Below are 143,666 nucleotides of genomic sequence, written 5' to 3' on the forward strand. Positions count from 1 at the left end.
TAAATTTTTACATAGCTTAATTAAGTATGCTACAATAACTATACAAATAAATATGCTCATTCCAAAGGCATCAAGTGGTAACTTTTATTAGGTTTGACTGATTATGATGAGATGTGTTATGACACACATGTACACTGAGCTATACAAAATGTAATTTAAAAAAGCAAAAAAGAACTTTATAAAATGACAAAACAAGCTATTGTTTCTGTGTGAACTGCACATAGAAAGGCCCAGCCAGCAGGCAAGTCCCTTGTGAGGCAACCATGCTGTTGGTCCTTTGGTCCCAGGATCCATTTATTACGTTTTACATTTTATTTTTCCATTTTTCATTCTCCTGCTGGTATATTACTAGCACTCCAGCTATAATGGCCTGTTACGGTCACCAGTAGGTTTAACTTTTAAGAATTGGGAGGTGTTTATTGGCAAAACGTCTATAGACTGCAGATTTCAGTCAACTGATATCTGTTTGTACCCCAGCAAATCAGCTGCATAATTCTAGCCAGGATTATGCAGTTATGCTATATGACATATATTTTTTTTTGTCAACCAAGAGAGATTGAAAACAATTTAGATGTAGACTGTTTACCAAATTGGCTGCCCAGTGTATATCTGCTGTTATTTGGAGTAAATTGGGATCTGCCCTGGAGTTTTCACCCTATCTGTGGAAGGCTGTCACGCCACCATTTACCTCAGCTGTCAATGCTGTGTGAGAACTGCCCACTTTTATTTAGTCAGTAAGAAGCTGTAAAGCTCTAAGAAAGGAGTCTGATATGAGTTGATGAGTCAGTAAAGGTCACGTCTGGCCGATGACAGCCAAGTCAAGGTTTTCTGTTGGTAAGCGCTGCTGCTGTCAGCCTCTATTACTTGCTGTTCGCCAGTGTTAGTGACTGTTTCTTTACAGAGAATCTCACATTGTGCTCTGATGATCAGTGAATAAACTTTCAATTGATGTGATGATGTAATCAAACTGTTTATCAGAAGGAAAGTGAGACACTCAAGCCTTAGCTAAGATTATGTTAGCCTATAACCAAATGGTATTGTTGGGATTTGCATGTGCTAGAGCTCTGACATCAGTTCAGGAAATGAGGCTTGAGGTGAGGAGGAAGTGAATGACATTTTGTTAATAGGAATAAATTAACCTATTAATAGGTACAAGTTTTCATTTCTTTGATGAAGAGAACCCCTGGCATGAGGATGAAAAGTGGAAGACAGGACTTGAATACACAGAAGGGTAATGAGGGAAGTGGAAACAGCTGGGGAGACACACCTGACACAAATGATCATGATGCTACAGGGAAAAGTAAAACTAAACACACTGAACATGGAAATACCAGACCTTTCAAAATGAAACAGGAGACAGGAAAGACAGATGTGATAACACAAGCTTGACAACATGGAACACGCAGACATGAAACACATGACAGAGTGGACAGGAAACATGACATATAGTCCAGGGAGCACGGATGATAAAATTAACTAAACTAAAACTGACCTGGACCCTAACTAATAATGACACAAGAGCCTCACATTATATCAATGTAACATAAGAAATCAAAATCAATTGAAAATTCTGGGTCGCAGACCCAACCCCCTGACATGCCTGTGAACACAAACGTGAACTCAAAAACACTGCTTTATTGCAGGCTTAAATACACACATGAAGTGAGAAGTGGCAATACATGGGGGAACAGCTGAAACAAATGAACATAATGTCACAGGGGAAGTGTAAAACTGAACACAACGAACACAGGACCTCTTTCAAAATAAAACAGGAAACATAATGAAACGCAGACATGACAACATGAATTTGACAACAACAGACATGCAGACATGAAACACATAAAGGACAAGGGAGACTTAACACCGGGGTTGAAAACACAAGGGGAAACTAATAAATAAATGAACTTAGAAAACGCAGTGAACTTAAACCTAAACCATAAACATCAAAATAAACTAAAACCCAAAACGCTGGGTCAAAAGACCCAGGATCGTGACAGTCACTCAGCTTATGAGTTAACAGTTTTTGAGAAGAATTGTCATATACAAAAACAAAATGCACTAATGTAGTCTGACTTCTGATCACTCTGTAATGTTTACATTTTGATTCAGAGAAATTTTGATGTACAGCTTGAAACTCTTTTCTACTGTTCATGCTGTGGTTCCTGAATGCAACATTAGCGTTGTAAGCCGTGAACAAATGTAAGATGGTTCTTTTTTTTCTCTCTTTTCTCTTGAAAACTGAAGCTGCCAAAGTGTCAGTGACATTTTTTGTAAGTTAATCTAAACCCACTTGCTGTAACTTTGAAAACAAAGAGATCTCAAGATTAACCTTGCACATGAAGAGAAATCTTAAAATTTGTATAGAATGTGTCAAAACCTGAAAACTACTTCAGATTCTTGATGAAATAAGGCACTTCCTCTCCGTACAAGTTTCCTCTTTGCCTTCCTCACAGATCTGCAGTTTTCAAGATGAATGAAATCAACATGCGGTGTTGTGTAAGTGCTCAGAGGCTCCATTTCCTACAGAAACACATGTTGTTCAGATCAGCGCTCAGACTAGTTTCACTTCTACAGAACAGAAACTCCCACAGTCACTGACACTGAGAGGAGAAATGGCGCAGAAAGGAGTTCAGCTGGACCAAGAAACCTTCTCTTGTTCCATCTGTTTGGATCTACTGAAGGATCCGGTGACTACAGCCTGTGGACACAGCTACTGCAGGAACTGTATTAAAGGTTTCTGGGATGAAGAGGACAGGAAGGGAATCCACAGCTGCCCTCAGTGCAGGAAGACGTTCACACCGAGGCCTGTCCTGGAGAAAAACACCATGTTAGCAGCTTTAGTGGAGCAGCTGAAGAAGACTGGACTCCAAGCTGCTCCAGCTGATCACTGCTATGCTGGACCTGAAGATGTGGCCTGTGATGTCTGCACTGGGAGGAAGCTGAAAGCCATCAAGTCCTGTTTAGTCTGTCTGGCCTCTTACTGTGAGAAACACCTCCAACCTCACTATGATGCAGCTCCGTTAAAGAAACACAAGCTGGTGGCCCCCTCCAAGAAGCTCCAGGACAACATCTGCTCTCGTCATGATGAGGTGATGAAGATTTTCTGTCGTACTGATCAGCAGAGTATCTGTTATCTCTGCACAATGGATGAACATAAAGGCCATGAAACAGTCCCAGCTGCAGCAGAAAGGACTGAGAAGCAGAAGGAGCTCGAGGTGAGACGACTAAACATCCAGCAGAGAATCCAGGAGCGAGAGAAAGATGTGAAGCTGCTTCAACAGGAGGTGGAGGCCATCAATGGCTCTGCTGATAAAGCAGTGGAGGACAGTGAGAAGATGTTCACTGAGCTGATCCGTCTCCTCCAGAAAAGAAGCTCTGATGTGAAGCAGCAGGTCAGATCCCAGCAGGAAACTGAAGTGAGTCGAGTCAAAGAGCTTCAGGAGAAGCTGGAGCAGGAGATCGCTGAGCTGAAGAGGAAAGACGGCGAGCTGGAGCAGCTCTCACACACAGAGGATCACAACCAGTTTCTACACAACTACCCCTCACTGTCAGCACTCAGTGAGTCTACACACTCATCCAGCATCAATATTCGTCCTCTGAGCTACTTTGAGGATGTGACAGCAGCTGTGTCAGAGACCAGAGATAAACTACAGGACATTCTGAGAGAGGAATGGACAAACATCTCACTGACAGTCACTGAAGAGGATGTTTTACTGTCACCAGCAGAGCCAAAGACCAGAGCTGGATTCTTAAAATATTCACGTGAAATCACACTGGATCCAAACACAGCAAACAGACGTCTGTTATTATCTGAGGGGAACAGAAAAGTAACAAGAATGGAAGAACAACAGTCTTATTCTGATCATCCAGACAGATTCACTGATTATTCTCAGGTCCTGAGTAGAGAGAGTCTGACTGGACGTTGTTACTGGGAGGTGGAGTGGAGAGGTAGAGGAGTTGGTCTCGCAGTCACATACAAGAATATCAGCAGAGCAGGGAGCTCAGATAACTGTGGATTTGGATATAAAGAGAAATCTTGGGCATTATATTGTGACACAAATTATTTTCAATTTTGGCACAACGATGTCCAAACTGTCCTCTTAGATCCTCGGCCCTCCACAGTAGGAGTGTACCTGGATCACAGAGCAGGTATTCTGTCTTTCTACAGCGTCTCTGAAACCATGACTCTCCTCCACAGAGTCCAGACCACATTCACTCAGCCGCTCTATGCTGGACTTTGGCTTTTAGATTATGGAGCCACTGTAGAGTTGATTAAAGTCAAATAGAGAAGACAGGTTCATGTTGATCCCTGACCATTATATGTACTTGTGTATTTTCTAAATGAGGCTTTACATTTTATCTCAATGACCTTGTAGTACCATATCACCCTATTAGAGCACTTCGCTCTCGCTCTGCAGGCCTACTTGTTGTTCCTAGAGTATTTAAAAGTAGAATGGGAGGGAGAGCCTTCAGTTTTCAGGCCCCTCTTCTGTGGAACCAGCTTCCAGTTTGGATTCGGGAGACAGACACTATCTCTACTTTTAAGATTAGGCTTAAAACTTTCCTTTTTGCTAAAGCATATAGTTAGGGCTGGACCAGGTGACCCTGAATCCTCCCTTAGTTAAGCTGCAATAGATGTAGGCTGCCGGGGGATTCCCATGATGCATTGAGTTTTTCCTTTCCAGTCACCTTTCTCACTCACTATGTATTAATAGACCTCTCTGCATTGAATCATATCTGTTATTAACCTCTGTCTCTCTTCCACAGCATGTCTTTATCCTGTCTTCCTTCTCTCACCCCAACCGGTTGCAGCAGATGGCCGCCCCTCCCTGAGCCTGGTTCTGCCGGAGGTTTCTTCCTGTTAAAAGGGAGTTTTTCCTTCCCACTGTTGCCAAAGTGCTTGCTCATAGGGGGTCATATGATTGTTGGGTTTTTTCCTCTGTATCTATGAAGCGCCTTGAGGCGACTTATGTTGTGATTTGGCGCTATATAAATAAAATGGAATTGGATTGAATAGAAGCTGAGAAGTTCAGTGGTCCATTGATGTGTGAAAATAATGTTGCACTGATTCAAACTGTACTTACATTTATATACCTGACATCAATATAAATCTGAATTTGTTCTTATGGCTGATAATCATGTGAGTTTAAATGATACTACTCTTCATATTCAGCATGTTTGAAATCTGTCATCAGTCTGGTTAGTGCTTTTATTCTGTAGTTGCTGTAGTGGGTTGTCAAATGCAACAATATATTGGAGCTGCAGTGATTCATCAGTTAGTCAATGATTAGAGAATTGATTGTTTTATCATTATTTTAGTCACATTTAAAGCTGCTTCCAGTTTCTGAAATGTGAAGATTGTTGATTTTCTTGATCATATATGACTGTAAACTTAATGTCTTTGAGGTTTGAACTTTTAAAATGAAACAAAAAATTAAATCCTTGAGGTTTTTGATATTATATTATCATCATTATTATTATTGTATCTACAGTGATGACATTTAATGTCTTTTTGAGATGAAAAGCTTGATCACACTCACTTATTTATACATTTAAATATAAAAAACCAAATCAGTGTTCCCCAACCCCCGGGCCCCAGACAGACCAGGCAGCAAGAGAAGAAAACATTTTTTTGTACCGATACTGGTTTTATTTTGTTGTATTTATCAACAACACCTTAATAGCCGGTCGGTGACACACAAAAAGGTTGGGGACTGTTGAACTAAATAACACAGGCCTGTATGTTGTGGAGGATAGACATGTTTCTTGCCCTGAGCTGTGTCTGGCAGGCAGAGCGTCTCCACAAATCTGAAGCTTCTGATTTGGAGAAAATGAGCTGAGGGAGACACCTGGTGGACAAACACAGACATGACAGGAAGAAAGACTAAAGTGCAGAGTGGAGACAAACAGCTGGAAATACTTGTTGGAAAGGATTGTCATGCTTCAGAAAAACACACAGCACACACTCTAACAGTCCTTTATTTGCACTGAAGGAGACACGTGAAGAAACCAAATCACACAATAATGATGTGAACACATTTATAGTCAGTGTTCAAGATGGTGGATAGAAATGAGCATCATGAAGCATTTGTTCACTTTTAGGTCTGATTCTTACAGCAGAAGCAGCATTTACATGAACTCACTGGCCTTTTTCCACTGAACACTCTCTTCTTCATCACCTCATCTTCCTCTTCTGACTGATGCTGAGCTCCAACCCTTTTTACTTCCTGGAGATGATTCATACTCACTGAAATTTTACTCATGACACAGAAACTGTTCAGTTATTCTTCATTTATTAGTCTGTTTATCAGGAACCTCTGTTGATTTTACATGTAAAGGATTTTCCTTCTATCATTGAACCTTTTAAGGGTTTTCTCTTAGTAGCTTTGGGGAGTTTTTAATTAGATTTACAGCTTCAGAATAACTTTGTGATGTCAGATTAGAAAGTCTGTGTCCAACCCTGGTGTTTGATCAGCTGTTTGATCCCTGCTGGGCTGGATTTTTTATATGAATGTTGAATTTGTTGTTTTGGAACTGAGTTAGATTTTTATTGATGGATGATTCGTTGTAAAAAGTGGATCTACCAACAGTTTATTTCTTTGTTATTAACCAGCAAGAAGACTTTTCCCAGAAATAGAGTTTTGATTAGTGGAACTGACAAACAGTTTGAGGCTGATTTGGCTGATATGGGTGAATATTGTGCAGATAATGATAATGTGAGCCACTTACTGACATGTACAGATGGATTTTCCAAGTATGCATGCAGGTGTCTTCAAACCAAGGCAGCAGCATCTGTTGCATCTGCTTTTCAGGATGTTCTGAGTGAAGGATGTGTACCTGTTAAACTTCAAATAGATGAAGGCGAGGAGTTTAATAATAAACATTTCCATCAGCTGATGGTTCAGTTTAACATCACACATTGATTAAACCAAGTTTTGTGGAACGTTTTAACAGAAGCTTTAAGGACCGTATGTGAAAAGACTTCACATCTATTAACTTATGAAGACATGTAAACGTGGTCCAGGACCTTGTGCTGTCAAGGCCAAGCAGCCGGTGTACAAAGGTTGGAGCCAAAAGCTGACTCAGTACATGTTTGTTTGATTTGAATGAAAACTTGATTTATAGCAGGGATCATGAAGGTCGAGGCGAGACATGGAGGGAATGACATGGGAGCAGGACTCACTCACTATTAAATGCTGAAGCAAAGCTACAGAGAGGGGCGTTTCTCCAGGATTGCGGTGGAGTGAGGAAAGAACAACATGTCTGAGGTGAGTTTCTGGACTTACACTACGAAAAAGGCTCTATTTTTTGTTGCCTACATAGTAGAAGGTCACTTTGTCTCTAAACAGGAAAATGAGCAGTCAGGGGTTAAAGTGGATTCAGCAGGTGGAGGAACCCTAAAATCAGTTGCAACGGCTCAGTGTGGGGAAAACATTCACGACTCAGTATAATTGCTGCTGAGAGCTCCAGTAGATTTTCTGAATGTACAGGCTGTGATCAGCTGACCTGCTGTTCTTTGTGGATTTACACAAGTGAATTCAACCAGATGTCAGCAGATGTTTTATGAGTTGAACTGATTTCCATCCTCTACACTGACAGTAAACTGTTTATGCTCTTTTTATTAGACACTATTCAGCTGGTATGAAGGTGAAATTCAGTGAATCTTAACTGCAAATTCATCTCTGCTACACTTGATGTAACCAAACTCTGAGCATGAAACCACAGCCACTGTGCAGCAGTCACACACTGTTCTGCAGCAAACTAACCTGTTTATCCTGCACTAACCTGCAACCTTTAAATAACACAGTTAGTCTGCCTCAGTTTGTTTAGCAGCACGTTTCAGGATATGAAAAAACATAATGTCACATGTACAGAACCAATATGTGATTTAAAAACATGAAGACTTACATGTGAGCTTTACAATCAGTCATTGGGCCAAAAGCAAGAAAAAGGAAACACTTTAAGCCCTGACTATGACACATAGTTTTGCCACTTTTATTTCTTTTTCTGTGATATTGCTGGTGATTAATACACCAACAGGAATGAATTCCATGTGTTACTGTTTAATCTCAAAGCAGTTTGATTTGAGGCTCGCAGTGACAAAATAATAACTCCCCTTAAAGGTGTTAAACCTAAAGTAATGAAGGTCTCCTAAAGGTCTCTTAGCATTAGACTCTTGCTATTTCTGTGCCTTCATTCTAATGTGTACACTCTGTGTTTAGTTCCTCTGGACGTGGCCCTGTTTTCCCGGAGCAGATCCTTAGTTTTGAATGATTGGAGAGTGGCTATAGCGAGCAGTGAGTGAGCGAAGAGAAGCTTTCCCTGTCCTCCCCACCTTGGATTTCCTGGAGCCTGGACCCCGTCACACTTGTATATAGCACAATTCCCTGCACTGTCTGTACACATACCTGGTGTAATAAACTATTTCTCCTCAAAGTGAAGAGTCCTGCGTGTGAGTCCTCAGTGAACGGTGACATCATTACAGTAACAAAGTATTTGTACTTCATTACTTCCTTCCTCATGCTGTAACCCTCGATTTCATTTGGTGTGTTTTTTTGATGAGATGCAGCTTTCCACACCATCTTTTCACCTATTGCTGATCACCACACTGTGTTTGTGTGCTAAAAGAGAAATCATTTCCTGCATGGAGACTAAACGGAAGCACAATTACATTAACTCAGAGGGTACAGCAACTGTTGCAGTTTGTCTTGAAACAACTGTAATCTCCACATCTGGACTTTTTTCTCAATTGAATTACGATTTTAATCTCAAAATTGAAACTTTATTTTCAATGTTATCTATAATAGTTTCTCTTAATGTGGCCGTAATACTCATTCGTACAGCAACATTGCCAGCAAACTGAAATTGGAAAAAAAGATGTAAGCAAAAAAAACACAAAGATGTAGGTTTCAAAACTCAGTTAATAATAGAAAAGAAAATTTATTCGCACATTTACGGTTTCAATTCACCTTTTTTTCAGTTTCATTTTCCCCCTTTCGATACAACATTTTCGTGTTAATTATTCTCAGTTTCATTTTAAGGTGGCATCATTTTAACCCCACGCACACACAGAGGGTCCATAACACTCACATTTCCAGAGTGTAACAACCAACCACCTGTGTGAAATCTGAAATGCCCATGGTGTTGATTCTATAATATATATTTAGCTAAAATCTACACATTTATTTGGGGAAAAATGTTATCTGGCTGTGGTTCTAAAGATCTGTGATCGTTACGTGTTCACTGACACCTGATTTATGCACACACAGTTATTGTGGTTCATTTCATTATGTCTTGGATTTGTCTGAATGTTGTGCCTGCTCCTTTATCAGTCTTTGCTTCCTGCATGTACAGCTTATGTGATTATTGACCAGGAGGGTTTGCAGTTTCATCAAAACATGAGTGTTTTGTTGCTTTCATTATGACTTGGCTGACTATGGCTGCTTACACATTGCAGACTCAGACTATTACATTAATACGCTATTAGTGTTTGTATATTGAGCCTAGATAGCTCAGTCGCTAGAGCATCACACTTTTATTCTAAGGGTCCAGGGTTCAAGTCCCTGTTTAGGCATCAATCTTTACTGAATTTCGCAGAGGAACCCACCCGAGAGATTAATAAAGTTTTATCTTATCTTGTGTAATGTAGGGGGGAAATTCTTATAGTGACAAATATTTGACATGATTGCCAAGTTGTCAAAGCACCGTGTCAGGTCTTTGAAAACTGTAATGCCCTTTCAGCTTCCCGCTGGACTAAACATGCCTTGTTGTTTCTTTCAAATCTGTCTAAACACATGCATGTTGTACTAGTTGATGAATTAAAATGGAAAATGGTGCTTTTGCCACTGAAGTCTGAATATGTGCCACTGGCAATGCAGTACTAGTTGACTTCTTTTTGCTTGCCCCCCAGTATGCTATGCTTTGCAGTTGTTGATTTTCTGGTGGAGGTGGATCCAAAATTATTTGCAATTGGTTTACAGGACTGGTGAAGGACTCTTGTTTCTGGTCACCAGGGAGAGTCAGTATCACAAAGGCTGTGAAGGATGCAGCTGCTGTAGATCAGAGGTGTCAAACTTAATTGTACAGGGGGCCAAAACTCAAAGCACACTTTAGGTTGAGGGCCAAACAGGGTAAGCATTTATTGAAAACACTAAAACAATGTTTTTTGAACATAAATATGAATAAACACAGACAGGAATATTGTTTCAGAATAAATACACTTAGAATAAAGAATAACTTCTAATAACCGTCATAAGTTTTCAAACATGTCTTTTCCTATTGTTGTACCGTGCATCGATTTAATGTCCAATATTTCCTCTGAAACGGGCATATTGGAGTTCACTTCACGGATGAAGATGGCCAGCTGTGTAATGTCCATCATGTCTGTACTTTTATCCACAGCAACACATGATGCTATAAAGTATTTGCTTCTTTCACACGACTGTGTTCTTAAATCAGTGGTCATCTCACAAACCCGATCAGCAACCGTATTTCTACACAAGCTCACATTTGCCAATATCTGGGTTACCGTTAGAGTTAACCCTAACACTAGCTCTTCTACTTTCTGTATGAGAACTATGACTACATGGAAGGAGGTAACACAGACGATCCGACAAAGAAAGGCACACAGACTAAGTACACACAAAGGAGATTAGGGAAAGTGGAAACACATGAGGAAACAGCTGACACAAATTAGCATAATGACGCCACAGGGAAAGTGAAACTAAAACACGCACACACACAGCAAGCTTGTCAACATAGGAAACACGGACATGACGAACCAACAAGGGAGACTTAAACACAAGCATACTGAAAGTAAAAGACAGACCGTATAATACTGTGAACAAGAACAGACACAAGGCCATAGAAGAAAATCTAAACCATGATGAAACTCAGCTAAAACCTAAATGATGATCAACACCAGAACTTAACATATGTTCATTATCATGGGAGAGAAGAAATAACTATAAAAAATCGAAAAGATGGGTCGCAGACCCAGACCCTGACACAGAACAGAAACTTGACTTGATTGACACTCTGAATTACTGAATCTGTAGATTTTGTCTTATTAGCGCTTCATTTTGCTGAGCCATGAATAACAATAATAACTAGAAAAATTTACATTTCCTGCAAAAATGCTGTGTGCATGCCATAACGCTGAAGCTGTCTGCTGAAAATAGCTGAAAAAGATGAAAAGTTGCAAAAATTGTATGGCGGTGAAGAAACTGAAAATTCTGCTGAGCACAGGTGAAGAAGCAGAAATCTTTGCTGAAAAGTGGTGAAAAGCCAAAAATTCTACTGAAAGGGGTAAAGACGGAGAAATTTTTGCTGAAAAGTGGTGAAAAAAAGTTGCCATGAGCAGGATTTGAACCTGGCCGTCCTGGTCTAAAGGCAGCTACTCATCTCACTGAGCCAAACTCATTCTCACAAAGAAGAGGTGGAGTGACTGACAATTCTACTGAAATGAGCAGAAGCTGCTGAGAATTGTGCTGATAAGAGTTGAAAATTTTGCAGAAGAGGTGAATGAGCAGAATTTCTGAAGAAAAGAGTTTTTTCTGAAAACAGCAGAAATAACTGAAAATTTTGCTGAAAAGGGGTGAAAAAGCTGAAATTTGTGTTGAAAGGAGTTAAAAAAGTTATAGTGTTAACTGAAAGAAATGCTGCCATAAGCGGGATTTGAACCCGGCCTCCCAGTCTGAGAACGGCTGCTCATCTCACTGAGCTAAAACACAGCTCAACCAGGCAAGGAAAACTAGTGACCAGACTGATAATGTGGAAGAAATGGGCAAAAAATATTGCATAAAAAATTCAATATCTCAAAAAGTATAGAAGTTATGATTACCAAAAGTCATAGCACACATTAGCAGAAAGAGCAGAATTTTTTGTTTGAACGGTGAAAATAGCATGAAAACTGAGGGAGTAGTTAAGCGGTAAAAAACGTACGGAAGCAACCAGAAGTCAAGTCAAGTCAAGTCAAGTCAAGTCACCTTTATTTGTCAATTCTGCCACATGTACAGGACATACACAGAATAGAAATTGCGTTACTCTCAAACCCTAGTGATTAGAAAAATGCAAATAAAATAATTAAAAAGTAAAAATTTAAATAAATACAATACAATTTTACGTATAACAAAAAAAAGCTATGCAATATACAATATACAATAGAATAAAGTATAATAAAGTATAAAGAGAAACAGGAACTCAATAGTGTGGATCCTCAAAGGCATCCACACAATGAATCTATATAAAAAGGATCTTGCAGGCATATAAATGTACGCTGGGCTGGATGTGGCCCACGGCCTCGAGTTTGACACGTATCCTCTAGATACTGAACAACTACAGAAAACTACATTTCTCCTGTGGCCTGCAGTTTCTGCATCTCACCGTCTGAAATACACAACGTAAACATCACTTTAATACTTTTTGCTTGTTAGAATAATGAACTACAGAAAGACGTCATCTTACCTAATAACTGCTGAGCACTGTTTGACTGGGACACAATGGGCACCTCTGCAGTCGACTCTGAATCTATATAGAAATGATCTCGCGGGCCGGATATAAATGTACGTTGGGCCAGATGTGGCCCGCAGGCCTCGAGTTTGACACATATGATGTAGATTGCAGTTGTCCAAGCATTTCACTACATATCGTACTGTGTATGACTGTGTACGTGACAAATAAAATTTGAATTTGAATTTGATTGATGGGTTTGTAAACGAGATAATGAAAGATTATATTAGGTAAACCTGTACAACTGCTCACCGATGCAAATATTTAATTAGCCAATCACATAGCAGTAGCTCCACGCATTTATAGATATGGAAAAGAAGTTTAACAGGTTTGGTTGTTGGTATTACACAGGCTGCTCTGAGTATTTCAGAAACTACTGGGATTTTCTACACACAGCCATCTGTAGGGGTTACAGAGAAGGTTTTAGACTTGACAAATATTCAGAGAACAGCAGTAACGCCTGAAAGCACAATTCTTATTACAGTGTTTAAAGAAATCAAAGATACTTGTAAAGGTTTTTTTTTAACTCTAATAACACATTCAAGATGAACACGTTGGCAGTGATGTTGCCACAGAGACGTTTTCCTCTACACAAATCACTACAGTTACTTTAGCTTCAGCGTTGTTACATCACTACAGAAAACCTAGAAGCAAAAACACATTTGTGCTTGTTTCTTGAACTCTAAGAACTATAAAAATGGATGATTTTGAGATTGATGATGGTCTCGACTGCTTTAGTTTCTCAGTTTTAAATATGATACAAGACCAGAATTAATGAGAGGTGCAGACACAAAGACGTTCTGCTCAAGATTAGATACAAAATGCAGCTGTAAGAATAGGAAATGTGGATATAGTTTCAAATGTTCTTGGTTTTAAAGTGAATGTTTCCAGACATTCATCCACTTGAAGCAAGATATTTCAGTCTATTTCAATTAAAACATTGTCTTCTGGCAGGAAAAAGTGCAATACAGTCTTTGAATGAAGTGCGCAGAGTGACTGAGGAACAATGCTTTATTAATTAGTAGGGATACATAAATAAAGACAGATAAACATAAAAATGTCCTCATATGAAAACACAACTTGAATTTTCCAAGTCAGACAGAAAGTGTCTGTTTTTAATCAGAGTTATAAATATCTCCTTGTTTAAACTGATCGTGTTTTTTAAACAGACACCACCGCTCTCAAAGATTAGTTATGTCAGGCTTTATAAAAACACAATTAGTAATATTATTATTTCTATATAAGTCCAGCCTGGATTAAAGAGATTCTGCTGCACGGTTCGTGCAGTTAAAGGTGCTTGTGAATCGAAAAGGCATTCAGTCACATGACCTTTAAAAACTGCAGAATTTTCAGGATACTCCAAAGATGTACATCTTTATAGCTGCAGATATTTCTCTTTCAAAAAGGAAAAAAGTACCACAGGAATAAATCAAAGGGAGTACAAATAAAATGAAATTAGATTTTATTCACTCCGTTTTTTAGCTCCCCTCCTTTCAATTCAGTGTTTAACTTTGCAGTTTGTATGTTGGTTGTAATAGTTTCTTTCATACAATACGGCGTACCCCTTACTCTCATAGTAGGAGCCTTTAGTCTGTGGATTAACGCACAGACTGACTCAAGTGTCTGTAGGCCTAATAGGAGAGATCAAGTCATGGCTACGGCCACCAAATTATTCAGAACTGCTAGTGTTAGTGTGGTTTTGACTGAAAGCTTGTTAGCAATCACGTCACAGGCTGTAGTCATTTCCCGACTCATCCAGAGATCTCAGAGCTTCACTCTGACCAAAACAAAAAGGTCTGTGATTTCTGATAAGACATCGGCTTTCCTGAGGTTGTGAGGAGAGGTCATTATTGTCATTAATCTTGGAATGTACTCTCAATTAATAGATTTAGAAAGAATACAAATATACCTTGAAAACAAGTTGTTTTTCCCCTCTGTGGTTGTTTAAAGTGCATTACAAGGACAATATAGTACAAAGAAAACGTAGTGAACTTTTCAGCTCCGCTGCACTTAAACCTTATAATAACAAACAAACAAGTTAACAAACAAGATTTAAATCCATACGAGACAATCTCATTGTATCTTCCTTTGTTACTCAAATTAAACTTGAACATTTTAAAAGGTATCAACATTTCATAATGGAGTGTATCTCCTGACTTTCCTGAAGGAGGAGTGATTAGGAAAAAATCCTCAAAATGGTAAAAATGGCCTGTATTTATACATATTTATACTTTACTAGTCCCTAAGGACCCCAAAGCGCTTTACATATCCAGTCATCCACCCATTCACACACGCATTCACTCAAAACAAAACAACCAAGAGTTTATCTCCAGCGCGGCCTTGTGGGCAAGACCGAGTCCTGAGAATGAGCGGACTTGTCACTGTCACTGTCATTCCGTCTGTGGCCTTTAGGGGGAGCCAGCAAGTCGTGGCGCGATGCACGAGGAGATGATTTGACGCTCTGAGACTTCCTCTGTGAGGAGGGGGAGAGTTTTTGGGCATCTGAGGATCTTGCTGACGCATGGACTCTTAGTGATCTTGATCGCGTAATAGGCAAGGAGGTGCTGGATGGGGTAACAGCGGAGGAGGTCTTGGAAGAAGGTTTGGGGGAGGGGTCTGACCCAATGTTGGGGGAGTGGGAAGCAGCAGGAACAGCAAGGTTGGTGTGAGTACGTCTGAAAGAGGAAGAGGCTGTGCTCCGTGCAAAACCCGGAAACACAGATGATGAAGAGCTAGTGGCTTTGCGCAAAGGAGTGGCAGGAGCACTGACGCTGCCTCCTCCTCCCCTTCTTCCACCCTGAGAGAGTGCCCGCAGTGTGGAGCGACAGATCTTCTCCTCCTGCTGGGCTTTAGGTTTCATTAAGGGCTTTTGGCTGGACATCTTTCCTTGAAGGTCCTTGTTCTGTTCTCGGGCAGATGGCTGAGTACCTGAAACATTCTGGTTCTTTGAGTCCTTTGGATCCAAAGTCTTGGGGATCCCAGATTGTCGGGATGAAGGAGCATTTGCAGGCCTCGCTACTCGTCGAGGGGAAGCACTGCTTCGTTTTGAGGGAGTCAGACTGGTGGGCACTGCGGTGCTGGAGGAGCCTCGATTCTTCTCTGTATGTTTGATTCTGGATGGACTTCTGTTGGTCCTGGATATTGGCACAACCCTCCTCATGTCCTTGTTCTCGGAGGTTGTGAGGGTCCGGATAGATTTGGATTTGCCAGATGCAGAGATAGTGTTTGGGGTAGGTTTCTTCCCATTAGTTTGGACTTTAGACGTAGGAAGGCTCTTGCTGGGTAGTTTAGATGGAGTTGCTGGTTCTGCTTTTACTTTGGTGGAAGAAGCTGCTTTTGCAGTTTTACTGGTTGAGTCTTTAGATGCCATGTTGTTTTTGCTTTTCTCTTCTGTTGATTGTTTTGAGACGGTCACTCCATCACTGTTCCTGTTGGTGGACACTTCTGCTTCTTCCTCCAGTTCTTTATCTTTCTCAGAAGCATCTGCTGTGAGAGCAGGCACTACATTAGGTGTTGGAGGTTCTTTCGGGCGCCACACAGAGGAAGAAACTAGCAGTGATGTGTCATCACAGCGGGGGACAGGCACTGGTTGGCTGCTGATGGGTACAGGCACTGGTTTTTCATTGGCCGGTTGAGGTTCTGAAGGCATGTCATTGGCTAAAGCAGAGGAAGTTAGTTTGTTTCCTCCTTGGTTATCACCCTTATGCTGATCTTTTTCAGTTTCTGCATAGGTGCTTTGTGTGTCACTTGTAGCCTCGCACACACCCGTCACACACCATACAACCACCTTATCCTCTTGCCCCTCATTGCCCTCTCTTGGTGTTGAAGAAGAGCTGAGCTCACAGACTTGCTCATCAGATTGTTTTGGATTTACAATCAGTTGGCCATTATTCTGCACCTTATCAACTTGCAAGTCATCCCCTTTCTCTTCTTCCAAATCTGTGATTGTCACATCATCTTGATGAAGACCGACATGTCTGTTTTCGCTATGACTTGTGAGAGTGTCGCCACTGCCAAACACTTTTAGCTCAGGAACCAACGTGCATTTGTCTAAAACCACCACCATGTTTCCTGTAGCAGTGGTGCTCTGCTGAAAGCTCTTATCAGTGCAGTCAGTCTGCTGAGTTAAAACCAGTTCAACATCTTTTGGTTTGCTTGTTGTAAGTGTTGCATGGCTGCTTAAACCCATGCCAGGTTGATCACTGCTGCTTTTGTTGTTGTGTTCAGATTGCTGGTTTGAGTCAGAGGTAGGTTTGACTGCAAGTTCATTTGCAGGATTAGTGGCATTTGCACACGTCTGGGTAGCATTTTGGCTGAGGTAAGTGGCAGTTGCATGGTTTTTGTTTTTTGGACTCCTTTTGGAAGGTGATGAGGAGTTTTGTGGTGCCGTCTGGGTGGACACTGGGAATCCTGGACTTGAGGGAGATGGAAAACTGCTCCCTTTGCCTCTTTGCTGAAAGTTTTTGCGATCAGTCGCCTTTTCCAGGAAAGTGCTTAGTTCCTGCTCAGCAGCAATAGATGGTGAGCAGGATGGAGACTTTCGGGAACGACGTAAGCTCACAGCACGTCCCAGAGGACTGTGGGAGTTGTTCACTGGTGAGCGAGGGTGGGACCTAGGGGTCAGGAGCTCCATCAACAGTCCGGCCTCGTCATGCCGCGACAAAGCAGTGGACATGTCAAGCTCACTGTGGCAGCGCAGCCCAAAGACTCCATCCACCTATAACGGGAACAGAGAGTGGATCATCGTTAGACATCTTTGATTGATTTTGTTTTACAGTGTCTGCGTACGTCATCCTACCTTTTCTCCTCCAGCCCAGGAGTGCCTCTTCTTCTCCTCCAGCTCTTGTATCCGCTGACGACGAGCCGCCTCCTTCGCCTCCCTCTCCATGTTCTCCTTCAAAAAGAGAAAGAGAAGTTATTTTCCTGATGCACGTGACTCTTCTGGTCCTCCATAGCCTACAGATATTATGCATGTTGAAAAAAAATTCAGATCCTGATGGACAAATCAAAGCAAACAAAACAAAAAAATAAAACAAACTGTGAACCCTTGGGCCTTAAATACAACATCTCCTCTTATGCCTGATTTATGGTCTGGTATTTGTGTCTCTGTCAACAGCTCATCGTGAGAGAAGGGTTTGGGAATTCAAACTACTCAGAGGCAATGGAGACACACTTGAGCCAAAAAGCCAACAATGGTGAAATTGTTGGCAATCACATAAAACGGAAGGTTTAGAAACTAATATGTTTCACTGTAAATCAGAAGCGTTATGAAATATGGGATGAAGACTAATGTATCAGTTGAAGTATACCAACAGTTTTAACCACATCTACTGGATCTTGTGTGGATTGTTGTACAGCTCGTGTAATGGATTTGCATTCATAGTTGTACCTTGACAGCATTTGTGAACCTGGAGCAGAAGGTGTGGAAGATGCTGAAACAGTCGTCCAGCCTGAAAGTGTCTCTGTCCTCGCAGAAAAAGTCGATCAGCTCGCTGCCTTCCCTCTTTAGCTGTTGCCGACTGCCACGGAGTGAGCAGAGAGATGATGTGGCATGCTGAGACAAACATAATAGGCACAAAATTATTTTTTAAACTACACACTTATTTAAAGATTATATAAAACTAAAATACTGTTATGTGTGTTACCTGCAGAAAGCTGTCCAGTTGCTGCAGCAGCTCTGTGTCTCTCTGGATGCTCTCCTCCACTGAGTGTGTGCGAGATGTCAGCAAATGCAGCTCAGCATCCAATGTTTCCAATGAGATCCTACCAAAGGAAGGAAAACAAATCCATGTAGCCTCATTTCTGCTTTGGTTTCATTCATTTTGTGTCTGGTGTAATTTAAGTATCAAATGAAGGACTGAAAAGAAACCAGCAGGGGGCGGTGTTCACTCAGATTCTGTAGAGATGTAATAAAATGATGGAAAGAAGGAGTATAATAAATAAATCCCCACCAAACAGGTTGATGGAGAAATGTAGTGGTGTATGTGGACAACTGTAGTATTTAATATGTGAATAATATGAAGTGATGTCTGACCTGGCTGCAGCCTGGATGTGACTCAGCTTGAGAGGAAACTCCAAGAGCTTCTCATCTTTTTTATGGGCTTCCTATAGAAAAACAAAAAAACAAAACATGAGACCCCCTCTTTCCAGCTACCTCCTCTTGCTCATTTTGGTGGTACAGAGGTGCTCTCAATCCACATAAAGAGACCCATTCTCTGTCCCAGGGTCCCCTTCTGGTAGACATTGCATGAAATCACCTTAAAGACATAATCTCACCAGCATGTTTAGGCCTTCTACCAGTAGGACTTGCCTGCAGCTCTATTCTGAGCCCCTCCTGAACTACTGAGCATCTCACTCTCTGAAGCTGAACCAACAACTTGTCAGAATAAACTAATTTCTACCTGTTGTATCTGCAATTTTATTCTGAGGGTTCAAATTTATATCAACTAGTTACTCAACAGCTTCCCCTTCAGCTTCAGGTCTCTCTTCACCACTCAAACCATTAAGACGTGGATCTGCTAATTTTCATTGTAACCACTTCACACTGAGCTTCAAACTCTCTCAAACTGTCTCAAGAGCTGATTTCATTAATAGATTAATCAAAAAAAGGATTGTATCATCTGCAAAAAGGAGAGACGCGTTTCTGAGACCACCAGATCTGAAAGAGTCTGTACAAAACCAGCAGTGGCGGAGTCCACCACTCTCCAGGAATAAGTATGACTTATTGACTGTAATGTGAACCAAGCTCTGGTTGCAGTTGTCCAGGTACCAAGTAGCCTGTAACAATGGCAAACACCCAAAGCAACACCAGGATGACAACCACATCATAGCATAGATCTTCCCTGGAAACTCTAAAGGTGTGATTCCCCATAAAAATAGGGTCTTTAGGGTCTTCCTCCCTAAAAAAAAGAAAGAAAGAGGGACCACATCTCCAGCCTACCCATTCGGAAGTAGTGTCCCTGACCTCCTGCCAATGAGTGCCAACCAGCACAGCCGACTACATCCAGAACCTTGATCAAATTCAGATGAATCTCATTCACCAATGGTGCCTGACAACCAAAGAGCACTTTAACTGTTTTTGTGACTTCAGCCACACTGGCGTATGTGCAAAAATGAAATGAACAATGATGTTACTCACCAGAGCGACAAAGTGCAGCAGGTTCATGCCTGGTTTGTTAGCTTTGGTGTCAGCCAGAGACAGGAGGGACGACAGCTTGAAGCCTACTGCGTTTCCTGCATAACCTCCCTGCAACGCACATAGCACAGAAATTAAACTCATAGTGGTGAACATTCAAACACTTGAACAACAGAATCTGAAGCTATAAAACTACATTTCCCACAAAGCAGTTGGTCTCCATAGTCTACCTGATAAGAGAGAGTAGAGACAGCAAGTCTCCAGTTTGACTGTACACCTAACATGTATCGCCCAATTATCAGCTCATTCTGTTAAACATTTATCAATTAAATGAACATAAATACACTTTTTCTGCAATCATTGTGTCATGACAGTCAAATGAGCTCATGCATTCAGACCCTGAGATTTTAAATGACAGATACTAAGATTGTGTAAATAAGCTAACACTAAAATACAACTTCTGCTCAAACTAGCAAACTAAACCGTCAGAAATAAAAGTAGTACTTCAACAGCAGAGTGACTGGCTGTGATTAAAACTGCAGATCAACCTCCGAACAATTTAACACAGACAAACATTTTTAAATGTGCTCTGCTGTGTGAAAAATGACCACACGCCGTCTGCTTGAAACCACTTCTCCTCTTGGAATAAGTCAAGGCCTCATAACCACTCCCACTTCCTGTTTCTGAAAAACACCCAAATCTTTTCCTGTATTGCATCAGTATTAGAGAAACTCACACAGTCACTGACACTGAGAGGAGAAATGGCACAGAAAGGAGTTCAGCTGGACCAAGAAACCTTCTCTTGTTCCATCTGTTTGGATCTACTGAAGGATCCGGTGACTACAACCTGTGGACACAGCTACTGCAGGAACTGTATTAAAAGTTTCTGGGATGGAGAGGACAGGAAGGGAATCCACAGCTGCCCTCAGTGCAGGAAGACGTTCACACCGAGGCCTGTCCTGGAGAAAAACACCATGTTTGCAGCTTTAGTGGAGCAGCTGAAGAAGACTGGACTCCAAGCTGCTCCAGCTGATCACTGCTATGCTGGACCTGAAGATGTGGCCTGTGATGTCTGCACTGGGAGGAAGCTGAAAGCCATCAAGTCCTGTTTATCTTGTCCAGCCTCTTACTGTGAGAAACATCTCCAACCTCACTATGATGCAGCTCCATTAAAGAAACACAAGCTGGTGGCCCCCTCCAACAAGCTCCAGGAGAACATCTGCTCTCGTCATGATGAGGTGATGAAGATTTTCTGTCGTACTGATCAGCAGAGTATCTGTTATCTCTGCTTGATGGATGAACATAAAGGCCATGAAACAGTCCCAGCTGCAGCAGAAAGGACTGAGAAGCAGAAGGAGCTCGAGGTGAGACGACTAAACATCCAGCAGAGAATCCAGGAGCGAGAGAAAGATGTGAAGCTGCTTCAACAGGAGGTGGAGGCCATCAATGGCTCTGCTGATAAAGCAGTGGAGGACAGTGAGAAGATGTTCACTGAGCTGATCCGTCTCCTCCAGAAAAGAAGCTCTGATGTGAAGCAGCAGGTCAGATCCCAGCAGGAAACTGAAGTGAGTCGAGTCAAAGAGCTTCAGGAGAAGCTGGAGCAGGAGATCGCTGAGCTGAAGAGGAAAGACGGCGAGCTGGAGCAGCTCTCACACACAGAGGATCACAACCAGTTTCTACACAACTACCCCTCACTGTCAGCACTCAGTGAGTCTACACACTCATCCAGCATCAATATTCGTCCTCTGAGCTACTTTGAGGATGTGACAGCAGCTGTGTCAGAGACCAGAGATAGACTACAGGACATTCTGAGAGAGGAATGGACAAACATCTCACTGACAGTGACTGAAGTGGATGTTTTACTGTCACCAGCAGAGCCAAAGACCAGAGCTGGATTCTTAAAATGTTCACATGAAATCACACTGGATCCAAACACAGCAAACAGACATCTGCTATTATCTGAGGGGAACAGAAAAGCAACATTTATGAAGCAACAACAGTCTTATTCTGATCATCCAGACAGATTCACTGGATGGTTTCAGGTCCTGAGTAGAGAGAGTCTGACTGGACGTTGTTACTGGGAGGTGGAGTTTATGTAGCAGTCGCATACAAGAATATCAGCAGAGCAGGGTTTGGCAATGAATGTTTTTTTGGATATAATGAAAAGTCTTGGGCATTAGATTGTGACACAAGCAGTTATACATTTCGGCACAACAATATCCCAACTGTCCTCTTAGGTCCTCGGTCCTCCAGAGTAGGAGTGTACCTGGATCACAGAGCAGGTATTCTGTCTTTCTACAGCGTCTCTGAAACCATGACTCTCCTCCACAGAGTCCAGACCACATTCACTCAGCCGCTCTATGCTGGACTTTTATCTTTTGAGGGCGTCTCTGCAGAATTCATTAAACTGAAATAAATGTCACTGAGGGACAGTTGATTAAAATGTGATTTAGTTTTGACTTTCCTTTGGTCTCCATCATTGTTAATCAGACCACATTGTCACTAATGCCCACTTTGTTGCCTCTGACATGGGATCCCTCTCTACACTAGTCCATTTACATTTACATGCTTCCCTTAGGCAGTATTATTAGAGTGGATAGTATGTGGGCATATTCTCATTATTATGCAGTGAAATGTTGATTTACTTACAAAACAATGTTGGTTAAAATGTCTGTTTTAGTTTGCAGTTTCTTTGGTCTCCACATTTTTGCAGAGCACTCATCGTTGTGCAGTTTCCTGTCAGTCACACTTTACAGATACTATTTTGATATCTTATCATTTATTGTCTAATTAATAACTGACTTTGTTTGAACAAAGACAATTTTCATTACATTTACATATATTTGTTGTTGTTGAAATAATCAATCAGTTCAAGAAACAGCTTGCTTTGGGTTTTTTACATTGATAAATGCAGCTTTTTATGCTAATTAATGAATTTGCAGTTATTTGGGATCTAATTTTCTTTCACCTTTAATTATACCTACATATACATACAGCATACTCTGATTTTATTAATTAATGTGTAGCTGTGTTGGTCATATCGTTATTGCCATGTCGTTCAAAATTAATAACTTGATTTAAATATCCTCTTTGGAGGCTGCTTAATTTAGTGCACCAACCTGTTTTATGCATAAAATTTTGTTTAGATCCACAATTTGAACTTTTACTCAGATTCATAAATAGTTTTTGTCTGATTTTCTTTCATCATTTTCAGTCACTGTTACATTTTGCACGAGTCTGATTTCTGCATCTGTTCACCAATGAATGCATGTCATTGGTCCACACTGTGTATAAGACAACCAACAGTTATGAATTAAAAACAAATCATTTTGAAATTTAAAACCTTTAGAAGACACTATATTATTTCCAATCAATTTGTGAGTGATAAATTGTTCAGTGATACCCTGACTGTAATTAAATGATGGATTTAGCCACCATGCTGTCACGCATGGTTTTGGCCGCCATCATGTCAGTTTTTAAAACAAGAGCCTATATTTGGATGATAACTTGAAGTCTAAGGCTACGTTCACACTGCAGGCGAAAGCACATCAAATCCGACTTTTCTGACCCTCTGCGACCCATATCCAATCATGGTATGACAGTGTGAACGGCACAAATCTAATATTTTCAAATCCGATCTGGGTCACTTTCGTATGTGGTACTGAATCCGATACATATCTGATGTTCTAGAAAGCGACTGCTGTTTGAACGGTCATGTCGCATTAAATCAGTCTTTTACGTCACTGACACAAGACAGACGCCGATTATCAGCGCCGGAGAAGACATCGCGAATGCTTCCTGGCCATCCAGAGAAACTGTTGGGAAGACAACGTTGGAGAAACGTGAACATTTTATTTGTACTGTATAATCTGCAGATTCTGACAGAAATCTGCAACTTTCCTTTGAAGCACCGCTCCTCTAAAACAGCAATAAGGATAATTATTAGGCCATATGTAAATAACAAAATAACTTTAGAATTTAAAGCAAAATTGGGAAACGTAAAGTCTGAAACAAGTCTTTATATTAAGAGCCATCAGTCAAACAATACTGTTCAGTCTGGGTGTAAACAGAGCGCGTTGTGTGTGACGTCTTCTTTTGCACATGCGGGCCACTTTGAGGGTTCACACTAGAGCGCGTTTGCTGTCAGATTTTATCTGCAGTGTGAACAAGCAGACAAAAAAATCAGATTTGATCAAAAAAATCAGAGTTGAGCATTAATAAGACCTGCAGTGTGAACGTAGCCAAAGTTACAGTTAATCTCATGGTTAAAACTGTAGATATGAATCTAAATCTATTTGTAGCAGTAAACATGTTTAATTCTGATCTAAAGTTGAACATTTAAACATGAGTTTTTTTGGGACTGACTCAATTTTGGAGCCAGCCTCCAGTGACCACTTGACACTCGTATTAATATATGTGAGTGTTTTTAAAAAGAGTATATTACGTCTGATTATAATAAGGAAGAGAAGTTCTATGAAAACACTGCTTTGTTTTAGTGTCGTCTTAGCATTTCTTTTTTAATTTGCAGCTCACCTTTTCATCTTGACTCACTCTAATAAAAAGTTTCCATGCAAAGTTTTAGGTTATGTACAGAAACAGGAAATAAACCAGAATTCTAATATTAAATTACTGTCACGGAAATAAAGGGTGTAAACTAAAAAGCCTTTTGTTGCCTCTTCTTCCTTCTTGTATTTCTTTTTCTTCTTCCACCATCTATCCACTTTTTTCTCCCTCATCTAATTATTCATTGATGCTGTACAATGTTTTTTTTCCTACTCACAGCGTTAAGGAGGTTTCCGGCCTGCAGCACCAGGTGGAGAACAGCATGGAGCTCCTCGCAACACATTAATTCTGGAGGACGGAGACAAAGTAAAAGAAATGATGTCTTCATTTGTGTCAGTACATAAAGGATAAACCAATGCAAAAGCATCACCTGCTGGAAATAACTGTGTAAAAAGAGAGTAAAGAGAGAAAAAACACAAAACCTGTGCAGTAAAGATACAGATAACATAAGCTTATGATGCTAAAATCCCACTGGGTTTGCTGTTTTATCACATGCAGTGTTAGCATGTGGAAGGTTAGTTAACAGTTCAGGCAGTTATCAAGTTCACACACACACTGCTAAAAATACTGAAGGTGTTAGTCTGTATTGGGTGGAGGGTGTAAACGAGGAGAAGGCTTTACTGCAGGTATTTCTGCACCAACGACATTCAGTCCAGATTTATTGCGTTTTATTTCTTTTCATCTTTTTTATTATTATTTTATTTTTGTTAAAAAATATTCCAGAGTTTCATACACAGATCTCTTTTCTTTCTTTCTTTTTTTTTTTTTTTGAAAATATTTTTATTGAAAAAAGAAAACAGTACTTGCAGTTACCGAAATACAATCAACCTTTCTTAATTTTCCTAATTAACACACACACATATATATATATATATATATATATATGAAAAGAAAAACAAAAAAAACAAAACACAACGCCCCCCCCCCCCAGTCCCACACAGATCAACACAACCATCAAACATATTAGAGGAATATAACAGTAACAAAAGTAGATTTAAACAGGCAATACCTCTAGACTAGCAAAATAAGAGATAAAGGGTTGCCACTTGTGAAAAAATTTGGCTGTGCAACCTCTCAACGTATATTTAATTTTTTCAAGTTTTAAAAAAAACATGACATCTTTAAGCCACCGGGAAATAGTAGGACACTTAACAGACTTCCAATGCAACAATATTAGACGTCTCGCTAATAGGGATGTGAAGGCTATAATATCCCTTTGTGTGGAATCAAGTGTAAGTGAGCGAGCAGGAATCCCAAATACAGCAATCAAAGGACAAGGATGAAGAGTTACCCCAAGAACAGTTGACATAATAGCAAAATACCTTGTCCAGAAACCTTGTAGCTCAGGGCACAGAAAAAACATGTGGCTAAGGTGACAAGGAGAACCATGGCATTTATCACATTTATTTTCCACTTCTGGATACAATTCAGAAAGTCTAGACTTAGAGAAATGCACCCTGTGTATGACCTTAAATTGAATAAGTCCAAGACGAGCACAGGAGGTGGAAGATCGTACTCTTGCTACAGCCTGTTCCCAAGACTCCTCATGTATTCGAAATCCCAGTTCTTCTTCCCATGTACGCTTAAGCTTAACATTAGAGTGGTTACTAAAAGACAGAATAGCATCATAGAGTTTCGAAATGGTTCCTCTGTGATGTGGAATAAATGATAACGTAGTTTCCCACTGCTGTTCTGGAGGCAAAGAGGGGAAATTTGGGAAACACTTAGCAACAAAATTTCGAATTTGAAAATAGCGAAACAAATGGGTAACAGGGAGATTGTAACGAGAAGACAAGTTGGGAAAACTATCGAAAACACCATCCACATATAAATGTTTGAACTGTTTTATACCCTTGTCACACCACACTGAAAATGTCGAGTCCAAAAGTGAAGGGGGAAACAAATGGTTGTCGCTTAGAGGACCCGAGGAAGACGGCATTACAAAATTAAAGTGACGTCTAAACTGAAACCAGATTTTGAGTGTGTTAAGAACCACCTGATTATCAGTGTACAGAGAGGGTCTCACGGGTAAAGAGGAATAGAGCAAAGCCGGTAAAGAAGAGCCCTTACATGATGATAGCTCCAATTTACACCACGAGGAACCAGAAGATTTTAGCCAGTAGCAAAGTTTATGGATGTGAGCGGCCCAGTAATAGACTAAAAAATTAGGTAATGCAAGTCCTCCACTAAATCTGCATCGCTGCAGCAAAGTTTTAGAGACCCTAGGTGGCTTCCCTCCCCAAATGAAAGAACCAATAATCTTGTCCAGTGAAACAAAAAAATGTTTCGGCAAAAATAAGGGAATTGACTGAAATAAAAATAAAAATTTTGGTAAGATGTTCATTTTAACAACGTTAATCTTACCGATTAAAGAAAGGGGGAGATTACCCCATCTTTGAATATCAGATGTGACCCTAGATATAAGAGGAGACAAATTTGCTGATTTAAGGCCAGCTAGAGAGCGAGTCACGTTAATCCCTAAGTACTTAAACCCAGACGGACTGAGACGAAAGGGTAGATCGGACTGTTGAAGTTGACGTGCTGCCGTATTAACAGGAAAACACTCACTTTTCCCCAAATTCAATTTATAACCTGAAAACGAACTGAAGTTCTCCAGAATACTTAAAACAGCAGGGATGGAGCATGCCGGGTCAGTCATATATAATAACAAGTCATCCGCATACAATGATACTTTATGTGTAATTCCATTACGGATGATTCCCCTGAATACAGAAGAAGATCGCAATGTAATAGACAGAGGCTCGATGGCAATGGCAAAGAGTAAGGGAGACAAAGGGCAACCTTGACGACAACCACGACCCAGCGCAAAATAATCAGAGTAAACATCATTAGTATGAACACTGGCTTTAGGGGACGAATAAAGAAGCCGAATCCAGGAAATAAATTTATCACCAAAACCAAATTTCTCTAAAACTGCAAACAAGTACTCCCACTCCACCCTATCGAACGCCTTTTCAGCATCTAAAGAAATCACAAGTTCAGGAAGTTCAGATAGACGCTTTGAGTAAATAACATTAAAGAGTGTACGGGTATTAAAAAACAATTGCCGTCCCTTTATAAAGCCATTCTGCTCTTCAGATATAATTCGAGGAAGCACATCCTCAAGGCGAGATGAAATTACTTTAGCCAATACCTTTGCATCGGCATTAAGCAGAGATAATGGCCTGTAGGAACCACAGGAGGTTGGGTCCTTGTCATTTTTGAGAAGGAGCGCTATGGTTGCTTGTGTGAGAGTAGGTGGTAATGAACCGGTTTCCAAGGATTCGTTAAACACAGACAAAAGCAATGGTGCCAATTTACCAATAAATGTTTTATAGAATTCAATTGGAAACCCATCCGGGCCCGGGGCTTTATTAGACTGCATAGCTGTAATAGCTTTTAATACTTCTTCAACAGATAATGGGGAGTCCAATTGCCCCGCATCATTAGCACCAATAACAGGGTTTGAAAGATTATGAAGAAATGCATTCATTTTAGCTTTATCCGTGGGAAATTCGGACCTGTACAACAAAGAATAAAATGTTTTAAAGGTAGAATTAATTTCCAAGGGATCTGTAGTAATATTGTCATCAGAGTGTTTAATAATGGGGATCACACGCGAGGAGGCCTGAAGTCGTAACTGATGTGCCAACAAGCGACTAGCCTTGTCACCATATTCGTAATATGAGCCACGACTGCGTAGTAATAAGTGCTCAGCCTCTTTGGTTGACATAAGATCAAATTCTGCTTGCAAATCAAGGCGCTGCTTCAGTAATTCTGGAGAAGGGTTCAGTGTATAACTTTGATCAAGGTTACTAATTGCAGCTATAAGTTCTTTAAGCCTGGCATTAATCTTTTTATTAGCACGGACAGAGTAAGAAATAACTTGACCTCTCAGGTAGCATTTAAGAGTCTCCCATAGCAGAGAATATGAGACAGAATCATCCTGATTGAAGGACAAGAACTCCTCAATAGAGCCTGAAATAAATTCACAAAATTCTTTATCCGCCAGAAGGAGAGAGTTAAATCTCCAAAGTGGAGGACTACGTTTATGGGTAGAAAGATGAACATCCAATAGCAGAGGAGAATGATCAGATATTACAATACCAGAATAGTCGGAAGAATTAACACATGAATTAAGAGTTCTGTCGATGAAAAAATAATCAATCCTGGAATAAGACTGGTGGACCTGAGAGAAGAATGAAAATTTTTTGATTGAAGGGTTGCGAAATCTCCATGGATCAACAAGATCATTCTGTTTCATAAAATCTGAGAAAGTTTTAGACATAGATGATTGAGTCAAATTACGAGGACTAGATCGATCCAAAATTGGATCAAAAACACAATTCAGATCACCACCAAGGATAAGCAAATGTGTATTCAGAAAGGGGATGTTACTCAGCAATCTATTAGCGAATTCAGCATCATCAAAATTCGGGGCATATACATTTACCAACAAAACCTTTTTCTGCATTAGGGTACCAGCAACAATGATGTATCTACCGTTCCTATCAGCGACAACATTGGTCAAAGTGAATTGAACTTTCTTATTAATGAGAATGGCCACTCCTCTAGCCTTCGAATTAAAATTTGAGTGAAAGACCTGACCTACCCAAGGGCAATATAACCTATAATGATCCTTAATGCGAAGATGAGTCTCCTGTAAAAATGCTATGTCAGAATTTAGACGTTTCAAGTGAGTAAAAACCTTAGATCTCTTAACAGGGTTACCCATACCTCTGATATTCCAACTAATGAATCTAAGAGGCATACCTGACCCAGCAATGCTGGGGTCTATATTTCCATTAACCATTTACAAAAAGGAAGAGGAAAAAGACCAAACCAAAATGCCAGTGGCCATGAAGAGCCGAAATGGGACAGCCCCCCCCCAACCCAACCCTGAACACAAATACACCCCCAAGTCTCCACAGAACAGAACAAAGGAGACAGCAGTGTACCCCCAAAGTAGCAAAAATGATTCACCGAAGTGACTGGACTAATTGTTGTCTAAATAAAAATAAAAGCGAGAGAGGGAAAAATAACCTCTCACCAACTTCTCTACAGCATAACAGTGTGCGCGTAACAGTAAACATGTTTTTTTTTTTAAAAAGGAAAAAAAATAAAAAGGAAACCAACCAACCAAAAAAAGATCTCACAGTACAAAATATGACTTCCTCAGAAGGAGAACTTTCCAACAAATCACCGAACGTGCATAAAATTTAAAAAAAACAAAAACAACATACATAAATAGATAAACAATTAAAACAAAAACAACCAAACAAAAAAATAAATAAATAAAAATTTAACAGAAACGAAAAACAACTCAGTCCTATGCAAATCAATGCAGCAAGCTTGGAGAAGATTGTGCCGGACTGGTCCGAAGTTCAAGAGTATATTATATGATCCAGTTTCAATAAATAACAATGAAAATAAAAGGAACCAGCACACCAACAGTACAATAACCAGCACAATGGCCTAAGAAAACAATGCACAGGTGGCGTTAAACCTAAGGAGAGCGTGAACCCTTAGCAGCATTACAGTATCAAACTGAGGAGCTAACGAGGCTCACCCAGAAATCAAAGTTTTGACATAATCACTGGCCTCCTCTGCCGAAACAAAGTCCTTCTCGACACCCTTATATGTGATGCGGAGTCGCGCTGGATGAAGCAGGCCATACCGAACACCGTCAATGCCACGGAGTTGCTGCCTGACCGTGTTGAATGCAGCACGAGCCCGTGCCACCCTGGCGGTGTAGTCGGGGAAGACTGAGATGGTCCGATCTCCAACTTTAATCTGTCGGCGTTCTCTAGCACGTCGTAAAATGTCGACACAGTCAGTGTGGTAATGAAACCTGCATACAATGGCTCGTGGACGGTCGCCAGGCTTAGGTGCGGGTTGGAGGGTCCTGTGCGAACGATCCAAAAGCGGCTCCTTCCCCAGATCAAATGCTTCTTTTAGCAAGGAAGCTACGGCGGCAGTGGTGCACGTGTCAGGGCCCTCCGGTACTCCCACTATCCTAACATTGTTGCGCCGCGATCTGGACTCCAAATCTTCACACTTACTTTCCAGCTTGGCTACATGAGCTGTGAGACCCTTGATAGTGTTTTTCATCTCAGCTATATCATCAGAGCAGACAGTAAGTGCGTGCTGCATCTCCTTCACCGTACCTTTTAGCTCAGACATGGTAGCGTCATTTGCAGCTTTATCGATCGCCAGCTGCGTCTTCACCGCCTGCAGGTCGAACTTAATGGTAGACAAAGCATCACCCAGAGTATCCTGAAGTTCCTTTTTAAAGATGTCGGCGATATCTTTCCTCAGCGAAGCCAGCAACTCGACCTTGAGAGCCTCAATATCAGGATTAGCTTGACATGTGGGGGGCTTTGCAGGAGACGACGGCTCACTCGAGGGTGTGGTCGCGGTTTGCAAACTAGGCCTCAGTTGTGTCTGAATAGTACTGCGGGTTTTAACATTTTTTGCTGCCATTTTACGCCGGCCCGAGTAAAACTTCACAACAAGACAATCCACAAACCAAAACAGGACTGAAAATACGGCCAAAACGCGCGAATAAATAACAATTTAATCGAAATCGGCGGGAGCTCACTGTCATGGTCTCCGCCCCTCGTCAGCTGACAGCCGTCAGGTGTTTTGTTTTGTTTACCTTTCTCTCTCACCTCTGCTCTCCCTTTCTCTCTCGCCCTCTTCCATTCTCTCTTTCTCCTGCCGGGGCGGAGCTCAGTATGGGCTCCTGCCCCTGGCCTACGCACCTGGAGGTGATCAGCACATCTGTCGCTGATCATGAAAGATTGGAACCCTTCTTAAGAGGGCGAGTCTGCTCTACTCGTCGCTGGATCGTTGAGTCATCAGCGTCAGTCGTCCTGTATTTTGTAGAATCAGTTTATGAGCATGTCTGAACCAGGAGACTAATGGTTTTTTTCTGCCTGTGCATAGATTGCCTCTGGACTTGTTCTTCCCCTGTGCCTGGCGACTGAACGGGAGCAAGAGAGATAAAGGAGAGGAGATGTGCTAGGACTGAATGGAAACTTTCCCTTCCTGGACTCCTGCCTCTTTCACTCCTGGACCCTGGAACCCCGGCACCTTTTTCTTTGGACACTATTATGTATATGTATGAATTCCACTGTAGGAAACACTGTAAATAAATGCACCTTTTGAAGACACTAGTGGTCTGCGCGTGAGTCCGATCTACGAAACGTGACAGAACGATCCAGCCACAACATGGACTCAGCAGATCAGAATACCATCGGTCAGGCACTGGCTGCCCAAGAAGCGGCGCTGACTCGCCACGAACAAATGTTACATCAGCTGCGAGGTGAGATCGCTGCACTAACTCAAGCTGTTTCCGGTTTGACTACGCCAGGGGGAGTACAGCCAGGGACCTCCCAGCCGGCTCGCCCTGCCCAGCAGGAGACACTCGCGGCGGCTACGGCCGGTCCCTCATCGGCAGCCACCCCATCCTCTGACGGTCCTCTGCCTTCGCCTGAGCCCTTTTCAGGGGAGACAGAGAAGTGCTCTGGCTTTCTGGCCCAGTGTTCATTGATTTTCCGCGAACAGCGGCGTTTTCATAACAATGACGGGGCAAAGATTGCGTTCTTGGTACAGATGCTTCGTGACCGGGCTTTGAAATGGGCCCAGGTCGTGTTAAACTCCAACCCGGAGATCTCTTTTGAGAGGTTTGTGATTAACTTTAAGACTGTGTTTAATCAGGGCTCTGGAGTCGAGGCTGCAGCGCTCCGCCTCCTTAACTTTAAGCAAGGTAAGCGGAGTATGGCAGATTATTCAATCGACTTTTGGATTTTGGCAGAAGAAACCGGCTGGGGACCGGATGCGCTCAGGAGCACATTGTTAAATAACATCCGGGAAGATCTGAAAGATGAATTGATTATGCGGGACCTACCCACTGCTTTTGACGAATTGATGTCGTTATGTATTAAGGTGGATGAGCGGCTACGAGCTCGTAGGCAAGCACGGAACTCCAGTTCCCAGGAGGCCGCAGGACCGCGATGGGCGGAGGCTTCGGCCGATTACCGGTCCTCCCGGACATCAGGGGGCGCCGACGGAGAGGTACAGCCCATGCAAATCGGCAGCTCTCACCTAACTGCTGCAGAACGTCAGCGACGCATCACGGCCGGTGAGTGTCTGTATTGTGGTAATAAGGGACACATGATTGCCTCCTGTCCGTCGCGAGCAAAAGGCCGCGCCCGCCAGTGATGGTTGGAGTACTGGTGGGCGGTTTGAATCAGGATAAATCTCCTCCACGTTTAGCCCTGCCGGCTAAGCTTCTGGTTCATTCCGAGTGTCATTCACTTTCTGTGCTTATTGATTCTGGAGCAGAACAAAATTTCATTGACTCTGAACTAGCTAAACGACTCTGTGTGACTGTGGAGTCACTACCCCACGCCTTACGTGTCACGGCTTTATCAGGGCAGCGCCTCCCCGACATCACACACATCACTGAACCGCTCACCCTCACACTGTCTGGCAATCATTCGGAGGAGATTAGTTTTTTTGTTTTTCACTCCACTCAGACGCCGTTAGTTCTCGGTCATCCCTGGCTCCAGCAACACAACCCCACGATTAATTGGCAGAAAGGAGGCATTACGGGCTGGGGAGAAGAGTGTCATATGACTTGCCTTAAGGCTGCCGTACCTCCTAACAAATCTGTCACCGGCCCAGAGCCATCGCGGTCTTCCGACTTAGCAGATGTGCCGTCTGCTTACCACGATCTCGCCGAGGTGTTTCGGAAGGACCGAGCCCAGTCGCTGCCACCCCATCGGCCCTATGACTGCGCCATAGACCTGCTGCCGGGAGCTCCCTTACCAACCAGCCGCCTCTATAGCCTCTCGCTGCCGGAACGGGAGGCTATGGAGAAATATATAACTGAATCTCTCGCTGCCGGCATTATCCGGGCCTCTTCCTCACCCGTTGCAGCAGGTTTCTTCTTTGTGGAAAAGAAGGATAAGACCCTCCGACCCTGTATTGACTTTCGGGGACTCAATAACATTACGGTCAAGAATAAATATCCACTGCCCCTGCTCACCTCCGCTTTCGAACTTCTCCAGGGCGCCGTCATTTTCAGCAAGCTGGACTTGAGAAACGCTTACCACCTGGTCCGGATTCGGGATGGCGATGAATGGAAGACGGCGTTTAATACTCACCTTGGACATTTTGAGTATCTGGTCATGCCGTTCGGCCTCACTAACGCACCTGCAGTATTCCAGGCTCTGGTCAATGATGTTCTAAGGGACTTTATTAACCGATTTGTGTTTGTCTATCTAGACGACATTCTGATCTTCTCTTCCTCCCAGGCGGAACACGAGACCCAGGTCCGGCTGGTGCTGCAACGCCTTCTGGAGAACCGGCTGTTCGTCAAAAGCGAGAAATGTGAGTTTCATGTGCCCTCGGTTGCCTTCCTAGGGTACATAATCGAGCGGGGAGATCTTCGACCCGACCCTGTGAAAGTCAAGGCTGTTGTGAACTGGCCAGAACCAAACAACCGTCGCCAGTTGCAACGCTTCCTTGGCTTCGCTAACTTCTACAGGAGATTCATACGGGACTTTAGTAGGATTGCCTTACCATTAACTCAGTTAACCTCTCCCAAGCTTGCTTTTCAGTGGAGTGACGCTGTCCAATCAGCCTTTCAGGAGCTCAAGAAACGGTTTGCTTCAGCGCCCATCCTGGTCCAACCTGATACCACTCTTCAGTTCGTGGTAGAGGTCGACGCATCCGACTCAGGGGTGGGGGCCGTCCTTTCCCAACAGAGGGAAGGTAAGATGCACCCTTGTGCCTATTTTTCCCGTCGTCTCACCCCTGCAGAACGTAACTACGACGTGGGCGATCGGGAGCTCTTGGCGATTAAGCTCGCCCTGGAAGAATGGCGGCATTGGCTGGAGGGCACCACTCAACCCTTCGTGGTCTGGACCGATCACAAAAACCTGGCCTACCTTCAAACGGCGAAACGTCTCAACGCTCGACAGGCCAGATGGGCCCTGTTTTTCACCCGTTTTCACTTCTCAATCACCTACAGACCCGGTTCCCGAAATGTCAAGCCGGACGCTCTCTCCCGTCAGTTTTCCGCTGCTGACGAAAAGGCGGATCCGGATTCCATTCTGCCGGCAACCTGTACTATTGGGGTCATCACTTGGGAGATCGAGGCGGCCATCCGGGCGGCTCAGATAGCCGAACCGGATCCGGGAGGGGGGCCCGTCCACCGACTCTATGTTCCGCGCTCTGTCAGATCCCAGGTTCTGCAATGGGCTCACACGGCCCGGTTCTCATGCCACCCAGGGATACATCGCACCGTCAAGTTTCTCCAGCGGTACTTCTGGTGGCCCTCACTCACCCAAGATACTCGGGAATACATCACTGCTTGTACGGTCTGTGCCCGAAACAAACCATCGAACCAACCCCCGGCGGGTCAGCTCCATCCGTTATCCACTCCTTCCAGGCCATGGTCTCACATAGCACTGGACTTCATCACCGGGTTACCTCCATCAGCAGGTAACACTGTCATTCTCACCATAATCGATCGTTTCTCTAAAGTGGCTCATTTCATTGCTCTGCCTAAGCTTCCCACAGCTCTAGAGACTGCACGCCTACTCGCCACTCACGTCTTCCGCCTGCATGGGATCCCGGAAGACATAGTGTCCGACAGAGGGCCTCAATTTACTTCTCGGGTCTGGAAAGAGTTCTGCAACTCCCTGGGCGCAAAGGTCAGTCTATCCTCGGGTTATCATCCTCAGAGCAACGGCCAATCCGAGCGGGCCAACCAAGAACTGGAGACCGCCCTGCGCTGCGTCGCCTCCACCAATCAAACCATCTGGAGTGAGGAGTTGCCGTGGATCGAGTACGCCCATAACAGCTTGACTGCCTCTGCCACCGGCCGGTCTCCCTTCGAAGCTTCCTTGGGATATCAGCCTCCTCTTTTTCCTGCTGTGGAAGGTGAGCACTCTGTACCCTCCGTCCAGGCTCATCTGCGCAGGTGTCGCAGAGTTTGGCGGGCAACTCAAGCGGCTCTACTGTGCACGAAGGAGAACAACAAACGCATCGCAGACCGGCACCGGACTCCAGCACCCGAATACTCTGTCGGCCAGAAGGTATGGCTTTCTACCCGCTTTGTTCCGGTCAGGACTGAATCTAAGAAACTTACACCCACCTTCATTGGCCCTTTTGAAATCTCCGCCTTGGTCAATCCTGTCTCTGTGAAGTTAAAACTCCCTCGCAATATGAGAATCCATGATGTTTTCCATGTTTCACAACTCAAACCTGTCCGCTCTAGTCCTCTGTGCCCTCCTTCCAGGCCCCCTCCTCCCGCCCGGCTCGTGGATGGCTTGCCAGCCTACTCCATCACTCGCATCATGGACTCTCGGCGCCGTGGGCGTGGCTGTCAGTATCTGGTTGACTGGGAGGGTTATGGCGTGGAGGAGCGCTCCTGGGTCCCTCGGGCGGCCGTTCTGGATGTGCCCATGCTCCGGGAGTTTCACCGCCTGCATCCGGACAAGCCTGGTGGGTCGCCGGGGGGCTCCCGTTGAGGGGGGGGTACTGTCATGGTCTCCGCCCCTCGTCAGCTGACAGCCGTCAGGTGTTTTGTTTTGTTTACCTTTCTCTCTCACCTCTGCTCTCCCTTTCTCTCTCGCCCTCTTCCATTCTCTCTTTCTCCTGCCGGGGCGGAGCTCAGTATGGGCTCCTGCCCCTGGCCTACGCACCTGGAGGTGATCAGCACATCTGTCGCTGATCATGAAAGATTGGAACCCTTCTTAAGAGGGCGAGTCTGCTCTACTCGTCGCTGGATCGTTGAGTCATCAGCGTCAGTCGTCCTGTATTTTGTAGAATCAGTTTATGAGCATGTCTGAACCAGGAGACTAATGGTTTTTTTCTGCCTGTGCATAGATTGCCTCTGGACTTGTTCTTCCCCTGTGCCTGGCGACTGAACGGGAGCAAGAGAGATAAAGGAGAGGAGATGTGCTAGGACTGAATGGAAACTTTCCCTTCCTGGACTCCTGCCTCTTTCACTCCTGGACCCTGGAACCCCGGCACCTTTTTCTTTGGACACTATTATGTATATGTATGAATTCCACTGTAGGAAACACTGTAAATAAATGCACCTTTTGAAGACACTAGTGGTCTGCGCGTGAGTCCGATCTACGAAACGTGACACTCCCAGACTCGCGTCCTACTCCATCAAAGCTCAACCGGAAGTCCCCTTTCTTACTTTTTTTACAACTTCTGAATCAAACGGCTCACTCCTTCACATAAAGGTGAAAGTACTGATTCTGAGACATTGTAACACAATCTGTGTAACAGAATCTGCTAAATCTGTGAAAGTGTTTCTAGAAGCTTCTTGGTTACACCTCTGCGTGGTGATTCTGAAGCTAAATGAATCCTCTGAGATCGATGTCATCACTGATGACGACCCCAAACAGAACCTTATGTTTGGAGTCAAGAAAAATAACTTTTCTGGAGGTTTTTAATGTTTTTGATGGATGTGAGTCGGTGTGATTTCTTTGTTGTTTGTTCATTGCCGAGACACAGAGATAAGGTTCATCAGCAGCAATGAGCTGCATCTCAGAGTAACTATTAACATGCTCTATGCAACTTTTAACACCTATTATTTATTGTATATTTGACCAAACCCTACTTTACCTCAGTGCCCTGATCCCAGTGTCAGGAGTCAAATGTTACTTTTTTTTAAAAATGTAAAATTAATTTTAAAAAGTTGATGAGTTTGCTCTAAAAAGTTTTACAGCTCCACCACCATCGTTGGTGTTCATGCCATTCTCTCAGTAATTTCAGTTCATACAACACAGATAGAAGCAGTCTGGCCACACAATCTCTACCTGCCTCCTGCAGCACATTTGCTTGTGGTAAGGAATAAAACATTGTAACACACTCAGTGTTGGTTCTGGTCCTTCTCTGTTCTGCGTTGACACTGAGACAATAAGTAAGAGAAGAGAAAGCAGAGCTGTGGCCTGTGTGAGCTCCCAACAGCGGCTGCATGCAGAGAGCAGCTCATCCGTGTGCCGCTGATGCTGCGAGCGTGTTACCTTTGATGGCGGCGCGAAGGATCTTAATGTCCCGTTTCATGGCCTCGCACGCTGCCGGAAAATCCTCCTTTAAGAGCATGGATTCAATGCGGACTGTGTAACTGCAGACCGAGAGAGAGAGGGGTGAAAATGAATTGATTAATACATTTTTATTTTGCGTCCAAGCTGGTACACATCACTAAATACAGCTAATGCTACTACTTTACATACTCTCGTAGTAACTGTATACCAGCAGCTGGCAATTAGTTTGAACTGTGGGACTATTTTTAGCGCATCTCATTAAGGAGATGTTGTTATTGGTGTGTGGGGGAGCTGCAGGCATGTAATTGATTCAGCTTGATGTTTTTGAAATGAAATGAAGGCAGATGTCACATTACCAGCGCTCCAGCAGCAGCTACTTACTAACATTTGTTTGTTTTGTTGAGCACAAATTGATGCATTAACGGTTATGATTCCTGAGTCACTGAGTCAGCTCTGTTAACTGTCACAAGGTCCTGTTTAGTGATACAAAAACATTTTCCCCCACTTAGAGCTAGAGCTGGTACACAGGCCACTTTTACCCAACACTGTTTCACACCAGTGCATCATGTTTTCAAAAATTCAAAGTAACCACTGTACAGCCAGTAAAAGTATTTATGTTTAATGTTGTAAGTATACAAGTACTACAAAAATGTACTGTTTTGGTGCAGTATTTCAGTGAATGCAACGGTGAAACTGTACAGACAGTGGAAGCATTTTCAGTGTAAAACTGTTTCATGGATCTTGCATGAATATCGGAAATGTTAAAAAAAAAGATCATAAAGGTTTAATTCTAATTTCTGAAACTTGCAGTGAAAGTTGAACGCAGCATAAATCTGAATAACTAAGTAAAAGTTCAGCGCTCACCTGGGCACCTGAATCAGCCGGTACATGAAGGAATCGGCCAATGAGAGCTGAGAGACTTCGCCACGGTGTGCCTTCAGTTTCTTCACCTTCATGAGTGCAAAAAGATGGATCAGATAAAAAAAACACATCAGTGTGTGTGTGTGTGTGTGTGTGTGTGTGTGTGTGTGTGTGTGTGTGTGTGTGTGTGTGTGTCTCACCTCTTCAGACTCTGGCAGCAGTTTCAGCATTTCTCTCAGACGCTCCACCCCAAAAGCCTCACTGTTGCCATGGCAGATTTCATCTACTATAGTCTCATTGGACCTGGAGGAAGAAGATGTTTAAATTTAGTGTGAGCAGCGATATAAAAAACAAACACTCATTGTGCTGAAGTTAAGAATTAAAATGGCATCAAAATAACATTACACTAAGCTGATCTGGGTTTTCCCCCCACAGAGATTTAATTACCATCTGCACACGTACAAGGTACACTCAGTTCACTCTGTCAGGTTAAAATTCAAACAAGAAAATGAATAATTTAAGACAGTTTTATCACTTTGTGAACTCCAACCTTTTGCTTTTAAATGATAATTTCATTTTCAACATTGAAACAATGTTATATATTCATTCAGGAATTAGCCTGAGACGACATTTATAGTTATTTTTCTGTTGACTGGAAGCACCTTCCCTGTTACTTAAAGTAAAATAAAATGGACAAAATAACTTCTTTAACTAATTAACTTCAGTGCCGATACACGTCCAGTTTATTTTAATCTACACAGTGGATGAAGAGAAACTCAAAAACTCAAAATTTAACTTATTGTACTGTTGTCAGGAGATAGAAACGTTCTTGCACAGAGTTATTGTGCAAAGCTGCTTTCAAGGTCATGAGGAATTCCATAAACTTGAGATTTTCCTATTTGATATCCAGTTTTTGTATTTTTCGCTGAAACCTTCAATTTGTTCAATGAGTACAGAGCACACTTTCACAGTTAGGCCAAGCACAAAAAGACTGAAATTCTGATGTCAGAGTTCATTAAAACCGTTTCTTGACTGAGTGAGCTGAATAAACTGGACAGGCGTGTTCTGACAGATCATCCCACCAAGTACAACTTCCTTGTACATATTTTTACACTCTGTTATAAATGCAACATGATGTCACAGAGTTTGCAGATGTATTAACAACAGTTTTAGTAACATGCTCTGGACATACTTTTAAAATGCGATTTTCTAAGCAACAAGCCCTAAAACGAGAAAAGCAAAAATCCCACAATTGAAATTTTGTTTCCTTAATTTTATGACAAAGAAAATTAGTGTTTTCTGAATACTGTCTGTCAGTAGTGCTGTTTACATCTGTCTAAATCTCAGCCAAGGATATCTGAGAGTGGATTTGTGGGTTTAGAAGTTGTTGGCGTTCTGTGTGTGTGTGTGTGTGTGTGTGTGTGTGTGTGGGGGGGGGGGGGGGGGGAGGGTTGTTGGTCGGAGAGCTGTTTGTCACACATTAAGTGGTCGTTCAATGGAATCCGCTGTGACGCTAATGATTGTCTCCCCTGCTCTCTTACCTGCCTGAGAAAAGTTGGCTTTAAATTTACGGCAGTGATTTATCAGAGATGTGCGGAGCATGGAAGGAGAGCGTGAGAAATAGAGACAGGTGGTTAACAGTGAGTCTTTACAGTTGCCTGCACAACCTGGTGGAGTCTTTCATGTTTTAAGGCTGCATTTCAGTAAATGGTGTTGGAGATCTTGTTAAAAATGGAAGAACTATGAACAAAGAAAAGTCAGATTTTGACACACTGCACAAGTCTGGAAGGCATTTGATTGGTAAAGACTTCATTTTTCAACATCAGAATAATCCCAAACACATTGACAATTACAGTAAAAGAACACCTTGACTGTACCTGGACCTGCACAATAAAATGGTATCAGTCATGGACTGGCCTGAGCCCAAATCTCAACATTACTGAAGCAGTGTGAGAACAGAACAAACAAAGCAAAACAACACATCCAAAGAAGAGTTTTGAATGTCCTTCAAGAAGCCTGGAGAACTATTCCTGAAGACTGTTTAAAGAAAGTACAAGCATGCTGTTTAAGAAAGTTCAGGCTGTGCTGAAGAACAAAGGCGATCCTGCTAAATATAGATTTTCAGGCTCATCTGAACTGTACAAACTCTGATTTGTCTTATATACTGGTTTTCCATGTATGTTTCCTCACATTGTAATAAATCGCTGCACCTTTGTTTGTTTTTTAACCATTTCCTTAGAAAAGTATAAAGAAGTGCAGGGCAACTCGAACATTTTGCACAGTCATCCCAAAGTATATTTCCTGGAGCAGATGGCTGTGTCTTTTACTTCCCACTTCTCGAAATTGTTACTTTGTTGTTGGAAAAGTTAAAAGTACTTATACTAAAGTCATGATGCATGCTTAATCATCCAGGTAAGGAAATCCTGATGAGTGACGAAACTTTTCTCCACCTGGAAACAGTTCTGTTCATCCGGATGTAACAGAACTAACTTTTGGGTACTTTTAGCTCGGTGTTAAAGCAGCTGCAAAACCTTCAGCTTAATTTGAAACTGAATGACAGAGTTTTTGTGGATATTGTACATCGTGAACATAAAATGATGCAATACAACTCAGATTCTTCTCCAATTGATTTCAGGTATAGTTGCTGTACATTCCTGCTCTCCGTCTCCCACATGCCTGTATGTCCCTCAGTGTGTTTGGTAAGCACTAAGTCTCAACATGGTGACCTGAATGATTCAGCACATTCATTCAATACATTCTCTAAGCTTAGCCAACTGACTCACCTTGTGGACACTTTTTACGTGACTTCCTATCTCTATATTAAGCTGTGGTGAAGATGTAAAATCCTCAGTGAGGTATAAATGTAAAAAAGGTGAAGGGAGGTTTAGATAAAGCAAGTTTTTTCATTCTTTGAACTACATTAAAGCTTCATGAATACGTATCTATGAACAATATAAATGCAGTAATTCTGTCAAGCAGCATTGCGGTGACCTTACCATGAATGGGTTACAAGACAGCAGGCCCCTGGGGACAAGACCACCAACCCTCCTACAGAGGATTAAGACATCAAGCTCAAGGACACACGAACCACAACTGCGGTGTAGCCGAGCTGTTTAGTGTCTCACTGGAGCAGCGCTGTGCTTTGATTTGAATGTAGGATATCACTTTCTTGCTGTTTTGTCCCATTTTGTACGCTTTTTTTGTTCATTTTATGTCCCTTTGTAGCCACTTTATGCCTGTTCGTGACCATTTTGTATCTCTTTATTTCTATTTAATCGCTCTTGTAGAGATTTTCATCTTTTTGTCATCAAATTATGTATGCTTGTAACAATTTCGCATTTCCTCGTATTCTCATTTCGTTTCCCTTCGTCACTGTTTTTTCTCTTTGTGATCAATTTTAGTTTCTCAGTCTTCATTTTGTATCTTTTCATGGCTAACATAAGTTTCCTTGCACCTATTTTGCATCTTTTTAACCATTTTACACCCCTTTATTGCCACTTTGCACCTCTTCATGCAAGTTAAGTTCACTTTCAGCCATTTGGCCTCCTTTGTCACAAGGTTACACCATTCTCATTTTTCTTCTTTTCTCCTCAAGTGGTTTAATTCTTCTTATTGCTATTTTGCATCTCTCAGCCTCTTTGTTGCCACTTTAAATCTTTTTGTTAATAATAGTCAATAATCAATGACATTGTAGTTATTTTCTGTCACTTCTGTAGCTCTTCATTATGAATTTAAATCTTTGTTTAGACAGTTTGTCATTTGTCAATTTAAGATCAGTTTATATCCATTAAGTTATTCTAAGGAGCTTGGAAAGAAAAGCGTCTGGACTTCTTTAAGTTTCCTTGAAGACGTTTCACTTCTCATCCGAGAAGCTTCTTCAGTTCTAAGAGCGATTGGTGGAGGGTCCCAGATTTTAAGCCCTATGGGAGTTTCCCCCCAAGAGGGACAAAGGACCCCCTAATGATCCTCTACCTAATCACATGAGCCAAGGTGTGAAAACTGGTGTAGGTCACAATCAGCCAGGGTTTCAGGTGAGCTCATTGTGAAACCTGACCCCACCCCATCGTGTGATTTCCTGAGGTCAGATGGCCCAGGATGTGAGTGGGCGTTAAGGCGTCTGGGAAGGGATCTCAGAACTGGATTATAGATGGCAGAGAGTTGGTGTCGTAAACCACCGCCTCTGTTCAAAGACGGTCGCTCACAGTGGACATAGATGAATTATTTTACTCCTCTTTCAAACAGTCTTCTCTGTCCAAAATGCTAACATTGATATCCTTGAAAGAGTGACCTTGGTCCTTTAGATACAGATGGACAGACGATAGAAGCTTCTCGGATGAGAGGTAAAAAAAAAAAAAAAAAAAAAAGGTCTTCAACTAAGCTCAAGTCCTTTTTTAAGCTCCTTAGACTACGATGACGCAGATGACTGAGAACCTTCACATTCCATTAAGTTATTATTTTACATCTCTTTTTTTGGTCAACTTGAATTTGATTGTTGTCATTTTGCTCGCTTCATCTCTTGCGACCCTTGTTGTATTATCTCCGTATACGTCAGTCTTTTCCTCTAATCTGACATATGGTCACATGTCTGTAGTGTATTCAATCAAGTATAACCTGCCCACATCACCACATTTGTTTATTCAACACTTCAGGATGATGGTGAGGAAACACACTACAATACAGCATCGCTTTGTGACACGCCATCAGCTAATAAAATCCCCATCTCCGTCTGACAGTCATTTTGTCATAGTCATGCTGTGTCATACCCACATTATTCTCAACAAACACCGACATGACAACACTGTCTGCATTTAGCATTCCTGTTCATGACTTTCCTTTTCTTCTTTTCTCTGGGAATCAAATCCATGACCTTTAAAGTGAAAGCTTGCCTATCATAACTTAATCCACTCGACATAACAGTCAGAAATTATCAGTTCGATGCTCTGATGCTTCTTATCATGGAAATCAAACAGAGGCAGCAATGAACAACCAAATACATAAAAACATATTTTGTCTTTGACTATGTTTTCATGTTGGGTTAAACTGTGTGTGTGTGTGTGTGTGTGTGTGTGTGTGTGTGTGTGTGTGTGTGTTCATGCTCAAGATCAAGTGAGATTATTTACCTCTTGAACTGTTTGAGAAAAATTGCAATGTTCATCCCTCGCTTAGCATCTAGGATGGAAACCTGAGTGAGAGAGAGAGGGTCAATCTGAGGTCAAAGCCCTGGTGGAAACTGTCACACACACTTCACTCCATCTCCCATGCCTTCAACAAACAGCAGCACACGCAGCCCTGCATCAAAAACACACCTCCTGTTTGGTCTCTCTAAATGAGCTGCTGGTTTTCCCTCCCCTGGCGGGCGTTGCCAGGGTTTTTGATTGACCGTCATGTTGACCGAACAGCTCTTCGACAGTCTGAGCGTCAATCTCGTATTTCTGTTTCACTTGGCCTTGAGTCCATAGGTTGAGCCGTCCCTTTACCTGAGACACAGACTTTAGTAATGTAATAGCCGTTTTATGAAAGTGCTCGATTTCTCTTTGGACTCAAGCGTTTTCAGAGAGGTGCTTAGTCATCATTTACGTTTGCCAGTAAGTAAAACAATGTAATATATATTAAAAATATATATGTTAAAACAATGTGCTGAGACAAATGTAAAGCAGGAACTCTACCTGCTCCTCTGGAATCGTTTTCCAGAAAAAACTCCTCACCCTCCTTTTCTTCTTCAGCCCACCAGCGGGGTGTCCAAGCTCTGGTGGCAGAGGCAGTAGGGGAGGAGGAGGTGGGGGAGGTGGTGGAGGAATGTCAGGTGATTTCATCTGCTTATCTTCTATGTCAGCATACCTCGATGGAGGACGAGGAGGAGAAGGGAGAGACATTGTCACGGTAACAGCTACATCCTCTTGTTGGACAGAGAAATCTTGGCTCCCAGTGGCCTGCGAGACGCTGCCCATCACATGCATCCCTGCTGCTGATGGGGCAGTCGAGGACAGGGGAGATGGTGGGTTTGGAGGCAGACTGTAAGATCAGTGGGCCGATTAACTGACCATTGTGAAGGGTATAGTTACGAGGATGAAGATGGGTCATAGCATTTGAAACATCGGATGACACCAAGGTCAGGTTACGAGATCTAAAGATGCTGGTAAGCAAAAGAAAGGAGAAAATTAATGTTAGCTTTAAGTGAGAGAATTAGCTAAGCTTGTTATTAAATCTAAATATACAAAATCTTTGTGACCCATAAGGAGAACCAGAAACAAATTTTGAGTTTACAGTAGAAAACACATTTTACAGACACAGCAGTTCCACGTTTGTGAGAGAAATGCAGTTCATTGCCCATCCACCAACGGCCATTTGAGGCTGGTTCCAAGAGGGAGTCAAGCCACACAAACTCCCACATTACATTTTCAACCTTACAGTACCAATAGACATGTCCACTTCTGGCTCCAACTAAATCTCATGGTAGCAGCCGACGAGCTAACAACTGGTGAGACTTCAAAATTGAGAGTCCAAAGCCAGGTGTGGATATCAAATGATTATATTTATTCTATGGGAAAAACTTCAATAACTAATCAAGTTATTGCAAAAGAACAAAGTAAAGAGACCGGCCAATAACCCACTGCAAAAATATGTATTCCCCAGCTGTTTGGCTAATGGTTGCTGAAAGGTGCTTTCGACTCGACTCTCAGAGGACTGCTGCAGTGGCATTTATGCACTGGAAGACGATGACTTGTCTGGAATTACTCACCAACTATTCACCAAACAGCAAAAAAATAAATAAAACAGAAACAGTGGTTTTCAAAGTAGAGGTTGGCAAGCATTTGCAGACAAGTTATTGTATTGGCTTTTGACTAAAGCAATGACAGGTTTGTTTTTGGTGCTTTACGACTGAATGAAACAAGTGACAACCAGCAAGCTCTAACAACCACTCGCTACCATTCAAGGAGACACTAGCCGTTCTCTGGGTCTGTGTTTCTGAAGCTACCGGTTTTTGATCTTTGACAATTTTTTTGCACTTCTTCCTTTTTACAATAATCTCAGCTGATGTTCTCTTTCCTGTTCATGATAACTTTTCAAATAAACCAGTGTTTGACCTCCACGTGGTGCCAATGTGATAGAGCTATGCCTGTTATTTTATATTTGCAAGGTCTGCCTGTAGCTGAATTTCTATAATCTCTATAATCTTTCTCTTTACATAGCCAAAGAGCTAAGCAAAAAGATACACACAGATAAACATTACACACATTACGTGCATTACACAATCAACTCCAAGTCCAATATAAGGTTTTTTAACTCTCCACCAACTGTTGAAGGAAATATCTGGAATTTTAGGACGCATGTCGACTATAAGAAAATTACTTTTTCTTTGTATTGGGTAATTAAGAAAGAAAACCTCAAGTAAGCTGAGAGCATTTTTTATATTTGGTATGACAATAATCAACAAACAGTGTCACTGTGATAGGACTAATAGGAGAAATCGTGTTCACTGGAATGCAAAATGTAAAAAGCTGCTGCAGAGAGAAAAATGACTTTGGCACGTAAGCATGTTGGTCTCATGCTGACATTCATCTGTATTATTCATACTGTGGGTGTGTGAGTGTAATTACATGAAAAGCAATTAAACATTTATAAAGTTAAACATTTGCTTTTGAGTCGTGTATGTGTTTCTACCGTTTTTGTTAAGCCTTTTTCCTCTATTGAAAATTGTTGTGTTTGTTTTTTCAAACAATTAAACACCTCCAGCAGTTCTCCGACCTCCTTCTCTTCAAACATCACCAGCCTCACCTGGATGTCAAAGCATCTGCTGTACAAAGGTATGCTTAGAAATTGAATATATTGTGACCTATCTAATAAATGAAGAGTCTGGTTCAGACATTGAAGTCCCCCAGAGGATGAATCCTGCTGGTTTTTGGGGTTTGAGTGACATAAGTAAGGTTTGATGCTATATAAATAAAATTTAATTGAATGCGCTTTAGATATACACGCTCCTCAGAGGATGAATCTTCTTGACTTTTTTCCCCTCCCACTGCCTTTTATTCCTAGGACCACCATGAACAGGATTATTGTTGTTTCAGCTAATGCTGTAGATGGATTGCTGTACAATCTGGCTTAGACGTTCATGTTCCCCAGAGGGTGAATCCTTCCTCCAGCAGTATCTCCCCCCTGGTTTAACATTTGTGGTTTTGAGTGGAATCTCTCTACAACTGTTAAATGGATTGCACTGAATATGGATGAGACATTCACATTCTCCAGCATATCAATCCTACTGATTTTATTAATTCTCTTTGTTTTTCTGTAGCACCACCATAGTGTTGCCATGTGCTGCTTAACTATTAAACTTCGGTCCTCAACATGTCTACCATCATCGTGGGATTTATTGCAATCAAAACCACCAAAGTATCTCAGGATATGTTACTGGAAACTGATTGCTGTAAAATCGAGTTCCTCTAAGGAGGATGAATCCTAAGGTTTAGATGATTGTCTAACTTTCCTAGCAGTAAAATAAGATTGAAATTTTTGATTTTGAGTAAAATATCACAATTACTGAGTGGACCTCTCTCCAAAGCAGGAATCCCACTAACCGTTTTGTTCACCTGATTATCATCATGGCACTGGACCTTTGTTGTTCTATTACTGTACAAGGATTGATGCAAAGCCTAGGTTTAGCATTCATTTAGACACTAAGGATCGAGCCCACTTTTTCTTTTTTTTAATCCTTATTGACATTTGTGGTTTTGAGTGAAATAACAGTTATTGAATAAACTACGGTGAATTCTGGTTTAGATGTTTATTCCTCTCCGGACTGAGCAGAAAACTTCATGGTTAATGTAACTCTTACTCACCATGATGAAGAGCATTGCTAATTGCAGTTTTTCTAATAACAACTCCTTTGGCGTTTTTGACAGCACCGGCAGGAAGCCCACGAATGAATTATTTAATACATACAAGATTCCCCAGTGTGAAGTTCTGGATACATGTCGACAGAGATACACACTTCCTGCTGTTGAATTAGAGATGAGTGTGTTACGTAAGTTAATCTCACAACATTGTTTTTCAGCCAAATTTCATTTATGTTGATTGTGTGTAAATGTTTACAATTAGTCAAAAATGAGAAAAATATTTTCTTTAATCTCTCGGGATATTAAGTTAGTTGTTTGTTTGTTTTATTTGTTTTCCTAGAGCATATCTTGTATTTTAAAAACATTTATATTTCGATTATTATTTTATTAAAAATGTAACAAATGAAAATATATTTATTAATTTTAATAAATTAAATCTAATAACATTTTATAAATGTAATAAAATCAAATAAATGAAACCCACAAATGAACAAAAATTATTAAGAAACTAATGTTGCTGTGAGCAGCAAACTTTCCAGTAAAAACGTGATGTGCTGGCTTTGCTTTACTTATTTGGTGTCGTTAGTGTTTTTCAGTTGCAGAAGCATGAGGGTTTGGGTCGGCATGCACGGCTGTGCAACTAGTCATAGTATTGCTGATTGTCATGGTAACACAAACAATGACAGTTTGTATACTTGGCAGAGAACACATTTAGGTCACGATGTGCACGTGTGTTAAAACTACACATACATTATCCTTTTCTCCTGAACACCCTGAGATCTGTTTTTTTCTCTCGCATCTCTTCATCCTCAAAGGACCACAAACAAAACATTTTGACAACTTTCTCTCTTTAAACAGTTTCAGGCAGTTGATTTAAAATGTGAGTGATGATGAGGTCCAATCACATAACTCAAAATGCAAAAATGCCAAACTGTTGACCTGGTTCTCATGAAGGTTTCTAATTGGACAATGGGGTTGTGCGGTAGAGGAGGAGCCACAAAAGTACAAACAAGAATGGCCACACTCACACAAATCAACAAAAATAAGAGCAGAACAGCTCCAGAGATAAAGAAAGCGCGGAAAAAACGCAAAATGTAAATGGATGACAACAAAACAAAAACATGACTTTAACGTGGCATTAAAAAGCCATAAAGACCAACTACAGTAACAAGAACAGGAAACTACAAACAGGAAATATAGCCACATGCAAAGAACTACAACAGTCCACAAAAAAGCTACAAACAGATGCAAAATGACCAAAAAACCCAAAATGTTTAACAATGACACAGAAAACATTAACAAATAGACACAAAAAGCAATAAATGAACACAAACTACCCAAAAGGTAGCAGAAAATATTCACAAAAAAATAAAAATCACAGAAACAAAGTGACTTAAAGACCACAAAGCGTTAGCATAGCCCAACAAATAGTATAATACCTCAAAGACAGACACAAAAACAGCAATGCACAAAAAGAAGAAGACGATTCAGACAAATGGATAAAAAACAGCCACAAGCCGATTAAAAAAAAATGAAAACAATTAAAACAAAAAAGTGCACATAAAGAAAAAAGACATACAGCTGATCAAAACAACCACAAAGAGACACAAAATCACCCATAAAAAGTAAAATGTCACAAATAAACAAACATAGGTCACCATGGCAGGTACCAATAGGTGACTGTGATAGTAAAACATGCAGAAAAACGGCAACAACAATCCTCAAACAGCTACAAAAAGAAAAACTAAATGTACAGAGACAAAGACATGGAAAAAGGCTGCTAAGAAACAAAAAAGAAAAACAGCCACAAAGAGACACAAATTATCCACAGATATATTTTAAAAAACAAATAAACAAAAGAGACATAAAAATAGCAACAAGGTGACAATATAACTGAAAATAAACAAAAACAGCAACAAAGTAATCAAATAACAACAATAAAAGAGTCATAAATATAAAATACAAACAGAGAAACAAATCACTCACAAAATGAAACAAACTGAAAAATGTAAATTTAAAAGAACACAAAAAACGAGCCAAAAATAAATCCAGGAACAAAATAAATAAATAAACAAGAAGATTAATAAGTTGTGCAGGAGGTGATCTGAGTGATGAAAGCATCCCCCGATTTACATTTAGTGTCTAAATGTGTTATATACAAATTTATTTGAATAAAAATCACAAGTGTGAACCCCATCGTGGCACTGGAGAAAGGTCAGTATGGGGCTCATCCTCTGGGGAACATGAACCTGAGTCAGCCTGTGTAATGGTTATTTAATAATGGCTATAAAAAGCCTTACTTTAAATCCGCACCAATGGCCCCAGGTGCTATCGAAAGCTGGGAGATCCACTGCGTGAGTGAAGCGCACTCATTCAGAAAACCCTTCTAGTGGCTGCACGCTCCTTCTTAGTTTGCCTTTCTCGGCTGACCCACTTATGATCTTTCCATACATCCAGCATTTGCTCCAGATTCCAGTAGAGTCGGCTTGACCTCAATACCGAAGCAGAGAGAGAGAGCTCGGCTCAGACAAAGTGTGAATGAGTAACTGACAGAGACTCTGATCCACCATGAAAAATCTCTCCTCCTCCTTTTTTTCTTCATCTAATGATTTCCCGACGAGTAACTCGCTGCTTTGGTCACATCAGAGTACAGAGACGACGTCTGAGTGAATAATAAGCAGAGAGCTGGTGGAACGGGGCGATCTGGATGTGGGTAACAATTAACCTCACTGGTCACACACTGGAAACTTAAACTCATCATTTAAGCAGCAAGTCTTCCAGCTGGACTTTGTCTCAACTCTGAGTGTCCATGAAACTGCACCAGACTTCATTCACAATTTTGACAATTTTAGATTCAAGTACAATTTAAGAGTACTTGCGTCTGTATTTAAAGAGTCTAGTGTGGTCATGTTAGTGCCCGTGAGGCAAACAGAGTACTGTGTTTGCAATCTTGTGTGTACTATGAAGCTCGACACGGCCGGGCACAGCTGAGCACCACAACAGAGCTTCTCGCTACCCCAGGCTTCCTGCACCAGGCTCTGAGCGTGCTCACAAAAGACGGGCCTGCCTTTCATGTGATCCATTATTTCTTCTTCTGGTCTAAATGGACTGAGGAGCCCCGCCTACTCCAGTCAAAGAAATCATCAGAGGGGAGGTGAAAGATCCACAAAGAACTACAGATCAAGTATATTGTATATGTTGTAGTACGTCTTTAAGCTCGTGAGTTTGTGTTTGTTCTTCCACTCTCAGAGCTGCTGTTTAATTCTGGCGTGGCAGCTGCATGAGAGCAGTGAAACTTTAAAGGCTGCTCAGTGTCACAGTCAAACAAAGGAGACGCAGAAATCTCTCTGGGAGCAAACTCCCGGCCTCCTTCATTGGCTGGGAGTTTCATTGTTATGCTCTATGATATGCTGAGGTATCCCTGCTGTCCCTTTCTGTGATCCAACAGACGTTGATTAAACAACACCAGACCTCATTCATAATTTGGGGGGTTTTAGAACATTTAAGGATTTGAGGATCCACTTAGACCACTAAACACTTGTTGAGTGCAGTGGTGTTGGAGCCGACATTAAAGGCACCTCAACTTGTTCTTCTCGTTTTAAAGTCTGGGATCTGAAAGTGGATTTGCTGACAGCTGTTGGCCTGCTGCTGTGCCTACGCATGGGGCGTCTTTGAGAATGTTAAGAGACTGCAGTTTATACTTGAAGTGAGGTAATAAAACACTAAATGACTTCTGTAATAACGCCTCATCATAACAGTTCCCACTATGACTTCTGAATGAGAGTCACTGATTTACATTGGAAAAGACATGCAGCCAAGCTGGGAGGCCTAAACGGCAGTGCAAGTCTACAGTAAAACACGGATACACAAAGACACACAAAAGTTCCCACAAACCTGTCTGCAAAATAATGGAGTGACAAATATTTACACAAATTCATCTGACCTCCCCTCTGTCACAGAACAGATGAACAAAAGACAGAGAGCATGCAAACATTTAACTGAACAAATAACATGAACTAAAATGCTCAGACACACACACACACACACACACACACACACACACACACACACACACACACACACAGTGCTGGTGGTGACTAATTCACAGTGACTCATGCCATTTAACAAGATATTAATAACCAGCAGATGATGACACCGAGATCATCAGGATGGACGCCAGAGCGTCACTGTCTCCAACATCCTTTGATTAAAATATCAAATTAAACTTTGTTGTCTGTCAGGTTCATGCAGCTGCGTTCAGATAACAGCCACACGCTGCACACTGAGCTGTTTAACTCACTGCAGCGACTGTAAACTTTATGAACATGTGAAACAAGCTCCACACCTTAAGTGTGTCTCTTAGAAAGGTAGCTCTCAAAACCACTGCTCGCTGGATACAGTCAGCAGTCATGTTAATCCATCCATTCATTCTCTTCCACTTATCCAATCCTAGATTTTAGCTTTTCCACAGATACTAACTGGAAGTACAGTTGTACTGATATATTGTTTACTTTTTTAAGGTTAGCCTAACTTTAATGAATGTTTCAGTGTTGATACATATAATTGCATTTGTAGAAAATTCCTTTGTTTTCCATCCATGCATTCACCCGCTTATCCTTAGAGCCCATCCCAGCTACCATAGGGCAAGAGGCAGGGTACCCTCTGGACAGGTGGCTATTCTGTTGCAGGGCTAACACAGAGAGACAGACAACCATTCACACTCACATTCACACCTATGGGTAAATTAGAATCGCCAATTAACCTAACTTGACTAACGACATGTCTTTGGAGTGTGGGAGGAAGCCGGCGTACTTGGAGAGAACCCACGCTAACACGGTGACAACCTGTAAACTCCACACAGAAAGAGCCCAGGACCTTCTTTCTGGGGGGTTCTGACCACAGAGCAAGCAGTGCTAACCACTGCTCCACCATGCTGTCCCAGTCATACTAGCTTGGGTAACAGTGGTTAGCACTGTTGCTGTAACACTGTTAGCTTAACACAGTCATGCTAGGCCCTTATGTTTCAGGGTGAAGTAGTGAAAACATCCTCTAGTTGTTCTAATAAACAGCAGAGAAGCAAACCAACTAAGTGTCCTGTGTGATTATAGGGGGAGGAAGTCGATCTGGATCGATGGACACAAACAAACAAATTAATAACCTTAAACATGGCGAATGTGCGCGACTGATGAAGGACAGAACATTTCCAACTCTGTCAAACTGGATAAGAGTTTAAGGCCAGTAAATGTGCAGGGATGTAGTTCCAGTCTGACACAGATCTCAGAAAAAAGGCAGGCGAGACTTTAATATCAGGGCCGAGACTTTCTTTCAGCTCAGTGCCGTCAGCGTTGTCATGTTGAGGGTTATTTTGTTCCAAAACGCAAAAGATTTTTGTTTTTTCAGCTATTCTGTGGAAAAAAATATCTCACTGACATCTTAATGTGAAGTGTTTGTGAGAATGGACAAAATAAGTGCTGGTTTGCTGAAGGAACCGCGACAAATAAGGCGCTCTAATCCCCCGGTGGTTTGACACCGAGGCTGAGCTCAGAGAGTTTCCAATAAAGCCGAATGTCTGCACATGAAAATCTGCACGTCTGCCTGAGTTTCTGCAGGTGATGCATTTATACAGGCCATCTCTTCTGGTTTCTCTCCATGTTTTGCTCGAAGAGTGGATCATAGCACCATCACAGATGACTTTTCCCCACATTTTCACCTTCGTGCAATTGTTCAATAATGCAATTTACTGTACACCCGCCCGTTTATGTTATGCTAACCACGTTTGCTTGGTGCTAATTCTGAATCCAGCGAGAGCGTCTGATTTAACTTGATTTTATTGATATTTTTAATTAGATTGTTGCATTATTTGTTATTTGTGCACAAACTGACAGCTTATGTATGTGTTTATTTCTTTATTTTATTAGTAATTGATGTTAACATTTTTTTTTAAATCACTAGATGTTTGATCATCTCTGCTGTTGCGTCATTTTCAGGTGATTTAAATGCATAATGTTACAGTTTTGTTTACCTACAAAACTCCTGATTTTACTGACAAATAATTAAAAAGCAGCTTTCACAATTATAGCCTTTCTAATTATAACATCTATAAAAAGTTAGCCTATATAATAGGCTGTCTTTATTTGTCTTTGTACTCCAGCTGCTGTTCGCCATTTCAGATTTATACTGATTAACTAAATTCTTCCTCAGAGAAACTTTTATTGATGCCTCTGCAATTATTATTTTTTAAACACACCTTTAATGTGCAAATTGAACAAATTCACTTGCTAAAAAACGCAATATAAATAGGTTTAATTTGTAGGCACAGAGTTGTTTCTGATTATTAAAGAAAGCCAAATTCCTCTCGGCTCTGCGTGCCTGTGGACTGAAACAGCCGATGTAATGACAATCACAGAGATAAAAAAAGAAAAACATATTGAGATAATTACAGGCTGTTGGTACAGTGTGATGAGCAAGCTGACAGCATCATTGTGAAGCTGTTGCCACAGCTCTGAGGGCTAAATTAAACAGAAGATGGAGAGGAAACTGCTCCAGACTGCAACATGTGAGTCACAGCAGGCTTTAAATACATACGTATTTGTCCTCCCTCCTGTGATTTCTGTAGGTTTACAGGATGGCTGGTTGTTGCTCAGCAGTCTGACAGATTAGCTCCCACACTTTCTCCAGCACTGACAGATCTAACGCCTCAGTTTGAGGATTACAGCAGCAGGTCGGCGGACTGCGCTGTCACACTAAATATATGAGGTTCAGGGTGGAAGAAGAGAATTTGAAGCCCTCCTGAAACCACCGAGTCCAAAAGTGTTGAGGAAGTGTTTCAGAAGTAGAAGAACAAACTGTCCAAGAATGTACTCGTAAAAATGAGCCATCATTTTTCACTGAAACCACTTTTAAATACTTGGACACTAACCATAAATCTATAATGATGCATGTATATATACACTTATATGATAACAAATTATAAATATAAATTCCCTTGGTTTCCTTATATGTTGCGTTCCCGCCATCGTCGCCCTGCAAACACAGTGCTACTCTCTCTTTAGAAATAAAGTCCTCAAACATCACAAACACATCGCTGCTAGCATCCAATAAATAACCAAAAGTTTAACTGAAAAAGCATCCATAAATATGTAAACCATTCAAGAATCTGCAAAAGAATTACCAGTACATGTAACACAGAAACCACCAACACAGTTTTAGAAATGATCCCCCTTACTTGTCCAACATCCAATTAACAAGCTAATGGCATTACAACAGGAGAAGTGATCAGTTACTATAAAACAGGACAAATGATTTCAGAGCGCGCAGCAGACCTGCCACAAAGACTCGCTCTTAGTCACCGTGGAAACCCCAGTAAAACCTGCTGATGAGCAGAAGGCCTCTGTCTCATTGAGCCGGGAAACAACAGTAAACACATGTGTTTGTCTGTATGGCTGTGAGGGGTGGTGAAGAAGGACCCCCCACACTGATCAGTCTCGGAAAGGAATCTGAGCTGCTTTTAAAGAGCATTAGCATGAAAAACACTCCACTTCTGGATGTGGGTTTGAGCTCCGTTGTGCCAAAAACAAAAACAAAGCAATAGAAAAAAACGCTTTAACAAAAGAGAATCTCTTTCACGGCTCTGCTGATGGGCTGATGGTTGCTTTCTTTATCTGAGGAAGAGCTTTACCGCTGTGTTTTACAGTCGGGGAGGGTCAAGCAAAGCAAAGAGCTGGCTGAGCATCCCTCGTCTCTGGGGTTACCCCGGCGACGAGGACATACGGTGACAAACAGAAACCCATTTGTTAAATGTCACCCGGTGGTGTCGTCACCGGAGCTCCTGGCAGGTCAGGGGGTCAGGTGGAACGCATAACCCGCAGAGAGAGCAACGAGGCCTGGCCACAGTCTGCGGGGAGGCTCGGTCAGAGAACCAGCTGTTTGTCTGCTGCACACAAATTATCCAGATAAAAGGACAAGACAGGATGTAATGCACAGTGCTGTGAATTAAATCTATTGATTTGTTATGTTTGTGCATATTTTTTTACTTAAATATTTTAGATCATCACCTACCATCAGGTAGGTTTGGATCATTTTTCCCCCAATAAAGGAAATCGTCATTTGTATTTACTACTCATTTTTGTTTAATATTAAAAGCCAAGAAATGAGAAGCTAACAAATCCTTTTTCACAGCCCTGCACCTTCACATTAATGATGTGTTTACAGTAATCACACAGAGGTTGGACAGGTTCTTAGAGATTCAAAGAAACTTTCTGACACATTTTAAAACTGCTTGGTGGTTTCAAGGGTGCAGATCTGACCATGAGACTGTGCTGAATCCAAAATAAATCAAAGCTGTATTCTGTGTGCACCGCTAAGCAGCAAATTAAACGGAAGCATACTGAAACATATCTCCTAAAAAGACGAAGCTCGTTTATTAGAAGTGGTACCATTTAATTCAGACCACAATAAATACCAAAAGAAAAACAGACAATCTTACAAAATAAAAATAAACCTTCTATTTTGAATATTATTAGAAGACTCCGTTTAGTGTAAAGCAAGGTCAAAAATCAGGTGGCACAAGTTGTTATATAACAAAAGATTAAATTCACAGATTTCTGAATGTAGTCTGGTTTACTGAAATCTTATAAAAAGTGGATAAACTAAAAGTAACATAGTTGTTTAAAAAAATAAAGATATCAACCAAAGACTTAAAAACTGATTTTTCTGTTTCATTTTTTGTATTAATATATAAATTGAAGAGGTTTTCTTTATATACCAGTGCTTGGTAGATGTATTGATGTGATAGGCAATGATTTAGAAGCAGCTATAAAAATGAACATTTTTGATATATATTTAAAACATGCACTGCTGAGTTTGTCTATTTCCTCAGAGAAAACCATCGAATGAAGGACAAAAAAGGATCTGAAGGCATGTTCTAGACAATTAATCACACAAAAAACAGTTTAATGATTAATGAAAGCAGCCAGAGCCACAGCAGACTGCATTTCACTGTATTAAAGTGTGACAGCACTCATGGAAAAGCACCAACAAGCACCAATCTGTCACAGCAGCTATGACTGCAACAATGACTGTTTTGGATCTACTAGAAGTACTGAAGTGGGGCTAAAGTATTCTTGTATCCGAGCATATTTATCCTAAGAAACAGCAGCACTTTAACCTCACTGTCACTAAATTACCATTATAGAAATATTATGGGACATAAGCACCACAAGTACACTGCAGAAAACACTCTAAATACTGCACCAAAACCACAGCAAAGGCAGTAGACCAACAATCAACTTATCAAGGATACTAAAAGCACAAACATAATGAATATTCCAGAAATCTCACTGCACAGCAGAATACCGGGAAACCCCAATAAAAGCTCAGTCCAAAGAATCTCACCAGCCACCGGTATACCTCGAAACCGGGGGTCGTTTTAATTTAAGGTCACAAGCAGCCCAGTTTAATGCTAAGGTGGGAGGATTACATTTAATGAACCCTGCATTTAAAACACAGGATGAACAGCCTGAGGGGGGAAAGCTCCGTTTCAATAACAGGTCTGCATTTTTCCACATTTCATCAGCTGACTGAACAATGTGTGTGCAGCACAGTTACGGCGTCTCTGTGAAGGCACAGGACACCGTAACTGTGCAGGACTTTGACTTCCCTGTGAGGTAACATGTATTTTAATGGAAAGCTGCTATTCACACAGTTTTACACCTGCTCCAAATGATTGGTGTGAAGGTGTGAATATATCAGATTAAAACATTAATGTCAGTGTGAGTATCACATGAACCATGCCGGAACACTGTCAAGTTTGAACACCACTTAATTAATCATTATAGGAATATTACGCCGCTGGCTGTTTGTGTTGATCCAAGAATTTACAGAAATTTGCATGTAGTCTGGTTAGCGCAAAGCGCCCCCCTATTAAACAGCTCGTTAGTCTGTCAGATAACTTATATTCAGCTCTGAAGTTACATTTCTGGCAAACTAAAATCAATTTAGTTAGTTATAAACCAGCGGTTAGTTTTCTGTTAATATAACTCACCCCACTGCGCGTACTCAGCGGCGCTGCGGCTCCTATGCAAAAGTCCCGTTTAAAAAATGTCCAAATATACAGCAAAGCGATGTCAACTGATCCCGGTCGCATCCACATGAAGGGTGCTGCTTGCAGCCAAGTTCTGGACTGACAGAAGCAGGGAGAGAGGAAAAAGGAGGTAGGGATCCCGAACGCTGCGCATGCGTGTTTACTCAGGTGAAAGGAAAAGCGCTGTCTCTGGTGCGTGCGTGTGTGCAGCTCAGATAAGCTCAAACAGCCCCTCCCTTGGCAAACAGTCAGGCTTCCCTTCTCATGGTTATGTTTATTTATGAAAAATAAATAAAAACACATCATATCAGTGTTAAGCAGCACACTGGGTGACAGCTTTTTTCAGTGAGTTTACCTTTGGTAGTTCATTGCTACTTAAGGCTCATTTATTCTGCCATAAATATATAAAATATGACTGGATTTTCTGAATTTACCTGCTTTTACAGGGGGAGACTCTTTAGGTTACAAAACGTGTACAGAGGTCTGTGGATAAATTAGAGTACTCCAGACTGTCATTTATTTGAAGAGTTTATGGTTTAAATCACTGCATTAAAGTCTCATTGAATAGGACATGACAATTATGAGAAAAATCCTCAGTTTCTTACAACCTTTGGATTTCTATTTTTTGGGGGAGTTTTGGGGGGAAGGGATTTTTTCCTGACAATTTTCATCATGTTTTTATATAGAAGGTGTTATGACAGTAACATTTCTTCTAATTTCAAATGTGTAGAAATAAACTTCTGTGAGGGCTGATGAGGTCCTACCTCCACAAGCCACTGCAAACACAGCATCCACCCTTTTGCACCTCCTCGTAGCAGTCAGGAGCTATAATGATTATGCTTTATTGTGCCTTTTGACCCTAATAGTGACCATCATTTCCAAAGTAAACCCCATGTTAGATTCAACAACACTACAAATTAGTGACTGAGACCGTAAACTCCCTAAGAAAGTGTTTACTGAGGCGCCAAAGCAAAGAAGCTGAAGGCCTGCTCCTCCACAGACTTCTGTACAATCACTTCTTTCTGCAACTGCCCCTAGTGGTCAGCAGAAAAAATACAGCTTTAAAGCTCTAATGTATTTAATGACAGATTGGGTCTCGATCAGTGGTATCCTGCACTGTCATTGGCCATCGCTTAAAACGCTCACCTTACTGTTGAGAAAAGTTTATCTCGGGTTCCACAGAGAGCATCGCCTGTGTTCAGTTAGCCAATCAACTACATACACTACTAGCTTTCCACTTCTCACTTGGTACATTGTCTCCTTACTTTCCAGACGCTTTCTTCTTTTTGTTTAATTTTTTCCTCATGTATGACCTTTCCCTGTTTTTGGATTTTTGCCCTTTGCCAGCCTCTTGTAGGAAGTGTTTCCTTGTGAGCGCTTTGGATTTAGGGGTTTACTGCATTTGTGTCTTCTGCTCCTCCTGTAAACACTTACAGTGATTTGTTAAGAGATTTCAGTGACCTACAGATGGACACCCTCCCTACAACAATGTGACAAATTCATCACTAAACGAATATTAAAGTAATACAAACGCACATCTATGTTAGAAAGACACACCTTCAAACAAATACGAGTAAAGCAAAGCTGAAGCTACTCAGTGCGTGCTTCAGTCTTGACAAGTTAATCATCGAGTTTGTGGACGAACCTCTTTTAAAAAAAAACAAAAAAACAAAACTGGAGCTGAGACAAGAGAGGTGGGAGTCTTTGTGAGAAACTCTATCCCGCTGGTGAAATGTTTGGGAAAATGAGCCTGGATGCAGGAACACACATTCACAGACTCGCTCAGACAAATAGTAGAATCAGTTTTGTGTGCTGGTGTTGCCAGGTGAGTAATTGCCTCTCTTTAAAGCAATCAGAGCAACAGAACCACAAACAGACCAGGGTCTTATTCTAAAATCGCTTCACTGATCCCCTCCATTTAAAGCAAGAATCACAACACTGCATACTAATGCACCCTGCTTCAAGTCTAGTCCTTTTATTCTTGGAAAACAATTATAATGACACTGTGGACATGTAGATTTGATGTTTTAAGGTTTCTTGTTGCTGGTGTTAAGTTGAGCTTGAAGGAAAGTCAAGGTTAGGCCAGCATCTGTCATCATTAAAGAGTCTGCTGAGTGAAGGACATATTTTGCTTGCATAATATACACATTTTTTTCTGGAATTCAGTATATTAAATATTAAAATGATGGATGGTCAAAATTTTAATGGTCAAAATTTTAAATACTTTGATACAAATGCATAAATGTGAGTCTTTTTGAGTCTATAGCTGATGTTTTATCTGCACATCCAGAAAGTAGTTTAACAATTTACAAGTGCTGGATGCTGCCCCTCGGCAAGCTTCCAGATGCTGGTCAATGAGATGAAAGTGAGCTTTTAGTGCAGGGATTTAAAAAAAAGGGAACTAAATTGGAGTGTTTCAGACAGCAGTTGTATGAAGAGCCAAACTAAATCATGTGAAGCTACTCAAGTAAAGCCACAGACTAAAAATGTAGCAGAGGATGAGCTGTTTGTATAGCTAAACATTTCTTAAACTCAAAGATTAGGAAAAAATCCATGTCTGTTTTTTATGCTTCAAATAATTATGTGAAGCATAAAAATCAGTAACTTTAAGTAAATATAAAAATACATAACCATAAATAAAGATAAAAATACATGACCTTATTTATGACTTTCTATCCACAAAGGAGGCAGGCTTAGTCTCGCTTCCACAACAGGTGCAGATTTTGGAAAGCATCTAAAAATCATTCAGTTAATTTAATAAACTGAATATTTTTATTGAGTCTCTCAGATATTAAACCTAAGTTCAATAACAATTTTCAATTTTAAGAGGTTTGCATACATAATTATACTTCGAGTTACAAGATACAAACACTTGCAAACTGCTTGCCAAAGCGTAGTAATGGTGAAGAGCATGATGTAAATTGTGCTACTTCAAAGTTAACTTTGAAACTTTTAATATGTGCTAGTCGTAGCAGTATTGTGTTGCACTTTTTCAAGTTTGACTACAGCTCAGAGAGTAAAGGGGCAGGGTTTGTACAGTGGTCAAGCTGGTATCTTCCATAAAACTACAGCTGGCTGCAGAAATTTACTAGAAATCAAGTCACTCTTTGTAACTGATTTCACCTGATGATAGCCAGCCACCGAAAATACTTTTCAGTCTGTGAGGATAAAAAAAAAAACAACAACAAAAAAAACAAAGACTTTGGCAAAGGAAAGAAAAACCAAAGCACCTGGCAAAATCTGACCGGGAATTTGTGAAACTAAAATGAAAAGATTTGATGAATCTGAGTAAAATCTGAAATGATTACAGAGTCAAACTGTCAAAATCAAGCCAGAAATTCATGAACAAAATCTTTTATATTTGTACACTCATCGATTTTATTTCATAGGTTTATTAACATATACAGAGTAAAATAATTTTGCCTTGTGTCTACATACATGTTGGTCCTTTTTCTTCACGTCTAATAAAAAGCAAAATTTATATTTTCACTTTCAGTTTTACTTTAGCCCTGTGGGTAAAATCCTGAGAAAAAGCTGACTGATAATCAAACTGCTGAAACAAAGCCAGTTGACAACAAACTGTGGTGGTGTTGGGGGAAAAATCCCCAAACTTTCATTTGCCTGGTGAAAACCCCAACCTCTTTCTGCTTCAATAAAAAACAAGCAGACAAAGTCAACTCAATTCAGTCAATTCAAGGCAATTCAAAGACTGTGGCTTATCTTTTCTAGACATATTAGATTTGGCAAGTTGGGTGTAACCACCATCTGACTTAATGAAAGAAAAAATATATATATACACACACATCAAATACAAACCCACAAAAACAAATTCAAGGTCATCTTATTAGATTTTCTCCTTAGCTTTCAACTTTATCTTGCAGATTTCCTACAACTGATGACTGCGCAATCCCAGAAACCTCTCTTTAAGCTAATATTAAGGTGTTCTACCAAATGCAACTGAAAGCTCAAGAAAAATAATCTAGTAAATGGACCTTGAGATAAGATTACTTTTCAAACTACTCTTTTTTTAAATTGTCGAAAAATAAATTAGCAGTCAATCAATATATTCACCACACACAAACAAGAAGTAATGAGCTTGGATCAAAAGTGTGGATTCAAGCTCAAAATATAATTTAAAACAATCAGAATGTTGCACGGTTTCCTCTAACAATCTAAAGTCAAACCAAACCATTTCTTAAAGATGTCGAGCCTGAAAGTGATTTTGGTCACCAAACACATCACAGGAGTATCAGTTTACACCCAGTGGAAATTCCCTTTAAAGTCACAGATACATCAGGAAAGGGGAACTCAAGTCACTGGCAGTTTACACATTTACATGCAAGAAGGTCGTTGGGACATTATTGCACTGCATCTTACAGTCATTGCATATTTGGTCTTGTTGAGGTATACAGACACAAACATAAGAGTATTCATACATGCCAACATAACATAAGGGAGTCGTTCAATGAAGATTACTACAATCTTATGAGTAATGCATATGGCAGACTATGGTTTGGATAGAGTGCAAAGTGTGCAAGAAAATATGGTAGATGGACAAAATAACAGGAACAGGCACGAGCAAATCAAAGCCCCCAATATTATTTCAACACAATTTTACCATTTCATCTGCTTTTTTGTCCATCAATGGAAGAGTCCCCAAATTTTTGGTTTCATTTGGGAAAATACAAAAACAACAAGGTAGCAAATGTGTTCATCATCCTCAAATAATGCATATCTACGAATATAAAAGTAGTGCATTGGCTCCCGAGTCGCCCCCGAAAAGGCTAACTTCAGCTGACCTTTCCTCACCAAAAAAAATTTCTTGAGCTCAGAAAGTAAACAGCCTAAAACTGGAACTTAACTGGTTTCATTAGTCTTTATTTGGTTGTGTAGCTTACAGATGAAAATAATAAAACAGAAGTGTGCAGGAACCTGTACATTAATAGGAGTGTTAGTTCAACTCTAATATTTGGCTGATGGTTAAATATTGCTGGAAAGTTGTTTTTAGCCAACATTTCTATACTTATAAGGCACCATAAAACACTTTGCTCAAATGTTCCCTAAAAGTCTGTCTTTCTCTAAAAAACAAACAAACAATGTATTATGACCAACACACAGCAAGATGAATCCTACTGGAAAAAAACAGTGCTTGTGTTAAACAACAAGCAGTGCTAACATACTAGATAAACACCAACATTTTTGGCTATTAGCAAACCACTGGACCAACATGTTTTTGCACCGTGAACAAGCGAAGAACATGACCAACAGCCAATCAGACCAGGGGTTTAAACCAAAATCTGTGGCATACTGACAACCAACGCTCACTATCGACATCACGATCACTGTTTTGTTGTGACTGACCTTTAGAGGTGACAGAGTTGCTTGTGATGTAAACCAAGTGGCAACCAGCCAAGAACAGTGATACTGTGATAGCTACATTTGGAGGTGGCCATTCTTCAGCAGTCAAAATAAATAAAACACAAAATCTGAATCACACATAACCAGTTGCTGGATTTGAGTTTGGCATTTTGGTTTTTATCGATATACAAATACGCACATCAAATCCAAAGGTTACTGACTTGTTTTAGGTTTAGCTTTCAGCATCAACAGAAGTTGAAAATGACAAAAACCCCCAAAACAATTAGCTGATATTTTCACACCAGTTAGATTCTGCTGATATCTGCAGATATTTGACACTCAGATTTAATTTGCTTAATGTTGCTGGTAGAGACAAGAGAACTGTAGCAGCCTTTTTTGACTATGAAACTGTTTTCCAGCAGTGGTGTTGAGGCACTTTCGGGAGCTGTGAGCTTGTGACTGCAGTGGCTGAGGATTTTGGAAGTTCAAAGAAAGGCTTACTGACTCCTGGAGGATTAGATGGATTTCCTCCCCAACACACTGAAACAGAGGTAAGAAACCCAGGAGAGTGCGAATGTTTGTATGTCTATGAATAAATGCATTTTACTGAATGAATGAGATGATATTTCTCTTAAATCAGAATTATTTTTAAGACTTATTACAGACTCACATTTTGAGACCTTTTCAAGGCCTTTCCAGACCTCCATGAGTTACACCAGAACCCATGAAACCCTTTCTACATCCCAAATAAATTATTTTTGCCAACTCCCAATTTTCTGTAGCGAACACTCAACTTTGTTTCCAGAGCTCTTTGTGAGGCTGGAAATTCATCCCAAATCTAACAAATTAAATTCCACTCTGGTATAAATGAATTAATCACATTAAACATTTCTAGCTGAGTACTCCCAAACTTTTCTCACAGAGAATCCATGAATGCCAAATGTTCCTCTGACTCCCTCCGATTCTGCCTTACAGCTCTATTGGTTGTTGCTTTGCTGTGTCAACTTTCTTCCAGGAAGGAGGGGACATCGGTGCTGACGTTGTTGAGATGTTCTCCGGCCTCTTGGATGTTTTTCTCCAGGAAATTCTGACAGGACAAGCTGTGAGCTGCAAAGGCGCCGTGGAGCATCCACAGCTGATTACGGAGGACTTTGACCTGCATAGGAAAGAAAAAATAACACTTTTTTATTAACTGTGTTAGATGACACTACAATAATTTTACTCAATTCACATGTGGTTATTTAAGTTATTGTTATTCCAACTTAGAAACACTGCAGATTAGAAAGTTAGCTAAAACCCTAAACTATAACAGTGACACTGGATTGGGAATTTGTTGTACCAGGTATAAAAACGGTGCACATCGCTTTGTTTTAGCATCGTATTGTCATTTAAATAAGAGTATTTTACTGGGGAAAAACTGATCAACTGTTTTTATTATATAAACATTATTATTATCGTCATCTCCTAATAAAAAGTAGTCATATCAACAAAATAATGTGACAGAATATTTTATAGTCGAATAATTTGGGGAAAAAATGCATGGAAACGATGAGAAACCTTAAAAGATGCTAAAAACTATTTCACTTGTCACATGGTTTCAGTCATACGTCGTCACCTCCATCTTTATTCCCTAACTTCAGATGCACAAGGTAAAGATCAATCCAATACTGTCACCTTGTTCCCCTCCAGCAGCTTGACTTTGACTGACAGGTCGTCTCGGAGCTTCTCGTACTTCTCCCTCTGAGTCTGGAAGTCTTTCTGGGCCTGCTCCAGTTTGGGCACGGTGACAGCATCACGGGGGCCCATGTTCAGCTCCTCCAGATCGACTCGGAACGCATCATACTCGATCCTGGAAGACAGGAAATTGACACGGATGTGTGCACTGAAGCTCCCTGTTGTATTGTAGTGGTTAGGCATCTCTCATTTGATCTCAATTTCCTGCTGCGTGGGTGCAGAGACTAACCTCCCTGCTTCTTTCTGGTTGGATGTTAGTTTGATTGCAGAGTCACTGTCACAGCACATGAATTTATTGAGAAAGGGAAAAAGGAAGTGTGCTTTTTAACCCACCTGACAGTCTCATACTGCTTAGCATTGATCATTGTGTCTTCAATGGTTTTGTTGACCAGTGTGTTCATGTCAGATGTGAAGGCGTTGATGGCTTCCGTCAGCGTTTCGCCGCTCTTGGAGAGAAACCTCTGAGCGTCTGCATTTATGCCAAACTCCAGCTGGTATTTATATTACAAAGAAAATGTAAGGTAAGCATGACGCATAGAGACATAAAAGCCACATCAATGGGAACTATAGCTGGTTAAATGAACCTGAATCATCTGTTAGGTTAGTTTACAACCAGAAAAATGGCAAATCATTTGAACCCGAGATCTTTAATGGCGATATCGTCCTCTGGATTCCAGTTTATGACTGGACAAGATATCAAAACATTTCTTAAAGATTTCTTAAGGTTTACATGGACTCTGTGTAGCTTTTTCCATATATTAAAGCCTTTTTATCACCAATTTCTTAAAATGCTGTAAGCTTGTCTGACTGTAACAGCTTGAGAGATTTCACTGTGAAGGACTCTGAAAATCTAATTTATGTGACGTTTGTGCTTCTTCCAAGTGCCCACAGTGAATAACGCTAGCTCACGCTAGTTATGTAGCCAGTGAATATTTGGAAGTCACAGCTCTCTCATTACATTTGGTTTCAAGATACCAAGATATTTAATGACGAAAGCTCTCCGACCGTCACAGGATTTCACTATTTAATTATTATTATCATTAATATTATTTAATTAGTGAGGTCTTTCATACTGTCTGTGGTGGGGAACCAAACAATCTGTCTGCACTAGCAGGTAAACTAGCAGATTTCGACTTTTACTCCTTTATTGGCACTAATGTGGAAGTTATACCTGAGTGTTGACATCTATCATTCGGGAAAATATTTCAGCAAGTCACAATCAATATGACGACCAAAAACAGTAAACAATCAGGAGATTGTGTTTTTACAGCATAACTTGGGGATTTTTATATATAATCTTTGGACAAAGAAACTTAGAGTTCAGCATGTCACCAGCGCTGGATCTAGTAATTCTAAATACATCAAAGGTTACTGTATGTAATCCTGTTAGCATTAGCAGGTAGACTTAAAGTAGCAGCTTGTATCCCCAATACTTACGTGCAGAGTTGGGGTTTTGACGCTGAGTTCTGTGAAGGCATCCCCGAGGTTCTTCTGGGTAACTGTGAGCTGAGAGAGCTGACTGGCAAGCGTCTGAGCCAGACTGGTCATATTTTCATAGCGCTGTCGGTCGTCTTTGAGCAGCTCGAGGCGGGGCTCCAGGTCCAGATCCACGGTACGAGACCCACGGCCAAGCTTCTCCGAAAGAGCCTGCCTGGTATACTGTGGGGAGACCAGATCGATAGTAAAAGATTATATCTGGCACCAAAGTACAGTAACAGGAAGTTTAGTCAAAATCCTCCAACCTTATATTTGGTGATGCTCCAGTTGCGAACTCTTCTGAACTTCTCGCTGGCAGGGTTGCTGTTGTTACCTTGAATCACCACACCTTGGGGTATCTCAGGTGTGAGTGAGAAACCTGGAGTTGGGGTCAAAAATTTGACAAAGAAAAAGAAGTAATCATAATATTTCAATAATCTCTTTCAACTATTAAAATGTATGGATCAGACTGGATCTACAAAAGCTGTTAAAGTTATTAAAATGTTAACTTGTTGGACAGACACATAAATAATATTGCACTTCTCTATGAAAACACTTCAAATGTGCGTACAGTTACACTTCAGTATAGTGATGCTTGTGTCAGCAGCAATAACAGTGCATTTGATTGGATGCAACAGGAGTCTAATGACTTTGCTGCAGTTTTCACACTCTGGAGCGCCCTCTAGTGGACAAAGCTGAGCATCAAAATATCCTTAAAATACCTCAAGTAAAAATATTCTGTACATGGAATCATATACATTACATTACTGGATGATTATTATTATTGACTAGGCAACATGTATATCACTTGAATATTGCAGCTAGAGAGGATGTGAATTACCTGCACTGTGCTGGGTACATTTATGTCTAATAATATTTCTTCCCAATTTATTGGGAGAGTTGTATTTAAAAAAACGCTAAATAAGAGTAACTAAAGATTAAAAATACGTGAGATGAGGTACAAAGCACAATAAAAGTACATTAAAACTTTATGCAAGGTACTTGAATAAACGGGCCAAATTATAGTCTACCAATGGACTGGAATACCCTACACCACTGGCATTAGAGGTGGGTGGTGTTCAGCTGTAAGTCCTTCACTTCTTTACCTTTGCTCTGCTTCTGTTCCTCTGGAACATCTGGAGTGGTCTCAGCTGTGGGGGCAGTAACATCGTTGCTGGCGTGGCTGCCATTACCGTTTGCTTCCTGTAAAAAACATCACTGTTTAATTAACGGCTTCTATCATTATACGGTCTACTGAGGACATGACGTGCCCAAGCAGCTTGTTGTATCTAAAAGTTACTTGACCTTCTCAAAATTCAAATTTTGACTGGTCTGTGGGGTTAGACTGGTCTCAGTTATACTCGCAAATTAATGCAAATCAAGCAGTTTCAAACAATTGTTTTTGCTAGCAATCGATCACCTCCTTGATGCGAGGTTTTGGCATGTCTATGAATAACATGCACCTTACCCCATAGACTAGCTTAAGCCAAAGGCCCAGTGTTGTCACTTCTAACAATCTCCATTAACCAGTAGCACCCAACAGCAACGAAAGGAAATGACACGGCTCATAATTAGCTACCAAAAATCAATTAATTGAAACTTTTCAGTAGGTTTGCTATAAACTGCACGATTAAATAATTAACCAGTGAGCTACAGACATGCCACCCCTGGAAAGTAAAGCATTTCTTTTGACTAATTTCACACTGGTCACCCTTATCTGCCAAAACAGAGGCAACTGACTAACATACAAGGGGCAGTCGTTTAGTGTGGTCTCCTAACTTTGACAAAGTGCCAGGGTGTAGATTCTAAGTTACTGTACCAGTAAGCATATCTTACATATGTTTTCTAATGGAATAATGACTCACTTTCCCAAAACTCACTCACACTCACACACACACACACACACACACACACACACACACACACACACACACACACACACACACACCTGGAAGGCTCACCGTGCTGCAGGAAATTAGCTCAAAGGTTTCGTGCCACATTGAAGTGACAGCGAGGCACACAGTGACGCAAATCAAGCCTCTCAGTGCCCACCTTGGATTTTTCCAAAGGTTAGAGGAGCTTATATGTGACTGTAAGGGTCCGGATTTCTGTGGAGAGTTATTAAAGGTCCAATAACAGAGGTTTATCGAGAAATTGTTTCTCCACTTATCAGTCCTCTATAGATATCCTCTCTATCTATTAACTATAGGCCAGACATGCTGTTATTTTTTGTGATTTAAGCTGTGAAGAGATCTGGGTTCAATGGTTCATACCTTTTCTGAAATACTTTCCTTCTTTTACTAATGGAGTCTGTAGTAGTTTCTACCAATGTTTGGTAAATAAAGTTAACACATGACATGACACTGAATTGGATAAGTGAAGATGGATGGATGGAGGCATTTCATTTATTCTTTTCACCATGTTTAATGTTTATTCCTGAAGAACTCTGGTGCTACCAATGGTCTCCATTTATGTGTATAACATTTGAATCGAACAGCAGATTTTCAAATCTGAGGTTTTCACAGGTGGCTTGAGCCATCAAAGTTTCCATGACTGGTGACCCACCAGATTCTATGTTGTTTTTAGACAACAACTCAAACCATCAATCTAGTTAATATATTTTACAGTGTTGTTATCAAATTAATCGAACTAATTTATACATGGAAAGAAAAATGAGAGATTAAAGAGACAGTTTAATGTGGAATGAATATGATTAACCAGCACAACAACCACTGGGACTGAAGCACAAAATGTTCACTTGAGGTTGGCTCCAAAGTGCTCCCCAACTTTATATCCAAAATAAACATGTTTGCAAATAAAAAGCTGTTTTGGCCTCTATGGATGGTTCCCTCCATCATAACTGCACAAAGACTCATGTTTTTATAAGTCATCCATTTGGAAACCTCTAAGGCATAAAGTTAGGAGTGCAGTCAGATACAGAGCTGTGGTAATCCATCATCTCTTAGTCACTGAACTGGACCTCCTGACCATGTTAATGGTGGGTTTTTTGTGGAGAATGGATTTATGTGATGCATGGATTGTTGTATGGTACAGACCATCCAACAAGTTTGTATTCCAGGTTTGAGTGAAATGGAGGATCCACCATTTTTGGGACTTCTGTGTTCTTTTCATTTATTGAGCTGTGGCGGTGGCAATAGAAGAAACGTTTGTGTTTGGCCCTCATAACATCTCAAATGAGGTAACATCACATCAGCCCCCCTGAGAACAGTTTTATAGATGAACCTTTCTCCCATTATTCTTGTGTTTTTGTGTATGCAGGAGAGAATGTAAGACCGTATGTTTGAACACTTATGTGTAATGTAAGCTTTTATTCAGACGCTTTGCAAAATTGTATTTTTTAATTGTGCTCTACAGCCTACATTTTCTCCACACACGCATAAACCCTGAGGTCTGTCTAGCAAAGGTTCATTTTTAGTGGAATGTAAAGAGTATGAAAAGAAAAGGTTTCACAAGTTTACTCGTATTAAAGTGTAACGTGTGTGGCGTCAACCTTCTCATGTGACCACTGAAAGCATGAAAAAAAGAACCATTGTTTTATTTCAGTCAGTCACCGGTCGTGAAAACAAAAAAGCAAAACAACAAGCTGCTGGATATTCACGAGCAGCAGCTGAAACGTTTCAGTTTACAAAAAGCAACTACATGTAGATGCAAGAAGCACCACTCCTGCCTCCCGCTGTCACACACTTAATATTAACCACAACAACGGTCTTCGAATCACTGATTCATCTGCTCACTGTGAATGTTCATCGCACCAGTTTGCCTTTGTTGTCATGGCAGCAGCTAATAAGATTACAGAATCTGCCCGCTTTTGTTTTTACCTGCCAGGTTGCACAGCCACATGCATTAGATGTAAAAACAAGTGCACTAACCACAGGTCTGTTTTAAATCTACACATCGCTCTGATGCTTTGCTGCTGAGCGGCGGCAGGAGCAACGGCATGTCGTTTGTTGTCCTTCACATGAAACTTTTACTGGTCGTTTAAGATTTTCCAGTATTTTAATTGAGGGCTTTAAAGTAGAACGTGCTAGTTTGTACACTGGACATTTTTAGTTCCAATGAAAAGCGTCCACAGTGCTGTTTGTGGATTATACAAATGAGCTGATGTTTACTCTACTGGAAACCAGCAGCATTGGGGTGTGGTCTTTCAACCACAGCCTGCCCTGTTAAAGACAGTTATTCAGGATGGCTACAGCTTACATGAGTTGATAAACTGAACACTTTTTTCCAATGATTATGAAACACTTATAATTTTCTACTTCTTTCCGTTCATTTTCAGCACAAAGCTCTTGTTTGTTATGGGTTTTAAATCAAGCACAGACCTTCTGTTAACAGCAGCGTATTTTCTGTACTTTTTAAAAGCCCTGACTCACTCGCTGTTTAGTTCAGCTCAATACAAAAAGGACAAATTGGTCAACAAGATCCAGCTAGTACAAGTACCAGTCTGAAAATGCCTCTTTGGGGGAACCTGAAGAAGGCTTGTTAACATCCATCTCCCTAACACTTTTTTTGATAGTGATGTGATATGTTAGTGCCACTTCAAATTGCCATCGCTCTCCCAACAAGACCTCACAATACAGCCTTTACACTCACTGTTTGTCCTCCATCATCTTAACCAATTTTGTCTCTAAACTTGTCTTTTTTTTCTATTTTAATTATATTTAAATTCAGTGAAATCCTCTGTTAAAAGGCATCTACTAAAATTTTCAGATCCAGCATTATGTGCCATTATCTGCATGTATATATACACATGTCCATGTTTCTGCCTCCTACCACCATCTGCACAACAATATTTCCCCCCTTCTTCACAAAAAGCAGGTCCTACTAAACTCTTATTGCTCGTGCCATCGAACAGGCTCACCTTTGGAGGAATTTCTTCCTCTGTGACAGCGGACGCCACGGTGACACTTCCTCTCTGCTCCACCACGGCCATCCTCCTCTTCCTCCCTCGCTCCTCTTTTACTAGACAAACAGAAAACAATCATCTGTGCTGTTAAAAAACTTGTTCACGTGATTGTTATGAAAAGTTTTTCAGAGTGGTGTTTCTACCCAATCATTTCACCAGCTGTTTTTATTAGAATGAGCTCTTTAATAGAAGCTAAGCTACACCTGACTATTACTTGATTATTGATTAATTATTATTATCAGTAAAAATGCTGTTATTCATCGTGTTCCATAAAATAAACAAAAAAAAGTAAGTGAACTCGTTTAAAGTCAAACTATCTTTGGATGTTTAACCAGGACAACACTGACGTGATGCAACTGTACACCTTTTGTTTAAGCCAGTGTGAATATGACTGGTTTTTATGCCTGGGTGGCCTCTTAAACAAAATGTGTGTATGTATTGCTTATATATTCAATATTGCTTTAAAATAACGGTCAAAATAAATGCCATGCAGTGTGAGACTTGCTTCTAAGATTACTTTAGTTAAAGGAAAACATGGTAGAATAAAAGCACAAACAGGATCAGCATCTCTTTCAGTCTAGAATCTAACGCCACCTATTGGTCACAGAAGTGCAAAGCTCTAAAAAAATGAAAGTCCGCAAATGAAGGCTTATCTGACTTCCAAATGCTTTAAACACACCCTGCATCCTGCAAAACAAACCTCGTGCCATCTTAAAACAGACTGACAACATTACAGAGGGAGTTTAAACACATGCTGACTGAACAACTTTATCCAAAAGCTGCATGAATCACTCACGAGCTGGGACGTGTTTGCCATTTACGGGGCCTGTGAGTCAGTCACTCTTATGACATGGACAAGTAATAGCCACTGTAACACAGTAATAAAGTTAAATCTTCTAAAACTTTACTTAACTTTACTTAAAGTACAAACCTCTCATTATATGTGCGATAAGACAGATCAGCAGGTAAACGGTGACCTTTGACCTCACGTGTAATATCACAAGGCAGAAATGATCCAGACAAAGTTATTATGCAAACGTGATATAAAAGGCCGCATTTAAAAAATAAACAATGCAACAGGAAAAATTAAGCTAATCTAAACGTCTGCTTATTAAAAGGGAAATATGCTTTACTTCCACCAACAAGTCGGTGAACACAAAATTATCGTTTTTGTTGCTCAGAGTAGAGCCAAATAAAAGCCAGAAATGTAAAACCTTTTTGTTTAAACTACTGTTACGCATATACATTATTTTTAAATTCATTTTAAGTTTTACAAAACCTCGAAAAAGAAATTCATGAAACAGAGTTAATTAAAAATTAGAATGAATAAAATGTAGTCATATTTACCCATTTACCGCACAACTTCATATGCTTTACTTAAAAATGTTTACATTTTTAATAATGAAATCTTCAATAAAAAAAATAACAATGACACTAATATAATAAAATAAAGAAATCAATTAAAACTGTATTAAAATACACACACACCAAATGCCTAGGTGCTTTGTTTACATCTTTTTTAGTTCTTTGTAATTTTTATTATTTAATTCTAAAGATTTTCTGCAGCTGGATTAGTGAGAAGTTTGCAGGTTAAAAATAGAGAGGAAACCTAAACTAACAACGATTAGGTAAAAAGCAAACAAACAAAAAACAGAAAAAGAGAATGAATTTCTGCATCATTTTACGACATTAATCTTAGTAATAGCCTGTATGTGTAGTAATAGTTTCCTGCTGTATTCTTATTCACTCAGTTTCCAGTTTATTGCTACATCGAGCTGGAAGTTGAAAGCCTCATACAAGTAGAGTTTTTTAAAGGTTTTGCAAGAAACTTCTGAAGTATTTTCACACATGACAAAGTAACTAAATCCAGTTTTTACATCAGTTTATACGCGTTAAAGGCGGATTAAAGAGTGTTTAAGTCCCTCTTGACATCAAATAAGTTAAACAGAAACAGACAGCGCCCATTCGAGACACTGCAGACAGTTTTTACCTTCACAGCTTTGAAAGAAACTCTGCTTTTTCTTCTTCCGGGCTTCTGCTTTTTTCCCTGCCGTCAGCTCCGCATATTTAAACCTTACAAGCTGAAAACTGGACTAATTAAAAAGTTGTGAAGCAAAATCAAGAACGAGGAAAAAAAGTCACACACACCCGGAAGTTTTTTCGTTTTTCTGTAGGGGATGCTTGCGTTAACCTCCTGTCCTCACCTGGAGGGGCGGTGATAGCAATATGAGGTATTAGAGAATTTCTAAATAGTCCTCAACATCCTAGAGCACATCGTCTACAGCCATATTAGCACAGCCAGTGTTAACGCTCTAACGTTCAGAAACACAAGCTTTCACATTTTTAACAGTAAATCGATAGGATATAATTCAACTGACTAATGATGTTTTTCTCGCGACATATTTCAGTTCCACGTTAGTAGCGCAGCTGGGAAGACAGACAACTCTCGCGATACTTGATTCGATCAAACGTTATTTCGCTGTGGCGTTGGCTAAGTCTATCCAAACACACCGCGGCTGGTAAAGTTGGTCATTACCCCTCCAAAACCCACTTTCTGTGCCGGTAAGAGACACGGAAAAAGCGGAAAACACTTGTGAATCACTTTATCTCACGTGCGGATATTTAGTCGAGTTTTCGGTTGTTTTTATAAACATTTTCCCGTCATGTCAACAACTAATGTCAAGCATTAACTTGGTGTGGCACCGTGCAGGTGCACTTGTTCCGCTTTATGTTCATGTATTTGTTTTCACAAAGCCTTAGCTTAAGGATGTAAGTATGTAAACCGTGTGCGGTACTATTACTACGTAAATAATATAGCCACAGTACTCAGAATATTCCAGTTGTTTTTGTAGTGCAAACTTTAAACATGTTAATGAGAGTGTGGGGAGTGAGCTGGAGGGTGGGGTGGGCTGCTTTTAACCATGTAAAGCACTTTGTGCTACATTTTTTTTGTATGAAAAGTGCTTTATAAATAAAGACTGATTGATTTGTTCTGTGTGTTTCTGTTTAGAAAGCAGTGACGCTCACGGAACCCTGATGATGCTGAGGATAGTGATGAAGAAGAAGATCATAATGGCGGGGTCAGCAGGCAGATGATGATGATGAGGAGGAGGATGAAGCTGAGAGTGAACCGCAGCCAGCTGCTGTCTCTGTCCAAAGAAGAAACATCTGGGAGCTTCCAGAAAGAAGGGACGCTGCAGGTCGGACGGCAGGAGGCAGGTAAGAGATTCTGATCAGTTCTATTCTCCTTTATCATAACCTCTATTAGGCTGATGGAAATAATCTTTATTTTTTCCATTTGTTCTCTTTTTTTATTTATTTAACTTTACTTTCACTGCAGTGTTTTCTCTCCTTTGTCGTTGTCTTCTTTGCTATTTTCTTCTCCCTTATTTGTCCTAATATTTATGCTTCTTGTTATCTTCTGTTCTATTTTGTTCTCTTTTATCTTTTGCCTCTCATCTTCATTTTCTTATTTTTTCTCTTTAATTATCGTCTTTATTTTTTTACTAGTTCTCTTTTTTGATCTTTAGTTCTGTTTTTTGTATCCTGCTCTCTCATGTTTCTGTCATTTTCTTCTCCTTTGTTTTGTATCTCTTTTCTCTTCTGCTCTGCAGTCATCTTCGTCTGTTTCCATCTCCTGCCTGAGTCAATCTAACTTTACTTCGTGGAACCTCTGAGTCTCCACCGGCAGAGCAGTTTCCTGACTCACAATCTAAAGGTCATGAAATAAAACGCTGTTATTTAACACGCTCTGCAGAGCTCCCTTTAGACAGATTTTTCCATCTTAGTGTTCAGAAATCTGTGAGCCGTTCTGTGCTTTCACAGGTCTCACAGAGCGGTTCTGCCGTCTGAGAGGAAACCTGCTGTTCATCCTGAAGAAGCAGGTGAGAGTCAACATAGAGACACCAAGAAAACCAGGAAACGTGTCTTTTTGTTCTTTATTAAAGAGAAAACGTGAAACTTTAACACAGGCTGGTGAGCTGGAGGAGGTGTTGCTGCTGGAGAGATGTAACGTCATGAAGCTTCCACACAATAGCAGACGGCTGGCTGTCAGTACGTAACACACGCACAAACACGCATTAACGAACCTTTTCGCATACTATGTGAGCACAGTAAAATGCGTTAGTGTGTGTGTGTGTTCAGGCTTTGAGAGCGGCGACCCTCCCGTGTTCCTGCAGTCGAGCAGCTCTGCAGAGTGCACGTCATGGCTCATCAGCCTGAGAGACGCCAACATCGAGGAGCTGAGGAGACGCATCACACACCTGCGCACGCTCATTAACACACACACGCAGGAACACACACAAACCACCACGGATAGCCCTGACAATGATGGAGGTGCAGGTGAGCATGTCGGTCAAAGAAGTTTTTGTTGTTTTAATTCAGTGTCAAAGAGACGTTATACTTTTTATTTTATTTATTTTATTTATTGCTGCCCACATGACCTGAACCCAGATAAGCAGTGGACAAATCCATCCATCCATTCTCGTCCACTAATCCTTATCAGGGTTGTGGTTGGGCTGGAGCCTATCCCAGCTGCCACAGGGTTTATAAAAATAGCACATGGATGTGTGTTAAACTAACAGGTTTGAATAGTTCACAGCTGATGTAATGCTGTTCTGTGGCCACCAGGTGGAGCAGAAACTGCTGCTACAGTATCTCCGCTGCACCTGACAGTGGGTATGTCCACACACACACACACACACACACACTCACACACACCGTTAAAGCTTTCATTTATAACACTGCTGACTTTCTGTGTCATACCGTGTGTTTTTGTTCCTGACGTCTTTCCCACGGCCCTTCTTCTCTCAGAGTGTCACGGTTTGGATATCATCAGAGACAAAATCCAGATTCACATCTCTGTCATCGACACACACACTCACACAGTCAGGAAGCACTGCAGCGCAGAGATAGCAGAGGTACACACAGACACACACACAGACTGCCAAGTCCTGTTCTTTGCTTTTATTACTATTTTTGTGAGAACCTCTTTCACACACCATTTATGGCACATGAGCTGCGTTATATTAAGGCTAAGCTCAAGTTAGGCTTATTATTTTCCTCTGAATTGATCAAACTGCATTCTGTGTGTGTGTGTGTGTGTGTGTGTGTGTGTGTGTGTGTTTCAGGGATCAGATGATGGTGTGTTTCTGACATCAGTGTGCTTTTGTGATGACTTCCCGCTATACCGACACTGCAGGATCAAAGTCACCATTTACCATGGCGACGACTCCACAACAGTGAGTGTGTGTATATATGTGAGTGTGTGTTTCCAGGTGTGTGTTTTTCCTGTGTGTCTGAAAAATTGTGTGTTTAAGAGGATTAGTGGTGCGGTTATGTGCATGTGTGATACCAGCAGTGGTAGCTTTTCAGCACACTCATTTTCTCTTTTGGGTCACTTAATCTGTCTCTCTCTCACACACACACACACACACACACACACACACACACACACACACACACACACACACACACAGCTGGTTGAAAGAGTAACACTCGAACAGCCACAGATGCTGAGAGAGAAAGTGAGATTACAGAAAAGCAAATATTTCCGTTTTCAGCTCTTTTCCCTCCGTCCTCTTTGCCAAACTCCAAGCTGCCAGCCAGTTCAATTGTTTCCCATGATGCTCAGGGGCGTGTGTTTTTAATCCAGTCGGCCATGACGAAATAGGAGGCGGAGGGAGCGGGAGGATACTCGGCCGGTGTGTGTTGGTCTTTTCAGCTGGAGACGGATCAGAAGGGACAACCAAAGCCGACACTGAGTTTATTTTTTGTGTTCGATGTTTTCTGAGACGCTTAGTTCCTGGACCAATGGATGAACCCGCTCTCCTTCTGCTTCACGTTTCTCTTGTTTTATCCACAGTTTTGTTGAACGCCTGCTTGGAAATGCATCACGAGCAGGAGAAATCTGCTCGTGCAGCTGCTGCCAAAGTCAGCGTTAAAATATCAAATAGTCTTTAACATCGAGGATGCGTTCAGGTGCAGATGAGTGTTGCAGATGCTGTAGCTGGGCTGTATTTCTGATTGTCCAGCAGTGTGTCTGTGCAGCAGCTTCAGTTTAGATTTGTAAAACTTTACCTGCTTTTGTTTTGGGTTCAAATTCATTTCAAATATATTTGTTAATAATGAGCGTACAGTTTTGAGATTGCAACCAAATCGCAGCATTGTACTGGCAGTAGGACCTGGGTAAATCTAAATGCATGAAACTGCAGTAAAAGCTGCCTGCATGGAGTGAGCACCTGGCAATATGGAATCATTACATTAGAAAAGTGACATTAAACTATTAATAAATGTCCTTAAAGACTGATGAGCAGACACAGGTGAGGTGGCAGCAGCTGACAGAAGCTTATTTAAAAAGTCAGTTTGATATTAAGAATAAAGAAAAGTTTGATTGTTTTAAAAGTTCACATGCTTAATGTATTGGGATGTGTACCTGTGACTCACTTCCTTTGTGTGTCATTGTATAGATTCAGCTGGTTAATCAATTCTTCAGCTGATGTTAGAAAGCAGGAAATCCTAGAAAGAAATATAGACTGAAATAGTGAGAGTCAGAGCAGAAACAGGAAGTCACTTTTTAAAAAACCAACTTTCTGAGGATGCAGAGGGCCATGAAGGCATGCACCGACTGTCTCCGACCGCCAGGAGATGGCCACAGCATCTCTGCTGGACAGGTAGGGAAAGTCCACATGCATCAAACCCCGTAGATTCCCATGTTTAAAACTCCTTACTAGCAGCAGAAATAAGCCCACTTACAGCCCTACAAAAATCTGCTTCAGTCTCTGTGGATAGTTTCAACTGTAAGGGATTAAATATAACTTTATTTATTTTGGTATTTGTTAAGGTTTAAGTTTAGAGATGTGTCTGCTTTGATAGCTAGCCGTCCATCCCTAAGCTACAGTCAGCTACTTTAGCCACAGACCTGACCGGCCAGGCATCAAATGCTGGACGATTACAAAATAGAAGCAAAAATTTATCGCAGGTTTCCGATGATGGTCTTTGAGGCAGAGATCAAAGCCTTCTACGAGCCTTCAGCTGAGTTTAGAGACCGGAAATTTTCAAAAGTAGCCCTCAGCACTCTTACACAGCGACTAAGACCACGCTAAGTGAATGGAAACATGCTCTGTATGTGTAGAGGAAGGTTGACAGTCTTGAGTGGCTTTTTAACTTTAAGGGATATTCCAGAGGAAATTGGTTTTAGACAGGGGACTTTTTTTGATAAAACACTGATACATGTTTGGTCTCGCAGCTGATGCTTATTCAGGTTTATATGTGAACCTTAACTTCCTCGTCTTTCACACTCTGCAATACAGGGTTTTGCTGTTTGTGATCGCTGCATAACCCTGATGCTGTTTCCTGATAAGCTGGTGGTGCAGATGATGCATCAGTTCAATGTCATTGTTGTGGAAATAACACAATAGAGATGTTTTATTGTCGTGTGTGTCAAGGTTTGATGGTGATTTGCATTTAATCTTAAAAGCCTCTTGCTTTTCCCAAGAACTGAGTGAGACAGATTAGCTCGGTGTGTGTTTGCATGTTTGCGTGTTGTAACCCTAACCTTGAGCTGCAAACGAGGAAATGAGGCAACTGTTTGCATGACTGAAGTTAACCCATCAATATCCGGTTTCCTTCTGTCTGTCTTCAAGTGGTTTTCTCTTTTCAGCGTCCTACAAGGGTCTCTGACAAAGATGAATTTCTACTTATGAAGAACGTTTTAAGGCTTTCGGAAAAGTTTGTTTGCAGGCTGGCTCTGCTCTTGGGAAGCAATGAGGACACGTCATAGCGTGTCTGCTGTAACATGTCCTGCATTGTGATAATTTAAATATAGTAATCACACAAATAAGTGTTGTTTTTTTTCTAAACAATTAACATTCAGAACTTTTAAAAAATGACTGCCTTATTCTGACCGACCAGTTTTCACTGCACAAACTCACAGACGAATTCATTTGATCCAGAACTAACCAGCAAATAAAAGGAAGGTAAGAACTGAGTAAGAAACTTAAAAAGCAAATCAGCATGTTTAAAAAATGAAAAGGTTAAACCTCCTCCTATGTCTCTCGGCTAGGCGGCCAAAATTGATGCAAGTTGATGCATCAGTACGCCTGCACTGCTGCTCGCAGTGGACCAGATGCATCTGAAGCTATCGGCCTTACATTACACACAGAAATGAAAACCTGTCACAAAATGTTTGGCCAGATATCCAAATTCATTAGATGTTTGTACAAACATCACTCAGATGAATGAATCCTCACGTGGGAGCTACTTTCTGTGTGGGTTGGTGTCTTTTTATATCTGCTGTTTTTATTTATTTGTGTATTTTTAGTTTTTTGATGGTTGCCTCTGTTGAATATCAGCTTAAAGTCTCAGACTCAGTGAAATGAATGCATGTTTGATGTGATAAAAGATATCAGACAACTGAAGTAAATGCAGCTTCATTCACTTTGTCTTCACTGTGGTGTGTGTTTGTGTGTGTTTTGGGTGATTTGAGTGCTTTTCACTCGTCAAGGTAATCCTCTGAGTTTCCGATTATCGTCATGGCAGCCGAATGATTTCAGTGTCGTTGCCGTGGGGATTTTTGATAACAGGGCCGTGACCTTGTGGAGATGATGAGTTTGGATGTGTATTTGGTCCTTTATTAATTGGTGTGACAGCTCTGTACATACCTTGGAGTGGAATACGTCTTCCCTGTGAGGGCTGTTACGTCGGGTTCAGACTGCATGATATCAGCCTGATTATAGCCTGGCTCTGACATCGTAGGGCACGTGTTGTACAGCTTTAATCTGGCCTGAACATCGCTTTAAGTTCTTAATAAACTTTGGCATGTGCAGTTGCAGCTGTGGTTCGTGTAGTGACGGGCACAAGCTGCCTAACACAGAATTCAATTAAAAGGAAAGATGCTGTACGCACATAGTCTCAGCTGAGAAGACTGAATACCTCACATCTTTATCGAGTGTAGATTTTATCTTGATTTTGGTGTTTGAATCCACCCAGCAGTAAGAGTATGTAGTCACAGAGGAAAGAGAGGCTTTCAATAAGTAGCCTACTTTGGAAAGTTCAAGAGCTAAAATAGGCCAAACATGATGGTGCTGTACAGGTCTGTTTCATTTTTAGGTGCAGAAGAAATGCACAGTGAAACCATAGCACTGGTGCTACTCTCTGGCTCTGTCAGTGTCTGGCTCCATAGTGTAGTGGTTTACAATCCAGATCCCTTTGGGGCCATTCTGTGTAAAAATCTGCCCAGTCAAACACAAGGAGATGCATGCTGCAGTAGGTGACCCCTCGTGAAAGACGGGGCAGCTGGAAGAAGCTTTTAGTCAGTGACTATATTTTGCTCACAAAACCAGTTTGTGAAATTCCCCGTGTGCTCTGGCTTCTTCCCACGGTTACGTGCTGATTCCAAACTGACCTGTGGAAGCTTTCTAGGGTGTAAGAGTTCTGAAACTGAGATCGTGACCGCACTACAAAGGTCCTCTTTGTGGTATTACTGTAGCTTGTAATGCCTGGTAAAGGCCTGCTGGTCTGTTGGAAGCTGTGGAGTCAGCGTGTCAAACCAAAACTGTGCCTAAAAGTCGAGTTTTGAACCAAACTGTGAGTATTTTTACTCTGGTTCACGCTGGCTCTCAGCCAGTGTTTGCCACGATAAGCTTCAATCTCCAGTGACTTGAGATATACAAGTAGTGCTGCTTCTTATTTGTTATTAAGGAAAACCATCAGGCCTCTAAAAGAAGAAGGTTTTGTCCTTGAGTCTCTCAGACTGCAGCCACACTGTCAGATGAGGCTATTAGAGTTCACGTTATGGTTAAGTGTTGATGTTATACATGGTTTGAAATGTGAAACTGTGTAGTCGATGTTTTTGACCTGATTCTAAAAAACACAAGTTGAAACGCGTCTTATCATCATAATCTACTTTAAAGCTGATGTTTTCACATAGAGCTTGTTGTCAGTGGAAATTGGATATATTTATATGGCTATGATGTGAGCCACAAAGAAAATTTAAACAATGAAAAAGCAGTTTGATGTGAGATGAAACAACTGTCTTGCTCTGTTTCTGTCTCAGAGGAGCTTCCTGGGTTTTACCTCGTTCTCTATCAGAGATGTGCTCAGGGTCAAGGAGCCTCACGTCTCTCTTAGCCTCAGGTAAACACACTTAAATCTTCCCCTTTTAACCATATTCATCACATCTTCTCTTAAAATAAAGTTTATAATTACTCTGTGTCCCCCTTATCCAGTTTTACTAACCTTTCGTCACTATCATGCATCCGAAGTTCATTTTAAGTTTACCTGCTCTGCACACACTCTTTTCCTCACCATGCATGCTCTCTCCCAGCTTTACCCCATTTCCTATCATAGAAATGTTTTGAAGTCAACGAATTGCACGTCATAAAAAGCTTCCAGGATTGTCCGTTGCTTAGATACTGTAGACCACAAGAGGAAGTGAGGAGAGAGCGTGGGGCTCCACCTCTGTAGAAAGTAGAAAAAGGCAGCTCCTTCCTGTTTTGTCACCACAGCATCTTTAGAGAGACAGACGCGCAGCCGTAAAGACTAGATTAGATGAAAAAGCAAATTCCGAGAGATCGAAGGAGGACAGGAAGAATGAAGACGAGGAGAGAGAGGCATAGATCCAGAGCGCGGTCCAGGCATGAGCAGGCGGAGTGCAGTAGGTGTGTCTGTGCTGGCATGTTGTATCCAGGTGTGCCTCACTACTAACGCATACCTCATGCAGGCTGGCAGAACTGCAAATTTTTGTGACTTCATAAAGAAGCATTTCAAATAAACTTACAAAAGCAAGGCATCTTTATCCAGAAATATTTGTTACCACCTTAATGGAATTTCTTAGCTAGTCTTTCAGACGTGTGTTTGTTGGTTCTTCTATCATTTAGAGGTGCTATTTTGTCTTTAGTTAACTTTTCCTGGTGCTTATTGTGTAATTGGTAGCCATTACTTCATATTTATGTTGGTTCCTGATTACCTTAATGGTGATTTGTTTCTTAGTACCTTTTTTTTGTCTTTCTGTTGTTAATATTTAGCTTTATTTTTAGGGTTATCAGGGGGTCAGGAGGTCCCTGACTGGTCCCTAGTCCTATATAGCTGAAGCTTAAGGAAGGATGTATATTGGCAAGCGGTTGCTGGTGAATACGGCTTATCTAGAAAAGAATAGTCCGTTATTGTCTTTGCACATGTACCATGAAATTGTCTAATTGAAACTGGTCACAAAGAGCTTGCAATGACCTACTTGTCGTTGCTTTGGTTGTTCTAGTTTGCATTGAAGATGGCAACTTGTTTGCAAACACTCTCAAAAACTCAGCTTGAAAAACTGTGATGCAACCCTGCAAAAAGCTAATCCTGGTGCAGCACCGTGCGCCTTACTGCGACAAGTGTCATGTGAATGACCTCAACCAGTAAGGGAATACACATTTTCCCCCCTCATGTTGCTTGTTGCCAGATGTTATCCAGTCAGTCTCTGGGTTGATTCAATGTTTAAAACTCTTTAAATAAGAATTTTCTGAAGCATCAGTGGGGAAAAACAACAGGAAAATTAACGCCTGGAGGCCATAAAAGTGTGCAGCATCTATTTCTACTCCAGTTCTCTTGCTCTTTAGCATTGCCTCGTTGTTCTGTTTAGCCGTGTATTGCTTGTAATTGTTTCTAGTGAGCTTCAGTTCTCTAGTTAATAATTAGTCTTTACCTCCATCTGTATTTTCATTTATTGTTTCTGTTTTTACCATCTAGTCAGTTATTTTGTTTAACTAACTTTTCATTTCCAGCTAATTGTTACTATCGTCTTAAACATGTTCCCTCCTGAACTTTTCTTATGTTTCTAGTATGTTTGTTTTTTTCACTAGCTTCTTTTTGTTAGTTAGTTTGTTTATGGTTAGTGTTGAATTGTTGTTTCTCTGGTTTCTGACCACCTTAAGTTGTCTAGTAATCTTGTTTTGAGTAACTTTTGTCTTCTCTGTAGTTGCTTCGTCTTTCTCGTTAGCTGATTGTGGCTCAGGTTAGCCTTGTATACCTAACTTTCTATTTCTTTCTTCCCGTTTGTTTCGTTGGTGAATCAGGTAGCAGGTGATTGAAGCTTTGTCTTGCTAGTCGTTGTATTTTTAGTTAGCTTTTCATTCAGTCTCTCTAACTTTTCCCACTAGTCGCTCTGCTGTCTTGTTTCTCAGAAAGCTTGGTTTGAAATATTTTAATATGTCCCCCTGTGTTCACTGGTCCGTTCCAAATTATGAATTTAAACTATGAAGAGGAACTGAAAAGTGAATCAGGTTTTCTTGGCTCACAGTGGGCCTCTCAGGAGTGACTGTCCATGTGAGCAAATCCACATACAAGCAGAGTCTGTGTTCCCACAGCGCTGTACTTCCCATATTTCTGATATGTTCATGAATTCTGTTGAATTAATTAGCATCAAATGCCCTACTCATGGTACCCTTACCGCTCAGTCTTTACATTTTTGTGATTTTTTTCTTTGAATATGAAGTGTCCACTCTTTCTTCATCAGGACGATGGATGGCGTGAACGAGGTGGGGGAGGTGCGGGTGTCCCGCGTGCAGATGGAGGGAGACGGCGAGAGTCAAACTCCTTCTGAACACAAGGTAGCACAAAGTTGTCTTTCTCTTTCAGTGGTGCTTGTTTGATGCACCGTGGACTCGTCTCAAGTCGACAATTGGCTCTGTGGTTTTCTTTCTGGCACATTTGAGGTCTAGGTTGGTAGATGAGTCACAGTGAAGCTGCTTTAGCACTGTCCAGTCTAGCTTTCATTTTAAAGTGCAAGAAAAGAGATAAATAATAACAAATTATGTTTGACCTACTTTCTCTCTTTCCGTTTTCCTGCCCCAGTGTTCCACGCTGTGCGACAGTATTCACGGCTCTGTCCACGACAAAGACAACAGTCCAATGATGAGAGCATGTGAGGCACACAGTTTACAGGATATGTTTTTCTGCTTTTATATCAGTTTTCCTTCCTTAACCTGTGTGTGTGCGTGCGTGCGTGCGTGTGCGTGTGTGTGTGTGTGTGTGCAGTGCTGTGTGCTCAGGTCTCTAAGGTGAACAGGTTTAAGACAGAAGATCAGAGGTGGCTGCTGGTCAGGGAACAGATGTCAGAGACGCCGCTTTCTTTCTCTTTACCCAAACAGTTGCTGAGCTTGCTCACACAGGAACATACAAACAGGTATGCAGGGCTTGTTCTTTGCTCAGACTGGGCCTTCAGGGGGTGATTACTAACATTTGAGTCTTGTTTTATTTGACAGTATATGCATTTCTGATGATTACATAAGCAGACATGTTTACTATACTTGTGTAAATAAAATGTACATTTAAACAACTTGAAAAAGTTTTTAGTTCAGGATCACCTAAACGATGTTGTTAACTTCCTCCAAGCTATGTTAGCTCTCTGCTAGCTACATGCTGAAGTAAACACAAGACAACAGAACTGAAACAGACGTGTCCATAAGTCGGCATGCTGACACAGATCCAGCACGTTGAGTCAGGACTGGATGGATATGCGATTCTAACGTTAGATTAGTGCATCCCTGCAGAGATGAGATAATGTGGTCGTGCATGTTTTCACACTGTGCTTCCTGGAAGTTGTTCATGATGTTATTTTTGGCTGGGTTTACATATATATGTAAATAGAAAAAAAAACAAAAACACAACCTATGCAAAAATAAAAGTCTGTAAGAAAACGACCCTTCAGAACTAATCTATTATCTCAATAACCTGAACTCAGGTACCAGATCAAAATCACCTTGAAACTGCAGTTTATTCTTTAGTAGTTCAAACTCTTCCTTGTTTATCTTATTCTGGGCGTTGGTGCAGCACCCCAGGTCATCCTCTGTAAGGAACAAGATGTTTTAGCTCCTCCCTCTGTGGACCTCCCTCATTTTATCCAGAGGGCGCAGAGCAACTGCACATACGAGATGAACAAGCAGGGAAAACGTGTGGAGGGACATACGTGTGGGTGTAATGTTATTACACGCAACAAAAGTTAGACAACCACTGTTTTCAGCTGCCCCTGACAACAGCAGCTGGGCGGGGCTTCTGTGAGATCGTCAAGGATATCACCTGCCTATGACATCATAAAAATCCAAGAGTAGAAAAAACTTTGTTTCTTTCAGCCTGAAGTTTTTTTTTTCCTGTTAGAATTCAGGAAGTGAAGGAACTCGGTGACCTTTCACCCCACTGGGATGGCCTTCGCCATGATGTCGTCAGCCACTGTAACCACGTGACCGGCTGCTATCAGGAACTGCTCGCTGAGCTCGAAAAAGTCTCAGGTGAGGTCACGTGATCTTCACGCGGATTTTAGCTTTTTCCACAGATACTATCTGGAAGTACACAGAACTGATATATCCTGATATATCCGCAGCTTCATCCTGTTTTAAGTCGAGCACCAGTAAGTCAGACAGACACCTTCAGTTTGTTCCGACCAACCTACACACGCAGAGGATGGAGGTCACCAGTCCCGACAGCACAGGTACACCCGGGAGCCTCCTGCTTCTTAGAGATGAGCATTTCAAAGCTAACGTGTGATTTGGTGTCTGAAACCACCGCTGGCCTCACAGAGACTGTTTAATGCAGGGAAGTCGAACTCATTTTAAATCATGGGCTCATACAGCTTGCTGAAACTACATGAGAAATATTTAAAGTTACAGAAAATGTTCTGATAGCGGCTCATCCAGATTGTCCTTTAATTAAAGAATTTAAATTAATTCACAGAAAAGGTTGTTTTCCCCCTGTTGACTCAATATTAAGAATAAAAAAAAGACATTTCTGTGGTAAATAATAAAAAAACAGGAACTTTACTGTCATTTCCTTGTTTATCGATTACTTAATTACTCTGCTGTAGTGTGTGGTATGAATTCATACTACCCCAGGGGTGCGGTCCCTTATCAATAGAAAAAGCTGTAAAACCAATGAAAATGCAGTTAAAAGTAAAAAAGCTAACTTATTTTCAAAGTCATCCAGTGGGCCAGCTTTAAGTCTTTTCAAGGCCTATTCTGGCTCCCGAGCCTCGTGTTTGACACCCCTGGTGTAAAGGTTGGAGCTACATATTTGGATTGTGATTTAAATTCTCTGCAGATGAGGTCACAGGTTACAAAAACATGTGGACATCTGCACAGACTCGGACCAAAGTGCACCCCATGAATGTATCTAATCATAGCTTAAGCTATACACGTTACCTGTAAAACTGAACATCTAGAGGTTTCAATAAGACTGTTGTTGGTTTAAAAGCTGTAGCATCAGTCTCTAATTGTAGTTGTGGCTTACGAGTCAAGTCGTAACAGTATTCGGTGGTAACCGCTCCACACTGACTGTGGTTAACTGTGGCAGAACTGTATCATTCTAGCGTTACGTAGCAGATTTGCCCTGCAGAGTACCGTACAGGACTTTCTGACAGCGGTAGCCATCTTTGATGCTGTGTCCTGTTTGCACGGTATGAAGCGTCTCACAGCGCAGCACGCTTTCCTGCTCCCGTTTGCAGCAGTTACAAGTGTCTCCCTCTAATTTCAGTGGTGTTTTGTGAACAGCTTGCAGGTAAATTACTGCAGGTTTTTGTTGCATCCCAGTCGATGCTGATAAATAAGAATAAAAAGATGTATTTGCTATGTTGACATAAATTAAAAATGCTCAAATATTTAAATATTATTTAAGTGTTTCTGAATCATAACCGAACTTTCTTTAACTGCTTCTTATTTCTGTTGTGTATTTTTTATCGACTTTTGACGACACTTTACAATAACCATCAGACATACATGTAAGCAAACAATTGTGATTTAAACTTTATCAAGTAGTTATTTTACTGTTAATAATAAATGATGTTTGCCATCATTAGTAGTGGTGTAATTCCCCTTTATGTTGGTTGTGTGAATAAAAGCAGAAAATAACATTTTATGTCAACGCGGCTGTTGTCTCAGTCTGCGGCTTCCTTCTTCTTCAGGCCTGTGGTGCGTGTGTGGTATGAACAGCGAGACAGCGCTCAGTCGAGGCTGTTTTATAGTAACTCACACCACAGGTTTTCCTAAAGTAAAGGTGAAAGCAAAAGTAAAAATGAAACGGGGTACAAAGGTTCACAGACTGGTACTACTGCCACTCCACCGGCTTACTTAAACATTCCTAAACATCATCTATTAACCTTATGTGGCTGGTTAAACTGGTTTAATTGGAATTGTTTACCAGTTTGTAGGCATTATCATGTATCATGTAGCAGCTGTAAACACCACATTATGATTCACTGATGATGTTATTATAAAGTGTTTTGTTTCCCATCTTCACCTTTCTCTCTCTCTCTGTGCTTTAGATGCTACAAAGCTCTCTCACTCACTCATCTCTGTCCTCAGGTGTTTGGTATGACGTTATAACCTTTGGTGCTCCGGCTGATCATCACCAGGCCTTTAAACACGGAGGGCTGAAGAAACTCCTCAGGAAACATACAAACCTCAGGGAAAGGTAACGTCTCCACCCTTTATTTTCTCTTCCTCCTCCTTCCTCCAACAGCGTCACACTCAAACATAATATTGTTGGCTGCTGTCGGTTAATCTCTATAATCTCGACTCTGTCAGGATTAGCGTTGCTGCATTGTGGAGTCGGCGCACTGATGCTTTAATTTTTATGGAATTATCTCAGTCTGCACACAGCAGAGGGATGAATGGCAGTGATGTACGTTTAGAGTTAAAGAGATTGTAAGCGCTCGCTGTAAATTAAATTGAGCTGAACACAAGTTAATATCTATAAACATGAACTCATGAATAAAAAGTTTTCTCATTGCCACAAATTGGTGACAATTTATCGCAAATAATTGGTGACGATCGTTCCTGCATTAAGTAAATCACACTGTGTGACACTAAAAACTTCTACGAGCGATTTTCCAGCACAATGTAAGATTGTAACGAGGCAGAAGGTCCAACCAAGTGACACAGAGATCATCGGATTAACATTTTGGATTCATCCCCAGATCTTAATGTGATTTAGTGTGTCAAACACCAAATTCGTGCCACTAACAAAACTTTTGTCCATTGCTGTAGAGAGATCAAATATAAGAACGTGTTAGTCAGTGTTATTCAGCGGCCCCTCGTTTATCACGAGTTGCGTTCCAAAAATAACCAGCGGTAGGTGAAGTCTGCGCAGTAGCCACCTTTATTTTTTACAGTTATTATAGATGTTTTAAGGCTGTAAAACCCTTCACTACACCCGTTATACACTTTTCTCAGACAGGCTCGAACATTTTCACACTCTTCTCTCTTGTTTAAACACCCTCAAAGTTCAAACCTTTGTAGAAAAATACGTCCAGTATTATGAACTTAAGGAACCTGCAGGTGTCTTTGACGCTGCAAAGGTTTGTGGACATTGTTGTGTTTGTTGGGGAGAAAACTTACAAACATACAGTACAGCACTTCAGAGTCACACTGCTAGCGAGCAAAGATTTCAATAAATTTGACAAAGTGAACACATTCACGCTCTGTACTGCGCAGGAGACACGACATGAGATTGATTGACAGTGGTCTAGAGCCAATCAGGACGCAGAACATAATGTGCTAACAAAAAACCCCCAAAAAAAGCAAAATTGCACACAAACACAAAAAAAATCACCGAAAAGTGATCTGCGTTACTGTGAGGCATCACTGTATTGCATAAAGAGGCATCTCAGAGATAAAAACAGATTTGTGTGTCCACATGTGAAAACTGGAGACTGTGCAAACCAATCAAATCAAATTTGCTGTTTTTTCTGCATTGAGGTTTAATATCAGTCACTGTTGTGTCCAACAAGCTTGTCATGAAGGATAAATACTTAAAGGTGAACTTTAACTCTAAATGCTCAGCTTGAGGTTTAAGAACAGAAATGTCCTGACCACAGGGGGACATCACGGTGCTCGTCGGCTGAGCACGTTTTCAGGCAGAAATAATCCTACTTCTCACTTTGACCCCAGTAAACTCTGTGATGAGTTTATAGCATCAATCATCTTTCTGATTACAACATGTTTCGTTTGGAAATAATGGCCCCACCTAGAGTTAAATCGACCGCCCAGGCTAAAGCTGCTAGATTACGAGCGCGCAGTAGTCTTGGATGTAACCCATGTCCTTCACATCTGGTTTTAAAAAGCCAAAATGTTGCAGTCAAGGATTCAATACAAATTCATGTTGTTATCTGTTGTATAACAGATACAACAGTGTGTAATCTACACAGGTGGACTTGTTGGACTCTTCAGTCTCTTTCAGTTTAGCTTGTTGGTAAAGTTTTCCTCGTCCTCCTTTCTTTCCTCTCCAGCTGTGTCTCTTACTCCCAGGAGGAGAGCTCTAGAGCCAAGGAGCTGCTGACAAGGATGGCCCAGCTGCAGCCGTTGGTCTTCGGGCTCGCAGAGGAGCTGCTCTCCGTCGCGCAGGAGCTGAACGCCGCCCGGCTGCGGCAGGTCCTGGGCAGCCTGACGGAACAGGTGAGGAAGGAATAAGAAGAATACAGCTAACCGGCAGTCGTTTGGACACCAAGAAATCTGACGTTTCCTCATACTTTGTCGTCCACCAGACCGAGCAGTTTGTGCATGCGCTCAAAGAGGAGTTGGTAAAATGCGCCCTGCTGGAGATCCATAACCAGTGCATCGCAAACGCCAACAGCAGCCACGTGCACAGCAACGGGCTGCTGTGTGAGAACTGTCCCGCCGATCAGGAGCAGGATGGTGGCCGACACGACACGGAGTACGACGACGAGGAGTGGGCAAGTTGGAGTGTGTGTGATGTCTGCGTGTTTCCGACAGCGTTGTATGATTCCAGTTTTTATATGTGCTTGTTTTTGTGTAGGACAGGGTGTGGGTGAATGTCGGAAAGAGCATCAACTGCATTGTTGCCATGGTCGACCGACTGCAGCAGCAAGAGGAGCAGACGGTGATGTCACCAGAGCCGCAGGAAGGGGACACAAACTCTCAGAACACAGGTGACGGTAAATCACGTCTCAGAGTTCTTATTCAGACAAGTGCATGTTTCTGCTCCTGTTTGTGTATAAAATCATTTTTATATGTTTTAATATATTTAGCATTAAATTAGCGATAAAAAAGCAAATTTGTCAATTGATTATTCTGCAAAAGGTTTTAGTAGATTCAGCTGTTCAGTCCATAGTTACCTTGGCTGTCAGTATGCTGTGTGTCCACGTGTATTTACTCTGGAGGAGGAAGTCTTGAAGTATTACCTGACATTGTGCACGTGTTAATATCATGGATTATGCTAGCTGATAATCTGGCAGGCAGCGTTCTCACTGAGATTATGCTTGCAATAACGTTAATAAGCTCGATACAGTTTTTCAGCGATGTGCATCTTGGCTGTGCATGAATCTTGTGATGGTTAATTTAACCTCGGGATTATTTCATCTCGAGTCCTTTAAATCAAAATCAGTCCGTGTGCTGAGACAGTCGGAGAATACCTCCGTTTTTAAATTCCGATCAGACTTTGACAGTGAACAGGGTTTAATACATGCACAGAGCACGTTTGAATAACAATTTTTAATGCTTCACTGTTTTCTTTCTGTTTGAAAGATCACTTCATCTCACTCATCAGTGCTGCATTTCCTGTTAACTTAGATTTGCTAGTTCTTCTTCTTCTTAGATATCTCATTTTCAGATATCTGTTTTTTGTTTTCTTAAAGTAAATTTCTGATTAAAACACCAAACTTTCTCACGCTCTCCCTCCAGCCTCTCGTTCCTCCTGCTCCTCCTTCTCTGGGTGCACCTGGCAAGAGCACCTTCTCCCTCTGGTGGTCACTCTTAGGGACTGCGTGCGTGAGGCAGTGGGGAAGGCCCAGGTAGCAATGACCTTTGTGGTCCTGCAGGAGGCAGTGGATGTGACGGTCGCTCAGGGCCCTGCACACATAGCCCAGAGACGTCACGCCGTCTTCAGCCAGGCGGTGAGGATGACAGAGATTTAAAAGGGAACATGTTCTGTTTTTTTTTTATTGGGGGGGGGAATTTTAGTGGGAGTTTGTAGTTTTCTGTATTAAAGAAACTGTGTTTGTCTTCCAGCTCTCAGCAGTAGTTTGTGGTGTCATGCTGAAGCTTTACAGAGGCCTGGAGGATCCTGACTTTCTACGGCAACTTCACACTGTAGGAGTATTGGCTCAATTTGAAAGCCTGTTGAGCACCCACGGTAAATACACACTAGTCACACACAGTCACACTATGGAAAACAGTCATTGGTGAGACCAAATTGTTGTTACCATGTTTGAAGAACCTGTGATCTTTTTGCCTTTGACATGGTTGCCTTAAAGACGGGGACCAGGTCTCATGATTGAGTGATTGATGTGTTAAAATGGCAATTGTGGAGTTATTCGGCTATCAGTCTGCAATTAATGTATTTTTCGGTCCATAAGGTGAATTAAGCAAAACAAAACAGTCAGATGAGTCAAACTTTATTCAACTCATTCTTCTTGCTTCCTCCACTTCCTTACCATTGATTCATTAATGTTGAATTCTCTGGCAGCTGCTCTATTCCCGTGTTGTTGCAGTATATTAATGACTAACCTTGTATTGTGGATGGATTATCTCAGTTGTTCTCCTGACTGAAGTTTGATCCATTTACAGCATCCTGCCATGCAATTGCATTTGTCCCTGACCATCAGGAACCCTCGCGTTAAGGGTTAAGGGGAAAAAGTTGGCGTTCATCCTCCAGCTTCACTGTGCTAATGTTATGCTAACATAGCTGTGTCGCTAGCGATCATGTAGCACATCATTATATTCCAGCTAGCCAAACTTCAGTAACCCGACAAACCTCACTGCTGTTGAGTTTTCTGTCTTCATGTCTTCTGAATGTTAAACTTAATTGTTACACCTGTTAAAGCAGCAACGCTGATCATTTTATTAAAGATGAAAGAATTTAGATAATTTTTAACTCTCAGTGATGCTGCAGTGTTCGTTTGACTTTGGGACCTGAAGCAGACGGAGTTTTGGACCCAGATTTCTCCGCGAGGCTCCTGACTATGGTAGCCATAATGCTCCGATAAAGCCACGTACCACATAAAATCGGTTCGAGCTCAGTAAGCACAACCAAAATTCATACATAAGGCGCACTGTCGATCTTTGAGAAAATTAAAGGATTTTAAGTGTGCCTTATAGTCTGAAAAATATGGTACGTACAATCTGTTTGTGATGATACAGTGATTAACTGTGATTAATCTGGGAAAATTCCACAGATTTATTTGGGAAAGTACCCAAAAAACAAAGAGTTGTCAACCAGTTCATTCGAGTTTCTTATTGCAAGATGTGTTGCAAATAAGTTATTGGTGCAGACTGACTGAGACTGATGGCAGTGTGTTGGCCGTCTGTCTGTGATTTGGAAATCTTCGCCGCTCTGTCTGAGTGATTGTAGTAAGGTGTGTGTCAGGCCTTCACTGAAAGTGAAAGTTTTAGTGCAATCACGGGGCATCCACTCTCAAGGAAGCTGCTGTCCTTTATTTTAGTGTGACACATGCAGTGCTTACACATTTAAGGTGTGTTTGTGTGTCAGGTGATGAGATTGGGATGCTGGAAGACATGGAAGTGGGCGTGGCTGACCTAAAGAGAGTAGCGTTCACCATCACCGAGGCCAAAACGGAACAACCAGACGACCTGCTGCCGACACTCAGTGGAACATGGTGGGAATACACACACACACACATCTATACACGCAGTGAGTGTGCAGCTTCCTCACTTTGTGCGTTCATCTCCAACTAGGGGCAGTTTTATTGTTGAAGTGCCGTTGCCCCCGGAGACCTTCAGCTCACTTCCACAGGAACTGAAAGATGGACTGTTGATTCGAGTCGATCCTGTTCTGTTTAACATTGGAATCAACCAGCATCAGAGTTACGCTGAGAGGTAAACAAACCGCTTTTCACTCTTTAATGAGCAAAATTAAAACTCTTGTGAACATCAATATATTTTTCTACCGCTGAATAAAATTGCTGGAAGTAGAGGTCTTATAGGAAAAAAATATTAATGTGTCTGCTGTTGGTGCACATCTTCATCGACAGCTTAATCTTCATTAGAGATTATTAATCAGATGACTTTAAGCTGCATCTCAAGCTGCACATTCGTCTTTTAGGATTCGACTAGCTTTGGTTACTTCTCTGTAGGCGCTTAGCTCATCCTCCATTTGAAACAAGCAGCCCTTTTAAGGCACACCTTTTTAAAAGTCCACTCTTTTCTGATTGGCCGGCGTCTGGAATGGTTCAAATTAAAAGCCCAAATAAGAACCCAGAGGAGTTTCAAGATGTAGTGGTTGAATTTTGTGAGAAAATCTGCAAGTAGAGATCAGGTTTAGGTAGAGAAAAGGCTTTGAAAACAACATTTACTGTTCATACCTGGCTTTTGACATTTCCCTCATTATTTGAAACTTTAGCCAACTTTTATTATGAACATTAAACATTATAATATCACAACAACAAAAAATAGAAGGTTGCTTCCTGTAAGCTGCGAAATTTCTCTCCATTTTTGGTAAAAATACTCAGAAGCTGATGTTTGTTTTCAGGTTTGGTGACTGTTCGTTGCAGGAGAGAATAAACCAGCAGAGCTGTGAGCATCTCAAAGCTTATTGTAACACACTGAGGGACAGACTGCCGGACATGGGTAAGGCTTTTTTATCACTACTGCGGTTTCTTCCTGTTAAAGGGTGCTTTCCTTCCCACTCTTGCTAATTGCTTGCTCACAGAGGGTTGTCTGATCGCTAACAGTGAAACAATGACTGAACTGAACTTCCTTCTTCTTCTGTCAGCTGGTATCCAGTCGCTGGCAGACTTGTTGTCTTCTCTGGAACGCAGCATTGAGGCCAAGAAGAGGAAGAACGTGGAGGTTCTGTGGATCGCTGCTAAGGTAAGCACCTGAAACAGACTTACTCATGTAAGATTTTTAAGACCTGACTCTGTGGGGATCACCTGGTGGGAACCACCGGGAAATATCCCAGTGCTCCCGATGGGGACTCCTTTACTCCATGTAACCAGTTTAGAACCACAAATTAACCTCACAAGCAATAATATGCTTGTACAGGCGAAGAACGTCCAAGCCCCACAGAAAGAGCTCAGCTGACTGTCAATGTTGAACTTACTCAAGGGGCATTTACACTAGGACCTCTGCTACAACACTTCCCATAATATTAATGTGTTTTCTCTGCTTTGGGCCTTTGAACAAAGTGTTTTTGTCACGTGCAGGTGTGTCGTAAGGTGAACGGTGTGCGGCTGACGAGCTGTAAGAGTGCGAAGGACCGCACTGCGATGTCGGTGACGCTGGAGCAGTGCGCCTTACTGCGGGAGCGACACACACTCAGCCAGCAGCACTTCAGCACCGCACTGGACTGGATGAGAAGGTGTGTTTTTGTTTCTCCTGAAAAACACAACAATCCTCTTCCTCTTGCCTTCCTTTATTTCTGTTTGTTCGCCTCGTTTGTTTTTCCTGTTTCCCCGTTTTGTTCTCCACTTATTGTAAATGTTGCAAAACTTTTTCAGTTTAATCTTTTTCTCTCTTTGTTCTTTTACTTCATGCCATCAATTCCCTCTCTTTCTCTTCACATCTCTTCCTTCTCTGCCCCCCCTGGCTTTCATTCACACTTGCACACAAACACCCCTGCTCATCCTCCAGATCTCGTCTGTCCTGGGGGCAGATGCTTGGCTGTTACACCCAGTCAGGGTTCCCTGTCTCTGGGTTAGATCCAGGGGAGACTCCCTCAGAACTCCCACAGTGTTTGGCCCCCAAAGCCCCCAGACGGCACCTTTACCCAGTGGCCTTTCTCCTGGTGACCTCTCACCTCCTGGTTCTTTGGCTCATCCTCAGCCTCGTTATACTGCTGGCAAAATACCAGTAGAGCAGCACAGACTGGGAACACTGGGAAGTGGACTGCATCACTATCACTCTTACTATTTTCTGTCAGGTTTGTTCAGACGAAGCGTGTTCATGAGATTTAATTCAGCTTAAGGAGACGAGAGGCGGCTTTCTTTATTTTTCTCTTTCATTTGTTGGAAAGTTTTATTCACAAGAATGATACCAAAGACTAAAACAATATGTCAGTCAGTAAATATCCTCTAATGTAAATCTGGACGTGTTTTAGAGTTTGGGGGGGTATTTACATTTTTAGGGAAATGTTCTTGCTTATTTATAGCTGTATATGTGTATATATACAGTCATAGGAACCATATGTCTACAAAAAAAAGAGTAAATTAGATTCACTTTAATAAAATATAAAGTTACAAATCTTGATAAAGTAAAATTTTTAGATGGTGCTCAAGTGTTCACTCAATAATGTGCACCCCTCCTCAAAGTCCACCCCACTCTTCTTCCCTGTCGCACATCATTTCTCTGCTATGCTGCTCATTCTGTTTAGAGACCAACAGAGGAACAAGTTTGAATGAAAAGCAGACGGTTATTTGTTATGGCTTTGAAATCTGAAATTTGACTTTATTATTACCAGACCACAGTTTGTGACTGACACAAGGTTGATAATGCTTTTTTTTTTTAACCCTTCAATTTATAGCGAGGGTTAGGATACAATTAATTTGTAGCACAAACGTTTACTCTAGTACTTTACTGAAGTGCAAAGACATGAACAGTCTGTAATTTTAATGGAGAGGGGCAGCATAACAACCACAACATAAAAGTTATAAATTAATTTTCATGTCACTGAGTGAAACAAGTGTTTGAGAACATGCAAAACAGGACTTACTACTTGGTGGCGAAACCCTTGTTGGCAAGTTCAGCAGTAAGATGTTTGTACTCCTCTTTACAGAAATGCTCTAAATACTTCAGGTTTCTTGGCTGCCACTTGGCAACTCAGAGATTTAACATGCTAACTGAGGCCTGTAGAGTCAGAGATGTAGCTCTCTGTTTTTTGGATGGTCTGACATTGCTGTGAATTTACTGAAACATTCACTGCTGGGAAGATTGTGGCATTGTGCTTTCATTCAGCACAAACACGAATGTTTGTGAGCAGCACACTGCCGAAGCTTCTGCTTTTATAGAGGTGATCATACTTGCTGAAGATCAGTTACTGTAATCTAATGAGTACTTTATATTTTGATCCTAAAACCTTAGTATACATACTTGAGTAAGATTTATTCAGCACAACTAATCATAGTTAAGATCTATGTGTGAACTTATTTTGCAAAACAATAATTTAATAGAAATTTCTGTTGTGCAACAATGTAACACATTGTCTGTCTTTACTAATCAAATATTGTGATGCCCTGCGGGTCCTCCTCACTCTATTTAAAAAGTCCTGTAAACCCCCTGCGGGTGGTAAGTGTTAGTAAAAAACGAATGCATAAAAATACACAGAATGCAATGAATAAAGTGCCTGACACATATCATCTCCATATTTTAGGCTCATACACCTCATTTTAAACCCTTTTATTTGTGTGTGTTTTCAGTCATAATAAATTCATTAAAATTATTCATATTAAAAATGATTATTATTTCTTGGCCTTTCATTGTTTTATGTAACTGCACAGCACAGGTGGAGGATGAAGTTCATGACTCATTAAATCACAACAGACACATGATGGGAAATACAGCAGGCTAAAATAAAGCAGAATCATCCTTTAACATGAAGTCGTCTGTATCCTATGGTTCACTCTGACATCATGTGATGTTTACATGGAGTAAACTTTTAGATTCACGTCATTCAATTTGGTTTAAAGTCAAAACAGTTTTTATTTATATAACACCAAATCAGAACAGTCACTTCAAGACTTCAACATTCACACAATCAGTGTGTATGACTCAGGATATGAGCTGTGAATAATCAAGTAATGACGAGAGACGATCACAGTGAACAACAAAATCTAAAAATAAATGTGAATGTAATTCTAAATGTTTTTTTTTGTTTGTTTTACAAAATGAGAACAAATTCTGTGCAATGAATTAATGAATCTGCTGGTTTTTCTATTACGGTCCATGAATAAATTGAATTGAATTTAAAAAATATACATTAGCCAAAATATTCCTGAAACATTTGGAGAAGAGAGAAGTTCACATATGTATGTGGTTTCATTCAGTATTGCTGAAAAAAACTCACCACAGGGCTCTAGAGTGTGACCAATTTGGTCGCAAATGCGACCAAATTTTTCAGTGGTGCGACTAAAAAAAAATATTTGGTTGCACCTGTGCGACCAACTGTTCAAGTGGCAAAAAAAAAAAAAAAAAATCTGCAACCTTCCCTGTGGTCAACAACAGACACACATTTTGCCCCTATCATGGACTAAACCAATCAGAGATAGTCAGGGGCGGGACCTCTCTGATTGGCCGTGGTCCAGTTGAAAGTGCAGGTGGAAGTGGGAGGTGAGTAGCTTGAATAAAGCGATATCAATTCATTAAATCCTGAATCGACTTTTAAATATAACTGTGTTTTGCCAGAAACGCCAGATTCTCAGATTAAAGCTCACAAAACCATTTCAACAACAACCAAACAGCAAATGAGAGCAGGTACACGAATTCCACACAAAACACAGAACGGACCGACGCATCAGAATCAACTTTTTCATTCTCGGCTTTCTCACCCGACGGCCCGTAGACGGACACGCTGTCGGAGCTTAGCCATTCTAACTTTTTAAAGTTAGGCGTACTGGTACGCCCATGGCAAAAAGTTAGTCTAGAGCCCTGCACCATGAGCTTTGAGAGTCTTAATGGTTAGAGACACCGGAAGTAGAGCCATCCAGACAAAGTCAATCATTATCTAAATGAAACATGATAAGACATCAAAGTAGCACACATGAAGTGTGACTGACAGATGATCTCTGTGCAGAGAAGTAGCACGACACAGAGTTCACAGCAACAACAATGGAGACCGAAGAAACTGGAAACTAAATCACACATTTTAACCAATTGTCCCTCAATGACTTTTGTTTATTGCAGTTTAATAAAGTCTGCAGTGACTTTGTAGTCTAAAAGGCAAAGTCCAGCATAGAGCGGCTGAGTGAATGTGGTCTGGACTCTGTGGAGGAGAGTCATGGTTTCAGAGACGCTGTAGAAAGACAGAATACCTGCTCTGTGATCCAGGTACACTCCTACTCTGGAGGACCGAGGACCTGAGACAGGAGTTGAGAGATTCTTGAAGTGAAAATCATAGCTATGTGTGTCACAACGTAATGCCCAAGATTAGTCATTTCCTCCATAAACACATTCATCTGAGTACCATGCTCTCCCAATATCCTTGTATGCCACTGCTACACAAACTCCTCTCCCTGTCCACTCCACCTCCCAGTAACAACGCCCAGTCAAACTCTCTTTACTCATTACCTGATAATAGAAAGTGAATCTGTCTGGGTGATTAGAATAGGACTGCTTTTGTCTTTTTACTGTTGCTTTTCTGTTCCCCTCAGATAATACCAGATGCATATTTGCTGTGTTTGGTTCCAGTGTGATTTCACGTGAATATTGTAAGAATCCAGCTCTGGTCTTTGGCTCTGCTGGTGACAGTAAAACATCCTCTTCAGTGACTGTCAGTGAGATGTTTGTCCATTCCTCTCTCAGAATGTCCTGTAGTTTATCTCTGGTCTCTGACACAGCTGCTGTCACATCCTCAAAGTAGCTCAGAGGACGAATATTGATGCTGGATGAGTGTGTAGACTCACTGAGTGCTGACAGTGAGGGGTAGTTGTGTAGAAACTGGTTGTGATCCTCTGTGTGTGAGAGCTGCTCCAGCTCGCCATCTTTCCTCTTCAGCTCAGCGATCTCCTGCTCCAGCTTCTCCTGAAGCTCTTTGACTCGACTCACTTCAGTTTCCTGCTGGGATCTGACCTGCTGCTTCACATCAGAGCTTCTTTTCTGGATGAGACGGATCAGCTCAGTGAACATCTTCTCACTGTCCTCCACTGCTTTATCAGCAGAGCCATTGATGGCCTCCACCTCCTGTTGAAGCAGCTTCACATCTTTCTCTCGCTCCTGGATTCTCTGCTGGATGTTTAGTCGTCTCACCTCGAGCTCCTTCTGCTTCTCAGTCCTTTCTGCTGCAGCTGGGACTGTTTCATGGCCTTTATGTTCATCCATCGTGCAGAGATAACAGATACTCTGCTGATCAGTACGACAGAAAATCTTCATCACCTCATCATGACGAGAGCAGATGTTCTCCTGGGTCTTTCTGTAAGGGTCAACAAGTTTGTGTTTCTTTAACGGAGCTGCATCATAGTGAGGTTGGAGGTGTTTCTCACAGTAGGAGATCAGACAGACTAAACAGGACTTGATGGCTTTCAGCTTCCTCCCAGTACAGACATCACAGGCCACATCTTCAGGTCCAGCATAGCAGTGATCAGCTGGAGCAGCTTGGAGTCCAGTCTTCTTCAGCTGCTCCACTAAAGCTGCTAACATGGTACTCTTGACCAGTACAGGCCTCGTTGTGAATTGCCCCATGCACTGAGGGCAGCTGTGGATTCCCTTCCTATCCTGTTCATCAAAGTGTGTTTTAATACAGTTCATGCAGTAGCTGTGTCCACAGGGAATAGTCACTGGATCCTTCAGTAGATCCAAACAGATGGAACAAGAGAATTTCTCTGAATCCAGCTGAACTCCTTTCTGCTCCATTTCTCCTCTCAGCAACACTCGATATTTTAATAAGAAAGAAGCTGTCAGACAGGTTGTTTCATTTAGACTACAGAACAGGGTGCAGTTTGAACTTTAGCAGCATTTATGACTTTACATTTTTATCATCATCAGTTTGAACTTTGCTGGAATGTTTTACCACTCCTTCAAATTGTAAAAGACTGATGCTTGGTCATATGATCTGCTCCTATGGACCTATTTGTGATTGCCAACCAGTCAAATTGCAGTTCATAGCCCTGACTATTATAAGATATTCTGTATTGCTAAAAGTATTCTTTTCATCCTTCCAAATCAATGAATTTGGGTGTTCCAATCACTTCCAGGCGTTTAAAATTGAGCACTTAGCCAGGCAAACTGCTTCTGGAAACATTCATGAGAAATGAGTGCCCCTCTGGAGCTCAGTTAATTCCAGCTGAGTACATGTGTTTGGCCAGCTCATCCCATGCTGTCACATATCCTGTACTACTGAAAAATTCTTGAACTATACATTTTTTTTTCCTTTTTTTTTTTTTTTTTTTTTTGGATTGGTGTGAACACCACGGACCCACAGCATTCAGTCACTGTTCAGTCATTTATTCACAGCCCTACACCCCACACACCCACTGCCAGACTGAGGTCAGGGCCATATCCGGTTGCACCTACGGCAGTCACACATGCTCCACCCAGGTGTTACTGTGAATGATAACATCATCCAGGAAGGTGGCAGCCTGTGCACTGTGTGCCCCCCTACCTGGTCCATGTGACGCTGACGAAAGTGTCAGGGGCTCCAAACAAGCTGAAAGGAGGGCCATCTTTTCCCTGGACTGGTGACTGGGAATGGTAGGCATCAAACCGTGACACTTTGTTCACCTTGCGGTAGTCGACACAGAACCGTATATACCCATCCTTTTCACTACCAGAACTATGGGGCTACACCAGGGGTAGGCAACCTTTCTGATGATGGGTGCCATCTAAAATTTCCTCAGCAGTCAATGTGCCATATGATTGCATTAGCAATACATTTAATAACGCTCTATATTAACAGTTACACACTACATAGAACCACTTTATAGAATTATATTTGTTCACAGATGTTGGCAGCTATCAGCAAATAGTTATCAGCTATTTTGAAACAAAAAATACACTTTTTATCCATAACAAGAACAGCAAATGAACTGTGCAACAGAAAATGCAAATGCTAATTATGGTCTCCTCACAACAATTATAAGAAAAATAAACTGGGCCAATATGGCATGTTTGTTAATACAGAGACACACATGTTAATGTGATCTCTGGTCTTCCACTCAGAGACACAGGTCTCCGAGTGTCCAGCATTCAGGCGGCTACCTGAGGACATTCTTCGTGTCAGAGAAAATCTGCTCACACATAGGGATGGGTATCATTTAGCTTTTATCAGATACCAGTACCAAACCAGTACGTTTGAAATGGTGCCGGTGCTTAAAGAATGGAGAACACAAAATTGGTCCAAAAACCTCTCATGTTTAGCTGTTTTTTTGTAAAAAGATAACAATGTTAACCTTTTCTGCAGCTATGGGGCATATATGGTATCACTCTTGGCTGGAAGCAGTGCTTAAACAATGGAAAAAACACAAACTTTGTCCAAAAACCTCTCATGTTTAACTGTTTTCCACTTTTTCTTTGGTCATTTTAGCTTTTTTGGCCAGGGTGAAGGGAGCATCTGCCATCAAACAAGAAGACCGCTGCATGTAACTACGACGGTGTTTGCTAGTTCACCTTACATGCGTTAATTTAATAACGTGGTTAGCCTACTCAACGTAAATGACACACGAACAACATTAAGCTACTCACCCAGAGAAGAACGGCTGCACTGGCAGGGCTAGGGGCCAGGACTCTCCTCTTCGGGGAAGTTGCTAACTCCGGGTCCGGTAACAGGCACCACACCCGCAGTAGATGTGCTCGATGTGAGGTCTCGCAGCAAGCTATCAAATACGGTGCATTTCTCGGCTTTTAACAAAACGCTATGCGTCACCAGGTGTTTCATCAGATTCGAGGTGTTACCTCCTTTGCACAGTATTACAGTATCAGCTTGAATCACTTGTTGCAGGCAGCTGAGTTTGCATCTTTTGAAGTACAGCCAGACTTTTGACCGCTTCACCTTGGGAATTTTTAATCTGTAGCTCTGCTCTAAAAGAACGTACGTACCTGGACCTGCCTACTACGCTTGCAAAGGTAAAACGATTGGCTAGAATTCAAAGTGTAGGACATCTCAGGGAATAAAAGCACAGAAATAAAGCACCGAAATGTGCGCTGCTTTTTGGTCTGGTTACTACCGTTTATGTCATACCATAATACCGGTACCCATCCCTACTCACACAGATATGTAGAGCCAAATACTGTCAATAAGGCCTCTGCAATGTTCTGAAGACAGTTAAACTTGTCAGGTAGTGATGTCCAGCAGGTGAAAATGCAGCTCCATGAACACACACAGCTATAGATTCCAGCTGTGTTCATAGTTCTGCAAATTTTGACCCCCACAGCGTTGAGGTTTTCACTTCAATCAGCTGCATTTCGATTTCGCATTAACTGGCATTAACTCAGCCAGTTAATGTGAGACAAATCCAGCTGCTCATTAAAGCTTTCTGGTTTGATCAGAAAAGAAAACATTGGTCCATACGCCTGAAAGTCCTGAAAACGCATTGTGAATTCTGTAAGTTATTTTTAGCCAATTACAAGTTGAATCTGCTAGTTGGGGTTGTTAGCTAAGATACCGTCATTAAGAAGCAGCACAACTAATGTGTGTACGCGAGCTAATTTGCGATGTGCACCGCTGGCCCGGCCATTTATTTTTTTAATACACCTTCTCAGATTAATTCACTGCGTGTCGTGCCCAGGGCTGGACTAGGACAAAAAACATTGGCTAGAGACCAGCCCACCAGGTATTATAGGGAAAGCCATAAAGCCTTTGAATGAAAACAAACGCTGTTGTGACAGTGATGTGCACTGTCTTGTTGGTATATGTAGGATTTCTTTGCATTTTACATCAGATAAAAACTTTCATTATAAGATTCAGATAATTATTTATTAAAAGCGAGACATTTTAAATGAGAATAAAAAAGACAAGCATTTCTTTGTGCCCCCCTCTCCCTGTTAATGACCTACCTGGCCCCCTGGCAACACTTTGCTAGACCCGCCCTTACACAGTTACCAGCTGTCAGCCACATAGAAAAGGATCCTGGTGTTATTTGTCTCTCAGAAACAGTTCATAACTTCCCTTCAACTCATTCATGTCACCTAAAAGGTAAACCTGTTTCTCCATCACTGTTCAGCTCTGATGATTCAGTAAGGACATCTCCTGGTTTCATCTTCATGTTTCCATCTCACCACATATCCAAACCGACATCATGACCAGCAGCTTTACAGCTGTGGCTCCAGTAAACATCAGCTAATACTAGAAATTAATATTAAATAAATTCTAACAACAGCTGATCAAGCTTAAACGTGCTGCTGTTGTTTAGCACGACCTCCGCTGGTTTCCTCTTTCTGGCGCAAAGTGGACGATAAACAAACAAGAGAGACAGGACTTGCGTCTGAAAACCCGATCAGCTGATCATTGATCAGTTTCATGATTGAAGTAGCAACAGGAGAGGGAGGGGGGAGAATGAGAGAAGAAGAAACAGCTGCAGCTCAAAGACAGAATAACTCCAGCTTTGTCTTTTTCCATTCTAGCTGAAGTCCGGGACAAACTGTTCCTTTTCAGCTCAATACCAAACGCGTAATCTTTTCTCTTAATACAGGACGATTTCTTTTTTTACGGGATGGTTGGCAACTCTACTAACTAACCTTATGAATAAAATAAAGTTCACTATCAGTAACATCAAAGCACCCACCCAGCTGTAGAAACTCCGTCATGCTAGCTAGCACGCAGTACGAGTTATTGTAACTGACTGTAAAAAGTCAACACAACAAAAATAAACTCCACCTAAACTTGGTTCATATCTGACCCAGATAGAGGTGGTGCTATCAGTTAACCCTTTGCGTGCCACAGCTGGCACGCGTGCCCAGGGTTGCTGACCCCTGGGCTGCACCAATCACTGTGCAACTCTTCTATTACCCCCATTTTCAGCATCTTGGCCAATTCCTTCTGAAAAATTTAACGTTTATACTCAGGTAATCTGTAGGGCGATGAACGCACCATCATGCCAGGCTGCATCTTAAAATGAGTGACGAATGGTCGGGCGGGGAGAACCTATCTGCAAAACGCTGTTTCAATGCAACAACACCCTCTGGGCCTGTGTGAAATGGTTATCACACTGAAGGGTGGAATTTGGCACCTCCAGCCTCAACTCATCTCTCTCCTTCACCAGGCTCATTGGAGAATGGGTTTTTAGCCTCTCTCCGTGCATTATGGAGGTTGAGGTCATATACCTGTGTGGCTCCTCCCCTATCCGACCATACAACCTCGTAGTTGCCAAAAACCCCCCCCCAAAAAAAAACCTCATAGTCGGCATCGCCCATCTGTCATGTGACCACGGAAGGCCAGCTAACAGCTAATGGCGGCCCAGCTAATGAGCTGCCGGGAAATCATTTTCCAAGCGGCTCTTAGGCACCAAAAACTGGGTGTTCGTCCTCTGTGTCACGACTCACGAGCCCCAGCAATGCGGAACACCTGTGCCACCTTAGTCAGCGGACACTCCTGCCTCAGGTGTCCTGGCAGTCCACACTTCAGGCAATTCTGCTCCAGTGTCTGTGCTGCTGTCCATGGCTCAGGAAAGGTTCGGGTTGCTTCTGGGTCCTTGGCAGGCAGAGTGGAGACAAACGGGTTAGTTGGCCACCAGGTTGGCGTCCGCTTGACCAGAGTGGGCCCAGGAAGCTTCTTTCTTGACACAGGTACAGCTGACAAACCCAGAACCGCTGGCAGTGATCCTCCAGGGAGAGGCCCAAGTAATTGAGCTCCACATGGCTGATGTCCTCAAAACTGCCCCGTAACAGGTGACAGGCTCAAAGCCGCCATCTGAGCCTCTCCTGACAGCAGTAGCAGGCCACTGGCATGCCTCTGCTGTGGCCCAGAAGGTTTCCAGAAATGACTGCGGGACCAGCACAATCTGAACTCATTTAGGCAGCTTTCTTGTAATTTCTGTAAAGTCTTCAGGAATAGTTCTCCAGGCTACTTGAAGGACATTCAAAGCTCTTCTTTGGATGTTGGCTTTTGTTCTATTCTCTGTCTGGGTTATTCCAAATTGGATTTGAGGTCCATGACTGATAAGTGTGTTGATTTATCCAGATTTGCTTTTACTGCACTGGTAGTGTGTTTGGGATCAATGTCATTCTGAAAAATGAAGGAGTTGCCAATCAGATGCTTTGCTGATGGTATCGCAGGGTGCAGTGAATCGAAATCTGATGGTACTTTTCGTATTTCCAGCAATTTTGCTGTGGAAACTCGTTGTTGTACTTACACACTCTCACAAGATCAGTAAGGTCTGCCAAGAAAAGTTTTTTAACAATTTTATTTTTAAGCTATTTTATTATTTTATGTATTTATTTTTCTTAACTCAGACATGATCAGTATTAGGGCTGGGCCATATCATACCGTTCATGGTAATACCGGTATAATGTTGGGCAACGGTAAGAAAATCAAATATCGCAATAGAATATGGGTAAAACATGCTTGCGCAGTGCCTTTGTTTTCATACGCACATGGCAGAAAAAGCATGGCGGAGACAGAGAATGAGAAGGGTGAAAGCAGATCGTTGAATGAAACAGATGAACCAGAATTGGTTTGTAAAAATGGTGCAACTTCAGTGGTGTGGAACTGGTTTAGCTTTCATCCATCGGATAAACAAACCACTATTTTTGGTAGAGCATGCTAGCGGGCCGTCGTTATTACCATGTTGTTTGGAAAATACGGCACACTTAAAATCAATCCTTTGATTTTTCTGAAAATCAACAGTGCCCCTTATAATCCTGTGTGCCTTATGTATGAATTCTGGTTGTGTTTACTGACCTCGAAACGATGTTATGTTGTACACGGGGCTCAACTTTGCTAAGCTACAAACCCGCACCGCTTGATGGATTGTCGGAGCATTACGGCTATCGTAGGCAGGAGCCTCGCGGAGTGATACGTACTGTGCTTCAACATAATATTACCGTATTGTGTGTGTATAACCTCTGTTTAAGTTTTGTGGATATTATACATGGTTATGCTGAGGATATGTTGGACAATTTCCACTGGAAATGCCTTTTGGTTAAACTGTCAGATAGGATTTGCATTTGCACTGTTAAAGTTTTATATAACTTTAATGCACATAAAAAAACAGCTGCTTGTTCAAGTGAAAATACATTGATGGGTTGTTTTGTTTTGTTTTTTGCACTAATAAAGTTGTGGGGTTGTAAAGTATTTTGTCTAGTGTCAATTATATCGTCAGTTATATCATTATCACAAATTTTCAAATGTATATCGTGATAAATATTTTTGGTCATATCGCCCTGCTCTAATCAGTATATACCCTTCACACTCCCTCTTCAGCCTTCCGAGAGGATGTACCGGAGCGTTCAGGCTCGCTCCACTACACTGTTGCACAGCTTCATTCAACAGGTTGTCAGAAGGCTGAACTCTGTTTATGACCATTCCCCATCAGCCCCCTACCCCCGATTGTCTCTCACACAAGTTGGATTCAAATCTTTAATGCTGCCGACTGTCTTTGGCACAGTTATTTCCACCTCTCTCATACCTGCTGCTCTTGGCCGCTTACACTTCTATCCTTGTACATTTTACACAAAAAACCAAGAATGTCTTTGAGTACAAGGTGTGAACCTCGTTATGAATCAGAATCAGAATAGTTTAATAATCCCTGAGTAAATAATGAGGTTACAGTTGTTTCAAGATCGATGAGGAAAGTGGTGAAAGTCTCCTAAATCTCTTTTATGTCTAACATCACATGAATAGAAGTGGTTCTTCATGTGGTCCAGTGTCTTTGTTTCTATTCTCTCCTGAAAATGTATTCATGGTTGAGTGATTATTTACTTTTCTAATTTGTATTGTATTTGTATTCTTCTTATCTGTCAGCGATTTACATTTTATTTTATTTTTCCTCTTGATTTTGAATCTTTTAAATAAGCGGCACTAAACAAAACTGCCACTGGTTTTAGATATTTATGAAAAATGCTAATCTTAAACCATTGTATGTCCATGCCTCAATGTTAATTTGTGTATTTGTGTCTATTTCTGCCCTGCTCTGTATGCTGCAAAATGCTGCAGCAAGAGTCCTGACAGGAACTAGAAAGAGAGAGCATATTTCTCCTGTTTTGGCTTCCCTTCATTGGCTTCCTGTTAAATCCAGAATTGAATTCAAAATCCTGCTCCTCATATACAAGGTCTTAAATAATCAGGCCCCATCTTATCTTAATGACCTTGTAGTACCATATCACCCTATTAGAGCGCTCCGCTCTCGCTCTGCAGGCCTACTTGTTGTTCCTAGAGTATTTAAAAGTAGAATGGGAGGGAGAGCCTTCAGTTTTCAGGCCCCTCTTCTGTGGAACCAGCTCCCAGTTTGGATTCGGGAGACAGACACTATCTCTACTTTTAAGATTAGGCTTAAAACTTTCCGCTTTGGTGAAGCATATAGTTAGGGCTGGACCAGGTGACCCTGAATCTTCTCTTAGTTATGCTGCAATAGGCATAGGCTGCCAAGGGATTCCCATGATGCATTGAGTTTTTCCTTTCCAATCACCTTTCTCACTCACGTGAGAACTAATAAACCTCTCTTCACTGAATTATACCTGCTATTAACCTCTGTCTCTCTTCCACAGCATGTCTTTATCCTGTTTTCCTTCTCTCAACCCAACCGGTCGCAGCAGATGGCCGCCCCTCCCTGAGCCTGGTTCTGACGGAGGTTTCTTCCTGTTAAAAGGGAGTTTTTCCTTCCCACTGTCGCCAAAGTGCTTGCTCATAGGGGGTCATATGATTGTTGGGTTTTGCTCTGTATCTATTATTATAGGATATACTGTACAATATAGAGCGCCTTGAGGCGACTGTTGTTGTGATTTGGCGCTATATAAATAAAATTGAATTGAATTGAATGTATGCAGGGATGGCTGCAGGATGGAGAACGTGGAGAAAAACATTGGCAGCAGGAAGTTCGCCTTCAGCAGCGTCCAGCTTCTCACCTTCCCCAAACTCTACAGACCTCCAGATGGCAGCTATGGATAAGAATGCATAAAATGTATCTATGTACATATGTGTGTATAATTTCTTTTATCATTAATTTGTTTTATAATGTGATGACAGTGTTATTTTTATTTCTGTGTTCATAAAAATGTTGATTGTGGCTGTAGAAATTTGAATGACAAACATTTTCCTACAATAAACACTTACACACTCGACTTATTTCTGTCTAATATTAAATTAAACCAAATGGGTAATGATTTATGCAGCAGCACAAGTCATCGTAGTCTGGCGCTACAAAAACACATGAATCTGCTAAATTGTCCCTACTTTTTCATTTACCCCGATACAATCCTGTAAACTGAAAACATTTAATATTGATTAGTGCCAAAGTTTAGTATCTGATCAAATGTGAAAAAAAAATTACTAAAATCATCCCTGCTTTTGATAACTTATATCATTGATCAGAATACAACACTGGTGTTAAAGTAAATCATCTTGTATACTCCAATTTGGACATTTAAGTCAGGAGAGTTTGTTGTACACAAAGTTTAGCCATGGAAACATGCTGGGACCAATATTTTTGTAGCTTTATATCTTTGTACACGCACATCCATGTAATCACTGCTTTCACTTCCACTAGTATGCAGTTAATTCTCTATCATAATGTTGAATCCATCCAGTTAAATTGCTTATCCATTTCAGTGTTGTGTGGAAAATGGAGTCTATCCTGGCTGTCATAGGGCCAACAATGGGCTGTTTCAGTGGTTACTGTCTTGAGTTTCAGAATGGCATGCAAAGCACAAGTAGTCATCTTCAGTTTTGAAAAGAGGGGAAGTGAAATGCTGCCTGGCAGGTTTGGTTGGTGTAAAGTGATCATATATTTTGTTGTTTTATGAATTTAAAGTTGCCTTAAGTATTCCCACGCACTTTTTAAGGCTTGGTTAAGCTTTTGTTGTGAGGAAGAAACATTTTTTTTCTCCAGTAAACAAAAAGGGGTAAAACATTTTGGAAATGGGAAGTAAGTCACACATGCTGTTTTGGTTTTCCCACATTAGTTTAACCTCTTGGGACCTAGTGTCCACATATTGTCTCGCCTCTGTCAGTGCGCCCCAGGGTGGCTGTGGCTACAATGTAGCTTGCCATCACCAGTGTGTGAATGGGTGGATGACTGGATATGTAAAGCGCTTTGGGGTCCTTAGGGACTAGTAAAGCGCTATATAAATACAGGCCATTTACCATATGTAGACATTGTGGAGGTATGTAATAACGACAGGAGGGGTCTCAGTGTCTCACTCCAACTTTATTAACTGACTCTCAGAACTTCACATGTAGTAAGCGCCAAAATCTCCACCCCAGCACTTCCGTTCAACTTGGGTGTGAGTGGACTATTCAGTCCAGGATCCTGGGCCTAAGCAAACGACCCGAACGACTGAACCTGGGAGGGAGAGAACAGGAAGAGGAAGGTCCATTCTGTGAACGAGGCTGGTGAAGGCGAGCAGGAAAGGCAGGAGGAGGCTCAAACGCCGGTGGTCTGGGGGTAGTCCTGGGGGGAAAACCAGAGTCTGTCAACCCCATCAAAGGAGGGCGGCCACGGCGAGGGGCCTGGGCCGGCAGGACATTACTGTCCGGAAGAACATGTGCAGGTTTAAGTCTATCAACACACACAGTCTCCCTTCGACCCCCAAAATCCAAAACAAAATGTTTCTGGCCCGGTTCAATAACCCTGAATGGGCCGTCATACAGCGGCCGCAGCGGTTTCCTGTGGGCATCATGCCTGACAAAAACAAACTTAGCAGTCTCTAAAGTCTTTGGAACAAAAGTGTCAGGCACGCAGTGGTGCACCAGACCAGGAACCCGAAGCGAGTGCAAAAGCGGGTTGAGAGATAGCACCGATGGATCGAAGCAGGGAGGAGGATTTTCGGGCAAGAATTCTCCAAGCACGCGGAGGGGCTAGCCAAACACTAGCTCAGCTGGGGAAGCGCCGAGATCCTCCTTAACCGCAGAGCGCAGCCCAAGCAAAACCCACGGGAGGCAGTCAACCCAATTGCCATCCTTTAAGGAGGCGCGAAAAGCAGCCTTAAGCGACCGGTGGAACCGTTCACACATCCCATTAGCTTGCGGGTTGTATGCGGTCGTGCGGTGGACTTTAGCCCCCAGTCCATCGGCCATGGCCGACCAAAGCTCTGAAATGAACTGGGGGCCTCTGTCTGACGTAATTTCCGCGGATGGGCCGAAACGCGAGACCCAGGTTGACAAAAACGCCTTGGCCACCACTGCTGCAGTAGTGGACGCCAGGGGGACCGCCTCCGGCCACCTGGTGGTCCGGTCAACAACAGTCAAAAGGTGCGTAAAACCTTGTGACTGCGGCAGAGGACCCACCAGATCGACATGCACATGATCGAAACGTTTGCCGGGTATGAAGAACGGCTCCAGGGGCGCCTTGGTGTGTTTATGAACCTTCGCACGCTGGCAGGGAATGCACGCCGACGCCCATTCCCTAACAGATTTGCGAAGGCCTGGCCAAACAAATTTAGAGCTGACCAGTTTAACAGAGGCCCGGACCCCCAAATGAGAGAGAGCATGTACCGAGTCAAAAACTTGACAACGCCAGGAAGCGGGAACCACTGGGCGGGGGCGGCCGGTGGAAACGTCACAGATGAGGAGGGGACCACCGTCCTGCACGGGTCTGTCCTCTAGTATGAGGCCCGTCTGGGTGGATTTAAGCGCGAGGATGTCCGGGTCACCGCTCTGATCGGCAGCCATGGCGGAGTAGTCTATACCGAGAAAGAAGGGAGAAACCAGCGCACGGGACAAACAGTCAGCCACATGATTGGATTTACCAGCCACGTGCCGAATGTCCGTGGTAAACTCAGAAATGGCTGCCAACTGGCGCTGCTGGCGTGCACTCCATGGATCAGAAACCTTGGACATGGCAAACGTCAAGGGTTTGTGGTCCACGTATGCGGTAAAGTGACGACCCTCGAGAAAAAACCGGAAATGACGAGTCGCCAGGTGGAGCGCCAGTAGCTCTCTGTCAAAAACGCTGTAATTGTGTTCGCTGTCACGCAGCGTACGGCTGAAAAAGGCGAGCGGTTGCCAGACACCCGAGATTCACTGTTCCAGCACCGCACCTACCGCTATGTCCGACACATCGGTGGTCAACGCAATCGGCGCTGAGGGGGATGGGTGGGCCAGAGGGGCAGCATTAGCTAACGTTGACTTAGCATCAGAAAACGCTTGGATGCTTTCCGGAAACCAGTCAACGGAGTCATTAGCTTTCTTACCTTTTAACTCCCCATAAAGGGGCTTCAGCAGATGTGCCGCTCTGGGGAGAAAACGGTTGTAAAAATTCACCATCCCCAAAAATTCCTGCAGTGCCTTAACATTCGTGGGACGCGGAAATTCCGAAACAGCTCAGACTTTGTCAGGCAACGGAACCGCGCCCTCTGCGGAAATACGGTGCCCAAGGAAATCGAGAATGGGCAACCCAAACTGGCATTTAGACGGATTAATAATCAGCCCATGCTCCGCCAAACGCTGAAAAACCTGACGCAGATGGAACATGTGCTGCTCCTTCGAGCTGCTGGCCACCAGTATATCATCAAGATATACAAAAACAAAGGGCAGCCCGCGCAAGACTGAGTCCATCAACCGCTGGAAAGTTTGGGCGGCACCTTTCAGGCCAAACGGCATGCGCAGAAACTCGAAAAGGCCGAAAGGTGTAATTACGGCGGTTTTGGGAACATCCTCCGCGCGCACGGGAACCTGGTGATATCCCCGTACCAAATCGATCTTCGAAAAAACCGAGGTCCCCGCAAGATGGGCGGAAAAATCTTGGATGTGGGGAATGGGATAACGATCGTTCTCTGTGACATTATTAAGACGGCGGAAATCCCCACAAGGTCGCCACCGACCATCAGATTTAGGCACCACGTGTAACGGGGAAGCCCAGGCACTATTCGAACGCTGCACGATGCCCAGACGCTCCATGGTGGCAAATTCTTCCCGAGCGACAGCCAGTTTGGCAGGGTCGAGGCGGCGCGCGCGAACACCGGGGGCCCTACTGTAGTTATATAATGCTCCACCCCATGCTTCATCACCGTGCTCGAGAAAGTGGGGACAGTGAGTGAGGGAAACTCAGAAAGCAAACACAGAAAAACGTCACCCGACTATACTGAGTTAGCATGCACCAAGGGCTGAGCACCCCGAGTCAAACAGGGTAATGAGGAAAATGACACAGCATCAATTAAACGTCTGTTAGCAACATCAACCAGCAGTCCGTGAGCACAAAGAAAATCAGCGCCTATTATAGGCACAGAGCTAGCAGCAACGACAAAGTTCCACTGAAAGTCACGGTCGTGAAAGCAGTCACCAACCTTTCACCGAAGGTTTTGATGGGAGAGCCATTAGCCGCTGTTAGCAATGGCCCGCAGCCCTCAGCTAGCCTGTCCGAGCCAGCTGGGGGAAGAAGGCTCTTCTGTGAGCCGGAGTCCACCAGGAAACGCCTCCCCGAGCGTGAGTCCTCTAAGAAAAGCAGCCTTTCCTTGTTGCCAGCGGTCGCGGCTGCTACAGAGCGCTGACATGCCCGTTTCCCTGGGTCTGGAAACTGCAAGGCGGAAGACAGCGCCGTGCCTTCGCTCCAAAACGCTGGTGATAAAAACAAAGCCCCTTTCCGCCGTGCCACCGTGCAGCGATTCCGGCCACCGTGGACGAGTCGGAGGGCCCCTGGAGCATCGGTGAGGGGGCGGGGGAAAACGCTGGTGAGTCCTGAACAATCGCCTGGACGCCGAAAGTCCTGGTAGCCAGGAGGATGCGATCCGCCTCTTCCGCAAGGGAGCGGTAATCCTTCGTGGCCAATAGCGGGGAATTGGCAAGGCCAGCGCGCACTGGAGCCGGCAGCTGTCAGAGAAAGAGGTGGGTGAAAAGAAATCCTCCGTCATCCACGCCCAGCAAGGACAGCATGCTCTCCATGAGCTCGAGAGCGGTGCCGTCGCCCAGGCCCGCGAGGGAAAGGAGTTTCTCGGCCCGCTCAGCATCAGAGAGGGAGTAACGCCGCAGCAGCAGCGCCTTGAGGGCGGCGTACTTGCCTTGGGCTGGGGGGTCCCGGAGGAGAGTCATCACGCGGCGGGTTGACAGCGGGTCAAGTGAGGCCACCACATGGTGGTATTTAGTATCGTCGGCTGAAACTCCACGAAGAGCAAACTGAGCTTCTACGTGCACGAACCATGAAGGAGGATTGTGAAGCCAAAAATCCAGCAATTTAAGCGCCACAGCAAACGCAGCCATCGGTGGAGGTGAAGGTCCGGCAGCAGCCGATGCTTCCAGGCCGGAGCTGGCTTCGTTGTCGTGCCTTAGCATGTTCGCTACAGGGGTCACCAATGTGGAGGTATGTAATAACGACAGGAGAGGTCTCAGTGTCTCATTCCAACTTTATTAACTGACTCTCAGAACTTCACATGTAGTAAGCGCCAAAATCTCCACCCCAGCACTTCCCTTCAACTTGGGTGTGAGTGGAGCCACCTGGTGGTCCGCCACAACATGACAATTTGGGTTGCCTAGACTACAGTATTAAATTTTGCTCTACAAGAGCCTGGTCCACTTACAAGGATATTATTCTGCTTAGGGATGGGTACCGGTGTCCGGTGCCATGATGGCACCGGTTCTGACATAAACGGTAGTAACCAGACCGAAAAGCAGCGCACATTTCAGTGCTTTATTTCGGTGCTTTTTTTTCCTGAGCTGTGATACACTTCTAGCCAATCATTTTACGTTTCCGAGGATAGTAGGCGGGTCCAGGTACGTACGTTCTTTTAGAGCAGAGCTACAGATTAAAAATGTCCAAGGCGAAGCGGTCAAAAATCTGGCTGTACTTCACAGCAAAATATGCAAACTCAGCAGCCTGCAACAAGTGCTTTAAGCTGATACTGTGATACTGTCAAAGGAGGTAACACCTCAAATCCGATGAAACACCTGGCAACGCATAGCGTTTTTTTTTAAAAGCCAAGAAATGCGCTGTATTTGATAGCTTGCTGCCAGACCTCACACCGAGCACATCTACTGCGGGTGTGGTGCCTGTTATCAGACCCGGAGTTAGCAACATCCGCAAAAACACGAAGAATAGAGTCCTGGCCCCTAGCCCTGCCAGTGTAGCAGAAATGATGACGGATGATGATGGCAGCAGAAGCCGTTCTTCTCTGCGTGAGTAGCTTAATGTTGTTCGTGTGTAATTTACGTTGAGTAGGCTAACCACGTTATTACATTAATGCAGGTAAGGTGAACTAGCAAACATCATCATAGCTACATGCGGCTGTCTTCTTGTTTGATGGCAGATGCTCCCTTCACCCTGGCCAAAAAGGCTAAAATGACCAAAGAAAAAGAGGGAAACGGCTAAACATGAGAGGTTTTTGGATAAAGTTTGTGTTTTTTTCCATTGTTTAAGCACTGCTTCCAGCCAAGAGTGATACCATATATGCCCTATAGCTGCAGAAAAGGTTAACATTGTTATCTTTTTACAAAAACCAGCTGAACATGAGAGGTTTTTGGACCAATTTTGTGTTCTCCATTCTTTAAGCACCGGTTTGAGCACCAGCACCGTTTCAAAAGTACCGTTTTGGCACCGGTATTGGATAAAACCTAAATGATACCCATCCCTAATTCTGCTACTGTTCTACTGAAATTTAAAACAAATGTTCCAATATGTGGATATCAGGCCATTGTGGAGCAAAATGAGGTAAAAAGATGATTATTTGTTTTTACATTCATCAGAGCCCAATCACCCAAATAGCAAAGAGAAATTAAAAATGCATGCCATGAAAAAGTTCGGGTCTTAGGAGGTTAACTTCACTAGAGGACTAAAATGTAGAAAGTGGCAAACTCTTGGTGTCTATTATTATGGGTGGTTTTGAATCAATTTGAATCGTGTGTGTGTGTATATATATATTAGGGGTGCAACGATACACAAAATTCACGGTTCGGTTCGGTTCGATACTTTGGTGTCACGGTTCGATATTTTTTTCGATACAAAAAAAAATGTTCATGCCTTTTTAATTTGTCATTTATTAAATTTTCACGGCACATTCTGCACCACATCTCTGTGCGTTCATCATTTGTTTGAAGCCAGCTCACCTCCTGCAACTACTTTTCCGAGAATACGTGCTTCTTTTGTGGTTCGGACTCCTTCTGACATTTCTTTGGAGGTGGAGGAACATCACAGTAATTGCTTAAAGGAGCTTCTTCGACATCTTTAAGAGTTCTAAACAAATGTTTGTCCTCCTGAAAATCTTATGTACGCAAACACGCGTTGCAACTTCTTATCTTGTGCGCGTTTTTTATTTTGACAGCGAATGCGCACCTGCGGACCACTTATGTGCAGCCCTGGTTATTTAGCTCGTCATTTTGCAGCCACAGAAATTCTTTTGTCCATGAAACCATAAAGCTGCACTTTCTTTTTGCCTTATAGTCTGATTTGTCATAACTTCTCCGTTTTGTGGTAAGCTTTTCTTTGGCTGTCACTTCTTCACCCTGACCTGTCTTATTTGGCTCAGCAGAACTAAAATATATATCCTGCTGCTTTTACACACGCACTCTCATAACGCTCAGCGATTCTCTGCGCGATCAACCTCTCACATGTTTAAGCTGTGGGAGATTTCACTTGTCATGTTTGCGTAGTAAGCTAACAATTGATAAAACGATGTCAGAGGAATTGGTGCGCAAATGATCGTCACTCACCAATCAACTCACCAACCAAATTATCATCACTCACAGATCAGTGCTGTCGCTCTCTATACACAGTTCGCGCGATTGCAAAGTGAAAGCAAAAAACAAGCGCAAATTCAAATGCGATTTCAATATGTCACATATTGACAGTGGCTCACCGATGCCAATGACATAATTACCCAGCTACATTTCCGAAAGAATGCAAAAGCATTGACATATATTTTTCCTTCCTACAATAGCCCGACGGGCAGGGCAGAGAGAGATTTTGGTAGCCCGACTGGAAAAATTTTGCGAGCCCTGTATCTGATTGAGGAATCACTCATCTTTGGAAAAGAGAGTTTATTACAGAGAAATGTCTCTTTCCAAAATAAAGGCTACACTATACGCTTCGTCTGAGCTATATTCTCAGCAGCATATTAAACATATCAGGTCCCAATAAGGAGAATCCTGTGCTAACGGCTGTCTAAATGACTCGGGTAAAGTTTGTAGCATGCATGCTTGTTGTTTTTGTCGGCTTGCACTTGTCTTTGCACTAGGATGATGTCAGCGTAAATGTGCAGTCATATTCGTTATGTTCCCACTAGTGCTGTCAGCGTAAATCTCGTTGAAATGACGTTAACGCCACAACACGGCAAATCTCCGTTAACGAGCTACCGCGGATCACCCCGTGCATGGGGCTGGACGGCCAACACGTTAACGAGCTAACTGCGCTAACACACTAGCTCCCACCCATGTAATTGAGCATTGCGTGGCACATCCAACATACTGTTTTACTTTAGCCCATGACGCGCTTACCTTCAGGGTCATACGTCACATGAAAACCAAAATAGTTCCAAACGCCAGATCTGAATGAGGGTGGGGGAGGTTCAATTTGCCATGTTGCAAGGAGAGCTTGACTTCTGTCTCGCTAGCTTGCCCTGTGCTCAGTGAATCTGCGTTCGACTACTCCGCATAGGCTGCACTGTCAAGTGCAGATCCACTGAGCGCTCAACACAGACAGCATCGTCAGAAGGAAAGTTGATAAAATAAATTAAAAATTTTGTATTGTTCGATACATATGCGTACCGAACCGAAAGCACTGTATCGAACGCTTCAATATCGATACGAATATGGGTGCATCCCATATATATATATATATATATATATATATATATATATATATATATATATATATATATATATACATATACATATATATATATATATATATAAAACCATATGGAAAAGATATATATAAATCTTATAAAGCTTTTATCTGTCTTGCATGAAACTTGTATGAAAAGCATACAAGAGTGAAAACACATATAATGAAAGTGGCCACTTTCATGAGTAAATCATATATGTTTTTACTATTTCTTTTCCATATGGGTACACACACACATACATACATATACATATCTGCCTGTGAGTATATTTGTCTGAATCTGACTTTGAATCTTCCCTTTTTTCTTATGTCCTCTTCCCTGTCTCTAAAACAGTAGTCGTCTCTCAAAAAACAAATACCGTTATAACTTTAAATGTACCTGAGAATCGAGGCTGTTAGACTCACAGCTTGGAGACTTGAAGTAACTTTTCAACACTGATGTATCACCAGTTTTTGTTCTGTTAGCTACGGGAAGAAACTTTGTTTTTGTGCATTTTGGGCATATCAAAGATAAAAATGATGTTCAAGAATATTTGGTCAACTGTATTTTATATTACAGGTGATCATTTTCAAAACTGGCGTCAATTAATATTTTTACCATCTTCAAACTGAGCTGTCATTTGTTTTTCAGGTTAAACTCACGGTCCACTTCCAATCATTCTTATTCCTGGAATAAGTGAAAGGCTGATAACTCCTCCCCTCTTCCCCTAAAACACAGCAGCTCCACACTAAATGTATTTCCTTGTTCCCTCCCCTTTAGATCTACAGTTTGAAGATGGGTGTAACCAACATGTGGTGACGTGTAAGAGCTGACAGGCTCCATTCACTTGTTGTTGAGATCAGTGCTCAGACTAGTTTCAGTTATACGGAAGAGAAACTCACACAGTCACTGACACTGAGAGGAGAAATGGCGCAGAAAGGAGTTCAGCTGGACCAAGAAACAATTTCTTGTTCGATCTGTTTGGATCTACTGAAGGATCCGGTTACTATTCCCTGTGGACACAGCTACTGCATGAACTGTATTAAACATTTCTGGGATGAAGAGGACAGGAAGGGAATCCACAGCTGCCCTCAGTGCAGGAAGACTTTCACACCGAGGCCTGTCCTGGAGAAAAACATCGTGTTAGCAGCTTTAGTGGAGCAGCTGAAGAAGAGTGGACTCCAAGCTGCTCCAGCTGATCACTGCTATGCTGGACCTGAAGATGTGGCCTGTGATGTCTGCACTGGGAGGAAGCTGAAAGCCATCAAGTCCTGTTTAGTCTGTCTGGTCTCTTACTGTGAGAAACACCTCCAACCTCACTATGATGTAGCTCCATTAAAGAAACACAAGCTGGTGGCCCCCTCCAAGAAGCTCCAGGACAACATCTGCTCTCGTCATGATGAGGTGATGAAGATTTTCTGTCGTACTGATCAGCAGAGTATCTGTTATCTCTGCACAGTGGATGAACATAAAGGCCATGAAACAGTCCCAGCTGCAGCAGAAAGGACTGAGAAGCAGAAGGAGCTCGAGGTGAGACGACTAAACATCCAGCAGAGAATCCAGGAGCGAGAGAAAGATGTGAAGCTGCTTCAACAGGAGGTGGAGGCCATCAATGGCTCTGCTGATAAAGCAGTGGAGGACAGTGAGAAGATGTTCACTGAGCTGATCCGTCTCCTCCAGAAAAGAAGCTCTGATGTGAAGCAGCAGGTCAGATCCCAGCAGGAAACTGAAGTGAGTCGAGTCAAAGAGCTTCAGGAGAAGCTGGAGCAGGAGATCGCTGAGCTGAAGAGGAAAGACGGCGAGCTGGAGCAGCTCTCACACACAGAGGATCACAACCAGTTTCTACACAACTACCCCTCACTGTCAGCACTCAGTGAGTCTACACACTCATCCAGCATCAATATTCGTCCTCTGAGCTACTTTGAGGATGTGACAGCAGCTGTGTCAGAGACCAGAGACCGAGTACAGGACATTATGAGAGACAAATGGGCAAGCATATCACTAAGAGTCACTGAAGCGGATGTTTTACTGTCATCAACACAACCAGAGCCAACAAACAGAGCTGGATTCTTAAGATATTCACGTGACATCACACTGGATCCAAACACAGCGCACAGAAATGTGGTATTATGGGATGGTAATAGAAAAGCAAAAGCAATTGAAGAAAATCAGTCTTATTCTGATCATCCAGACAGATTCACTAAATGGTTTCAGGTTCTGAGCAGAGAGAGTCTGACTGGACGTTGTTACTGGGAGGTAGATTGGAGAGGGGGAAACATTGATATAGCAGTCTCATACAAGGATGTCAACAGATCAAGGACATCATTTGGATATAATGGTAAATCTTGGGCAGTACGCTATGACACAGATGATGGTTATGAATTTTGGCACAATAAAGTTCAAACTCTTCTTTATGGTCCTGAATCCTTCAGAGTAGGAGTGTACCTGGATCACAGGGCAGGTATTTTGTCTTTCTATGATGTCTCTGAAACCATGACTCTCCTCCTGAGAGTACAGGCCACATTCACTCAGCCGCTCTATGCTGGACTTTTATTATTTGAAGGAACCACTGCAGAATTCATTAAACTGTAAAAGACAGAAGAGGCAATTAGTATAAATATGTCTTTCACTTCCTGTTTCATTTTTATGGTTTCATCTTCACATAGATCATCTGCCAGTCACACTTTATGACTCTATTTTTACATCTTATTAATTGTTTTCTAGTTAATGCTTGACTGTTTGATTTGACGCTACTCACTGTGTCTGTCTAGCTAAAGAATCTCTCACTGCTCATGATTTTTAGTCATTTCAAGAATATTTTCCCATCTTTACTGATTTTGTGTTTGAACAAACTGAAGGTCTAAATCAAAGATGAAGGTCTAAATCAAAGATGAAGGTCTAAATCAAAGATTTGATTTAGATTTCAAAGATGTTCAGGAAACAGCTTGTTGGAAATTTTACCTTTAATAAAACTTCATAAATGTAGCTTATTCTTGTTCATGGACATAGTTTTATACAATTGGAAACAATTGGAATTATTATTTTTTTCCTCTAATCATGCCTATTCATGATATAGAAGTCAACAGTAACACAACAGGACTACTGTGTCATTAAACTTCATGTTACTCTTGTAATTGGGAAATCTGTAAAACTGTATGTAATATTCCTGTGTTATTTTCTCTTGGCTCATTACTGTTGTTTGTATTGTTAATTTTGTTCTGTCAAGTTAACGTATACTAACAAAATAAAATGAATATTGATGGAGTCATGTTCTTTGAACAGAGACACAAATTTAATGCAAATGAAACACTAGTTTTAAAATAAGCTGAAAATATATATATCTACTAACTAACCAAAATTCTCAGACAAATGTTAGCTGGATCATAAAATTGATATCAGAGGTTCCACAAGAAAAAAGAAACATAAACAAATTTTATGAATTAGCTTGCATAAATAAGAAAAGTGGTTTGTTTTATTTTTAATGTTTTTAAAAATTAAATATCTAAAAATCTTGTTTGAAAAAAGTGAAAACAATAACAAAGGTCTTTAAATATTACAAATTTAACTTGATCTACTCTTGATCAATTAAAACTTGTAGAACACTTAGACAAATACAAATAGGTCATTGCTGTGTAAATTAATATGTAAAATTAGCACTTAAAAACATGTATTTAAAGTGCCCACGTAAGATGAGAAATATAAAAGTAACTAGAAAAATTTGCATTTCCTGCGAAAATGCTGTGTGGATGCCTTAATGCTGAAGATGTCTGCTGAAAAAAGCTGAAAAAGTTGAAAAAAAAAAAAATGTTGCCCTGAGCAGGATTCGAACCTGCCCCTTCTGATCGATGGGCAGGTATTTAGCTCACTGAGCCAAACTCATTCTCACAAAGAGGAGGTTTAGAGATTGACAATTGTGCTGAAATGAGCAGAAGAGGCTGAGAATTGTGCTGATAAGAGGTGAAAAGGCCAAACACTTGGCAGAAAAGAGGTGAATCAGAAGAATTTCTGCTGAAAAGAGGTAAAGAAGCAAAAAGATGTGCTGAAAAGAGGTGTAGAAGCAGAAGTGCTTGCTGAAGATGGCTGTATGTGTAATGACACACTGGAGAGTGTCAAGAAAGCAGAGCGCATGCAAGCAGGGAACATGTCACAGGTAGGATTTGAATCTCTGCCACCGGGTCTAACGGCAGCTTCCCTACCCTCTGAGCCAAATGAGTTCTGGTCACAAGCAAAGATATGATGAGAGGGAAAATGTGCACTGTGGAGCAGAAGCTCAAATTAGCAGAAAAGAGGTGAAGAGGAAGAACTTTGTTGTGAAATGAGGTAAAGAAACTGAAATTTGTGCTTAAAACAAGTGAAAAAGCTGAACTCTGAAATCCTGCTAAAACAGCAGAAGAGGCTGATATTTTTCAGCTACTCATTGAGCCAAACTGGTTCTCACGTAACTGAAAAAAGGTGGAAAAGCTTAAAATTCTAATGAAAACAGCCGAAGAGGCTGAGATTTGTGCTGATAAGAGGTGAAAATGCTGAACCAATCAGAGGTACTGCTTCTGTCTGCTTCATCAGGCTGTGTACTTGTATGTATTTCTGCCATGGACTGTTAACAAGAATCTAAGGTCCACATCAGAAAAGCTGCTAAAATCATAAAACTTTGCAGAATTGTAGTAAATTAGCAATATAAATTACAGTTCTGTGATAGTGTATAAATTTGTAGTGAAAAAAAAATGTTGAACAAGGTGGGATTGAACCCACGACCTTTGGTCTGAAGATCCGTTTCATTACCAATCACGCCACCTGGAAAGGGGGCTGGCGCCTTGAAAAAAAGGGTGATCAGCAGTCAGAATTAGATCGTGGTGAGAGGCGAAAAACGCCGTTTTTTGGAGTTACAAAACGTCGTGTAACTCAAAAACTAGGTGGGATAGAAGCATAATTCTTGCACTGGGTGAATCAGCGGACTTTGGTGTACTTTGACTGCGATTTACATAGCTCTTTGTATCTCCGTCGCGGAGATATGACGAGAGAAGAAACGGCTTCATTTTCGGAGTTTGAAAAATGAGAGGACAGATTTCCACCCCTCAAACAAGTCTAATTCATCTCAGAACGGTAATAGGTGAGAAGATAATTCTTGAATTGTGAGCATCAGGAGTGTCTGAAGATATACGGGGACAAGCCTCATGTCTTAACTTTGCTTCGTTAAGGAGATATGACAATTTGAAAATGCCTTCAGTTTCAGTATTTCAGCTCTGAGTTTCACAACCTCCCCATAGACTTTGAATGGGGAGTTTTTAGACCTTGTGTCACTTCGAGGCAAATTGTGAAAAAACCGTAACTCTCACAATAATTATAGTGACACTGTCTTAAAGCCAGCAAAAATACCTACGTTTTGATGTATAATTTGTGGAAGTTGAGTGGAAATTGAGCGAGTAGCAAGAAGTTGTTCAGACATGAAGAGAAAATTCAGAACGGACGAGTGTGCACTGTGAGTTAATTGCATAGCAACCATAGCAACGCATGTATTTTCTGAAAAATCACAATTTTGCAACTGAAAACTCAAAGAGGGATAAGATTAAAACGGTAGAAGATCTGAAAAAGCTGAATCACACAGGAATAGCCCAATCATCAGTGTTTCATCTTGTTCTCTCTATAAACTTCACAAGATGCTCGGTTGAACTTTCCCTCCTCCGAGGTAAACTTTTATTAAACTCTTAATAAACAGTCATGAGTCTCCGGTTCTCACCTTCCGGTGTTACACTCTCAAGACCCCGGGTGGAACACACAGGTAAATGCAATTCCCATTGCTACATCCCTTTTCTTTTACAAAGACAATGAACTATTCATAAGTTGAGAACTCAATTTGCAACTGGAACAAAACTTAGACATGACATTTCTTTGTTAGACACAATTTTCTTCAAAAATAAAAATTCTTTCTTCCACTTACTTTTTTAGCTTTCTTTCTATTTTCCTTTAGTATTACTTTTATTCATTTTTCCCGTTTTGTTTCTCATTTCCTTATTTTTATTTTTTTTTCTTCCAAACAAGTAAACAGATCACAAAGCCATAACTCAAAATATTATCACAGATGTTCTGCTCTGTTCTCTAACCAGTAAACAAATCACAACATATAACTCAAATGTCGTCACAGATTTTTTTTTTCTTTTGTCTTTCCTCTGACAAGTAAACAAATTACAGCGTATAACTCACAGATTACCCCTTAATTGCATACATAGTCCTTCAAATATCCAGGTTGTTGTACTACCCGTCCTGACCTGGTAGTGCTGTTTTGTGTGTTCTCTTTGCTCTTTGTCGGCACAGTAATGTTCTGCCCCTCAGGCTGGAGATGTGCTGACATGTCTTTTTTGACCTCCGTAGCTCGCCTCAGATGGCGACGATTCCTTCTGAGGACTCTGCCGTTGTCCAACTCCACATCATAGGATCTGTTTCCCAGAGTGTTACACACTCTAGCCTTGGTCCATAAGTTGTGTGGTTCAAAAGGTTGGACTCGCACCAAGTCCCCTGGGTTTAATGTGTCCATGTCCTTCGCTGTCTTGTTGTAGTACTTTGTTTGTCTCTCTCTGTTTTTCATCAGTGCTAACTTGTTGTCAGTCACTGTGGGTTGCAACAATCTGTCTCCTATTGGGAGAAGTGTCCTCGTCCTCCTGCTTAACAGTCTCTGTGCAGGGCTGGTAGTTAAACCTTGTGTTGGGGTGTTTCTGTGGTCCAATAAGGCCAAATATGGATCCTGTCCAGCCAATTTCGCCTTTTTCATGAGTCGTTTGGCAGTTTTAACGGCAGACTCAGCTTTGCTGTTGCTCTGCGGATAGCCAGGTGATGAGGTATGGTGTCGAAATTCCCATTTCCGGCTGAAGTTGGCAAACTCTGTTGAGCTGTACTGGGGCCCGTTGTCAGAAAAAACAATATTTGGGATTCCCTGACGTGCGAAATGAGCCTTTAGTTTCCTAATCACAGTACTCGACTTGGTATCAGGTAGATAATCTATCTCCCAAAAGTTGGAGTAATAATCAACAGTTATTAGGTAGTCCCTACCCTCAAAGTTGAATAAATCTGTCCCCACTTTGGTCCATGGTCTAGTGGTCGGCTCATGTGGTTTTAGTGTCTCTTTCTGTTGTTTTGCATCCACAGACCGACATATGTCACATGTAGCGATGTACTTTTTGATGTGGTCGTTCATACCGTGCCAGTAGACGCAGTCTCTAGCTCTCCTGAGGCACCCTTCTGTGCCGATGTGTGTTGAGTGAATTCGCTGGGTTATATCTGCCTGTAGTGCTTCTGGAATCACCACTCTCTCTCCCTTGAAGACCAATCCATCCCGTGTGCTCAGTTCATCCTGCAAAGATTGGAACTGGGTTATTTCAACAGGTACATCTTTCTTACAGGCCGGCCACCCCTTTTGTATTGCTTTTATCAGCGTTTGTAGTGTGTGGTCGGTTCTCGTCCTTGCCCGTATTCTGTCCATGCTTTCTGTTGAAACAGGTACATAGTCCACCATGTTGACACATTCTGTCTCCAACTCTGTCTGGCTTTTGATGCTATCCTGCAGGTAGGCCCTACTCAGCGTATCAGCAAGTAGCATGTCACGGCCTGGAACATATGTTATGGTTATATCATATTTTTGCAGCCTTAATAGCATCCTTTGCAGTCTCTTAGGTGCATGTAACAGTGGCTTTTTAATAATGTTCTCGAGTGGCTTGTGGTCTGATTGCACTCTCACAAGACGACCATATGTATATTGGTGGAATTTCTCCATCCCAAACACAATAGCTAAGCATTCCTTTTCAATTTGTGCATAACAAGATGGCGCCAGTGTTCACGGCAAGCCGTCGCCTCCATTTTTGTTTGTTGTTTATTGTCCTTCTCTCTATGTGCTGCCCTGATGTCTCCACGTTACTTGTCTATGATCGCCAAACTCTTTTGAATCTCCGGCCTTTGGACTACCAGACACAAGATTTTAAATGGAGATCTGACGATCCTCCTCCGCTTTCGAAGGACTTTCCTGATTACCTCCGCCACTTACCATCTACCTTCTCTCAAAGGAAATGTTCACGGAGAAGGGGTAAACGTGGCGGCATCCGTGTTCGTATCAAGGCCATTTTAAAGTCCTATGTTGCAATAAATGATCGCTATTCTACAAACATTTTGTCATGTATTTCTGCCCTCCGAGACCATGCTAACTTCAGACTGTTCTGTCATCGCTGGATTCGCCCTGTCGGACCTTATGGTTACCTGGACCTCCCAGCTGATCTTCCACCCGGTCGGTGCTGGGTGCGGTCCTCCAGAGGAGGCGCGAATCTCGGCAACCTTCGCCTGCTGCGGCGTTCTCCTACCAGTAACAGTGTGACCACTCTCCGTATGGCCTTATTAAATACAAGGTCACTGACGAATAAGACTTTTATTTTAAATGACCTTATTCTATCGTCGGGACTGGATTTCTTATTCCTGACGGAAACTTGGCTTCGCCCCGGCGAACTTTTTCCCTTCTCGGAGCTGCTCCCACCTGACTATGCTTTTATTAGCTCACCCCGGACCACTGGAAGAGGTGGAGGGCTAGCTTCAGTTTTTAAAAACAAACTTCGATGTCGGCAGCTGCCACCTGTTCTGTACCGCAGTTTCGAGGTGCAGTTATTGGAAGTGAACTGCGTCCCCTCCATCCTCTGCGCTGTGGTGTATCGTCCCCCGAAACTTATTAAGGATTTTCTTCCAGAATTTGCTGATCTACTGGGGAGCCTAGTGCCACGTTATGACCGTATATTAATTGTTGGTGACTTCAACATTCATGTTTGCTGTGAGGACAGTTCGCTAGCTAAGGATTTCCTCGCTCTTATTAGCACCCTCAATTTCACCCAGTGGGTAAGTGAACCAACTCACACTAAAGGTCATATACTTGATTTGGTACTATCTTATGGTCTGGATATTTGCATCACGGACATAGAGGACTTTGGGATTTCAGATCACTTTCCGGTTTTGTTTAATACTGTAGCGAGCGATGTGGATTTGAACAGTGATGGCCCTGTGCGGCAATCGCGCACGATTAACTCCCAGTCAATCGCCCACTTCATTGATGCTTTCCTTGACTCTCCCCTCTCTGATGCTAACTGTAATGGGGTTTTATCAGCGGATGAGCTTGCTAACCTCTTTTATACTACATGCGCTGACATCCTTAATTCTGTGGCACCTCTGAGAATTAAACGTGCCAAATCCTCACAACCCTGGCTAAATGATACTACTCGCGCCCTTAGGCGTGAATGTCGTCGTGCTGAAAGAAAATGGAGGAAAGACAAACTCCACGTCTCTCTGGACATCCTCCAAAATTGTCTATCTAAGTATCAAAAGTCTGTTAAAGCTGCCAAATCTGCCTTTTTGTCTAGCATTATTATGACTAATAGCCACAACCCCCGAGCACTTTTTAATACTTTTAATTCTGTGATAAACCCTTGCACTACCACTTATAGGGATGCCTCCCCTGCTCTTTGTGATAAATTCTTAAAGTATTTCTCTGATAAAATCTCAGCTCTAAGGGCTTCTCATCCATCTCACCCATCATCAGTTTTAGACCCAGTTCCAGCTTCTGAATGCTTGACTGTCTTTCAACAGTTTGAGCCAGTGTCTTATTCTGCTTTAAAAGATATAATTGATCATCTCAAAATCTCTGGTTCCCCGCATGATATTCTTCCTTCTCGTTTCTTTAAGGAAGCTTTACATGTTATTGGTCCTTGTATCTTATCTCTGCTGAATGCATCATTGTCATCAGGTTGTGTACCGTCTGTCTTTAAGCATGCTGTTGTGCAACCTATTATGAAAAAGAAAAATCTTGACCCTAATGCTCTCACTAACTACAGGCCGATCTCTAAACTCCCTTTTATTTCCAAAATATTGGAAAAGGTAGTTCTAAAACAACTTCAGGCCTTTTTAGATGCAAATGGTATTAATGAAAAGTTTCAGTCTGGTTTTAAACCTCGCCACAGCACAGAGACAGCCTTACTTAGAGTTTTTAATGATCTTCTTTTAACTGTAGATTCTGGATATTCTGTGGTCTTAGTTTTACTTGACTTGTCTGCTGCTTTTGACACGGTTAATCACAACATTCTTCTATCAAGATTGGAACATGTTGTTGGTCTCAAAGGTACGGTTTTATCTTGGTTTAAATCCTATCTCTCAGAGAGGTCGTTCTCTGTTGCTATGGGGCAACACTCCTCGGCTTCTGCCCCTATTTATTGTGGTGTGCCTCAAGGGTCCGTGCTCGGTCCTGCTCTTTTCTCTTTGTACATGTTGCCGTTGGGATTAATTTTTAGAAAACATAACATCTCCTTTCACTGTTATGCCGATGATATCCAGATTTATTTACCTTTGAAATCCGATGTGACTGCTTCTTTGCAACCTCTGTTCAACTGTTTGCATGAAGTAAAAATTTGGTTATCACATAATTTTCTTACATTGAACGAGAATAAGACCGAAATCATAGTCTTTGGTAGTCACACTCCGCTAGACCAGTTAGCTGACGCCCTAGGCCCTCTCGCTAGCCATCTTTCGTCCACTGTAAGAAACCTCGGAGTGTTCCTGGATGGCTCTTTTAAACTCGAGAAACAGGTGTCCACTGTGGTAAAAAACAGCTTTTACCAGTTGCGTCAGATTTCCAAAGCAAAGCCGTTCCTTCCTTTAAAAGATCTTGAAAAGCTTATCCACGCATTTATTACATCCAGATTGGACTACTGTAACTCCCTCTACTCGGGCCTCCAACACTCCTCTCTTTGCCGGCTCCAGTTAATTCAAAATGCAGCTGCGCGTCTTTTAACAGGTACGAGAATTCATGAACACATAACTCCAATTTTAGCCAAATTACATTGGCTCCCTGTTAAATATCGTATAGATTTTAAAATTCTTTTGTTCACTTTTAATATTTTGAATAATTTAGCGCCCAGTTATCTTTCTGATTTACTCCATTCATACAATCCCAACAGGGCACTTAGATCATCCAACCATAGGCTCCTAGCACAACCTAGGACTCGAATGAAGTCGAGAGGCGACCGGGCCTTTGCATCCGTGGCACCCAGACTCTGGAATAACCTCCCCGTTCATATTCGCACTGCCGAGTCTATCCAGTCTTTTAAATTACGTCTTAAAACTTATTTTTTTACTTTGGCTTTTGATTCTGTCTAGTTGGCTGTTTTAGCTTGTTGCGTTGTTACCTATTGTTTGTTGTCCTCTTCTATTGTTTGTTTTAACTGTCTCATGTTTTTATTGACTGTGAAGCACTATGGTCAACACTGTTGTTTTTAATATGTGCTATATAAATAAATTTTGATTTGATTTGATTTGATTTGATAACCTCGTTCAGTGAGCGTCAATGCACGACTTGCAAATGCCACTGGTTTTCCATGTTGAGTCAGAGCTGCTCCCAGTCCTGTCTCGCTGGCATCACACTGCAGCGTCAGCTCTTCTTCAGGGTTGTAATATTTCAAAACTGGGACTTGTGTTAGTTTTTCTTTCAGTCTTTTAAATGCATCTTCCTGCACGTCTGTCCACTCCCATAGGCTATCTCTGTGCGTCAGTTGTCTGAGAGGCTCACAGTCGTCTGACAGATGCTTGTAAAACTTTGATAAATAGTTGACCATTCCAACTAGTCTCTGCACCCCTTTTATGTCAGTTGGTGCTGGCATTTCTGTGATGGCCCGTACCTTCTCTGGGTCAGCGCTCAGCCCCTCTGCTGTGAGTAGATGTCCGATGTATGGTACTTCCTGTCTTCCACATTTAATTTGATGTTTCTCTCTCTGCAGCGTTCCAGGAAAAGTCTCAGGTTTCTGTCATGATCCATTTCTGCCAACTCAGTCGTCTCTCCTTTTCCAGTGATCAGGATGTCATCAGCAATGATGTATGTGCCTGGCAGGTTCTCTAATGCTTGCATCAGTTTGCGCTGAAAGACCTCTGGCGCTGGGCTGATCCCCATCGGCATTCTCAGCCAACGAAAGCGACCAAATGGTGTTGCGAATGTCGTGAGATGGCTTGACTCTTCTGTAAGCTTCACATGCCAAAAGCCATGTTTCACATCACAAACTGTGAAAACTTTCGCTTTTGACACATCTGGCAATATGTCATCTATTGTCGGTAACGGGAAGTGACTACGCTTCAAAGCTTTGTTAAGCGGTCTTGGGTCAATACATATCCTGGGTTTGCCATTTGGCTTCTGCACTGTCACCATCCCACTGATCCAATCAGTACTACCTTCCACTGGTGCTATTATTTGTCTGTCTGCAAGGCTCATCAGTTCCTCTTTCAGTGGTTTCATCATCGACACTGGGACTCTGCGTTTTGGCAGTTTGACGGGCTGCACTGTTGTGTCGATTTCCAGCTCATATTCACCTTGCAAACATCCATCTCCTGTAAACACATCCTGAAACTCAGTCTTTATCTCTTCCAACAACCATGCATTTTTCTCTGATGGAGCTGTTGTCACTGAGCTGTTCAAAGCACAGATGTTATCATAATTAACTTGTATTAGCTTCATCGCTTCACTAGCTGTTCTCCCAAGTAGAGGTGTTTTACAATCCTCCTCTACCACTTGGAACTCGACTCTGTACTTTTTGTTGTTTCTTGGGTTTGTCAGCTTGACCTTACACTTTCCTAATGGACACAGCCTTGACTTATTGTACATCACAAGAACCTTGTCTGTGTGCTCCATTTTGATGTTCGGGTTCAACAAGTTGATGGGAATAACGTTGCAGGTTGCACCACAGTCAACTTGAAACTTGACCAGGCTGTTGCCAATCATCATGCCTGCAAACAGCTGTTCTCGTTTTTTCATGTCTGATTCTTTGATCTGGTTCACTTCTACTGCAGTCTGTGTCATAGCTGTGACAGTCATTATGTCCTCACAGGAATCCGAGTCCTGCTCCGTCACTGTGTGGATCTTTTTTCCATTTTCACTCTGTCTGCTTTTACTCCTGCATGCTATAGCAAAATGATTTTCTTTGCCACATTTTTTGCATTTTTTTCCATATGCTGGGCATTTTGATTTGAGTCTTTCATGTGCTCTTCCACAAAATCTGCATGGTATTTCTTTATCCAGTCTTTTTCTCTCTTTTTGTTTTACTGCATGCAGTTCCTCTATAGCCTGTCCCGCTATTGTTTTGTTGTATTCTCTTGAAATCTCCATTGCTCTACAAATATCTAGACATCTGTCTAATGTGAGGTTCTCTTCTCTGAGCAACCTTTCCCTCCAACCGGAGCTGTTCGTGCCACAGACGATCCTGTCTCTGATCAGTGAGTCTTTTAATTGTCCAAAGTTGCAGGTGCTCGCCAGCATTCTCAGGTCCGTAACATATTTATCAATATTTTCTCCAGGAGCCTGATTGCGTGCAAAAAATCTGTATCTCTCGACAGTCTCATTAACTTTGGGATTACAGTGTTCATCGATTTTTCTCATCAGCTCACTTACTGTTACTCTTGCCTCAGCTCCGATCAGCGTTCCACAGAGCTCCCTGCCCCGTTCCCCGATCAGATAGTAAAACAGCTTCACTCTCGCCTTTTCCTCAGCATCCGGCAGAGCTAGTTCCGTGTAGAGTGTAAACTCTTCTTTCCATGTTTTCCACGCTTTAGACAGGTTCACTGAATCCATACTCCACTGTGCGGGTGGCTTCAATCCATCCATCGTAGACGCCGCTGCGCTCTTCTCGTCAGCGTCTCACTTGCTGTCCTGAGCCGTTAGCACCTCCGAGGCTAACTAGCCTAGCTGGACGCGTCGATACCGTCCGCTCAATCTGTTGTCTTCAAAGCGCGGTGTGGATCACTCTAGACCCCGCTGCCACCATGTTTCATCTTGTTCTCTCTATAAACTTCACAAGATGCTCGGTTGAACTTTCCCTCCTCCGAGGTAAACTTTTATTAAACTCTTAATAAACAGTCATGAGTCTCCGGTTCTCACCTTCCGGTGTTACACTCTCAAGACCCCGGGTGGAACACACAGGTAAATGCAATTCCCATTGCTACAATCAGGAGTAGCGGTCCAAAAAACGTACGTGTCATGGAACGGACATATTATAGTTGTTTAAGAAGTGTTACTACCACCTAGTGGTAACTAAGCAGAATGTCTTTTTTGTAGAGGAAGTGATATACAGGAAGTTGTGTGCTCTTTAGCTGCTGCAGTGACAGCATTTGTAATCTGATGGCAATCTCTGCAATCCTGGTGTTAAAGTCCACAATATCGGCTTCATCCGTAAGTTCCTATACATTTAATGTGTATTAGTAAGTTTTGACGCTGTTTTGAGTTAAATCATATGGAGGCAGGTAGATGCTTGTATTTTGTCAGCAGATGCTTTATCTGTGGTCGTGTGTTTTTCGCTAGAACAATGTTATTCTCCCAGTGTAATGGAACATGTCTTCATTGTGTATTTTGTATTCCTTTTCTTTGTACAGTTTTACAAAAAAGAGAGAGAGAGAATTTATTTTCATCATTAAATCCTGCCAAACACAATAAGCGGCCTGTTTCTTGGAGGATGAAGTGCTGGGAATAAAGATTGTTAAGCTAGCTGTATAGCTGAAATTACGTTGCCTGCAACAAACTTTAGTGAGGACAGCATAGTACGGAAGCAACTAGAATAATAAAGAATAAAGAGAAACAGGAACTCAATAGTGTGGATGCCTAAGGCATCCACACAATAAAGTTTAAAGAGAAACAGGAACTCAATAGTGTGGATGCCCTTTGAGGCATCCACACAATGAGAAGAGCACAGTGTGAGGTGACTGAGCTGTCCTCTGAGGTGTGGTTAGGTTTATCATACAGTTTTGTGTTAGGTTTTGTATTGTTGATTGTCATTTATGCTTAGAAATATTTAACCATATATGCTTAGAGGTGCATAATCGATTGTGTAGTGATAGGATGTGTGATCTTTAGCAGGCTACAAAGGCTTGGTGTGCATTCCAGAGTGGAATGCACACCCACATCCTAGGAGCATAAGAGAGGTCCTATCTTCTCTTTGTTGATATATGGTATAGCAAACACACGTATATCTCTTTAAGTATAAGAGCCTTTTGTTCAGATGGACCCGCTAGACTCCTGGCACCAGCTTTGGGAAGTCTTCACAGGGTCACATCTTGACCTCACACAAACACACACAGTATTCTTTGTTCACATGTATACCTATGTAAGATGTTATATGTTAATGACCCTATGCATATTCATGTAACCACAATAAAAGGAGTGCTATGGGGAACCTGGCTGAGAGTCTGACGGGGGTCAAGTGGTGGAACGACACTTGGCTTCAGGCAGGTCTCCCTCAAATCAAATCAAATCAAATCAAATCACTTTTATTGTCACATCACATGTGCTGTACCAATGTACCTGCACATGTGAGTGAAATTCTTGTGTGTGAGCTTCACAAGCAACAGAGTTGTGCAAAATACAATAATGTAAACAAGCAAAATACAAGAATGGCTACATCTGAAACTAATAAATATATGTACAATATATAATAGGATATGCATTTCTGGATGTGTATACTAAATATTTTTCTACGCGTGTGTGTGTGTGTGTGTGTGTGTGTATACACATATTTTAGAAATTGAATAGAGTAAACTATAAATAAAAAAATATATAAAATAAAATATACAGAGTGAGACATGTGCAAAACAGTGGCATTACTGTACAGTATGGAGTGCATAATGTTAAAGTTCCAGTAGTGGAGGTGAGGTGTCTATGAAGTGTTCAGCAGTCTGATGGCCTGATGGAAAAAGCTGTCTCTCAGTCTGCTGGTTCGGGACCGGATGCTGCAGAACCTCCTTCCTGATGGAAGTAGTCTGAACAGTTTATGGCTGGGGTGACTGGAGTCCTTGATGATCCTCCCCGCTTTCCTCAGGCACCGCTTCCTGTAGATGTCTTGGAGGGAGGGAAGCTCACCTCCAATTATCCGTTCAGAGCACCGCACTACTCGCTGGAGAGCTTTGCAGTTGTAGGCGGTGCTGTTGCCATACCAGGTGGTGATGCATCCAGTGAGGATGCTCTCAATGGCACAGCGATAGAAGGTCCTGAGGATGCGGGGGCTCATGCCGAATCTTTTCAGTCTCCTGAGAAAGAAGAGGCGCTGCTGCGCCTTCTTCACTGTTTTGTTTGTGTGTACTGACCACGTAAGATCCTCAGCCAGATGTACACCAAGGAACCGGAAGCTGCTCACTCTCTCCACAGCAGCGCCGCTGATGGTGATGGGGGTGTGTACTTCTCTGCACCTCCGGAAGTCCACTATCAACTCCTTTGTCTTTGCGACGTTGAGGGTGAGATGGTTGTCTTGACACCAGTGGGTCAGGGCGCTGACCTCCTCCCTGTAAGCCGTCTCATCACCATTGGTGATAAGACCCACCACTGTAGTGTCGTCCGCAAACTTCACAATGATGTTGGAGCTGTTAGTGGCTGTGCAGTCGTAGGTGTAGAGTGAGTACAGGAGAGGGCTCAGTACACACCCCTGTGGAGCACCAGTGTTCAGTGTGACGGGGGATGAGGTGATGCTGCCCAGTCTGACCACTTGGCGTCTGTCAGACAGGAAGCTAAGGATCCAGCTGCAGAGGGAGCTGCTCAGTCCTAGATCCTGCAGTTTCCTGTCCAGCTTCGAGGGAACGATGGTATTGAATGCTGAGCTGTAATCTACAAACAGCATCCTCACATACGTGTCTCTCTTCTCCAGGTGTGACAGGGCAGTGTGTAGTGTCAGGGCTATGGCATCATCAGTGGACCTGTTGTGGCGGTATGCGAACTGTAGAGGGTCCAGTGAGTCGGGTAGTGCAGAGCAGATGAAGTCCCTGACCAGCTTCTCGAAGCATTTGCTTACGATGGGGGTCAGGGCTACAGGTCGCCAGTCGTTCAGTGAGGAGATGGTGGAGGATTTGGGTACAGGGACGATGGTGGCCATTTTGAAGCAGGCTGGGACTACAGACAGAGAGAGGGAAAGGTTGAAGATGTGTGTGAACACTCCAGCCAGCTGAGCCGCGCATGACCTGAGGACGCGGCCGGGAATCCCGTCCGGACCAGTAGCTTTGCGTGCGTTCACCTTCCTGAAGCACTTCCGCACATCCTCCTCAGACACAGTGTGTGCACTGACGTCATCCGCGGTGCGCACACTGTCCGGTCTCATGGTGTTCGCTGTGTCGAATCTAGCATAGAATACGTTTAGATCCTCACACAGAGAGGCCGTGGTCTGCGGTGTGCTGGTTTTCCCTCTAAAGTCTGTGATCGTGTTTAGTCCCTGCCACATCCTCCGAGGGTTGTCAAACTGTTGCTCCACCCTGTCCCTGTACTCACGTTTGGCTGCTTTGATCGTCTTCCGGAGTTGGTAATGTGCGTGTTTGTAGTCCGATGTGTTCGCGGAGGCAAAGGCGGTGCTCCGTGCCGCGCGAACATCTCCGTTAATCCAGGGTTTTTGATTTGGGAAGGATTTAACTGTTCTGGATGGGACGACATCTTCCACGCATTTCCTGATAAATCCGCAGACTGAGTCTGTGTACTCGTCAATGTCCCTAGCAGCCACGTGAAACATTTCCCAGTCCGCGTGATCAAAACAGTCCCGCAGCGCAGACTCCGATTGGTCCGTCCAACAGTGCACCGCCCTCCGGGTTGGAGCTTCCTGTTTCAGCTTTTGCCTGTAGGCGGGCAGGAGCAGGATGGAGCGGTGATCTGATTGGCCGAATGGGGCGCGGGGGAGGGCTTTGTACGCATCCCGGAAAGAGGTGTAGCAGTGGTCGAGTAGCCGATCTCCACGAGTGTTAAAATGGATGTGTTGGTGGAGTTTGGGTGAGACTTTCTTCAGGTTTCCCTTATTAAAGTCTCCGGCTGTGATAAACGCTGCCTCTGGGTGTGCGGTTTCCTCGCTGCTGATCGCGCTGTACAGTTCCCTGAGTGCACGGTCAGTGTCGGCTTGTGGGGGAATGTAAACAGCTGTAATAATCACTGCTGTAAATTCCCTCGGTAGCCAGAATGGCCGGCACTTAATCATCAGGTACTCCAGGTCCGGTGAGTAACACGCATGCATGAGTAACACGAAGAACTTTGCCTACTTGGTGTTCAATGCTTTTGCTGTGTAATTATATTGTCTTCAACGTTCCAGCGAATAGGTTCAAGCTACAAACCTATCATTTTGGTCTCCACACCTAAATCCTTTGTTTAAAAACCTCTCACAAACAGACTTCACATTGTTAAGCATGAACCACAATCTTTCTTTCAGCAAAGAATAGAATGTTAAATAAAGTTTGACATATATGTTTTAATGTCTCAATATGAGAGTCGCTGTCAGACTCCGTTTTAATATAGACTACAGAGCCAGGTGCAGTTTGGACTTTGGCAGCATATTTATGACTTTACCTTTTTATTATCCTCAGTTTGAACTTTGCTGGAATGTTTTACCCCTCCATCAAGTTGTAAAAGACTGATGCTTGGTTATATGGCCACACTCTATGCAGTTATTTGTGATTGCCAACCCGTCATATTGCAGTTTATAGCTATTTGTGCCTTGACTATTATAAGGTACACAGTATTGCCAAAATTATTCTTTTCACCCTTCTAAATCAATGAACTTGGGTGTTCCAATTACTTCTATGGCCTCAGGTATATAACATTCAGCACCTAGACTGCTTCTGGAAACATTTGTGAGGGCTCAGTTAATTCCAGCTGGGATTGGGTTCTGTTTTCTCCTCTTTTCTCAATTTATGTTATCTGTTTGTTTGTTTGTTTTTTAATTTCTAAAAAGTGTTTTATATTAAAGTATTTTATTATTTTATGTATTTATGTTATTGTTGTTGTTGGGGGTTTTTTTTGTTTTTTTTTCTTGTAACTCAAACATGATCAGTATACACCCTTCACACTCCCTCTTCAGTCAGAGGAGGTACCAGAGCATCCAGGCTTCCTCCACTAGACTTGTACTCTATTATTTTAGTTTCACATGGTTGCAAAATTGAAGGAGGTTCTCTGCTTCAGAGACTTTAACAGGCATAAAGGTGTTGTTTGCGGTTTGTGCCTCCTTACCCCTCTGTTTTTTTTTTTTTACCTTACACACTCTCACTAGATTACTATGGTAATGCTGAGAAAATGCTCCTGGCTGTCTCCCAAGATCCAGATTAAAACATGGAAGTATACACCCTTCACACTTCAGCCTTCAAAGAGGATCCAGTCATACCTGCTGCTCTTGGCCTTTCACACTTCTATCCCTCTACAGTTCACAAGCTGCTCTGTTTATTTATTTATTCTAAAATTAAATATATTAAATGGCCCACCCTGTATATCTTTTAGCACTGTTGTATTGTGTTGGCTTGATTTTGGTATTTATACTGAGGAGTGTCCTTTATATTTTCTTAGTTATTCTTTCATATTAACATGAGAGAGAATCTGATATTTTGATTCTCCTTTGTCTGCCCCCCCAACACACACACACACACACACACACACACACACACACACACACACACACACACACACACACACACACACACACACACACACACACACCTGTCTTTGAGTACAAGGTGTGAACCTCGTTATGAATCAGAATCAGAATAGTTTAATAATCCCTGAGTAAATAATGAGGTTACAGTTGTTTCAAGATCGATGAGGAAAGTGGTGAAAGTCTCTTAAATCTCTTGTATGTCCATCATCACATGAATAGAAGTGGTTCTTCATGTGGTCCAGTGTCTTTGTTTCTATTCTCTCCTGAAAATGTATTCATGGTTGAGTGATTATTTACTTTTCAGTTATTATGTCTGTATGTCAGCGATTAATATACTTAATATACTTGATTGTGATTGTACTAAACAGGTGGCACTAAACAATACTGCCATTGGTTTTAGATATTTATGAAAAATGTTATCTTAAACCACCAGGTAACACTGGGCTTGTCATTGCACATCCATGCCTCAATGTTAATTTGTGTAAATGTCTATTTCTGTTCTGCTCTGTATGTATGCAGGGATGGCTGCAGGATGGAGAACGTGCAGAAAAACATTGGCAGCAGGAAGTTTGCCTTCAGCAGCGTCCAGCTCCTGACCTTCCCCAAACTCTACAAACCTCTAGATTAAGTTTAATTTAATTTTTTTAATTATACATAGGAGGTAATCCGGGAGAGTGGAAACAAGGGTAACAAGACACAGCTAAAACTAATTAACTCTTTCAAAAAAATTGTAAAAATATTTGGACATGATTATAAGCAGTAGGCTGCATTCTTTTAATTGAGTAAACTCTGCACTGTCTCCTTTAGAGTGAAAAAATCACCAGCTCTGTAGTGGCTCCAACTCCATAAAGCCAAAGTCCAGCATAGAGCGGCTGAGTGAATGTGGTCTGGACTCTGTGGAGGAGAGTCATGGTTTCAGAGACGCTGTAGAAAGACAGAATACCTGCTCTGTGATCCAGGTACACTCCTACTCTGGAGGACTGAGGACCTCCAGAGTTTTGTTGTGCCAAAATATATAGCTGTTTTTGTCATAACACAATGACCAAGATTTATCATTTAGTCCAAATATACATTCACTGAGGCCGCCATCTCTGCTGATATTCTTGTATACGACTGCTACAGTCAGACTCTCTCTACTCAGGACCTGACACCATTCAGTGAATCTGTCTGGATGATCAGAATAAGACTGTTGTTGCTTCATAAATGTTACTTTTCTGTTCCCTTCAGATAATAACAGACGTCTGTTTGCTGTGTTTGGATCCAGTGTGATTTCATGTGAACATTTTAAGAATCCAGCTCTGGTCTTTGGCTCTGCTGGTGACAGTAAAACATCCTCTTCAGTGACTGTCAGTGAGATGTTTGTCCATTCCTCTCTCAGAATGTCCTGTAGTTTATCTCTGGTCTCTGACACAGCTGCTGTCACATCCTCAAAGTAGCTCAGAGGACGAATATTGATGCTGGATGAGTGTGTAGACTCACTGAGTGCTGACAGTGAGGGGTAGTTGTGTAGAAACTGGTTGTGATCCTCTGTGTGTGAGAGCTGCTCCAGCTCGCCGTCTTTCCTCTTCAGCTCAGCGATCTCCTGCTCCAGCTTCTCCTGAAGCTCTTTGACTCGACTCACTTCAGTTTCCTGCTGGGATCTGACCTGCTGCTTCACATCAGAGCTTCTTTTCTGGATGAGACGGATCAGCTCAGTGAACATCTTCTCACTGTCCTCCACTGCTTTATCAGCAGAGCCATTGATGGCCTCCACCTCCTGTTGAAGCAGCTTCACATCTTTCTCTCGCTCCTGGATTCTCTGCTGGATGTTTAGTCGTCTCACCTCGAGCTCTTTCTGCTTCTCAGTCCTTTCTGCTGCAGCTGGGACTGTTTCATGGCCTTTATGTTCATTCATTGTGCAGAGATAACAGATACTCTGCTGATCAGTACGACAGAAAATCTTCATCACCTCATCATGACGAGAGCAGATGTTGTCCTGGAGCTTCTTGGAGGGGGCCACCAGCTTGTGTTTTTCAAAGGCAGGAGACTCAAAATGAAGCTGAATGTGTTTCTCACAGTAGGAGATCAGACACACCAGACAGGACTTGATGGCTTTCAGCTTCCTCCCAGTGCAGACATCACAGGCCACATCTTCAGGTCCAGCATAGCAGTGATCAGCTGGAGCAGCTTGGAGTCCACTCTTCTTCAGCTGCTCCACTAAAGCTGCTAACATGGTGTTTTTCTCCAGGACAGGCCATTTACAGTGTTTCCGGAAGAAGAGGGAGGAGTTATCAGGCTTTAACCCAGTCCAGGAAGTGGAGCAGTTTAACGCAGACATTGTTTGTTTAACCCTTTCACAACGGAAAAAAGTGCTGATCAGTTTTTACATTAATATGTATAAATGACAAGTATATAAAAAATCTGTCACAGCATTGTACATATTATACCATGAATTTTTTCTTGACCCACATATGTCACTGTTAATGTTTTTCATTTCAACAATGTCAAATTCAGACACAAAAATCATTAAAATATTACACAGTTATGAATCTTTCAAATATAACACTTTCTGGCTTTCAGCTTTCAGACACAGAGCCAGTCTCTGTATCTTTACTGTAAGTATTTTGTGTTTTAAGATATTGAATATCAGGTTAAATATACTGCAAAATGTGAGAATTTGTAGAAATCTTGTTTTTTTTAAATTTTCACTTAAAAATGTTCAATGTTTTGACATACTTGTTTTAAAATTACAGTTACAGAAAAAGATATTCACAAACAACCAATATTTTCACAAATATATTGAGAGCTGCAGACTAGCAATTCTAATTTTATTCTTATTTATTATTTGTACTACTTGGAACCACAACTCTGTGATTCCAGCCTCTCGGATCAGTGAATACAAGTGCTCGTGTCATGATCCGGGGTGTCGTTGGTGGTTTGGGGAATGTTTTTTTACTCTCTTCAAAGCTCAGGTCCTGCCTCCAGATGAAGTTCTGGGTCTACATCTGGCTCTCTCCACATGTGGCTCTTTGTCTGGGATCAGCATGGAAATTTTATGGACCACCTCAGAGCTCCACTATTTGCCAGATTGTCATCTAAACAGTAGTTTTAAATCGCTTGCTTCATGATGTAGTCATGAAAAGGGTTTCACTTCACAGGTGGGCCTTGTCAGGGTTCATTTGTGGAATTTCATGCCTTTTTAATGGGGTTGAGACCATCAGTTGTGTTGTAAGAAGTCAGGTTGTTACACAGCTGACAACCCTATTTGAAACCTGTTTGAATTCATATTATGACAAGAACCAATCAGCTCAGCAAAGAGTAACGACAGTCCATCATTACTTTAAGAACTGAAGGTCAGTCAGTACAGAAAATTCCTAAAACTTTGTATGTGTCCCCAAGTGCAGTCACATAAACCATCAAGCACAATATCCAAACACCCCAGGAAAGGAAGATCAAGAATCACCTCTGCTCCTGAGGATGAATTAATCTGAGTCACCAGCCTCAGAAATCACAAGTTAACAGCACCTCAGATTAGAGTCCAGATAAATGCCACACAGAATCATTTCTCACTCTGGAGCTTGCCTGGCCATCTACCTCCCCAGAATGGTTTCACCTCACCCATCAAGCAAGATCTCTTCACCTCAAACCTCGTATCATCCACCCAGTTACCTCTGGAAACCCTTCTAACCTTTCCCTCTTCCTCTGCCCGCAGTTACGACGCGCTCTTTAGGGGAAAATCAGCCCTGTGGAGCCACCAAATTACATGTAGCAGTCAAGAAATCCCTGGCTTGTGTAGTTACAAAGTTCCCTGTGTCTGCTGTAAAATAAAACAGTTAAATGTATTTTTGCTTTCTGTGTTTTCATCTGCTCTTGGGTCCATATTCTTACGCCAGCCTGTGGGGCCCCTTGACAATAAGGGCTATTTGACCAAGAAGGAGAGTGAGGGAATGCTGCCCCAGTTGGCTTGGCCTCCACAGTCACCTGACCTAAACCCATTTGAGATCATTTGGGATGAGATCGACCGCAGAATCAAGGCAGTTGGCTATTAGATATATGATATGTCCTCCCTGACCTGTCATCCTGGCTCTCCCTTGCCGTAGGATTTGTGTTGTACCTTGTCAATCTCTAGCCGTGAGAGCAATTCCTTTTTCCGAATGTTGGAACATTAAGATACTAGTTGTTTTGCTGTCAATCTCTATGCCGGGATTCCATAGGTGCGACATCCTCTTCTTCTGCTGGAGTTACTTGCTTAGTAGCATTCCAGCACCCTCTTCTCATCTCTTGCCCACTTCTGCCTTCGTGTTCCAGTAGTCCACTTCCCATTAATATGTCCTGGTTCCTCGACACCTGACACGGACCAATTTTGACAGTTTTGTGCGCTATTTTACTACTATTATTATTATTATTATTATTATTAATAAAAATAATAATAATAATAATTATTATTATTATTATTATTAAATAATAATACTAATTAATAATAATAATGGATTGCATTTATAGAGCTCTTTTCAATTTGGCAGTGCAACTTATTTTAAAGTCATAAAAATGTCGAGTAGGATTAATTGCTTCTTACTGTAAGGCCTGCATAAAAGCAAATAGTCCTGACCCTATGAGCTGGTTTGATTTTAATTTTATCTAAAAACCTGACACTGCAACTAATTTGCTGGATAAAAGTCATCATGTTGGATTTAAAATTGCAACCCAATAACAGCACCAGTCAAGTTTAGACAGTTCTATTTAAAACATTAAATAACTGATTATTGCCTAAACCACTGGCAACAAAAGTGAGTACACCCCTAAGTGAAAATGTCCAAATTTTAACCAATTAGCCATTTTCCCTTCCTGGTGTCATGTGACTCCTTAGTGTTACACGATCTCAGGTGCAAATGGGGAACAAGTGTGTTGAATTTGGTGATATTGTTCTCAATCTCTCTCATGTTGGTCACTGGAAGTCTAACATGGCACATCATTGCCAAGACTGCTCTGAGGATCTGAAAAAAAGAATTGTTACTCTACATAAAAATGGCTTAGGCTATAAGAATATTTCCAACACCCTGAAACCGAGCTGCAGCATGATGGGCAACACCATACAGCAGCTTAACAGGACAGGTTCCACTCAGAACAGGCCTCGCAATGAACAACAAAAGAAGTTGAGTGCACATGCTCAGCGTCATGTCCAGAAGTTATCTTTTGAAAATAGATGTATGAGTGCTGACAGCATTGCTGAAGATGTTGAAGGCGTGGAGAGTCAGCCCGTCAGTGCTCAAACCATACGCCACACACTGCACTGTTCCAAAAAACAGTAATTTCAGATTATTTTACTGTGTATTTTACAGTTGTGTACTGTTTTTCTAGAATATCATTACATTTACATAAGTAGACTGTGATCTGACACGTCAAATGTAAAATAACATAACATAATAATGGATTGGATTTATATAGTGCTTTTCAAGGCACCCAAAGCGCTTTACAATGCCACTGTTCATTCACTCTCACATTCACACACTGGTGGAGGCAGCTACGGTTGTAGCCACAGCTGCCCTGGGGCAGACTGACAGAAGCCAGGCTGCCATATTGCGCCATCGGCCCCTCTGGCCAACACCAGTAGTCGGTAGGGTACAGTGTCTTGCCCAAGGACACAACGACCAGGACAGAGAGCCCGGGGATCGAACCGGCAACCTTCCGTTTACAGATACGCTTCCCAACCCCCTGAGGCACGGTCGCCATCACTGTAAATGTAATAAAACACAATTTACTTGTTTTGTTTAATATATTTTTTTTGACATATGCATATTTACATTCTAAAAATACATTCAGAAATGTATCATAATTTCACGAATATTTGTCTGTTATGTGAGAGAATGATCTGTTAAGTCAAATGTAATACTATGGAAAAATAAATAAAATGATCGAAAATTAATGAGAATAATCAATTATTAAAGGAGTATTTGAATTATAATTTTGCTGAAAACTTCATGTCACCTAGGTCTGATTCAATAATTCAGAGGTAACAAGTGAAAATATAATTAATAGGAATAAAAACAAAAAAAAATATTGTGGCGTGTTGCGGGAACAGCTAGTTCTCTTCCATCATGCGTCGGGACATGTGCTGCTGTTTAGATGTTCTTGTTTTATTGTTTATGGTTACGTTACTTTTAACTGTTATCTTGAATGTTGTGTTTACGCCGTGGTGCAGCATCACTGACAGTTGTTGTTTTGTAGAGAGAGTGCTGTACCATGAGTGACTTCTGTTGTGCTGTTGTTGAACATTGAGGCACATAGTAGCACGGCAAGTGTTTTAATAAGGAGCTCTCCCTATCAGCTTGGGGTTGAATAACAAGCTTAATCTCTCTCTGTGAGCTTCTTCGTTAAGATTTCTCTGCATGCCACAGTGTAAAACATTGCACGGCCACGCTGTGCTAATTATATATTTTGAAAAATAAATGTAGAGGAAGGAATTGCAATTAATATAAATAACTTGACGCTAAGCATCGGCCAATGAATGTGAACTAACAACAAGGTCGCGGGTATGGCTGCGACCGTAGGAAAAAAACCCTAATATGAAGGTATTTTACTGTGCATTTTATAGTAATGTTCTGTTCTTCTAGAATATCATTAAAGTTACGTAAATAGACTTTGACTTCACATTTTGAATGTAAATTAAGAGTTGGCAGTTCACCTTGTGATCAGAAGATTGCCGGTTCGAGCCCCGGCTCGGACACTCTCCGTCGTTGTGTCCGTGGTCAGGACTCTTCACCTACCGCCTACTAGTGGGGGCCAAAGGGGCCGATGGTGTGATATGGCACCCTCGCCTCTGTCCCAGGGCATGCAATCCATTATTATTCAAACCAACTGTTAACTGTATATTTCTGTACATTTACGTATTATGATTCATATTTCCACATTCAGTGACCTTGTTTATAGGTAATTTAATTGTTTGATCACGTAAAAATGTTCCTAATTTAATGTCTAAAAGCACTTGGAAAAGGCAGAATCCCATGTCAAATTAGCGCAACAAACTCTATTTTCATTACTGAAAATGACCGCATTTTTATGGGACAGTTATTTTATGTAATTATACGGTCGTATTTTGGCGCACCAGCTGCCGGAATATCACCGTTTTTTCAAGATGCTTTTTCTAACAGTGTGTATCAAATGGCTATCATCCAGGGCTGGACTGGGACAAAAAATCGGTTCGGACATTTTGACTAGAGACCGGCCCACCAAAAATGTGACGTCATTCAGGGGTAAAACCTCAAAGGATTCTGGGAACTTGTGGCAAGAGGTACTAGCGCACACAGGCTTTCAAATGAACTCAGTTACACAGTGATAAAAAGAAACACAAAAAATGGCAAGAAGCTGTTGTATTATTAACTGCAATAGCCGGTGTTGTGCCAAAAAGTGATTGTCTGCCAAAAACTGATTTCTGGTATTTGCCAAAAACTGATTGCTCGTATTTAAATTGCTATAAGTAACTTGTTGGGCTATAATATGTGAAACATATGTCAAATGCATCCCTCGTGGATGACATAAAGTCATCTCTCCATCTCCATCTCTCTTTCCTGCTCTTTTATTTCTCTCTCTGCTGCTCTTCTGTCTCCTCTGTCACAGACTTCTCCACTTTTGATGATAAATCAGCCTGGTGCAACATGTAAGGATTGGCACAATTTGTTAATATCTTGAGGAGTTTGAGAAACTAACCTTAAGCATAAAATAAAATTTACTATCAGTAACTTCATAGCACCCGCCCAGCAGTATATATACTCCGTCATGCTAGCTAGTACGCAGTACCAGTTATTCTAAGCGACTGTAAAAAGTCAGCACAACGAAAACAAACTACAACTAAACTTGGTTTATATCTGACACAGACAGACAGCAGGTCATAACTTCTTGCCTGAAGTTCAGTTCCTCTGCCACTATGACCGGCGGCCGCCTCGGGTCTCTCCTCCTCTTGCCTCCCCTTTCCCTTATCCACCTGCTGGCCTCCACCACTTGCTGATGTTGCTAAATCTGTGGAAGCTATGCCATAATGATATATTTTTATCATGTGATTCTGGTGAAAGTGTCATTCTTATTTTACTCGATTTAACTGCTGCATTTGACACTGTAGACCATGAAATTTTAATCTCACGTTTGGAGCAGTGTGTCGGTATAACAGGTGTGGCTCTGAAATGGTTCAGGTCTTACTTAACAAACCGAACCTTTTCAGTTCGCTTAGGA

At 41.8% G+C, this 143,666-nt stretch overlaps 8 protein-coding genes across 17 annotated transcripts; 4 read left to right on the forward strand and 4 right to left on the reverse strand.

The window, feature by feature from the left end:
• Positions 1-2,594: 2,594 nt before the first annotated feature.
• LOC113017185 (tripartite motif-containing protein 16-like) lies at positions 2,595-8,441 on the forward strand. Of its 2 annotated transcripts, XM_080298680.1 has the most exons (3): positions 2,603-4,149; positions 4,768-7,268; positions 8,223-8,441. In XM_080298680.1, exons 1-2 carry the CDS (start codon positions 2,613-2,615, stop codon positions 4,863-4,865), a joined length of 1,635 nt encoding a protein of 544 aa, XP_080154806.1. In that variant the 5' UTR covers positions 2,603-2,612; the 3' UTR covers positions 4,866-7,268; positions 8,223-8,441. The 2 variants fall into 2 exon arrangements, with proteins under 2 accessions (XP_080154807.1, XP_080154806.1); XM_080298681.1 differs by having other exon boundaries at positions 2,595-7,268.
• Positions 8,442-13,503: 5,062 nt separating this feature from the next.
• Positions 13,504-57,243, reverse strand: LOC113017154 (uncharacterized). The gene is made up of 14 exons (XM_026160310.2): positions 57,022-57,243; positions 43,815-44,281; positions 43,455-43,625; positions 43,269-43,330; positions 38,349-38,451; positions 38,152-38,237; positions 37,267-37,367; positions 24,426-24,496; positions 19,649-19,756; positions 18,545-18,615; positions 18,156-18,273; positions 17,900-18,064; positions 17,309-17,404; positions 13,504-17,227 (listed from the first exon to the last, which is right to left on the reverse strand). The coding sequence occupies exons 2-14, from the start codon at positions 44,103-44,105 to the stop codon at positions 14,834-14,836; spliced, it is 3,837 nt and encodes a 1,278-aa protein (XP_026016095.2). The 5' UTR covers positions 44,106-44,281; positions 57,022-57,243; the 3' UTR covers positions 13,504-14,833.
• LOC113017155 (tripartite motif-containing protein 16-like) lies at positions 20,407-22,987 on the forward strand. Its single transcript, XM_026160311.2, has one exon. It carries the CDS (start codon positions 20,407-20,409, stop codon positions 21,742-21,744), a length of 1,338 nt encoding a protein of 445 aa, XP_026016096.2. The 3' UTR covers positions 21,745-22,987.
• A 3,170-nt stretch (positions 57,244-60,413) lies between the features above and the next one.
• On the reverse strand, positions 60,414-72,742 carry LOC113017159 (arfaptin-1-like). The gene is made up of 8 exons (XM_026160321.2): positions 72,543-72,742; positions 70,508-70,608; positions 66,735-66,831; positions 65,895-66,007; positions 65,590-65,811; positions 64,486-64,643; positions 64,093-64,267; positions 60,414-63,574 (listed from the first exon to the last, which is right to left on the reverse strand). The coding sequence occupies exons 2-8, from the start codon at positions 70,577-70,579 to the stop codon at positions 63,419-63,421; spliced, it is 993 nt and encodes a 330-aa protein (XP_026016106.2). The 5' UTR covers positions 70,580-70,608; positions 72,543-72,742; the 3' UTR covers positions 60,414-63,418.
• Positions 72,743-72,944: 202 nt separating this feature from the next.
• On the forward strand, positions 72,945-107,412 carry LOC113017156 (type II inositol 3,4-bisphosphate 4-phosphatase-like). 9 transcript variants are annotated; one of them, XM_080292634.1, is made up of 26 exons: positions 72,945-73,114; positions 73,563-73,771; positions 74,378-74,436; positions 74,524-74,605; positions 74,696-74,893; positions 75,182-75,229; positions 75,365-75,471; positions 75,682-75,798; positions 80,607-80,686; positions 83,046-83,139; positions 83,384-83,453; positions 83,567-83,714; positions 84,686-84,816; positions 84,909-85,016; positions 86,881-86,989; positions 88,806-88,971; positions 89,061-89,249; positions 89,333-89,471; positions 90,217-90,428; positions 90,544-90,667; positions 92,024-92,150; positions 92,230-92,370; positions 93,023-93,120; positions 93,266-93,363; positions 93,699-93,853; positions 107,119-107,412. In XM_080292634.1, exons 2-26 carry the CDS (start codon positions 73,645-73,647, stop codon positions 107,237-107,239), a joined length of 3,048 nt encoding a protein of 1,015 aa, XP_080148760.1. In that variant the 5' UTR covers positions 72,945-73,114; positions 73,563-73,644; the 3' UTR covers positions 107,240-107,412. The 9 variants fall into 9 exon arrangements, with proteins under 9 accessions (XP_080148760.1, XP_080148743.1, XP_080148752.1 ...); XM_080292617.1 differs by lacking the exon at positions 107,119-107,412 and adding an exon at positions 94,126-95,945; XM_080292626.1 differs by lacking the exon at positions 107,119-107,412 and adding an exon at positions 94,126-95,945 and having other exon boundaries at positions 89,333-89,465.
• On the reverse strand, positions 96,165-99,054 carry LOC145421808 (tripartite motif-containing protein 16-like). The gene has a single exon (XM_080292647.1). It carries the CDS (start codon positions 99,052-99,054, stop codon positions 97,633-97,635), a length of 1,422 nt encoding a protein of 473 aa, XP_080148773.1. The 3' UTR covers positions 96,165-97,632.
• Positions 107,413-116,584: 9,172 nt separating the features above from the next.
• On the forward strand, positions 116,585-119,301 carry LOC145425563 (tripartite motif-containing protein 16-like). Its single transcript, XM_080298684.1, has one exon. It carries the CDS (start codon positions 116,965-116,967, stop codon positions 118,627-118,629), a length of 1,665 nt encoding a protein of 554 aa, XP_080154810.1. The 5' UTR covers positions 116,585-116,964; the 3' UTR covers positions 118,630-119,301.
• A 17,130-nt stretch (positions 119,302-136,431) lies between these two features.
• LOC113013298 (tripartite motif-containing protein 16-like) lies at positions 136,432-137,781 on the reverse strand. Its single transcript, XM_026154099.2, has one exon. The coding sequence runs from the start codon at positions 137,779-137,781 to the stop codon at positions 136,432-136,434; it is 1,350 nt and encodes a 449-aa protein (XP_026009884.2).
• Between the last annotated feature and the right edge of the window lie 5,885 nt (positions 137,782-143,666).

This window comes from Astatotilapia calliptera, chromosome 3 (genome assembly GCF_964374335.1).
Source record: "Astatotilapia calliptera chromosome 3, fAstCal68.1, whole genome shotgun sequence".
Classification (NCBI taxonomy): domain Eukaryota; kingdom Metazoa; phylum Chordata; class Actinopteri; order Cichliformes; family Cichlidae; genus Astatotilapia; species Astatotilapia calliptera.

Excerpts from the sequence above, each read along its gene's own strand:
- LOC145425563 (XM_080298684.1), top strand. The coding sequence starts at position 116,965 with ATGGCGCAGAAAGGAGTTCAGCTGGACCAAGAAACAATTTCTTGTTCG.
- LOC113017185 (XM_080298681.1), top strand. The coding sequence starts at position 2,613 with ATGGCGCAGAAAGGAGTTCAGCTGGACCAAGAAACCTTCTCTTGTTCC.
- LOC113017154 (XM_026160310.2), bottom strand. The coding sequence starts at position 44,105 with ATGCATGTGATGGGCAGCGTCTCGCAGGCCACTGGGAGCCAAGATTTC. Across the intron at positions 18,616-19,648 it reads TGCTGCACTTTGTCGCTCTG|GAAGCCCATAAAAAAGATGA; the intron begins GTGAGTAACATC and ends GTTTTTCTATAG. Across the intron at positions 17,405-17,899 it reads GGTTCACAAATGCTGTCAAG|GAGAACATGGAGAGGGAGGC; the intron begins GTACAACTATGA and ends CTCTTTTTGAAG.
- LOC113017155 (XM_026160311.2), top strand. The coding sequence starts at position 20,407 with ATGGCACAGAAAGGAGTTCAGCTGGACCAAGAAACCTTCTCTTGTTCC.
- LOC113017159 (XM_026160321.2), bottom strand. The coding sequence starts at position 70,579 with ATGGCCGTGGTGGAGCAGAGAGGAAGTGTCACCGTGGCGTCCGCTGTC. Across the intron at positions 66,008-66,734 it reads GGAACAGAAGCAGAGCAAAG|GTTTCTCACTCACACCTGAG; the intron begins GTAAAGAAGTGA and ends CCCCAACTCCAG. Across the intron at positions 63,575-64,092 it reads AGCTGCTGGAGGGGAACAAG|GTCAAAGTCCTCCGTAATCA; the intron begins GTGACAGTATTG and ends TTTCCTATGCAG.
- LOC113013298 (XM_026154099.2), bottom strand. The coding sequence starts at position 137,781 with ATGTCTGCGTTAAACTGCTCCACTTCCTGGACTGGGTTAAAGCCTGAT.
- LOC145421808 (XM_080292647.1), bottom strand. The coding sequence starts at position 99,054 with ATGGAGCAGAAAGGAGTTCAGCTGGATTCAGAGAAATTCTCTTGTTCC.
- LOC113017156 (XM_080292617.1), top strand. The coding sequence starts at position 73,645 with ATGATGATGATGAGGAGGAGGATGAAGCTGAGAGTGAACCGCAGCCAG. Across the intron at positions 83,140-83,383 it reads AAACTCCTTCTGAACACAAG|TGTTCCACGCTGTGCGACAG; the intron begins GTAGCACAAAGT and ends TTCCTGCCCCAG. Across the intron at positions 88,972-89,060 it reads TGGGCAGCCTGACGGAACAG|ACCGAGCAGTTTGTGCATGC; the intron begins GTGAGGAAGGAA and ends GTCGTCCACCAG.